At 48.7% G+C, this 130651-nt stretch overlaps 1 protein-coding gene across 1 annotated transcript; it reads left to right on the forward strand.

Moving 5' to 3' along the window:
- The first annotated feature begins 8357 nt into the window (after nucleotides 1-8357).
- CLIP2 (CAP-Gly domain containing linker protein 2) lies at nucleotides 8358-91443 on the forward strand. The gene is made up of 16 exons (XM_062592542.1): nucleotides 8358-8436; nucleotides 25300-25520; nucleotides 46985-47523; nucleotides 57995-58119; nucleotides 63410-63623; nucleotides 64602-64799; nucleotides 65942-66045; nucleotides 67632-67692; nucleotides 74421-75365; nucleotides 79106-79163; nucleotides 80799-80882; nucleotides 81370-81526; nucleotides 81983-82142; nucleotides 82935-83120; nucleotides 86692-86754; nucleotides 87598-91443. Exons 2-16 carry the CDS (start codon nucleotides 25409-25411, stop codon nucleotides 87607-87609), a joined length of 3018 nt encoding a protein of 1005 aa, XP_062448526.1. The 5' UTR covers nucleotides 8358-8436; nucleotides 25300-25408; the 3' UTR covers nucleotides 87610-91443.
- The last annotated feature ends 39208 nt before the right edge of the window (nucleotides 91444-130651 follow it).

Below are 130651 nucleotides of genomic sequence, written 5' to 3' on the forward strand. Positions count from 1 at the left end.
ACCGTAGAGAATATAAAGAATATAAAATAAAAGATACAGACAAATTGCTTACTGGATGACACCAAAAGTCCATTAAAGCAAGCATCCCCTCTAAGAAGCTGACTTCTATCATAGGTTTAAAGGGAGGAGATACAAGCCTAACTCTGAAAACAACAATTACAGAATAGGTTCAAAATAGTTTATTTTTAACCAAGTTAAGGATTGTTTCCTACTTATTAATTTTAATTCTAATTAACATAGCTACAGCTGCAGTATAATTATCTTAATTATCCTTAATATCTCCTGACATTGAGTTCCACAGATTAACTTATTTTAAATGCATTTTTCCATCTTTTAATTTTATATTTGTAGCCACTCTCCTCAGATTTTCTTACTTCTGAAAAAGGTAAAGGAATACACATTTCCCTTCCTTTCCATTCATTCTGCTGTATCTTCACAACTAAGAGGCTGCTGTTTTTCACTGGCCGAATCTGAGGCGCACCCAGTATGTTTGCGTTGCCTAAAGCTAGGGCTGTGATGCATGCTTGCGTGACCGATCCCTCGCATTCGCAGAGAGGGGCTGAAAACAGACCAGGCTGTCTGTAGTTTTTTCATGCACAAAATGGGCTTTCAGCCCTTGTGGCCAGGAACCCCTTGCTTTGGTGGTTCTCAGAGACATCTCCAGGAAGTTAACCAATGCTTGGATTTTATTTATATGTGACTTATATGTGTCTAATTTTCATGTGTCCCAGTACAGTGCTCTACAGGAAGCCATGCTGGCAGCTTTAAAGTGGTGATTCTTTCTTATGGGAACACACAATGCAATTTATATAGTGCAATTCGTAGAACTAAATTAGCAGGAAACTGAAAAAAGTGTGCGGAGTTCCTGGATCTGGGTTGTATCATGGCATTTGACTGACAAAATACGTGTTCTAAAGGATTTTCCATAATAAATACTCTAAAATGAAAAGAAACACCTGGCAGAAGATCTGGCTTTCTCAACCTTTCTGTATCCATTTTAGTAAGATTTTTGGGAGTCATGTTGCCCCCTGGCAATCACTGTAGCAATATCTGATCACAGAGTCGGGTCATTTGGGGTATCTTGCGGCTGTCACAGCAAAACTGCATAAAGAAGTAATCTCCTTATAAAGACATCACACTGATTCTTCAAACCTTTTAATGTCTTTCTAACAAATGACAGCTGGAATCAGTGGATGGTTGAATGAGTTGATGATGAAAACATATCATGGCGGGAAAACTGAAATTCTAATGTATGGCAAATAGTTCCTCTGCTCCAGAATAGCATGGGAAATAGCAATTCCATTTTCTGTGGAAAGAGAACAAAAGGCAGTTAAATCGCCATGCAGCGCTCTCCCAGAGGCAAGACAGCAGCCCGTTCCCCTGCATCAGTGCTGAAACAGGATTTGTTGTGCGTTTTGAGCTGTGTATTTACACTACGCCCATTGCTGTAGTATTTAAGTTAGATCACTCAGGGTCTTTGCTTGAAACCTGTCCTTAATTAAAAACATACATGTTTGGGGGAAGTAGAGGGCAGCTAGTTGTACTGTGGATTGGCTCCCAACTTTTCCATATTCTTTCTGCCTTGCACAAGAATATTGCCATTATTCCACACCTCAGTAGGGAGCCAGCACAGCTCTGACAGAGCTCACTAACAGAGCCCTAATTTTAACCAGCTTACACCTCGCTCAGAGTACGTAGTTCATTGGGAACAGCTGGCTTATTGATTAGATTAGTGACCGGAAATTAGGAGACTGTAGGTGATGCTGCATGGGACTGCAAGTCATGTGGACTTCTTTATGTTTTTCTCACCTACAAAGTGTATGAAGATTGTTTCCTGTGCGCTTTGAGACCTTCTGAGGTAGGGAGCCCTGTGTTATTTAATAACAGTGTCAGTGCCCTTTCTGGAGATGGCCTTGCTTTTCTGGAGAATTAAAGGCTGAGAAACCAAAGTGGCAGGACTCGGTTTTCTCAGTGGTTGGTGCCCGCAGTCAGGCCAGCTGTTTAAGACAGCTCAAGTCATTGAATACTAAAGACGTTTTAAAGGCCTGGCTTTTCTCTGAGTGTCAAAATTGGAGCTCACTTCCCTCCTCTCTCCTCTCCCTGAATAAACACAGCTTCATTTTTAGGTACTGAATTCTTCTTCTTTTTTTCTTCCCTCCCAATTCTAGCCACAAATAGGAAACTTTTCAGCTTGGCTCCCATCCCTCATCTTTGATCTTCTAACACGCTCCAATCTATCCAAAGGAAATGGGACTCTTGCTTCCCACAGGCCCTGCACACTGTAGCTGTAGTACTAGAAACATCTGGTGCTTCTATTCAGTCTGAAATAGTATTTGTGTCAGGTCAAAACAACAGCAAAATAGCCTGCTTTTTTCATGCTCTGCAGTATGGCTCCAATTTGTTACAAACCCCATTCCACTCAGCCGGAGAATACAGTGAATCTTTGCGCCCCTGACAACAGCGAGAAAATTCTGATGGTACGTACTTGGAGCAATAGCAGAAGAGGGGAATAATTCCTTTGACATACAGTGAAAGATAATCATCCTTATCAGTGAGCCAGAAGTAATTTTGTTTTCCAAAGCATGAGGACACAGCTCAGATGGTTTGCAAACTACTGCTGCTGGTATATGCGATGGTTTGGCAACTGGAAAAAATGCATAGTTGGCTCCTTATTGCTGATCATCTTCCCCTTGTATTTTCTCCAGGGTAAACTAAGCTAGAAAGAGAGGAACTAGAGAATTACCAGAGGCTTTACGAAATAGGTTGCAGCTTCATCTAATGAAGAGAGTATACTGTGCTGGGAGACCTACAGCTGGCTTTCTTCTCTGACTTGAATGTATGTAAAAAGAAATGTATGAATTGAGTGGAAGCACAACATTATAATGATCGGAGTCTGGCCACCTAGATTCTGTACCCAGCTGTGCTGCTGAATTAATGTGGGCCTTGGGAAGATAAGTTAATTCCTCACAATTTCAGTTTCCCAGTCAACAAAATATTGGTGATATTTACTTGCCTTTGAGGCAAGTGGGTGTAAAAGTCCTTTCTGTTAGTGCAAGGCTGGCTCAGGGCAACTATCAATTGTCCTGAACCTTAAAAGAATGGACTAAGCAAAGTACAACCCTTACCTTTAGTCTTTATTCGGACAAGCAACAAACTTCAGGGCAATGACATAAATAAATAAATAAATAGGCTGTACTGTGCTGGGATGGGAGGGCTGCTTAGAATGGCTTATCCACGGCTTAACTTTTGTTTTTTCTCCCCTCTTTATCAGGAATAAAAAGTTACATTCATTAGTGCCCAATATGCCTTCAGCCTCTCCATATTTTGAGCCTCCTTTGTTATTTTGTCACGCTTATTTGAAAGATATTTGACACTGAAAGTGCAGATGTCAACCAACATATGAAAAGATTGATTATAATCTACTGGCTAAAAAAGAGCTATTCCAAATTCTCCACTGCTAGTGTGATCTTATGTAGGTCACTTGGGCAAGAATTGTATCAGAGGACAAAATTGCAGAAGGCTTCACTTACTGAATGCTGGACTTCTCTGAAAATTCACTTGCTTTTGGGCTGGTGGATAGGGAAAATTCCTTGTAACAAAAATTATACTATTTCTTTTGGTTATGCAGTGTGGTCTGTTTTACTGTGTTGTACTTGTGTGGAGTTGTCTCATGTTCCTTAGAATCATTGCTATTCCTGCAAGAAAGTTTACTTTAAAAATGTAGAACAACAGGAATTAGACGGTGCTAACGATTAAATTATACTGATGGCTGAAGTCTAAATAACAGTTAATACACTAAATATAGGAAATATACTAAAAAGGCAGTAGAAGTTCCTCTTGATCTTTGTAATGAATGAAAACTGCCATGATCCTTCAATCTATTTCCACCCACACACTCTTTTATGTCAACAAATGTGTAGGAATGCACAGTAGTCAACCCAGTAGAAAGCCGCCTTTCAGAGCACTTCCAGTTGCACTGTGCAAGCCACGTGCACTGCCCTGAACAGTCCTGGAGCCAAATCTTCCTCCTGTTGAATCCTGGCCAACAGTGTAATTTTTTTCTTCAGTGAAACAGAACAAAGTCAGGCCTTAAGACAAGAACACATCTAAAATGCATGTCTAACCTATTTGAACCAAAATAAGCATGATCAGTCATGTTGAGCATTTCTGGAAGGAAGAAGAGTGCGATTCGTATCACTTAACTTTAAATATCTCACTTGACTTAGTTCTAAACCACCCCTATAATTCATGGATGGAAATAGGTGTTGTTAGAGAGCAATTACTCTGAGTTACTATAGAAGTCTGCAATCCTATGAGGGGAACTGCACCCCAGGAGTTTCTGTGCACTGATTATATAGGAAGTCTACACTGTTGGCTCAGATGTAGATGTCTGAAGCTAGATGAGAGGGATTATTTTTCACCTAAGGAATAGAATCTGCTGTGTATTGGAGGCTTTGCCATGGCTCTTAGATAGCAAATGCCTGAAAATGTGGTGCTACTGGACTGAACTGCGTTACAAATGTGCAAGCTCTTAATAGTTTAAAAGCTGTTTACAAGAGGTTTCTGAACTTTACACTTGGCTTAGAATGGATAAGGCCTAAAGCAGTCACTGATCTTCAAGATAGTAAGTTCTTTCAGCAGTTCTATAATCAGAGGAAAAATAGCTTTTCTTTAAATTACTGCTTTAATCTTGTTTCTCCCACCAGCGTTGCATTTTGTGCTCTGCCACTAAACACAGCAAACTATTTATAGTGTCAACTTGAATGAATAGGAAGAACTTACGCTCTTATTGTGGCTGCATCTTTGAGATGATGGAAGTTACATAACTGAAAGCAGACAGCAATGAAGTTACACATTTCCAAATATGTGTTTCTGCCCTCACCCTGTCCGACCTGCAAAGTACAATGGCAGGGCAAAGGGATGTATTTGACAGGAGTTTCTGGGCATATGGTGGGGAAAAGACTGAATTAATTCAAATCTGAAACTTCTGTCAACTTCTGAGGCCTTGAGGTCACCTCCTCAGGTGGCCTATGTATGCCCTTGGTGGCCTTTAAATAGGGCTGCCTTTGGAGAACAACTATAAGATCATCAGGACTTTAGGAAACGTAACCTACGGTAACTGACAGGTAAGTTGTCTCCTCAGGTGTTCTGGAGAAGTGTTTCATCTCTTGGTGCTGAGTAATAAAATGGCAAGAGTTTTGAATATTTTGGCCATTTCTTATCTGCTGTTCTTATTCAAACGTAGCAACAAAATGTATTTGTTCTTTTTGTTTCTTTAGATGCATGCATGAGTATTCCCTTGGTTTTTATATTACTTTGTGTAATGCTTCAATTTGTCAGGATAATTTAGAAGAAGAAGGCTGTGAAGCTTCTCAAGGATGCAACAGCTAATGCAAATAGTCAGCAAATCAAAATAATCAGTCAAGTGGAAAGAGTTTTGACTATCTGCAAGAAGCCGCTTTTCAAGAAAAAAATATATCCTATCATTTAAAACAGGAGGCTAGTATATGCCAGGAGGTTTATCAGACAAATGTGATAGTTTAGAAACATTAGAGATGGCATTCCAGCTTCCTACGTATAATCGTTTAATTCAAATTCATGGCCCTGCTCACCTGTGTAAAACTAGCAAGAGCTCATATATTCATAGGCTGAAATTTAAGTGTCTTGTGTACTTCTTTACTGGGATCATCAGTGCAGGGTTATTTGCATGCAGTCTCTTTGAATAAATAGTTATTGGAAAATAGTGGTGGAGCTCTGCGGAAAGATGGGATTTCAGAATTTATTTTTGTCCTGAAGCTTTTCAAATTGTTAGTGAAGAGCAGGTACAACGAAGGCTGAATGGACAGCTTGACTGTGAAGACGCAAATTCAAGTCTCCAATGGGATGGGGACAGTCCGAGTACTTCAGCCACGTCTCCGGCGAGTGCTCTGGCCCTGGATGATCTTTCCCTCTCTTCCTGGAAATTCCCCTGAGAAAGTTTAGTCAGAGAGACAGATTTGTCAAAATGATTCAAGGAAATGACTTTAAAGCTGTGAAAGTTTTCTAACTTCATCTTATTGGAGCAAGCAGGCCTGGTTCTCCTCTCTGTTTTACATCAGTGTCACGGTATACACCAGCATGAGTGAGAGGGGAATCCAACTCAGTGATGAAGGTCTGCCTCTTCTTCTGCGTGTATGCGGCGCTTGATGCAACGGCCTGAAAGCTGAGGAGGACTCAAGTCACTACTGTAACACAAAACAAATCATAGTCTTCGTGATATATAGCTATTTTCACAAAGAGCCCTTGGGACAACTGAGTTTTAATGAAGAAAAGTACTTTTAGAAGTCAAGTCTGCTGCTGCTGGAATGTAAAAACAGTCAGAACATACCAGCTTGCAACGGAGCTGTCTTGAAAGCATTTCAGGCCTCGGACCTGGTCCTGTAATAATACGAAACTGAGGACAGGAAATGACACTCAGCCACTGCGCATACCACAGACTGTTGGCAGACAAAATATAACCCCAAACTTGCTAACCTTATTTATTCTAATGTAGATATAGGACTGTAAATTAAGTGTTTATATGGAAGTTCTAGTAATAAGAACAAACTAGGACATGTAAGATACAACATAAAATCGTGCAATTGGTCAAAAATGAGAAGGTTTAACTTCTGGGCAATATCTGACTTGAAATACCCTACCGCGAAGCAGCTGGAAACATTAAAGAGGAATTTTTTTTTTCAAAGCTGCTTTAAAGACACACTGGTCATCATAAAATACACGGCTGTATGCAATGCTTTCTGTTAGCCTCTCTGGAGCCCAGAAAGCAAGCTCACCATCACTGTTCCCATTTTACAGGTGAGGAAAGAAATTTAGACCTAAGGATATGAACTGGCAGAGATGGCAAGCCACTGGCAAAGCTGGAAGAACAATGTAGACGTCCATTTGGAGTCCGGTGTGTGCTTCCATAGGCAGTTTCTCTTCGAGCTCATTTCTTCCTGGTGACAGACTGTCTCCCTAGGCAACTACAGATTAGAAAGAAGACAAAAAATCTTGTATCCAGAACTGCAAAGCAATGACTTGAGTTTGGATGTAGGGAAAATATGAGGGAAACACAGTGAGCTAACAGTCAAAGCAGAGGCGTCAGTCAGGTGCTTCAGGTTCTGTTTTTGACTTGGGCCAGCCATTTCCCTTTGCTTTCCTTCGGCTTCCTCTCCGCAAGATGGGAAATGAGGACACTTGCCTACCTCGCATGGCTGGGTTGTCTTGCTGTGGCCATGGCTGTCAAATCTCATATTCCGAATGATGCTCAGTTGACCTCTGCTTTGTTCTTGCCTGCTTTGCCACATGCATCTCCTTCACTCGCACCTCCACAGTGCTTTTGCAGGCCCATGCTGGGCCTGGCACCGGAGGGTATGGAGCAGCGTTAGAGCACCGAATTACAGGAGCGTTGCCAGGTGGGACTGTGGTCCATCACTGCACAGCTGGTGGCCTTCCACTATTTTATCTGATAAGGAAAATCTCATACGCTTCCCCTTGGGTGATGTGAGGTGTGTGTAAGGCCAGGAAAGCACATTGAATCGAGTTGTGGAGATGCAAGGTCAGGTGATAGGCAGTAGATGCATCTCTGACCCCACACGATATCTCTCCACCGAACGTCAGTGCAGCCACAACCCTGGGAGCTATTGCGAAGGGGACAAGCGATGGTTTCATCCTTCCTGACTTTGAGCGAAGCGCCGCCAGGGGCTGCAGGCGCCTTCTCTCTGCGGGGTTCCCTACGAACTCCCCGCTAGTTGGGGCTTACTCCCTTTTCCAGGAAGCACCTCCACCTCCTCCTGCTCTTCCCGTATCAATCAAATTTACTACCGCGTAAATTCAGGTGTGTGGGGAGAGCTCCTCCTCTGCAGCGAGCCGATCCACGGCAGGGAGGAAGGAGGCCCCACCTCTGCCGAGCAAGAGGTGAGTTTTATGAGTCTTGCTGCTTCTTCCCTCTCCCTTAGAGGAAGGGACGCCGAGGCGAGCGCCGCGCCGCGCCCGGTGACTCGTTCGGGCGCTTGAGCCCGGGGGCCGCGCGGAGCCTCCCGCGGCGGGGCCGGGCCGGGCCGGGCCGCGCCCGCCTCCCCTTCGCACCCTCCCGCCCGGTTTCCGGGAGCGCTCAGGCGCGGCAGCCAGAGGGATCCGGGCGCCGCCGGGCCCGCCCGCTTTGTTCGAGCGGGAGCGCGGAGCCGGCGCGGGGCCCCGGCGCAGCATCGCCCCGCGGCCGCCGGCGGGTGCGCGGGGAGGCCGCTCCCCGCCGCGGCCTTGCCCGGCACCCGCCCCCCGCGCTCCGCCCGCCCGCGGAGCTCCCTCCTCCGCCGCGCCGCTCGCCCTGCCCGCCGCAGCCGGGCGCGGGGAGGGGCGCCGCCGCCGGCAGCCCGGGCGCTCCCGCTCCGCGGCCAGCGGCGGCCCGGGAGGGAGCAGGTAGGAGCGGGCGCGGCGGGGGGAGCTGCGGGAGGCCGCGGGGGGGGGGGTGTCGCCTCCGAGCCCCCAACAAAGGAGGGAGGATGGATGAGGCTGGTGCGGCTCCCCCGGCGGAAAAGCCCGGGGCCGCCGGCGGCCTCGGGCACCGGCGGCGCCGAGATCCGGCTTTTCCCCGGGAAAGGATCGGTCGCGGCAAAGCCTTGTCCTTGGGCTGGGGAGAGGAAAGGCGCTGTCCCCGCTCCGGGCGCCGCGCTCCCTTCTGCCTCTGCAGCCGCCCAGCCCAGCCCAGCGGGCCGGGCCGGGGGCACCCCTCGAGCGGGGGGCGGCAAGGTCCACCCTGGCCCGCCGCGCGCCCACCGGCCCACCCTGGCCCGCCACCGGCCCACCCCGACCCGCCACCGGCGCACCTTGGCGTGGAAAACGCCCCTTGGGTCACGGCAAAGGGCTCTCGCTCTCCCCGCCTGGGAGCAGCTGGACAAGCGGGGCCTGATGCTGGGAAGATGGAGGTGGCGGTGGGTGTCACCGTCGATTGCTCGGTGCCAAGTGAGTTTTGGTTTGGAAACGGGGAGGATTTTCTTTTGTCTGTGGGAAGCTCTGCTGCTTGCCGAGCTCAGGCTTCTCTCTGGCTTTTTGTTCCTTAGCGATCTAGGTAATCGACGTTAGCTGCGTACTCCGAGATTTGTGGTTTTGTCTGCAGCAGGGAGATGCGTTTCCAGGGGAGGCCCAGCTAGGTCAGGCTGTTGGCGTTTGCATCCTGCCGCAGGCTGTGCGCCGCATGGCAGAGAGAGCAGCTCTCTGCCCCGGCACCTTCTGAAACAGAATAGCAAATGGTCAGGTTGGGGAAGCGTCTACGAGCCGCTGGGATAGAGACCAAGACACGTGTTGTTATCTCGGAGTACGTGGGCAGGCTGGACCGAGATGCGTTTGGGAGCTGCTGGGAGACAAAGCACTGTGTCAGCGCTGGCTGTTCGTTGCTGCTCTGTTGATCGTCAGCCTCGTAGGCCTGCGGACCCCGGCTGGATTATCTGCTGAGGCCGAGGGCTGGTATGTGAGTCTCTTCTGTTTGGCTTCTTGCCACCTCTAGCCTTGGAGGCTGCCTTAATTTACTCCAGTAAGTAACAGTTCCTGGTTAGTTTTTCTTCTTCCCTTATGTTACTGGGTAGTTAAAATGGATAAGGGTATGGTTTCTACCTCATGTGGGAGGTTGCTGTTTTTAGTTTATCAAAATGTCTCTTCAGCTCCTGAAGCTCAGGGGGAATTGAATAAACCTCAGTTTTTTGTCATCAACCTGGTAAAGACAACAGACAATCTATAAGGCAAGTTGCAGCGCCTAGGCACGCGGAGTTGTACCACTTCAGGAGTCTGTGCAGTGCATGGCAAGGTCTGTATGGTCAGTTCTAAAGCCCTGGCACAGCCAGGCCTGAACATGACTTGTTGCTAACCTACATGTTAGCAGTGGCTATCTTGGAGGGTATTTATAGAGATATCTATATTTTTTATAAATATTTTTGGTGAACCTGTTTTCCACCTCCTTTTCCCAAGGGGTCTGAGCACAAAATGACCGAGGATGCTGAAAAGGGGCAAGAAGGCACCTCGTGTTGCCTTTGCTGCTCTATTGCTAAGTTAAAGACAGCCAAGAATGTCTGGCTGTTGTTGTATCACTGTTCTCGTGATGTTTACAGTAGAATTTCAGGTCTTGTTTGCCTGGGAGAGCAGTTTAGTTGATATTACTGTTAATGTCATACTGAAGCAAGATTGGAGATACGCTGTACTAAGTAATGTACTAGTTCTTTAAAACCACCCAATTAGGTAAGGTAAGTTACTGAATAAAGATTGAAAACCTGTCCAAGGTCACTCCTGAAGCCCAGGTTAGAGGGAGGGAGCGGACTCTGTTCGTGAGGCTTACTCTGCCTGCCTTCCCTGCGAAGCTCGCCTTCCTGTCCCGTGCAAAGGTTCTGTCCTTGCGGCCGATGATGCCAGGGAAACATAGAAGCCTGTTGGTGCATTGATGCATGGAGTCTTTTTCTGCAGTACTGTCATGCTCTTGGAGCATTTCCCAGTGCTCTGTTGAGGAGACCCCATGTACCACGTTTGTGTTTTGTGTTTCGTTGCACTCTGTTGATAAGCAGGATAGATCAAATTCACTTTCCTTATAGTTGGATTTAATTTCTTGCTCTTTTATTAGTGTTCACTGCTCTTGCTGTAACTGCCACTGGAAAAATGACTTCATTGCATGTAACTGAGTCTGGCACCTTAAACTGATACTTACTGCTTTTCCCCCCCAAAAAAGAGAGAGAAAAGAAACCTCATTAAAAAAAAAAAAAGAAAATAAAAGATCTGTCTCTTGCAAAAACACTATTTTTTGTTAGCTCCTTTTAAAAGAGTAAAACTGCATCTAAAAAGTAGCCGCAATTCTTTCAGGCACAGCATAAGCAAAGAAAGATATGTGAAGAAATGAAACGGAGCATTGCTACGTTTCATTATCGCAGCCTGAGGGGTGTGTGTGAATTATACAGTTCATTCTTTTCAGTGATTTATTTTTATTATATCAGTGTTTACCTACCTAGATAGTGGTTGTGGAAACGTGGTATAGGCCAGTGAAAGGACCCGCTGTAGACTGCGTACCGGAGCCGGCAGTAAAGCCCCTTCTCCTGACTCAGTCAAGTCCACGGTGGCCTCTTTGAGGAAGGGGTGATCTTGTCTTCTGCGCTGATGCATAACGGGAGCTTGCAGTTTGTGTGTCAATGTGCTGAACTCTGACGTTGATTCCTTTGATAACTCCATTTATGCCTGGGAAAGCCAACTGATTGTTTAAAAAATTATTTATACTGAATGTCTATAGAGTAAACACTTCAGAAAGGCTTCCTGAGTCCCTTGATATGCGAGGTGTTAGGGGAGATAGTGGTGCCTAGCAGAGCTGGGTGATCGTTCATCTCTGCCACTGTATTTCTGAGTAATCTTGGGAAATTTGGTTCCTTCTCTGTTTCTGCCAAGTACCAAATAGATGTTGCAATTCTGGCCTCCCTTAAGATCTATGAATAAAAACCACTGTGGATTTTGGATATTTGGATCTTGTAACTCAAGTGCTTTTTAATACCTCCCTCTTGTGCTCCCTCATACAGTTCCTTTAAAAAGGTAATACAAATAGAATTGCATTGCTCATGCCAGATCTTTTGGTTTAAATTAATCCTAATTTGAGTGAATAAGTTGTGTAGTGTCGTAAAGACTGGATATTGGTAACACTTGAAGGAATTCACAAAAATTTGGGGTAGCAGAAATCTCAAGAGGTCGTCTAGTCTGCCTGCCTGCCCCAGGTTGAGTCCGTCTTCATCTTTGTCACTCAAGACAGAGGTCTGAAGGTTGTTGTGTGGGTAGTTTTGTGGGGGGGTGTTTCTTTCTTTTTTTTTCTTTTTTAATAGTTTAGTCAGTGGGGGAGGTTCTCCAGCCTCTTTGGGCAGGCTAGTTGAGCTTGCGCTAATGCTCTAGTTAGTGTTGCATAGTATATGTCTTCCCCTTGATGGCTTTGTTCATTGTCATTTCTTGTTTCTGTTGACCACAAACACCTTTGTACGTGCCCTTTTTCTCCCAATAATCAACAGGTACAACAGTGCGACTTCTTGTGCAGCACATCTTTGGGGTCCAAGAGGGAATAAAAAGCCACACATCCAAACCAGCAGCTTCTGGCATAATCACTAACAAAGCCTTTCTTTGGGTCATCTGTTCTTCTTCCCTCCTTTGACTTACCTTTCCACTTTATTTGTTGCATCATGCTCTGAAAACTTTTGTGTCTGCTAATTAGCACTTGGAAATTTGTCAGTAATTGTGATGGGACCAAAAGTAACTGCCTGTCAAACAAACACAGCTTTCACATCCTTTGCCAATGTTCCAGCTATGACCTGCAAGTGCATCGCCTGGATGCAGAATCTGCCCCAACTGTGGAATAAACCTCCCTAGAAAAGGACACCTTTCCTGGAAGAGGTGGAAAGGTAGTTAGGTCATGGGATGTATTAAATGGGCTTTTTAGCCTCGTATTTAGCTGCTTTGTGTGTAATACTACCTCAGTGGCTCTTGTCAGCCCTCTACATGAAGCCTATCCTAGTGATTAAGTCTGCTCCTTAGCTATATTTAGCTATTTGTTTTATAACTGAGTTCCTTGCCATGCAAACTGGAGTAGGTCATTCTGCAACCTTGAAGAAGTACTTTCATTTCTCTGGAATTTCCCAGCTGGTAAATTGGGGATGTTCTAGCTGATGATCAATCCACTAGCCATTCCTAATGGAGATTCAGTCATGGACAATATGGCACAAAGAGTATTTCCCAGCCTGGACTAACAGAAGGATGTTTCTGCCTTTTGTCTACTTGTGTCATCTGCTGAAGTGAATTTGCTTAGTCACGTGCTGTCAGAACTTACTGGTGTCCAAGGCATCTAGTATTGGATGAAGCAGTACTCTGCAGCGTTATGTTACCTAGGCATGTTCTTTGAAGCATTATGGGAGCTACTTTGGCCAAGGCTATTTTAGGAAGCGATAACTCTGAATCCATGAGATTAAACAACTGTATTGTGGTAATTTTTGCTCTTGTGTCTTTGGAGGAATTGTAGTATCTGGCATTATGAGTCTCCAAATTTGGAATAAGAAAATAGGTCCAGGTTTGAGACAAGGTATGGAAAACAGTCTGTTTTTGTTTTTTTCCTGTGTGGCAAACTAGAGTATACATTGTATACTAAAGGAGCAAAGGCTGCCAGATTTTTAGAGCTAGAGCTCTTGTGTGACCACCTGCGGCCTCTTGTAAAGAGGCTGCTCAGATGCCAGCTGTAAGGGTAGGCTTGTGTGATGAATGCTGGTGAGGCAGAAGTGTACGTAAAAAGTTAACTGTACAAAGCAGAACATATCCATTCATTTAAGCTTTAGTTTTGATGTGTGAAGTAGCTTTTTGAATTTGCTGAATCTCTTCCATAGGAAGACTTCCTATATAGATGTCTTGGTAAACGGTACTGGCAATAGCAGTGCCTCCCACAGTCTTAATCTTCATGCCTCTGAAGCATCTGCAACGATTTCTTCCCATTTGATCTCTGAATTCCTCCCCACCTGAAGCATATTGGCTAGACAGGAGGAGGGGGTGGAAGCACTTCCAATACACTAACATGGGAACACCAAAGTCAAACAGGTGCTTTGGGTGATCACGCACTTCAGGTTTGTGGAATGCCATGGTGTAATTTGCCTTAGGATGCTGGAACTTAGAAGCTGCTCTTGTTAGGAGAGATGATAGCACAGTTTTTGGCCTTCCTTTTTCCCTTTGAAAAAAGGACTGGCCTGCTTTAGAGAGATCGTGCCAGCACTCTGAATTACAAACAACAGCCTGAGTACATTATAAGTTCTCTGTGCTTGTTTGGCTGGGTAAGATTATATTTTGATCTCCTTAAAAAATCATGACTGTGGTCTTGCCTGTAATAGAGGATAGCTATACCACCGACGTTTGTGAAATAGAAACGACCTGTTTCTGTAAGAAGCAAGGGAACAACTAAGGACACATGATGGCTATAAAGATATGCCTAGAACATGTAGTGCTTTGGTACTTCGGGAGTGTGGTGGGTTGATCCATCTGTCCTGCTTGTGGGCTGGGATCTCCCCATCACCACCGCTCGTATCTCTAGAGATATGAAATGTAAAATTGCCATTTAGCAGTGCTCCACCTAGTCAGTCCAGTTCCTTTTGGCTGCTGGCATCCGTACTTCAAGAATTGCTGTATGTTTGCTTTCCAGTGGCACAGTAGCTCATGGATGGAAACTGTAATTAAAAACAGGCTGCGGAGTGGTACAGCTCTTGCAAAGAGTCCATTGCTTGTGAAAGAAACTGGGATTGCCAGTCTTTCCCAGATGTGTGCAGTCCATGCCTGCTCTTACCATTTTTCTTGCCCTATCTGGCCAAACAAGTGTCTCTGGAGTGCAGTGAATGTATGCAATATCCACATCTCCTTTGCAATCTGGCTGTGTGGGATGGTGTTTTCTTTGTCCATCCCTTAGAAACTGTATTTGCTAACCTCCTGTTGTATCATATGTTAGGTAGCCATCATATGGTGCTGTTGTGGCTTATGTTGTGGTAGTACCTAGAGATTTTGACTTAGGATCCCATGTTTTTCTGCACATGGTACAATCTAAGGTAAACGACAGCTTCTGTCTCCAAAGACTCTGGGCTTGAGAGGCAAAGTGTAAGGTACAGATAAGAGGAGGAAGGGCAAAGCGAAAGGGGATAATGTAACAGTGTTGACGGATTAAAAACAAACCAGTTTGATACAGTTTTCCAAAATGGTTATGGGTTTTGATGATTGATGTGGGGGTAGTCTGAGTAAGACGCGTGTTCCCTCTTGAGCTTTCAAGCTTGGGAGTTATCGAAAATCCTGGCTTTTCTAGACTGCCTTGTAGTGGGGTTACAGATGGTAGAGTAGAAAACTATGTGCAAACTAATGCATACTGGTTGAAAGCAAACAGTTTAGGTTCCTGGCCTCTATCTCCAGTGGTTATGGTGGGAGTAGTGTGGATGTGTGAGCTGTGATCTGAGGAAATGGCAGTGCTTGTCAGAGCCTGGGAAGAAGGCAGCTGCTAGGAAGCTCAGGGCCCTGGGGTCAGCTGGGCGCGTGGGAGGCTGACTGCAGGCTAGTGAATCAGCAGAGGGGAGGAGGGTGCTGCCAGGAAGAGCTGCCTCCGGCGTGGTGATGCTGCCGCTGGAGCAGAGAGGGAAAGCAGGGTGCCTGCGTGTGCTTAGAGGGGACGGGGCTTACACTGTGCCTTAGCGCTCAGGAGCAAGAGGGATCTTGCTTCTCCTTAGCGTCTTTGGTTTGGTGAGCTCAGAGGTTCAATAGTTAGCAGTGATGTCCTTCATCTGGTCTTGCACCCTTCTGTTCACCAGATCTTACCTTTTACAAGGTAAGTACCTTTATCTTCACTGTTTGTGTGGCAAAAAGATAGGTAGGACTCCTGCACACAGGTTAGTAATCTGCTGCATTTCAGCAAGGAGTTGATGCTTTGGTATTTCCTTGCCACGTTACCCTCCTGTTGTATCTCAGTTTGCTTTGAGGTGTCTGAGTGTGAAGATAAGTTAGTTATTCTTTCAAGTTTCAGAAACAGTTATGTTGCATGAAGGAATGAAAGGAATTAATTCATAGCTATGGCACAGAGATTGTCCAAGGCCTGGTGAGACCTTGCCTGGGGGGCAGTGTGTGATTTGGGTTGTCCATGTTTAAAAACAGTCAGAATTCAACTGATGCAGGTTCAAAGAAAGGCTGCTGGGATGAACCATGGGTTGGTGGGTTTCTCTTCTGAGAGGAGACTAAGAGAACTTTGCTTATTCAGCATGACGTAGTGAAGATGGAGAAAGGACAAAGCTCTCATCGGGAGTTCGACGCTTCCAGAGAGTGTCAGCCTGAGTAAAGGGCAGAGTAGGTGTGTGGGCGGATGGTAAGATTGAATAAATCTGGGCTACTGGCTGGTTGGGGGTTCCTAGCCAGCAGACCACGGTTTTAAATTGACAATGTGCAAATCAGTGAGGAGGAAAAAACTTAGTTTAATAGCTAAAAGAAGGGAGTTGCATCAGGTGGTGATTTGAGAAAGTCCTTCCTGTCTTGCATCCCTATCTGCAGTGCCAGCAGCCTGTAGAAAGATGGTCAATTTTCTCTTAAAATGACCTTATTTTTGTTACAGAAACGCCCTCAGAAGAACTGCAATAAACCTTGCACCTACAGTACCAGTGGCCTGGGGCAAGGGTTTGCTCCTGTTCCTGCCATGACGACCAAGTCCCTCTGCAGCACACCAGATCACACTAAATGTGTCATTACATTAACGTTGGCCTTTCCCAGTGCCCCAGGGAAGGCGGGAACCATACAGGGCTTGGGCAGCATCAGTGGAGCACAGTGACGGGGTTTTCTGTGCAAGGCAAACTCAGTATGTCCGGAGACGAGCATCTCCTGTCACACCAGGAGTGTGTTGTGTCCCACTCCTGTTTTCTTTGCTGTCTGTTGGCCAGATTTAAAGGACCTACAACTCCACTGTGGTCAGAAGGACTGTTGTGACACCACACTGAAAATTAAACCAAATTTTCTAGGTTGAAAATGACCTTAAAAGAAGAGATGGAACTAGCAAGATCTGCTGTTTCTGTTTTTCAGCTCTTTGTGGCTCCAGTCTTTCAGTTATGCCATACAAATGACGGCTGGCCTGCAGAGAAGTCTTGATTGTGGGTGCAGACCTTGATTGGGGTGGGAGAGACCTGAGCCCTGTTTCTGCTTCATAAGCAAAATTCAGGGCAGAGGATACGCTAAGGAAGTGCAAAATCAAATCCTATGTGTAAACCGGAGCTCCAGTGAATAACAGACGACATGCTGGGGTGAAGTTTTTTGACTGCTTGATTTAGTGTAGCATTAGCCAGGAAATTCCACCGGTTCAAATTCTTTGTGGAGTCATACACAATGTATAGCATAGCTGAGCTATGGTCTAGCCTGTGTTTCACTGCAGAAATGGTTTATATATGAGTTGTGACAAAATAAGTCACTTTAGTGGAATATATTTATGAATTATTGCCTTTCCTGTGCTCTGCCTGCTATCGTGGGTATTTTTTTCCCTGCTTTAGGTACTGCTTATGACAAATAACAAACATTTTCTGTGAATGGAAAATTGTGGATTTTGTCAAAGACTTTTGAATTGCATAGAAACCTTCCCAGGGCGACTCACGGATCAAGTCTAAACTGACCCAGGAGGACAGCAGTTCCAAAATCCCTGGATGTGCTTGGTACCCTCGCCGTGTGAACCGCATGGTTTTGGTGTCATACCCAAATTTCCTCCTCCAGGGACAGTGTCCCCTGCCTCCAGGGCTTAACGCCAGGGAGGGGAAACTCGTGTAGCTCCAAGACCATCCGCAGGACTTTTCCCACAAAACAGAGATAGTTTTGCTCTGCAGTTTGTACAGAATTGGTGCTGTTTGTAATGGTGGTGTCTACAGCAGCAGTCTTCGGTAGGCGTTTTGCCACCGCGGGGAGCGAGAGCTCTTCCGCAAGCCCATAATTTCTCCCTAGTTTGTTTATGATGATTTCTTGAATATCCTTTGTTTCTTTTCCTGCGTCGCCGCTGGTTTTGTAGTGTGGTTTTTTGTTACAGAATGCAGTGGGATCGTTTTGTACGCTCTTCCTCTGACAGTCTTTTTTATACTTAAATCACAGGGTGGTTCGTCTGTCACAGTGGTTAGAACTAGATTTAAAAAATTTAAGCTTAAAAAAGAAAAGGCCTCTAGGCTTTCCCTTTGCATTCTGTGCTAATTATTACAAAACTGGAGTAAGAAAGAAGGCTAACACAGGCATTTTTTTTGAGAGAGAGAGATTAAAAATATTTCTGAGGTGTAAGTGAAACTACTCAGTAACAGCAGCGCTTTATGGCTGGATGAGGAACCTTTGTGAATTCTGCAACTGCAAGGGAGAAAAACTTCTGGCTGACAGAAGATGCTGGGATTTCCTTGCTTTCTCTGTGCGTAGTCGAAGGTAACACACTCCTTGCAATTCTGAAATATCCTGCCTCCTATTTTCTTTCTGGCAGAAAGAGATGTTTTCATGCTAGAGAGGTCTGACATTAATTGAGAAAGGGCATCTTTTATTTCCCCTATACTTTGATTAAATCAAAGGGTTTAATCCTAATCTGATTGTGCTCAGAGATAAGCTTCTCACAAGCAATGAGAAAGAATAACTAATGAGAGAAGCGAGAAAAGCGATGGTGTTGGATCCAGTGGTACATCTTAAGGAATGACAGATAAAATTGTTCCGTTTTCAGCTTTAGTGTTTTTTCTCTATGTGCAGAGCTGCAGTTTGGTTTTATCAGATTGTCATCTTTATTTTGACTGGATTTAGTTTCCTGTATTTTGGAACAGTGGCCGAACAGTTCGAGTCTGGTCTCTGGATTTTGCTTTCGAGGCATTTTTTTTTAAATGACCCCAGCCCAACTTTGCAGCCTGGCTAGTCTTGTCAGGGTCATGAGCGTTGGGCACAGAATATTATTATGCCACGAGCAAATACAGGCTGGCAATTAGGCAGTAATATCTATTTGAACAGCGTAGCTGAGAAACACATAATATTTTGTTGTGTTGTAGTTTTCATAATTCTCATTGATTGTTGCATTGAAAATAAGTGTAATTAAGGCACAGCTAGGATTTCATCTTTGGCTTTTTCTTGAAATAAGTAAGAGCTCTGCCAGCTTTAGAAGGGTCACGGTTCCTCCTGGGGTCTCTGTTTCTTAGTATCTGGTGCATATGCTAAAATAGAAATAGCATTGGGAAAACTGATCTTGGGACAAAGACATGCAGTAGCATCTTCCTAGCGTGTCACTGATTTACAATGCGCTTTATAATACTGTTGTTTCTTTGATATATTTGCTTTTTTTTTTTTTTTTTGGTTCTCTGAGTTTTAGCTCAGAGTGGTTTATTGCTCAGTTCATGGAATAAAGGCATTTATTAGCTGTCTTAAATATTTGTGAACACTGTATGCTCTGTTTTTAAGCGATCTAGAATCTCATATCTTAAGCCATGATAAAAAAAAAAAATCTAGTATTGTCCTGACGTTTCTATCAAATGCATTGCAGGGAAGGAGTTTTCTAAATTTTAATTCCGAATGATTTTTTTTTCCACTGCAGTGCTACAATTGCTAAATACAGTGATATTAGACTGCTGATGCAGGGTAAAAAAGGACCATCTATTAAACTAGCAAGGCACAAACTTCCCCAGACAAAAATCTGATCATCTTGGTCACATCCTGGTGAACTTAGTATGCAAGCTTCTGTTTCGTCCCAGCTCCCCAGGATATTTGGTGTCGTATCTCTCATAACTCTTGGAGATGGAGCTTTATTTCATGAGAATCTCAACTTTTCCGGAAAGGAAAACAAGGGTGCAGGAGAACTTAAAAATATGAAGTGGATGCATCCAAAATACTCAGAAACAAGAAATGAAATGATTTACGTAACTTTAAAAATACCATTATCTTTTAGGCCAGTGGCACTAAAAGCTTTTTTTTTGCCTTTATTCTCTGAGTTTGTTGTTGAAGTGAGCTCAGCATACATCACTGATAACTTCTCCAGCTATCAGTGGACTAAATTCTTTGCTAGTAATTTATTCTCAGAGATATATTAGGCTAAAGGAATTGTTGTCAGCTCTGACATTTACAGAGCCTGGTTGGTAAAGGTCTTCTGCGAGCAGCGATGCCGTTTCTCAGTTGACAGATTCTGCTTGGAGTGTTGCACACCTAAGAAAACTACAGGAGCAGGCAGTCACATTTCTTGTAGACAACAGGGATTGTTCTCAGGATCTGCATCTTGTCCTTAGGTAGGTTCACTCCTTATTCTAGAGTCTCAGAGCCTCTTGAGTGACAAAAGCTTGGGGATCAAAACCAGAAACGTGTTGAAGACTGCACTCTTCTCCCAAAATGCAAAGCCTGAATGTGGGTAGAGACTTGGGTTCCTCCATTCATGTTTGCTTATCATGAACATGCATGCAAAAGATGTGTAGTTGAGGGAAGTCCAAGGCACTTAGGACACCTCTCATGGTGGCAGCTGGGGTTGTTTGCCTTTCTTGTGGAGGATGGAGAATTACCGTGCAAGCATCAAATGTGTTTCCAGTACTACATATGGGATTGCTGCTGTTACTATGCCAGAGCAGCTGCACAGACTGCCTGATCCTTCCAAGCTCCCTGTGTTATTAATGCCAGAGTCTTTGAGCAGGTTCTGCCACCCCACCACATGCTCTTATGATAGACCTAAAAATGGCAGAAACTTTTTATATCTTCCCCACTTACAAACTTTTTATATCCTTCCCACTTGTAAAATGTGCTCCCATAAGGGTATGTATTAAACCCTGGTGTTCTCCATCCTTACTATTCACATGAGGAAAGCTGTTGTAAAATAGTGATGCAAGCAGTTGCTTCTCGAGAGTGTCTCAGGCGGGAGTAGTTGAAAACAGAAAGACTTGATTGTACAAACCTTTTCCTACCCAAATAACTGTCTTAGGTCACTGTGACTATTTGCATGGGTCAAGATTGTTTTTTTTAAAAAGCTCTCAAAACAGGCAAAGCCCACTTTTTTTTTTTTTTTTTTTTTTTAATATAGACTGCTTCTCTACATTGTCTTTGTCATTAACCTTCCATGCAACATGATGACCTTGATTTACTTTAGTCTAGTAGCTACTTTTCTTTACTCTTTATTTTTCTTTTGGGCCCTGCTCCTGAAAAGGTGATTGCATACCTGACTGTAAACTTCTTTGATTAATTTCTTAAATGTGGATTTGGAATTTTAGAAGCCTAAATTTTGACACTGATGTTTTTGGCTACGTCTTTAATTTTAATGAAATAAGGAATCCTCCCACAATATTGTGTGCACACAACTTTTACGGTAATGTTTAGATACAGCCAGTCTAAGTCCCACTTGGGTGCACATTCAGAATGAAGTCCCTGTGCCTAGAAGTTCATGCTGGGTAAACATTTTGAAGACCTCGATCTATCAGGAAGGAAGCACTCTGCATAGGTTGGGATTAGGCCAACTCAGTCTGATGTCTGGAAGCCCATTTCTGTGTTCTGCAGATGTGTGTCTCGATACATTGAGATGAACAGATTCTTAGATTGGAATATTCCCATGAGAGTTTCTTTTCTTGGGGAGCAGGGGAGGGATTCAATTTGGGGAGTCTGTTTTGTAGGTTGTCTCTCTAGGATCGGATGACGTTCCACATAACAAGCAGATATTTTTGTGTGCTGTTGAGGGTAGAAGGGATGGCAGAAGTAGAAAAATTTGTACATACGATCTGTCACCAAGACTGGCAAAGGCTTTTGCTTCTAGTCGCTGTTCTGTGTCGTTCCCCGTCCCATTCGAGAAGCAGCTGAAGCACCACCAATTGTTCGTTTGCTCTTCAAGAGTGCTGATGCATGGTCAGCGCTGCAGAGACTCTATGTATCCAGATGCATTGCTCCTAGTGCAAGGTTATTTTTGGAGCTGTACTTGAGAACTGTTCACCTTTTTCTTTGCCTATAAGCCTGCCCATGTGATTTGGATTCAGCTGTCCCCCTTTCTGATGGAAAGACAGAGAACAGTATGTTTGGGTCATTTTAAGCAGACTTTGATATTGTGCATTCCTGGGATGTTTTTCTTGGTTGTGGGAACACACAGAACCATTCATCCTGGTATGAAAAGATTGTGGGAAGAATCTAGCAGAGATCTAGAAAATCTCTGTAGTCTGTGTCATCTTGGAAGAGGAAGAAAAGCAAAATAATCCAAGCTGGTGGCCCCAGTGTATCCACAGAAGATGATGGAATAAAAAATAATATATTTTTTTCTTGCCCTGTCAGGAGAAGGTCATGTTTCTGCAACTTATAGCTTGCACAAATGATACTGTGAATAAGAAAGGAAATGGCTCATGCGTTTCTTATCTGTTATGTGCAGCAACATTTTTTTTAATGTATTCGGCACCTACTGGTGGCAACAGATTTTTCAGATGGGCTCTGCTAATAGAGACTGTTGGATGCTCAAGGTACATCAAAGCTGTGGAGTACAGGAGCTCAGAACAAGTTGTTATCTCTAACGGATCAGGACATTGCCCTGTGGAGATACTGGCCCATGTCCCAGATCTAGGATCTTTTTGCAACACCAAAGCTGCACCACTTGGTTGGGGGCTAATGTGGGACTTGAATAGCTCTGGGCAGTGCTGCTCTGGGTGGTGCAGATGTCCTAATGGAGTAATTAGGAAGAGCTCTACGACCAGCACTCAGAGCTTCCTGAAAACTTACTCCTATATTTTTAGACTGAACTCAGGGAGAAGCTTTATGAATGCTTGGCCCTGGCAGTACGTACCATCTTCTTTAAAAATTGCCTAGATACATACTTTTATGTATGTATTTCAAACAAGTTGTGTTTGTAGTAAAGAAAATCTACTCGAGTTCGTTCTTGTTTCCTTGTGTGATATAAGGTATGTGCAAGGTATACACTAAGGCACTCGTTCCCGTTTCCAGGCTTTGATCAATCCGTGGCTATTAGAGATCAAAACGAAACTTCTCAGATGCGAGTTAACTCACATCTGACTATAATGAATGAGCATGTAGTGGGCATAACTGGGTGCAGGATATTTTGGGTGTGATGTGGGGTGGCACTTCCAGAAGTTCCTTGAATCTGATGTGTGGCATGAATCTAGTGAGTATGGGAGTGCACTTACGTATGGTCCTTGTACGTTTGAATAAAAGAAGCTGTTGGTTTGGGCAGCTTAATTAGCAGCCCTTGGCATTTGTTTGTTTTTCAGCATCAGTATCTTGAAAGTAAATGCATTTGCATAAAGGTTTCTGGCAGAAATTTTTGTGTAGTCACAGTGCACTTCCTCTTATTTCTCTCTCTCTCTCTCTCTCTCTCTCTCTCTCTCTTTCTGTCTGTCTCTGCTTAAAAATAAAATCCAGTCATCCTGAGAAGGCGCAGAGCAGTAGTATCCTGTGACCTGGGTGGCCAGCTGAACTTCAGGAATAACGGGGAGCTGGGGGAGAATGAACTGAACATTGCTGTGTCCCTTTGTAGATGAGCAGCAAAATAGAGTAACAGGCTAAATGAACAGACTTCCTAAAGTTTGGATCTTGCTGCAAGTCTCTGAATCACGAGACTCCCTCTATTAGTGGACTGCAGAATTGTAAGATCTCTTTTCTTTTTTTCTCCCCCCTACCTCACCCCTGCTTAAAGTTCTTCTTTTCTCCCGTTTTATCCTTTTCCCCTAACATGAGCCTGACTCATGGGTGTGGGTTCAGGCTGCCACTATGTTTTATCTGGAAGAATTGGCATCCCCAGCATTTTTAGCCCAAATACAGCAGCAAGGCCTGTAGCTGAAAGGTGGGAACAGGCAATGAGATGAGTAGAATGAGGCGTAAGGGAGTATTGTGAAGAAAACCCCTCAGGCTGAAGGTGATAGAGGTGGGTGAGATCTGCTGGAACATGATATGTGCTTTTAGGAGAAAAGTCAGAAATCAAGTTACTATGTAAAATCAAAACTAGCCTTAGGCAAAATGTATCACCTGGAGTGGGAACGAGGGAGGGTGGAAGATGTTCAGTGGCTTTACAGGTAGGAATGTAACCAGGCTGATCAAAGTCTCTCATTTTCAGATTGTGATTTGTGCTAAATAAGGCTGGAAATTGCAGGCAGCCTCAAGTCCAGCTCCGTGACAGCACCCGGTCCTTGCTGGCTGAAACACAGGAAGACTGTTTTCTCTTTTCTTCAGCAAAAACTGTTTGCTCTTGTTTGTTGTTTCTGCTGCTGGTGATGTGATCTGTGAATCCAGCTTCTTACAAACAGCCCTGGCTTGTGTATAAGATAAATCCTCCCCAGATATTGCAGTCTGTAGGTGCCTGAAGCCATCCTTGTTCTTGGGAGTGCTTTTTTGGGGGAGGATTGGAGGAAGGAAGAGACAGGGCTCAAACCCTTGGGTTTTCACTGAGTCGCTCTCCCCAGTCTCCACCTTCTCCTGGTCCCTCCTTCCTTTGTGTCTCTAGGCTGGTGTGGGACGGCTGACTCAGTTGCTGAAGCACTTTTTGGTGTCTCAGATATTTGTGAGCCCTCAGGAATACAGTTTTGGAGTTTTCCCTGTGGTTTTCCCTCCTCTGTGTCTGCTTGCAGCTTTTCCTGGAGCACTGCCAGCCCGCCTGTGCTCTGATCCAGCCTGTGTTGAAATCCTTACTCATGCCTTAATCACTTCCCGTCCCGCTATTGCAGTTCCCCCCTCGCAGCATCTGCAAGTCTTTGCTATGCTAATTCTCTTGAGTGCTGCATGCAGCAGTCTGTTTCCTTCCTTGGCCTAGGAAGCAGACCTGGGTATCCTCCCATCTTCTAGCTGTTCCTTGGGGCTCTCTTCCAGTTCCCTTTGCCCTTTATGTCAGCGCTGTCCTTGGCTCGCTTTGTGGCCACCTTCTTCCATCTCCATCCCAGTCTACTCAGTCAGCCAACCTTAGATTCCTTTTGGCTAATAGTCTCAGTTTTCTGATTGTTTCTCTTTGTCATCAGCAATGTTTTTATTCTTTTCTTTCTTTTTCTTTTTGAGCCACTTAGTCATTTCCTTTATTTTTCTTTTTTTGTTACAAAGCTTTTTGCTTGAGGAGTTGTGCACTCGTTAATGCAACAGGCTCGCAAGGAATTTGGTGGTTTTATTCCTTTTGCCTACCAGGAAGGGACTGGCATAGGGAAGTGTTATGTGACCTCATTAAGGAGTTGTGGGTAAAGCCGCGCTGGGATTTCAGAACGTTAGTTTGCAGTGTTATTGCAAACCCATGCGCTCAGATACCCCTTTTCTGCAATAAGGTTTTGGATTTGTTTGTAATGAAAGGAGCTGAAAGCCCCATTTCAGACACTGGCTACGTCTTGCTCTTGCCCATTTGGAAGGGTTGCCCTGAAGTCTTTTGAAAATGGAGACCTAACATAAAACTCAAGTGTAAAGGGTCATAGTCCTGCTGCTCTATGAAGACATTGTTGCGGTCTTCACCAAAGGCATACTGAGTCTTGACTGATGCATGAACTGAACGTTTAGAGCTTAAAACAAATCAACTATTTTAGTCACTTGAATCTCAGTTTGAGACTTAAATTTTTTGTTTGGTGGTTGTGGGAGGTGTCAGCTTTGATCTAGAGTCAAAGTGAAATTTCAGTGTCAGGGAACAAGAATGTGACATTAAAATAGGAGACAAAGGAAATTATTACTGTGGTATTACCAGTGCAGAAAAAGATTAAGGCGGCTGAGCTGACTCCTACGGATGTGACTGGAGAGCTGGACACTGCTTTTGGGAAGCTGGTTCAGTGCTCTCCCAGGCCATTCTGATTTCCTTGTGCTCTTCTTTTCCAGGTCTGTGATGATGGAAGAAAGGCTCCATCATCAAGAAGCCTGAACTGTGATACCAGGACAGCTTTTTGACACTGGCAGTTACTAGCCTGAGATACAGGAGACAACAAACATGCTGAAGCCAAGTGGACTTAAAATCCCCGGCAGGGCAGGGAAGCACTCCAGCCCAGTGGGACGGGCGTCGGGGACAGCTGCAGCTACAGTCACCACTGGTTCAAAAGAAGGTAAGGATGTGATTCCACAGGGGCATGAGCTGATCCAGGTGACTACCTGATTTAAAGGGAAAAGATCTAATGGTGCCAGCGTTCAGTAGAATGTGAAATTCCCCATCTGTAAGTAGGTTGACCATGAGCATGGATCAAAGCAAGTGTAATGGGGGTGAATAAATGGCCTCTCCCCCAACTAATGCACAAAACAGGTTGTGGAGTGGGTGGAAGACAGATGAATCCTCTGGTGTTTACTGCTGATAAAGGGAGATGCTACCTCCTGTTTCACTTGCTCGCGTGTGTGTGGTTGCTCTAGCAATTAGACCTGTCCGCAAACCATGGGATTGCTAGATGCATAGTCTCCAACCCAAATATGGGCAGAATTAGAACTGACTGTGTGTTGTTGGGGGTGGGGGGTGAGGAGCTGTTTTGCTCAAATGTTGCACTGTAGCGTCCTTTTGTCCTTTTCGTCCTTTTCATATAACTGCGAGACCTTCCAGGAGGGAAGGGTGAATATATAGATATTAGCATTTGAAGGGCTAATGATAATCAGGTAAATGGGAACCTCACCCCTGATCACTTTAACCATCTTCCTATAGCCGTTGCTTCTGGCCTGTGATGCTACGAGAATGAGAACCAGGCACTTAGTGATTTGTCCTGTGCAGATTATCTCAAATTAGTGCATTTGTTTGAACAAAATTATTTGAAGGACGGGGATATGAATAGTGATGCCTAGACACATGTGCTTTCCTGTCTGTTGGTCTATACCCAGTGTATTGCATTCTGGTAGTCTGTATACCTTATGCATACAATTAACACTGTGCTTCTTTATTGTACGTCAGTAGATCTGGCTTGCTCACTGGCTGCTTCGGCTCAGCCTTCTCTTCTTCCAGGGACTAGCGGTGTGTGTATTATCTCTTCTACTCTGTAGATTCTTTCCTCAAACAGTATTGTGGAAACTTGATGTTTTAGCTCACTGTCTTGCACGTGTGTGAGTCTTTTTGAGGGGCCAGGCACCATGTGAGATCATGGGCTGAGCTCCAAATGATTCAGTGTCAGACAGTGTTGTGGAGGGTGGAGCATCACTGATTTTCCTCAGCTGAGAACTTGGCCCTAGATGTTGAGATAAACATTTAAATGGAGCTCTTCTGTGTCTGAGTAGTTTTAGTATTAGAAAGAGTCACTTAATTTAGCATCTAAATCAAAGCTATTAAAAGCTTCCTTATCTGTTTGCTTGGAGGGAAGCACAAACTGACAGAAGAAATTTAGGATAGGGTTTATAAGCTTGTTTATTTTGAAATTTTGTCTTAGTCCCACTGCACTTCCCTATTGTTTTTCCTAACACCTCACTGTGGGTGAACCTGAAGGACTCCAGTAAAGTGACTTTTTAGCTACCTGTTGCAAATCTCAAGGCACTTCATGCTGGATTTATAGTTGCATATGTGGCATGGAGCTATTTGCAGGTGATTTTTCTTAATCATAAATGGAACTGGGGGAGAAAAAAAAAACAGGGCTATCTTCACTTCTGAGGCTTTGCACAGAGGCGTTTTGGCAAACACGGAGCATGTGTTGCGGTATGAAAGAGTTAGTCAACGCTGACCGTCAGCCCAGTGGTCCCATGCAGGCATTCAGCTGAATGCAGTGCTTGTTTGGAGCTGCTTTGTGCCTTGTTCGGCTACAGCAATCCGTCACTGTGATGGATGGTCAGCGCAACCAGCCAAGCGCGGGCAAAATCTGCGCCCAAGCTGTCTTTGACCTTTGCCTGAGAAGATTTAAACAAGTTTTATCCCTGAAAAATGGGTGTATGGAGAAAGGGGAGAAGTCTCAGGATGCTGGGTTGGTACTGTGTGACAGTCTGAACCGAGAAGGTGACGGAGGGAGAAGGTGTCGTGGTAGCCCGGTGTCTGTAGCTCCCGGAGCACTCGGACTGCCTGTGCTGTTGGCTGTCGGTCCCATGTCATGAGCCACGACGCTGCTCCTCTGCAGATCTGCACAGACAGCGCTCTGCGCGTCTTGGGGTGGTGCCGACAGCTTTGCACGGCCACCCAGGAATCGCAGAGCTGCCAAAACAAGTCACAGCACAGAAACCCCCCTGCCTGGAAGGTGGGGACAGAGCCCGACAGGACTGTTTACCGCAGTGTGTGCTCAAGGGACGGCTGTGACGGAGCTTGTAGCATCGTCCCTGGGCCTCGTTCTGCAGTGCGTTGCTCGCTCTCGCGCCATCCTGCACAACTGCTGTTCTTGTGTGTGTGCATGGCTTGAGTCTTCTCTCCCTCCTGTGGAAGAGACCACAGGAGAAAATATTCTGTCTTCTATCAGAGTGGTCTCTCCCTACTTCATGATCAAGGGTCCTCATTGCTGAAATCCTAACCACAGCAGACGCTGACATAAACTTTGAGGGTAGCTGTGGCCAAAGGATCTGGTGGTGGCTAGTCCTGGAAGCTGGATTACATTACCTTTCCTGGAACTGGTCGGGTTTGGGCATGTTAGGAGGGAGGTCTCCCCCATCCTCGTTCCACCGTCCTTATCCTCTCGCCTCTTGCATCCTCTCGCCTTTTGGCCCCAAAGTGCATTGCTGATGTTAATTCCTGGCAGCACTGGGTGCTCCTCTTGCTCAGGAGGAGGCAGCTGTACGCCAGCCTGACAAGCTCTGGTAACGCGTAGTCAGCGTTGAGCATCCTTCCTAGTGTCGCGGCGTCGGGGCCCTTCTGGGGGCACAGGGCAGACATGGAGATGGTGAAAATGTTTTTTCTGCTTCTGAATATTTAAAGTGACTATGAAAAGAGCTTTTTCTGGTTTTCTTCCCATTGTTTTTACCTGTCCAGGAAAACACCCTCCCCTCACCCTCACTATACTGGGTCTCTGCTGGGATGGAAGGATCCTATAGCAAATCCTATATCAAACTTTATATCAGGTCTTAAGAAGCTGCTTGAAAGAAGCTGTGTGTGAGGCATCTGAGGAGCCCTGCAGAAAGCATGAGCTCTGCTCTTGGCTGTCTCTGAACATTTGCTTGGGGTCTGTGAACTGCTTTCATAAATACAGTGTTCTGTGGGAGTCAGTGAGGAGTTGCCTGACTCCAGGGGGATCTGAGAATACTGGATTTTTCTGAACTTGTGTGTTGCTTCTCCACGATCTGCCTCTTACCAGAAACATGCCATAAGGGACTCTTTCATTTTGTTAGGCATTTGCTGACCCAGCTGATCCCTGCAGCTTGGCGGAAGATATCCGGTGTGTTTTGGGGTAGTAAATATAGGGCAGCAACATTGCTCTATTTGAATTTGCTACCTTTGGGGACGGTGGAAATCTCCAAAACTTGAAATGCAGTTACAAAAAAAAGCCGTGCACCTAATGGAGTGCAGAATTAAAATGCACCAGTGTGCAGTCAGTTGGCTCTTTACGTCTCTTGGTTTTGGTAGCCAAGGGCCAGCTCAGAAAGACCCCACCTCCAGGTTGTTTCTTCCAGACTGGGCGCTCATTCTCCAGTTGTACCCGAGTATTGTCAGAAAGCTGTTAGATGCCAATGAATCTTCTAAGCAGTTTCTGACTGGAAACCTTCACTTTTTCTTTCTACTGCCTTCCCATAAACCGATCAGTCATACCTGCAAGAGTGCAAGTGAGATGTATTTTGTTTCTAGTCTGGAGTACATAAAGATGCTTTGATGTCATCTTTCTCTCTCTCCTTTTTTTATTTTTTTTCCCCAATACTCTGTTTGTATTCTTTTGTAGAAGGTCAAGCATCTTGCAGTCTCACCTGACTCCTCCTTTCCCAGGGAATGTAGTTGTACCACATGAAACACTTCAATGTCTTCCTGACAACTCGCATCTTATGTAACAAGAGATGATTGATACAGATTCCAGATGTGTATGTATACAAAATGAGGCCGTCCATGTGTGTGTGTGTGTGTGTATTTTTTTTTTCTCCCCAATCCACAAGATGATTCTGGGTTTCTATAGGGACCAAATATGATGTAGCACATGTGACATACTGGCTCAGTGTATCTGGTTTGTTTGCTCTGAGAGCTATTATTCAGAGCTCCAGTTTCTTACCAGCTCAGAGTTGTCCTCTTTGTGAACTTGCTTAGTGTGGAGTGCTGCTGTGTCTGCCACCTGAGCTGACACTTCCAGAGACTGGTGTGCTGTCAGGGGTCTTTGTGGTGGTATTTTGGACTCTGTGAGTGTTTGCTGGTTGTGTGAGAAACAGAGTAGAGATGAAGATTTCAGTGAAAGTCAGTGGGACATGAGCATCTGACTTGTTTTCTCTGAAAACGCCGGCTTCGAGCAGTGTCCACGCTGGCTTCCCCCTCCCGTTCTCTCCCATAAGGCTGGAACAATGGAAAAAAATAAGTTACGCTTTTTTTTTTTTTAGTGACTTCTTTTTTTCCCCTTGAAATCAGACTAAAAAGCCCCTTCTGGCTGTCTCAAAGTATTTCCCACAGATGCTCTGGCTTATTTCCCATATTTTAAGTAAAGAAAGTTACTGCTCTCAGTCCTGAGTGCAAGAGAGGTTTCTGTGCACAAGGTGTGGGTCACTGGTAAAGGGCTCGAGATAATGCTTGGATTTCTTTTAACTTAAAAAGCTCACGTCTCGGTTTCTTTTCCCAACCCCCTCCTGGAAAAGCCTGCCCTTGCCCGGAGCTGCGTGGTGGAGAGGGAAGAGCAGCCGTGCTGAATGGGGCCACACAGCTCTCCCAGCTGCTGGAACAGGTGAAAGCCTCTTGGGAGGGAAACGTTTGCGTTTCAGCATGTTTTCATCTGCTCAGGGCAGCGCTGGAGTAACTTGGTTAGAGGAGAAAGTCTTCTCGTTTCATGCTGCGGTTTTCTGTCAGTTGGCTGCTGGCTTCACTTCCAAAGCTTTTTATGGTCCCTAAATCTTCCCTTTGATTAAAGAGTTTAGGCAAAAGAAAGAGGGGGAAAACTAGTATTTGCAGACAGAGCTGCATAATGCTGGTGACTTCAAAGTTGCAAGCAAAGGAGCCCAAAGTTGTCCTGTTTTCTGCAAGCCTTAAAGAAGTCCAGTCTGAACCATGCCTAGATTTGGAATTTTATAGATGGATCCCATCTTTTTGGATAGGCAGATGCAAATATCTGTGACCTGAATATCGTATTTAGGCATGTCTACTGGGTGTCAAAACTGATTTTCAGCTGGTGCCCAATGTTATTGCTAAAAAGTGTACTTTGATAGCTAAGGTGCACAGGAGCTTTGCCAGGAACCTGGGAATGTCTTCTAATGTTCATATAAATGTGTGTACATTTGTTTGTCACTTAATGCACAGGACCATTCATATTTCCTGGCATTGGATTCAACTTTATAAATGTTGTTTGCTTTTTTACTAAAAATAAAAGCTAAGCAACTGCAGCACTAGATGCAAGAGCTGTAGATGACTGGCTCACTAGAGTAAGTTGTAATGAAGATTGTATAACTTTGAGCTGTGCTAGTTATAGGGTGGTTGGTCACAGCTGGCTTCTGGTTCCTAATTGTCTTGGGTTGATTTGTGTAATGGGGACCAGTTACTGCTGTTTTGTACCTGTTTTATGGTTGGTGTGTGCTGTATTGGGTCTCCTAGATGATTTTTAGTGACAGATATGGCTGACATCCTACTGGGAAGATGAGCTTTTCTCTCTTCCAGAAGCAGCTGCGGTGGGTTTGTTGAAGTTGGATACAGTTTGTGTTAGGTGGGAGACGTGACCAGAGCTTTTGGGCTTTCGGAGCTGTTGCTCCAGCCTCTCTGAGGACCTTGCTGCCAAACACCTCTCATTCCTGAGAATGAAGCGAAAAGGACAGGTTGGACCCCCTGGGTTACATTCTTTACAATTAAAAAAGGCTTCCTGTAGAAATTGTATAACATGATCTTTCTTCTGTGATTGAATTGAACTTTGAGCCTTCTGGGAGAAGAGAAACTTTATATATGTGTGTGTGTAAATTAATATTATATATGTACATATGAAATATTAATTTAATATACATTTTTTTTCTGATTTGTTTTCTGCAAGTGCTGCTAGCTTTGGAGGATTTGGAGAAACTGGTCTTTGCATAAATTTAGACTATCACCATTAATGAGTTACACTTGCATGAATTTTGCCCAAGGAGTGTAAATCTCATCACCACCTTAACTTCTCTGTAGGATTACCATCTTGTTCTTACCTTTCTTGGTGTGAAATCTTCATTCCTTTTCGTTTATCTGCAGGAGGATTAGCAGCAAATTACTGGTAAATTAACTTGGAAATAAGTTGTTTGCCCTCTAAAGATTCTCAGGCTTTTGTTGGAGTAAATTGGACACATAGCAGTAAGAAGTAATTTTTGTTGCATGTAGGTTTATTTTGCAATCAAATGGATAGAGGGAATGAGTTCTTATAAGGAATTTATGCCTAGGTAATAAGAGACGGCTTGGGTAGGTTATTCTTAGGTAGTGATACTTAGCACTGTTTTAGAAGTTTTAGTTTGTGTGTATGTGTGTGGTGGGTGGTTTGTTGTTGTTAAGCTGCAAGAGAGAGTGCTGAGGCTGCCTGGTTTTATATCAATCTATTTATTTGGAAGTGAGAATTAATATGAAAGACACTAAACTACTGTTTTGCCTGAAATAAAAGAAACGGGACTGTAGTGGCCGGAGCAGCTGATTGACTGGCACGGACATAGGAAGCTAATTCTTGTCTACACAAAGGCTTGTGGCTCTTGATTAATATTAACTTGGGGTGTTGTGCGCTGACAAATTGAGAGAAAAGACCCCACACCATGGGGCCAGAGGCTGCTATTATTTCTAGCAAACATTTGTTTTTGCCATTTTGCTTCATGCCTCACGGAGCGATCAGCACTGTCGGCTCTCAGATCCGAGTCTTAGCCTCGATTAAATCCGTGCTGCAAGCGTGGATGGATGCTCTTTAAGTTTGAATAGTGTTTGTTGCTGAAAATGCTTTGTCAGTGTCTGTAAAGTTTGATGAGGGTTTGCTTTATCGTAATGGGTTTGTCGGGCAGCATTCACAGCATCTTTAGCTGCTAGGGAAATTGGGAGGACAAGGTACGGAGGAGCATCGTTTAAGATCACGTGCCTGACTGCTCCAGCATCAACAGATTATCTGTCAGTTAGCAGAAACAGCTACAGTGTCCACTTACACCCCGGCATCTGGTCAAGAAGTTACTGAATATCTGAAAGAAAATAAGAGTGCGTTTGCAAGGGCTGCGCAGAGGAAAGACTGCTAATGAGTTGCTGGTTTGCTAATTTACAACCTGAGAGAGAAATGTTTTGCTACTGAGTGTGTTTAAGACGTCGTTTGGGAATGGATTGCGGCGTGCTTCTACAATACGCTTTAACTTGGCGTTCAACACCGTAATGCAAGCGCTCGTAGGGCAGGAGGAGGCAGATGCCCCGCAGCACGTCGTTCTGCAGCCGGCGCAGCTGTCTTCCGCCTTCCCCAGCGACGCTTCCTCCTGGGGTTTGTCTGACGCGGTAGGCGCCTCCAGTGCCGGCTGCAGGGGCAGAAGGCAAACGCGCTCTGGCGCGGCGGCGGTGCGGCCGTCTGACTCTTCGCGTGGGGCTCGCGCGCCCCTTTCGCGAGCCGCCCTGTCTGCCCTCCCGCAACCCCGAACGGTTTGTGCCGCGCCGCTGTGCGCGCGCGCGGTGCCGGCTGCTCTCTCCCCCCGGGTTCGGTTGCCTCGCTTGAAGAGGGAAAGAGTCTTTGGCAGGATTTCTCTTCCGAAGAGAGGTGACCTGCTGCATTCCAGGCAGTACAAGAGGGTATTGAGCCACTCTTGATCTGATCAGCTTCACAGGTGACATCTAGAGACAACTGGGAGCCTGATTTTAATTGTCTTAATCATTGGATGCTCTTAGCAGGATCTGATATTGTTAATCCTTAATATTCAGTGCATTCACTCTAGAATTAGATGCAAGCACGCACTGAAGGCATATGGAGGTCGGACACCCTCCTGCTCGCGCTCTCTGTAGCTCCTCGCAGAGCAGCAGGGAAAGAAAATCTGCTTCCCACAGATGTTCAGCTTATGGTGGTTTGAATATAATGAACCAAATCCTATTCAGCGTGGCTGGTGTAAGTGCAGTAACATCGGTACGCGTACAGCTACGGCCGTGGAAGTAAGGGTGCCGCTCTGGGGCAGGATCTGTTCCTGCGTATTCTGCCTCGAACAATTGAACTAATCCTGCAAGAGCAGATTAATCATTAGAAGCCGTAGCCAATATTCATTGGAGTCAAAGGAAAGACTCCCCTTGGCATAGATGGGTTTTGGGTGAGAATCTGTAGGATTAAAGTGGCATCAGACTGCAGCTACATCGTATCGACTACTGGTCGAGATAACCACGGCACACTAAGCGTGCACCTGAACATCCTCCTTGCAAGCAGATAAATGCATGAACTAACCTCCACAAAAACCTTAAAATATTTTGAATGCTTAGATTTTTACTGTGTTTATCTTGGATTTATTAGGTTCTGTGCTTGTTTTTGGTAACAATGCTAGAAAATAATATCCCCTCAAAGAGGACTACTTTAAGCAGTAGCGAGCTCTGTAAGACTAACTCCATGTATCAGAGTGCTCACTATAGAATAACAAGAGCTGTCAGAATTAAGCTGTCCGTGACGACATCCTCGTTGGTTGACTGCAGCCTTGGCCAAGGGTGTTCACAGGAGAAAAGCATAGAGCTGGTCATCTGGGGAAGTTTTGAAGTTGATTTTGAAGTTTTGGAGTGGATTAAGAGATGTTGTTGTTTTAAATGTGACCTCCTCAAACCAGCAAGAAGTAAGGGGGGCTGCGAGAACGCTGTGTGCTCGTGGGGGGTCGGGGTGGTCCCTCGGGGGCTGTGTGCTGGGCGCTCGTACGGGCTCTGCTGTTGAGTCGCAGAGCTCTGTCCATCACCTGGCTGTTGTCCCCTTCTGCCTCGCGCCCCAGCACTTCTGTCCTGGAAGGATATAACGAATCGTTTCATGTGATCGCCAAGACATTAAAGCTGTTTGGTTTGAGATACCTGCTGGGGGGTTGGATTTTCAGTGGGTGTGTTTTGCCCGCTTTCCCACCCACCTCCAAGGGATTGCTGCTGCAAATTAATAACTTTTTTCCTGAAAACAGTGCTTGTTCACGTACACTCATTACCTTTTGATTTGGATACGGTGCTGTTTAAGCCAGGTATTTGGAAGAAAGTAGATGATTTGATGTTAATCTACTCTCAAAAATCCTTTTTATTAGATTAGGTGAAACAAAACCAACCTAACAAATTCTGCGCTCTGCACAGTGTGGATCTGTGTACAATCGGTCTATTGTGTGACCTTGGAGGGAGATGTATAGTCTGAGCTATCTGTGCATGGATGTATGGCTGCCAAAATAAATGGCTGATGAAGTAATGAATCAAAGCTGTGTTTCAGCACAGTGTAGCCATATGATTGTATACAAGTTTGCCTGGCAATTAAGAGATGGTGGTCTTTGCCTCGCCTGTAATTCCCCCGGGATCCTGGGGATACTGCAGAAGGCCTCTTGAAATGCTCTTCTTCCAGGGAAGTTGGACACTGGATTCAAAGGAATGGTATAATTGAGTTGGTGTAATGTTTCTACAGAAAAGAAGAGAGGGAAAAAAAAAAAAGATGAGCAAGACCGACGGCATGGTGCTTGCCTTTTGTGCTGGTACCATCCCAGTGGTTCAATTAACAGTGGTTTCACTCTCTGCTGTCCTCCAGGATAGCTGGTTGCTCGGAGAACAGGCCTCTCTTAGTATGCTAATTGGAGTCTAAGCAAGTGCCTGCCTTTCCTATTACATGTTGATTGTTACATTTTTTTTCCCTGCTTTCCCTCAAGAGGAGCATGAGAAAGTAGTCTGTAAGGCCACAGACCATGAGTTCTGCAAAGCGAAATCACAGCGAAGAACATGTGTTACTTACTCATCTTCAGCACTAATGAGAGTTGGACCAGACCTTGCCCTAAGTGGAAGAGCCTGAGTGGAAGCTGAGTTTGGCTCCTCTTGGGGATGAAACTCTACATGCTCTCCAGCAGCTTGCAGAATCGCTCCCTGGATACCGAAGGATCGTTGCGCTAGCCCTCCAAGCATAACATCCCAGGGTGGCCTGAAGTGCAATGAGGAGTCTGAGCTTTTGGGTTTTGTCTGAATTCTTGCGTGATTCATCTGTGGTGGTGGGATGTTTCTGTTCTGCATTCAGGCTGAGAAAGGCCTCACTGTGTCAGACTGGGAGAGCTGTGAGGTTGCAATGGCTCACTGCAGGAGCAGACATGTAGCTTGAGGACATGGGCTGTAGATGATCACTGAGTGCAAGCATGTGCTCTGTTTGTATATATGAAAGACAGCTTGTCCAGTGGGTCCCTCCGACTGGAGAATTAGTGATTGCCAGTGGAAGAATGCCTGGCTGCTGGAGTTCGCGTTGTCTTCATTTGGTGTCAAGATATGATGCAGTTCAGAGGCAGATTTTGCCTCCTGGAGCTATCGCTGCCATCTGCAGCTGCAGGCTCAGGCAGTTAATTCTTCCTATCGTAAGTTAGACGTGCAGTGTTAGGCCACATAAATAGCATCTTCCCTACTCTCTCCCTTAGTTGCTAGCAACTACTCATTCCTGCCTGCTGAACCTCCAAAACATTTCCTATGAGCAAGTATAAGTTCCTGAGCTTCTGATATTACCTTGCTCCACTTTTGTCTGGCAGCAGTGGAATTGGGCAAGATTGGCCAAGTCTCTAAGGCTGTGAGACAATAGATCCCTTGCTATGAGGTTGGTAAGGGAGTCTTTTGGGGATAAGCTATCTTATTCTTGCTGTTCTTATTTAAATGTGTTTATTATCTGCTTGTAATGTAAGGAGGAAGCAATTTCTGTGCAAGTGTGATCAAAAACCAATGACAGGGCGAGCAATTTCCTACTATTGAAAACTAAAATGTCAAGGAATGAGTCTAATACTAGAAAAGGAGCTTGTTAGAGCTTGGAGAGCTTGCTGTTCAGCATCTTTAGTTGGGCCAGGACAGTTTGGGGAGATTAAATTTCTGGTCCTAGGAACTGGCCAATACCTTCAATTTTCCAGCCCTTTTGAATTTGGAAGTTGCATGCACAAAATCAGTGTCTTTAATTTCTTTAAATTTGCTTTTGATTTTAGAGCATCTGGATCATGTTCTTGAGCTCTTCATGCAAGAGGCCTAGAATTCTGTTGGGCTTTCAGTGAAAAACAGTAGCTTCATGTCACTGCATGATACTGCACTAGCAATGTTTTTGGACAGAAAAGGATTTGCTTAGTCCTTAGCCTCTGCATAGATGTGGTACAGCTGTGCAGGGTTTGTGGCTAGTCATGAAAGCTTGTTCTAGGATTTGACTTGGACTGGTTGTTTCATATAGAAAGATGAACAAGCAGAAGCTTGTGTGGAGAGGAGGCCTGGGCAGCAGTCCCCACGTGCGTTCAAGCCGCACTCGCTGGGCAGTGTGCAGCTCGACCGTCTTGCACACAAGAGAACACAGCCGAGTTTCCTTCCTTTCCTTTCTGTTGCAGCAGAGGCTGGTTTGTCCTGTTGAAATAGTTTAGTTTTGGGGGTTTAGTTTTGTTTATGGTGATCTATGACTAGAGAAGTGCCGCAGGACAGAGTCTGGACTGGCAAGGCTGATAACAAGTATCTTCAGCTGTAGTTAGCAGTTCAGTTTTTATCTAATAGGTTTCGATGGCTCCTAGGTGCTGGTAAGGGTTAGGGTGATCATGCTGGCCAAAACAGCATTTTGTGCATTTCAGAGGATCGAGCTGCTTCCCAGCAATAGTAAATATTAAACCCTGGAACTTAAATGCCTGTTGATATGCACATGAGTTTCAAGCTATAGATGAAAAACAGAACTCCTGTGACTAGATAGCAGCCCTGTGGAAGAGGAAACAGGGTTGATTATAAGGCAGTCTGAGTGACACGGCCCTGTGCACAGCAGGACCTGCAGGTGTAATGGATTTCTGGATGCCCGCTCTTCACAGCGCCTGCTCCAGCTGCTGCCCCCTGCCACGTTCAATGCCATGATCTGGATTCCTAGAAGCACAGTTGGCTAATGGGTACTGAAGTGCTCCTCAGGCTGGGAGAGGCATGTAAAGGCATTGTGGTGTTTCTGACTTAACTTCCAGCTACTCAATGCACCTCTGACTTGAATTAAATGGTGCTTTGAGGTTGAGCCACGGACACGTGGATCTCCAAAGTGCTGTTGGTCCTGAGCTGGTCATGCGGTAGGAGTGCAGGTATGAGCCATACAGCTCAGTGGTTGTCCTGCCAGGCAAAATGAGGCGCTACGGTATAGCTAATCTGATTTGAATGGGGTAGCCTGGGCCTACTCTTGCTGTGAATACAAGTCCCAAACTTCTTAGCAGGGCACACCTACTAGAGATAGCCAAAATGGGGCATGTGGGAGAGGAAGGAGCTGCTTTACTTGTCAAGGTAAATGTCTCCAGCTGTATGGAAAAGAAGGTGATGGGAAGACCTGACAAGACAGTCTGAGCACTGCTGTGATATAAAATGGTTGAAACCCATATTATATAGCTGGAGTAAGTATGATGCCTGGACGTAGTTCATGCCTATGTCGAAAACTGAACTAAGCTCTCTTGCTTCAAGTGATTTAACCTCCCTTTCCCCAGATCGCTAAGAGCTGTGGCCCTTCTGCTGCGTGTGGCTGTTCAGGTAATGTCCAGGTAGTAGATATCCCAAGTTAGGCACATACAGCAGCAGCTCCTTCGTCGTGTTCCTTGTGTAGACTTTGGGCCTTGAAGCTGGTGATGCTCTGATCCAGTTCCAGTGCAATCATAACCTAATAATTACTCTCCTAGGGGACCACGCCAGGCTATTTTCTGGTACCTTTACTTCTGAATTTCAGTGCTAGGGAGCTAATTCCATCATTTCTGTGTGAATAAGTCAGTGGCCTTTCTGTGCACACCTGCTTGAGCAATGTGCTGCTTGGCTGGCTGCTCACTTCTGCAGCCGATGTTGTAGCTGGGTAGGAATGGCGGCAGGGTCCCTCTGAGCGGGTTTTGTGTGAGCACGACGTCTGGGCAAAAATCCTACGCTGAAGGCTGTGAAATTTCAAACTGAGTTCAAAGCCTTACTGCTTAATCCTTTTTCTGGTCAAGGGAAAGTACTGTGCTTTCCTTGGCTGCTTTCTGCTGTGTTTGGTGCTCGAGATAAATTTGTCCAGTTCAGAAGGTGTCCCGAGACCGCTCCTCTCTGCGCTAGCACCAGCGCTCCGTCTGGGAAATCATTTATAAATGTCTCATTAAAGACTTGAGTCTGCCCCTTTTCTTTCTTTTTGTCGTCGGATCAGCTTACTGAGAGCAGCTGTCCTCGCTTCCGTGCTAGCAGCCCCCCTAAACCATGCTTGAGACTTACCAAATTCCCACAGCCTGCGAAATCGCGGACAACTGCGCACGGGTGTAGGAGCCGGGTTCGCAGCCACGGCGGGTTTAGACTGAGCTCATTCCAAAGCTGCTTTTTTTTTTTTTTTTTTTTGTACTTGTTTCAAAAGAGAAGACTTTGGGCTAGATTAAAAAGAAGTGGAACATATGGTGTGATGAGAGCGACGTAGCCGGAGAGAGGGAGGTGGTGCGCGTGCGCGCCGCTGACTCGCGAGCAAGTTTCTCGGTGTCCTGCGGTTCGTCGTTTGGGCTCTTTGACGGAAGTTCCCCGCGAGCGTATCCCTGTAAGTGTATCTTCCCCCATTTGCTGTTCTCGCCGTCGGAGCTGTCTTACGGGAGGCCAGAGTACTGTGCTACCCCGGGCTGGTTTTCGAATGCTCCTTTCTGTTCTTAAGTACTCTAGTTGCAATGGTCTGAGCCAAGTGACTCAGTCTGGATATGGGTGTGGGGGGGAAACACATTGAGTATTTACAGCTAAAGGCTGGTATAAATGGGAAAACATACCCTCTAGTTAAATGATGCTTCCAAGTGAAATGTTCTGCAGTTGAAGTGATTTTATTGCTGTTTATTTAAGAATAAAGTCTGTATTATTCAGCCTTGTACCAGGGATTGCTTTGGCATAGCCCTAGCTTTTCAAAAAGGGCCTGTGACTTATTTCTAGAGGCTGAGGTTTGGTGTGGCGCAGGAAGAAAGGCATGAGGGCTCCTTTCTTTCTTCTGTCAAACTTAAAGCACCCATACCTTGTGGAAGTGTTTTATTATTTTCCAGGAAAACAGGGTATCACTGCAAAGGTGTGCTAGGCTCCGTTTTCAGATTGGAAAATGCTGAATTGCATTTTGAGGCATGAATGATGAAAGAATATACTTATGGTTTTAAAATAATAATTATGTAAAAACTAAAGACTATAATTTGGGGATGAATAGATCCACCATATGCTGTGTTAATTATCGCTCAGTGAAAGATCTTACTCCCTTTCTACTGCTCACTCACCTCTCTTGCCCGGTGCTGCCAAAATCTGTCTCCTCTGCATATTTTATCAAATACCATTGTTTGCCTTTTCACGGTTTGTTTCTTTTTAAAATTATACCAAATCAGATAGCCTGATGTTATCTAATCTGGTGTAGCTCAGCAGGAACCGTGGGCCCTTCATCCCTCCCATCTCCAGCGGGCACCGAGAGTGCACGTCTCACCCACTGCGGAGCTGATTTCGTACCAGTCGGCCTCCCGAATGAGACCTTTTAAAAGAAAGTCTTTGTTGAATACGGCTATTCGAGGTTCAGTGCCCTTCCCAGCTGCCCTTGTGAAGACAAATGTCTGTCTGAACGGGCATCTCCTCGCATTCAGCAGTGCAACCACGTTATGGCAGTTCTCGCTCACTTGCCTTTCCTCTCTCTTACTGTCCTCTCTTTTCTTCTTCATCTTCGGTTGCTTTCTAGGTAGTCTTTCTCTCTTCAGAATAGCGAGAGCCTTTTTTGCTTGCGATGTTCAAGTGTTATCAGGTTGTAATACACACACAGACATACACACACACACACACACACACACACACACACACACACACCATGGGGATTATTCCAGGGAACAGTAGGAACAACGCATTTCCAGGGTGCCAGATGCAGAGTTTGCCCTGTGCCAGGCAATTAGGTTTATGTCCCGTAAGACAGGCGGTTACAGTCCCGAGTTTTCAGCTTTCCACTTGGAGAGCTTTCAGTTGTTTTTAAGTCAGCCATAAATCTGTCTGGCAGCTTCCCCTCTAATGCACAGCCAGGCGCTCAGCACTCTCCTGCAAGGCACTGCTTTCTCTAGCACTCACCTAGTCCCTCTCTTTTCCCACCTTGTCCTGCAGCTTAGAAGGGCTGTGATTAAATCTTGCAGAAAACAGCTGCTTCCTTGCTGTGCTTGATAATTTGAGTTGGGTATGGCAGAATGGGCTGGGTTTTGTGTGATTGCCAGCAATGTAATTTTTGTGTAACCCAAGCTGCTCCAAGAAGCTTCAGTTCCTGTGTGGGAATCTGGAATAAGGTGCGCTGAGGCCTTCAGGAAGCTAAGCACTGTGAAGACAGCAGGCATCTTGCACTCCTCCCTTGGGAGACACGGTCACCTGGGTGGCTGCTGTTGGCGCTGCCAACTGGGGCTGCGTCTCTGCCTGTGCAGACAGCGGCTCCTGGAAACATGGCACTGTATCTTGCCTGGTAGACCAGCTGTGGGGGGTTAAGGTTTGAGTTTTCATTTTGGCTAATGTTCTATGCTGTCCTTTACTCCACCTTCTGAATGGGAAACTCTCACAGGCTTTAGTTTGACCATCAGTTATTGAACTTCTGTAGTATTGTAAAACAGTATTGCAGACCCAGAGAGACTTACAGTGCTTGTAATGCAAGAGCAATAGAGTAAAAATGAAGGAGCCAGAAGCACATAGGTACTTGATTGTAGAGCTAGTGCACTAATATTCTTTAACTCACAGCAGGAGGTGGTGGTCTTTTCAATAGGGAAGTTTGTCCTCCATCACATCCGTGTCCTGAGTGCAGCTGTGCTTGGAGCAGAGGCAGTGTCTGATGTCCCAGCTGAAACTGGATCCCCTCATCATCTCTTGAGCATTGAACCAAGCAGAGAGGTGAGCACTGGGAGAGCTCTAGTCTCTTAAGCTCTTACACAATCTTTGCTGCAGTAAAAACATACATTATTCCTTTTAGCTGGCACCCCTGCGGCCAGCATCAGGGCTTTGCAGCTGACACGTTCTGTCTTGACTTCAAATTGCCCTTGAGGTCCCCTGGTCACGGGTCTGTCCTGCAGCCCTGTCCAGGCTGGGAGGGAGCAGAACTGGTACTAAAGTTTTTTGACTAGTTATTCTCATTGCAGGACTGCATATTGGGTGCTCACTAGCCCCAGAGTATAGTGCCCCCTCGCAATTTAGTCACATTCATAGCATGGGCTGGTGAGATGAAGGTATAATGTTTTGAGTCTTGTGATGATGATGTTTCTGCCCGGCTGGTACAGCTTTTCTAGCTGAGTAGTTTTCTTGTAGTGGATAAGAAGCTTATTGATAGCTGCTGAAAAGGACCGGAGCCTAGGACCAGACAGGCAGTTGCACGCAGCGTGGCCGGTTGTTTCACGGTGTAGCAGGATTTGAGCATTTGCTCGCAGCCGCCTGTCTGGAGGGAGGCTGCACCCGGAGGCTCTGAGCAGTCACAGCTCGCTCGCCCACCGTGGTCAGCCGTGGGCCCTCCAGACCCTGCCCGCTCCAGCCTCCCAGCATCGCTGAGAGGCAGCTATTATATTTCCTGTTTTGTAGCTGAGGCCATTGAGGAATACTGAAATACTGAAAAATAGAGACTGCAGTCCCCTGGGGCTAGGGGCTGAATAAATGCCAGGGAATAGGTTCCCTGCTTTGCCAGTGTGGAGAACAGGACCTGCCACTCCAGATGCCGACTGCTAGCCAAACTGTACTTGGTAGGTCCTGTGACAGCGATGTGAAGACGTCTCGATGAGGAGCTTTCTGAATCTGGTTTCCTGGGCAAGGTGGGTGGTCTGTCACCAAGTGAAGAAATGGCCCATATCAGATAGTCGTGGAATGTGATACATATCCTTAATCAGGCTAAACTGGTGTTTTATTAGGTACAGACCTATTCACTTGCCCTATGGTTTTAAAAAAAGTCTGAAGATTAAAATGGAGAAGGAAAAAGGCCTCTCCTAGGGGCACTGTAAAGCGCTCCTGTAAATATCGTGCGTTTTCTCACTTCTCCCTCCTTTCCTGGCATGAGATGCTATTCTGGTATCTCTCTCTCTTTCTCTTTTTTTAATCTAATGTGCTTACATTTTATCAATTAACTGGTTGTCTCCTGATTCCCATGGCAACACAACAGGCTCTTGAATTTCTGATTCTTCGGGCAGTCAGGGTGCCTGGCATGTCTCTCAGGAGCAATAAGATTACAAAAGGGTTCTGCAGGATGTAGGAGGTGCATGGGTAATGCTCGCTGTACGCTGCTTCTCATGCTAAACTCTTCCTTCCCCCTTTGTTTCCATTGCCCAGTGCTGAGAAATGTACAGCTGTGCCTGCACTGATACGCTATGGGATGACAAAATACACGGAGCGAGCGGATGCATGGCTCCTTTGGAAGTGGACTTATATATACACACTTATAAAAATATAAACATTTAAAGTTACGGTACTTAAATATAACATGAGGCTGAGTTTGTCTCACGAGGAGTCCTACAGCGAAGGTTATTCTTGCAGATGCTGTGGAGTGTTTGCTCTGCTCCTTCTGCTTCAGCCTTTGGAGCTTGTTCAAAGGGGGTTTCTTGCTTCTGTACCACAGCAAAGCTCTCTCTCCTCAGCCCTTCCTACAGCAGAAGTCTCCGGGAACTGGAAGAGCCTGTCTCCTTTGTGTGGAAACCTCTGCAATTCCAGGGGTTTCGGGCACGTGGCTTTCATTGACACGGTAACAAGAGCCATGTGAACAGGCTGAAGCTTCAACTGGTCTTCAGCTTTTTCAGCTCTTCGCTCAGAGGAGTCTGTTAGGATCTAGGTGCCTGAGGCAGTGTGGGGTGGCCCGTCCGTGTGGGCCCCTAAAACTGACAGGAGGAGTTTGCAGGAAGGGCGCTAAGTGCCAGGTCTGCTGTGGGTGTTTGCAGTGTGTTGCACGCAGTCCTACAGAAGCTAAAGGGAAAGTAGGGACTTGGAGCTGGGTAAGAGGCACATGTAGCAGGTGCTGCATGAGACATTGATCTGTAGGTTGTTACTCAGTCCTGAAAGTGCTGTGACCTACAGGAAGACCATTTAAATGGGAAAGAATGAGCTGGCTAATGAGCACAATGGGGCTGAGGTTGGGAAGCCCAAGCCTGTTCGTGATGCCTTGGAGCCTGATCCCGGAGAAGGAGGGAGGAGTTGTCCTCACCATCCTGTTTGGCAAGTGGGGTTTGTGCTGGACAGAAGAGAGGGAGGCAGCGAGCCCCTGAGCAGAGGAGGAGAGTTTTTCATGTTGCCAGCTTCCAGGTAAGCTGCTCAGGGTAAATGCCCAATAACGATGCTAGGAGAGTCCCTTTGGCACCCTCGCTGGCATTGCCAGGTGACTCCTGAGGATAAGGTTGGAGTTAAATATAATCAAGACTTTGGTTTTATTCCTCTTGTGAGACTTTATTCTTGGCTTTGTACCTGAGAACTGTATCCTTGCTTTGCTGTTCGTAAGTTTTTCTTGGATCTTGTTTGTGTTTAATTGGGGAATCTGACAAGAACAAGAAACTTTCTTCGCACAAATCCGTGTGAAGCAGACGTAGACCAGATGTTTAGGTGCCGCAGGCTGGGGGAGGCTCAGGAATGCTGTGCATTTGGGTGGGTTTCCCTAAGCTGAGGGAGCTGTTTGGAGAGCAGGTATCTGCAGATGACAACCCTTGGAGAGTAATGCCCTTCAGACAGCAGAGGTTAGCACTTGTTCTTGCTGTCAGCTAATTTCTGTTTTGGGCTGTTCTAAGATTCTTCTGAACTTGAAGAAAAGGTTAGCTGCAACTGAGGCAGAAACACTTTTCAGCAGTCTCCATTACTGCCTTTTCTGTCCTTACCACGGGATGGGCTTCCTGAACGTGCTCCACGCTTTTGTCTTCTAGTTCAGATCAGATTCAGACCAAACAGAGGTACTACCTTCCTGGAGACACAGACAAGCTGAAGCAATTGTTCCATAGTGGTTTATCAAGAATGTTGACTCTGAAGTCTAGTGATAACCAAAATATCAATATTAACATCCCCTAATGCAGCTGTTTTAGCAGAAACTAAGTTGTCCATACTACTGTGTGCCAGTACACTAGCTAGCAAGTATTCTTTTCTTTCCCCTGAGATTAGGCCTGTAGCAACTATCTTGGTGTGAGGGCTTTTTTTGTTCTTTGGGCTTTCTGGGAGCTGAACTTGATCTGTCAGGCCCATTACTTGTGGGAGAGCTAGGAAAGTGGTGCAGGCTGAATAACAGTGATGACTGAGGCTGAACAAGTTTTACAGTTCACTTCAGATAGGCATTCAAGTTTGACCTGCCTGTGCAGCTGCTCAGACTTTCCCTGTCAGCCCTGTCCAGGAGCAAATGTTCTTCCTGGGTGTGCTGTTGGCTTCTCCCTAGGGCTATCCCTCAGCTCCTACTGTTAGTATCTCCTGTCCAGGGATCAAAGGGGGCAAACAAGGCTGGTAGTGGGAGTTACCTTGCTTTGACTTCCTGTTCCTAACACTAAATTGAGAGTGCAGGTTGATCTTCTCTGAACACATGAGCACTGTGAAGGGTGTAGGATTTGGGGTGCTTTCTTGTCTTTGCAGACATTCAAAGTTAGCGAGGGCTAAATTCATGCCTGGTGCAATGGGTATGCTTTCTTTATTCTCACAGGAAGTTGTTCCTGTTTGTGCCGTGGAAAATTTTGTGCTTTATGCCCTGGGTTTAGCTTCTTTTGGTAATAGTGAAGGCAGCGTTTCCCTCTGCCCGTTGGTGATGAGTTCCGTTTGCTTATGCTCATTGTGCCTGGCTCTGTGCAAGGCTCTGATTGCTTATTGCAATGGGTTCAAGTGACCTGGCCTGGAGACTCCCTTGCAGCACCTTTTCTAGAGCCATTTCTGTTTCCTGGTCCTGGCTGTGCTGGTGGTGCCAAGAAGACCTTGTGTTAGCACCAAACCTAACTTTGCTGAGCCCAGGGAAGCAGCTGCAAATCTGTAGTGCCTCAGAGACTGAAGCTAGCTGATATTTTGAGTTAACCAGAGAGTCTGGAAACCTGGAATCCTCCTGTGGGTTTTTTGTGGTTGAAGGCATCCCAGAAATTTTAACTTAGTTTGACTGGAAGGTCCAGATAACTCCCTCTGAGCCCAGGGTATATCAGACCATCTATCGCACATGTGCCCCACACCACCTACAGGAGAGAAGCCCTTGGGAGCTCCGTGCTGCAAAATGCTGAGGATTCAGGGCATGACTTACTGGATGTTAGTTTGCAAGCTAAGTTTCTCAGTCCATTAGGAAGTGTTTTGTTTGGGGAGAAAATACCTATACATGTATGTGTATACATACTTACATTTTTGCTTGTCTGTTTTTAGAGCTTTATCTCCTCCTCCTATAGTCTTAAGCATGTTTTAGTAAATCCACATGCTCTTTATTTTAATTCTCCTTGGACCTAGACTGAAAGCACAAAGCTTGTGATGGGGGGGGGTTTGGAGTCAGCAAGCATTGCAGTTGTTGCTAGTTAGTCTGTTCTGATTATCTTTGTCCCTATTCAGAGGCCAGTCTCGTAATTCAGGGTCTCCTTGTGTACTGCAGAATTTCTGTACTATGATGAACTGATCAAGGTATCCTGGAAAGAGTGACTGAGATAGTGAATTTCTGGCATCATCTGCAGTTCTCCTCCTCCCAGAGCAGCTGGAGGTTCTGCTGGATGGGCTGATACCAGAGCGAGAGCGTTTCTTATCACAGGTCTTGCTGCGTTCTGCTGCTGAATGTCAGCCCTAGAAAGGCTGTTTATACTTGTTTATAGATAAACCATTTATATTGAAAATAACCCAGGTGTCTACTTACTGCTGGCTTCTACTCCTGCAAAAGGCGTCTCAGCAGTTGGGCAAACTGAGTAATTTGCAAAGCCAGCTGTGTGGTCCTACAGGAGTTGTTAACACCCTTGGAGGGGACTGTTAATGCTTGGGTTAACTGCATGTGGGGTTTCTATAGTACCAGATGCTAAAACATCAGTGTCCCCTCATTTTTGATGAAAGATTGACAACTTTCCTCAAAGATGTTTGTTCTCCATTTGGACCTTATGCCCCTCTCACCACTCCTGCCCCTTGGAGTTATTCATGCTAGTGCTCCTGTGCAAACTATCCCTCAGTGTTGTGATGGGGGTGGGAGTAAGTGGGTGTTATAAAGGGGGATAAGGACATGGGCTTGGTTCTTTGTTGTGAGGGACCTGCAGAATCTGGGCAGAATGTGGGAAGTCCAGTGCCGATTCCTTTCCAGACAAGGAAGACGTGTAAGTAGTGAGATTACTCAGGTTCTCACCTTTGGCCAGTGTAAATCTAAAAATCAACTTGTGGTCCTGGATGTTTCCTTTTTAATGCCCTTTCCTAGCGTTTTGGCTGCCTTAGGTTTTCTCCTCATACCAAATCCTCTTTTCCCTTGATTCACAGGCTCACCTTTACACAAGCAGGGTACCACCTCCACCGCCAGCGCCGAGAAGTCGGGGTCAAAGGTTGCCGAGGTGGGCGATGATTTCCTGGGAGACTTTGTGGTGGGCGAACGTGTCTGGGTAAATGGAGTGAAGCCAGGTGTGATCCAGTATCTTGGGGAGACGCAGTTTGCTCCAGGCCAGTGGGCAGGGGTCGTTCTGGATGACCCGGTGGGTAAGAATGACGGCTCCGTTGGTGGAGTACGTTACTTTGAATGCCAGCCGCTGCAGGGGATTTTTACGCGACCTTCCAAGCTGACACGGCAACCGGTGGCCGAGGGCTCGGGGAGCGACGCCCACTCCGTGGACTCCCTCACGGCTCAGAACTTGTCGCTGCACTCGGGGACGGCCACGCCACCTCTCTCCACTCGCGTCATCCCCCTGCGAGAGAGCGTCTTGAACAGCGCCATGAAGACCGGCAACGAGTCTGGATCTAACCTATCGGACAGTGGGTCTGTGAAAAAAGGGGAGAAGGACTTACGGCTTGGAGATCGTGTACTGGTGAGTTGAAAGCCCCCTTGAAAGCCAAGGACAAGAATTTGTCCCCTCCCTAAATGTCCCTGGTCAGGGTAGGGACAAAAAAGAAGAGTTGGTGGTGGGGTGTGACAACATGGTTTGCAAAGATGCATGGACCAAGCAGACTTTGAATTTCTGCATTGACTGTTGCTGGGGATGCTGTCTTGCAGACAGGTCTCTCTTAAATTAATGCAAGACAGCTTGTTCCAGAGTACTTCCTGTATTGGACAAGTCTGAGCAGTAGGGTAGCATCAGAGTGCAACTGCAATCTGACAGGGAAGTAGCAAGGAGAAGAATCTTTGCTTATTCTTTTCTAAGCCAGCATACATGCCCTTGCAGACTGTATCAAAATGTATCAGGCCTTTTCCTAGAACTGAAAAAAAAAAATCTAATACACACACAAAAAAAAACAACAAAAAAAAAAGCCTTGTCGCATGTGATCATAGGTTTCCTTCTCATGTTTTCATTTTTATATGTTGGATATGACGCTAATTCCTTTCCCATATAGAAGGGAGCTTATGGCTGATTTTAAAAACTGGCAGAACTTTTTAGACCATTGTGCTTACAGATCAATTCTCCAAGTCTGATTGTGGTGGTGTTTTCATCATCTACAGTAGAATACCTGATATCTTTAAGTCATTTTTGGCCCAATTTTGGCTTAATGGAAGCTTGTCATCAAGTTTATCACCATTTATGTCCTAGCAAAGGAGTAGTATTTTCAGTGGAGGTTTTAAAGGGGAGGAAAAATATCAAATCATGAACAAATTGAGTTTGATTCTACAGTTTGTAAAATAGTTCGGTAGTTCTTTTTTGGTGTATGTGATACACATAGTGATATCAAATATTGGGAGGGATCAAGCACTTAAGCACAGATCTTTTGCGGCAGTATCCCCTGCAGCATCACTGGAACTACAAGATGAAGGTAACTTTACCAGACAGAGATGGCAGGTTCCCAGGCGGTTAGTCTGCATGCATCCTGGACAACGCAACGCCCCTTTTAAGTTATAGCTATGTAGTATTTCCTTTCTGGGCACCTGTTTTTCCCAATACCGATGTCTATAGTAGGAAATGCACATCTGCCATCTGAGTAATAATATGTTAAGTTCTACCAAACCCCTCTTCTGTATTTTTCTGAGCAGTCCTAGGCTGTGCTCAAGTGAGTAGAGATTTTTGATGACCGAAGCAATGAGTGAAATAATAGACTAAGCCAGCAGCAGTTTTTTGGCCTAAAATATGCCAGTCTGCACCAGAGCAAGATGAACTATTGAGGGCCAAATACTCATCAGTAATATGTAATTTTCCTTGTGCTGATGAGTTATCTGTGAGGGACCATCTAACACAGCAGTTCTAGCAGTAGCCTCACGCTAGAGCCCGGTGGACACGCTACTCTCTTTAGGTGGCACAGTGACTGGCTTGGGAGCAGGTTTCTTGGCCAATTTGAATTCAAGAGGAGCATGTACAGTAGGATATCAGATGCAGTCTCAGATATGCTGTGTGGTTTCAGAGAGCGGGTGCTGCTGCTCGCGATAGCAGCAACCTTGGGGATCGCAGGGTGCAGCACTAGCTGATGGGGCTGAGGTCTTTGCTGCTCTCTGCAGTCCCTGGGGAGCTCTGGGCAGCTGGGCCAAGTTAGGGCCGCTCTGGGTGGCCATCTGAGCAGCGAGCGGCTGTGACAGGCCACCCGTGTGTCTTCTGGGTGAAAACTATTCTACTCTGAGGATTGCAGAACATATTGCATCCAAATGTTAGATGTCTCTGGAATTAAAAATACACTTCCTGAGCTAGCAGTGCACTTGCAAAGCACTGCTGGGTTGTCCCATAGTTGTTCTTTTATTTAAATAATTAAGTTTGATCATTTTCAAAGAAAGTAAGAGTGAAGATTGCTTCTCCCTGTGCCCGCCTGCTAAGGCATTTGGTAAAACTAATTTGAATATGTGGGCATGCAGGCCCAGCAGTAGAGGTGAGAAGTAGGTTTATATTCTCAAGTTTTCTCAGGAAAGCACACTACATTCAGTTGCAGTATCATGGCAGGAGCTGCCTGCTGCTCAGGGCTTTCAGTTGTCTCTCGTGTCTCTTCTTCCCCAGTTTGCTCCTCCAGTGTCTGCCTCTCTCCCCTCCCCATCCCTACCGGCAGCAAAGCATCCACTGTCCCTGCTGCTCCCTGGGGAAGGGTGGCAGTGATGCTTTCTGTTTACAAACATGCTGACAGTTCAAAGTTGCTATATTAAAGTAACCACACGTGAGGGGGGGGGGAAAAATAACCTTGGGAATTCAGGCCTCCTCTGGTCTGCTTGTTTGCTCTCCTTTCATGCTTTACCTGTTGCAAGTGGCTTGCGGAAAGGACTGAAGTGAGAACTTTCAATTTAAGCATTTACAGTAAACTTCAAAATCTAAAAATTTATAGTAGTCTTGGCTCTGTTCTTTGTGAAGCAGCCAGGCAATGGGCTAGCTTTTTCCAAATCTTCCTTAATTCTTTAATCCATCTCTTTGGTCCCGACTTCAAGCTTGCTGAGGCAGTATCTGTCCATCTAATACAGTGCTTAGCTCAGTGGGGCTCCGCACAGACCTCAGCATGCCAGCAATTTATATTACATTTAATACAAATCATTAGCATCTCTCCCCTTGAGCTTCTGTTGGTTTTGGAGAGTGGTTTTAAACGAAGCTGCCTTCTTAAAAACCTTCCCTTCCTGCCTGTCGATATACTTCTCCCCCAAAATGGGAGATGGTGGAGTCTTTTTCTTTTTTTTTTTCTTTTTTAGTAATAGAGACATCAGCTAGTCATGTTTGATATTTGAATGCATAAACAATAATTCTGGGTTAGCCTGGATTGGCCTCCGATTCCCCAAGCAAAGTTTTGCTCTTGCCCTCCACGAATCGGTGCGACTTCTGTTGTCTTTATTGCCCTTACTCTACGCTTTCCTGAAAGATTCTTTCCATTTGTGAATGTCTTTGAAGCAGACAGGATCCACCAGAGGCCTTTTAAGCGAGGGAGGACATGCGTTTTCAGTAATTGCTCTGTCGAGAGAGCACAAGGCTGTGGGGGGCCCTTTTGGGCCTGTCAGGTAGACACCGACCGTGGTAGATGTTAGTGCTCTGCGTCCTGGTTGCTTTCCTGCTAGTGGTTTTCTTTAACTTCATTAAAGTCCATTATAGCTTGAAAATTTTCTTGCTTTTCAATGACTTTGTTCAAAGACCCATTCTGACTCTGCAGTGGTTGTTAAAAGTGACTTAATGGAGCTTTCCATTAGAAGAATTAGATAATATTTGCCTTTGGCACTTCTTAACTCAGACTTTTTCCCAGAGATGCAAAAACTACATTAAAGAGATTAAAAAAAAATCTTTTAGAAATCATTTCTTGAAGTCTGGCAAATGGAAGTGAAACAATTAACCTTTGCTTTATTAAGAATGGAGCTTCCCAAAGTATCATCTGTGCAGTATGTAAATGTGGGTGATCATCACTAGAGTACTGCTTTTAAGATGAGCTGACTTGTGCTTCTCCAGCTCTGGGAAAGAAAGGATGGAAACAGATGAAACAGTTGAACGTTTTCTGCTTGGGAAGAAGAATCTCTGCTGTGTTGTTTTTCCCCTAAGAAAATGTATTTCACATTCCTCCAGTAGGAAGTGGAGAAGAACGTGCTGTCAGCAGCTGAGCTCCTTCCACCCTAGACGTGATTACTTTCTTAGCAGGGTGGGGAGGAGGTGAGTGTTGTCTATATACCGGTTTAATTAATGAAATCCTCTTCGTAGAAGTATCCTGCCCTTTAGCTATCCTTCTGCTTCCTAACCAGGAGCGCTGTTTTCAGTCGTGAAACCTAGTAAAAAACAAGACTAATGCCTGGGTTATATTAATTGCTGATTGAATACGTTATTGTAGGATGTTGCCCCAGATGCTCTTCAGGTAGATTCTAGGTTTGATTTTGTGAAAAGCTGGTAGGTGTCAAAGTCAAAAATCCGTGCTTAAGTAGCAGAAAAAGCACTGACACTGAGCTTACGGTGGAGCGATGCCTTGGCTGAATGACAGGCAAGGACTAGCCCAGCAGGCTGGTTATGCCTGGTGGAAATACGCTCTGCGTTCACCCCGTGCGTGTGATTTTAATCATTTTTTCCTCTGTACGCTGCAAAGGGTTTCTGCTTGTGGTATATTACAACCTCTGGCTCCTGGCAAATTACAGAAAATTCTCATGAATAAACTAATCACATCCTTTTCAACATCCCCCCACTACCCCTCCAGCCTTGATTTGCTAGCCTGAAGCTGCAGAGAGCCTTTAACCACCTATGTGAAAAATCATTCCTCGTAGAAGCTCCCCAGCAAGGAGAGTCGCAGTTGGGCAGAGAAAGCCACTTGCTCTGCTGCTGTCAGCTTGTGTTGAGTTATTTTGGTGTCTGAGACCGAAGTCTTGCTGCTGTGAAGGCATGTGAGGCATTAGGCAGGAGTGATTTGTTCTCTTTCTTTTCTTAGTAAATGGGCTGAGCCCTCCTAACTCGCTTGTGTCTTACAGGTGCAGAAATGCTCCTTTATGGCTTTACAGAAAGGCAATAACAAGATGCCGTTTTCTGAGTTGAAGCCAGGCTGTAAAGAAAAGAGGGTCATATTCCTTTAGTTCTACCAAGGTGATATTTTCAGGGAAGATGTAATTAATATTTCATTGCCTGTTTTCAGCTCAGTCCATAGGGAGAACAGTGATTGCTGTGTCTTGACTGGGAAGTGCAGCAGTATGGCCGAGACCAAGACTTTGCACTTCTCAGTCGCTTCTGCTCTGGCGTTTCCCCTTGGAAGATCTGGACGGCGACTGTTGCTCAGTCGTGCTGATGAGTGGGTCTAGTTAGCTTCAACTATACAACAGGAGTGGGAGAGTCCCTCTGTGTGAAAGTGAACTCTGCTTCCAGTCAGGGCTGGCTCTCTGGTCTTGGGGACATCTGACCGAAGGAATGGTGATCAAGCCGACTGTATTTGCTCACTCTCTCCTTCCTTCCTGGTAGGAGCCACCTTCCCCACTGCTCCCCTGCTTAGGCAGGGTTCTTCTCTTAGTGCAGAAAATTACATCTGTGAAATACCTTTAAACACATCTCTGAATGGAAGACCTTATCCAGGCTGCAGGAGTCACCTGGAGCCGGCGTCCCTTCACAGCCAGGCTGCCCTAAGCAGGCAGTAGTTACTGCAGACGTGCTAGTCTGAGGTGGTTGTGGAGCCCCGAGCCGGCAGCGTGTGGTCTCTGCAGAATGGTACGTCTCTGCTCCCTACGGAGGGCCGTGACAGGTAATGGCAAGAACAGTTTCTAGTTATCTGCAGTAGTCAAGAGACGGGAAGACATCTAGGTCTCCTAGTCCGAGCTCTTTCCTCACGGTGTAGGACTGATGTGAAGTACAGTGGGACTGCTGTTGCCACAGAAGCGAGTGTTGTTGTGTTGCCCGTCACTGTGCTGGAGCTAAGAGGTAGTGAACAGCCCAAAGCAGCCACCCTGCCCTGCTGCCACATTAACCCTTTGAGGCCTTGAGGGATACACACACCCTGGTAACCATTAATTTGGGCTGGTGCACTGGCCAATCCTTGTCTGTCTTTTGCAGCATCTATCATTAAATAGGGGTTGTAAGCAGCCTGAGTTGGAATGAACTGTATTATTAACATAGGCGGAGTTTGTCACAGGCAGCCCCAGGAGGGCGTGCTGCAATTCTAGACTTTCCACTTGCATTGCATCCTGAGGGGGTTATCTTCTCTCTGGTGCCAGAAGGATGTGTGTGCACAAGCATCTTGCATCCACAGTGTTGTCAGACTTGTCCCTGTGCAACACTTGTAGGGATGGGAAGGCCCAAAGCTGGGGGTTCATGATAAAAATGAACACGTGTGTGTGTGTGTGTACATACATACATATTTCCTATAAATTCATGAAGAAACATGTCCTGCAATTCTCAGCTGACTCTTTCCCCCTTACACTAACAACTACCTTTTGGCATTCAGAGTTTGTGTAGAGAGTACTTAATAAGATGCCATCTGAAATGAGTTGTATTTGCAGATGAACCTAACCAGCAGCCATACTTCCCCCTTACCACCAGCTTGCTGGGCTCTGTGCCTGGCTGTTGACGATGTCAGCCAGGACGTGTCTGATAATGAGCGGTGACGTGTTTCCTCTAGGTATCATTACACTTACAGATCATTATTTCACATGCTCTGTAATAGCTGGACCCAAACTCTCACACTGCTGCAAAAAGCACCCTCAGTAAACCCACCTTCCCCTTCCTTTCTCTTCCCACAGGCAAGGAGGTAAGAGTTTTGCCAGCTCTGTAAGAACCCAGCCTGAGATGTGGGAGTCCTGCAGAGGAGCTGTCGGTATACTCTGCTCCTGCATTTATTGTTCCTACCTCGACTCTCTTAGCAGCAGCACTCAGTCTTGCTGGAAATGGTTTGGCAAGCAACTGAGGAAAATAAATCCAGATGAATAGATTAGAGTTTAAGCTGGCAGCACAGCACTGCTCCTTGATTTCTGCCTGGGGGTGTGCTCAAGCAGGGGTCTACAGCCATTGCTGGCCCTTGAGCTGTGCACAGCGTCGCGGGGAACAGTCCTCGTTGGACTGAGCGACATTTATTCATTTCTTCTCTCTCCGAGCGATGTCAGAGTATTCGCAAGCAGTGTGTTGCCTGCACAGCCTGGGTTGAGGGCAGCAATTAGGAGGTTCCTGCTGAGAGCAAGAAACTGCTGTGGGGTGGGCAGGAAGGATGGAAGAGAGGAGGTGTGAACGCGGGCTGCAGGGAGTCTGCCTTGCAGCAGCTGGATTGAGGCATGGCCTGGTGCTAATTTGGTAAATTGTTTAAATGATATTAGTAGCTCTGATGAAGACAGCGTCTGGAAGGATTAGCGTCACTGTCTTTCAGCCTTGGGATACTGGTTCAAATCCAATTTTGTCATTTCAGTGAGAAAGTCATAATAAAATATGATGTCAGTGATACTGCAGTTAGCATGGAAAAAGTGTAGACATATGTCTGTTCTATGACTATGTTTTGTTTTGACCTGCCGGTTAAAATACATGATCCTTAAATTTTGTCATGGAGGTCAAGCTGAAGACCACCTCTTGAAACTATCAGAGATCTTTTCTTGAAGAAAGGCCAGATTGGGAAGATGCCCTTTTGTCAAAGGCATGAAACGGGCCCGGGAGCTCAGGCAGAGAACTTCAGTCTACAGCTGAACTTCCCGAGAGATGAGAGCCCGATGGATGAGGCCGTTTGACTCCAAGCCAGTGAGGGTGCAGCTTGATTTAGTAAGGTGGAGCTTGGTTAACAGATCAATGTAAATATTCTTTTTTATCTGTAGCTGAAAAATCTGGAAGGTTAATGCTAGCGAGAAAATGCTCCAAAATGAAACAAAACCCCTACACCACTATGTCAATATTGCTTCCATTTTTCAGCCTTCAAGTGAGCTGCTTTTAGTTTCTTTCTTGTTGTTTTTGCAAAAACAACTATAAATCTGGTTGAAAATACTAGCATTTTTGAGTAGGTAAATCCTATTCTCTTGGAAACAAAAAAAGCTTTGGAAGTTTTGCTGGTTTCTGATAGAAACTTGTTGCTGCTTCAGTGGCCGTGGCACGCTCGCCCTGTGTCACGGGGGCCGTGGGGCTGCCCGGCAGCCTGGCTGAGCGTGCGCCGGCTAGTGCTTTTGCAATGAGATGGGTTGCCCTGGCCGAACTGACTTTGCTGTAGCTCTATATGCTCAGCTAGCTGAAGGCGTGATGGTGGCTCTCGTTAACGTCTTCTGGAGAGTGTCACGGCCGTTGTAGGCAGGGTAGCAGCAATGCTGATGGCAGGCCGTGGTGTTCACGAGGCAGACGTCTCTGATGATCGCAATCGTGCTAGTGAAGTAGGAGCCAGCCTTGCTCGGCTGCCTTTCACACCTGGGTTGTGGCGTGTTTTATAAAAACTAGCCATGGACAGGAGGGGTGATGGAGAGACTGTGAGGTACCATGATTTATGGTGAGCCATTGCCACCCATTCTGGCTTCCACAAACAGCCTTTTGTTCTCCTTCTGAGCTGATACCTCTGATTTGTTGAAGTACCGATGGAAACAAGTGCTTCTGTTTTGGTGAGACTGTTTCATGCACAACCTACCAGCTGGCTTTTGCCAGAATACATTATTTTAGCAGCATTAGCAGATTATCAAAGCTGAATAAATCTACATGTCTGAGTTGGGTGAATTTTCAAAGCTCTCCATCCGTAAGAGTTCATGTATCTACCAAAAGCTGGTTGAACTTCCCATCAGTTCAGGTGCTGACAAGTGAATGGGGCAGCCCAGCATCAACTGCTCACTGTCTTCCCGACCCCGTGAGGATGAAGGGACCCAGATCGTCAGGGCAGGGCAGAAGCCTGGGGCAGAAGATAATCCTGTATGATCAGCGTGTATCTCATAGAAAGGATATCAGAATAATTAATCCTCAAAGAAGTAAATTAAATACATTATGTTGGAAGCAAACAATCATGTTGCTATTTAGAGGTGTTTTAAACCTGATCTGCACTTAAAATTTTCACTGATTTGTGTCTCTGCGTTAGGAACACAAATTGCTTTCTTACTAAGCAGTTATGGTATAGGTGCTACTAGATACACGTGTATTATGCCTGTAGAAATGGCTGTTGTCTTTCTTGTTGTGAAGAACTTTCCCAAAATAAGTAATATCTATGGGGGCATAACTGAGGGGTCTGTTGTTTGTGTGGACAGAGGTGTGTGGTCCTCTAGCAGAGGCCTGGGAGCAGTATGGTGGGATTCATGCTAATCAAGGGAGCTCATTTAAAGGCATTTACATGGGGCATTTACATGAGTCAGGATCATGTCTTGTTAAAGGAAATGTATGTCAGTATCTATAATTAAAAACTCAATAAAAATAAAATTAACAGGCTTATCAGTAATGGTAAGTTCCTATACAGGACATTGTGATGAATTACTCCTAAAATTGAGTTCAAACTGCAGGTAAAGAAATATGTTAGAATGGAATTAAACTATGACATTAATATTAAGAGAGTAATTCCTTATTAACTCAAATAAATCAAAAAGGAGACTGCTGTATGACCGTGAATGACAGGTAAAAAAAATTTACTGAGATAGTTCAAATCTGTTACTTGAATTCAGTATTAGGACTTGCCATCGTCTCACTTGCGGATGCTCTTCACTGCGGGACCAGAAAGCTTTCTTGTGATACTTTTTTTCTTACTGGCAAATGTTTACTTCCTTCCTATAGTGAAGAGAACAACATCTACAGTTTTCTATATGAGCAAAATCCTTTGCTAAATCCTTAATGAGAGAAATTACAGAAGACTAACTCACATTTTGGAGGGACTTTCAATTTTGTAAAACAAAACATCCTGTAAGCACTCTGAGTCTGATTTTAGTACTCTCAGTGACCATTTCTTGGTCACCGAGAGTCCTTGGTCAATTTGGTGACCATCTCTTTCAGAGTTGTCTTTGTGTGGGCATTGCAATTGCTCACAGAACTGCATGCATGCATTTGACAGCCCTGACGTTAAAGCACTAGTTTGCAAAAACAAGAGTGGATGCGTGAGGCAGTCAAAGGCTAGGCTGATTTTGGTGCTGCTGTCAGCTGTTGCTGCTTTAAAGCCTTGGGAATAAAGTTCATGGGTTTTCTGGTGAGTTTGGCTTCTGCACACCTTGTCAGGTATCCTGCAGCTTAGTCTGCAGGTCCAGAGGCAGGATGCTGACCTCGGATGCTTTCTAATCCATGCAGGTTCAGTTATTTCTAGCCTGGGAAAGCTCATTCTCCTTTACATAAGCAGTCTTCAGAATATTTAGTTATTCACATGCCCCAGAACTAGTAAACCTATTACATACCCAGCTGAGAATATTGAGACAAAATTAAAGATTTCTGGGTTAAACTATCATGATTTTTTTGTAGGAGAATGGTCTTCTGATGCTGGAGTACCTATTTATAGTAAACTTAATATTAAAAAAAGTCATTCTACATAAATTCACAAAATTAATTTTAAAATTGCTTTTTAACATTTCCCTTTTAAAGCTTGACTTCAGCTGAGATAGACTAAAACCATTTGAGTCATGCACTGACGTAGAACTGAAACTCCATAAATATAGATGTCCCTTCTTTATGGACGGTAGGAATAAGCTGTGCTTGGAGGAGTTAACTCCTTTAAGGCCTCGCAAACAACTCTGTACAATTAGCTGATGCCTTGAAATGCGTTTTCATTGTATTTTTTCGGGCATTTTCTAGGCAGCAAGACCAAAAATTGGAGACTGTTGGTTTGCTTATAGTTATTAGAGAAGCATCTTTATTGCTAGGAGAACTCGATATGAAAGATATTAGCAGGTTTCATTAGACCAGAATCAGAAGATGCTGATGTCTTTTTTTTTTTTTTTTTCTTTCTCCCCTTTCCTCTCTCCAGCTCTATCTGCCTTGCAGTGGCGCCAGTGCTTCTGTGTCTAACCCCCAGCATTTTGATCTCCAATAGGTTGGTGGGACAAAGACAGGTGTCGTGCGCTACGTGGGAGAGACGGATTTTGCCAAAGGAGAGTGGTGTGGTGTGGAACTGGACGAGCCCCTGGGGAAGAACGACGGGGCTGTTGCTGGTACAAGGTACTGTGCACACTTGAACCCAGTTTGGGATGTGTAGGGCCTACCCACCTCCCAGAGGAGGCTTCAGCTGAACCCTGGAAAGGAGAGCCAGGGCCTACACTGTGGTTAAACGAGTGTGTATGTGTGTGTAAAGGGCTTTGTGGAATATTTTGGAATAGTTTCTCAGGGAAGTCTGTAGAAACTTCATCACTTAAACTTAAAGCAGGATCTGATAAGGTCTATAAAGAGGTAACCTGAGTGGCTTCAAGGAATAGGAGGGAATAGGAAGAGAAGATAATATATAGTGAGGTTTAGTTCTTGCTGGCCTGGATTCTGACTATTAGATTGGCTTGCCACCATGCATTCACTTCATAAACCTTTTGCACTTTATCTGTAATTTGCCCTTTTGAGACTATACAGGATTAAGATTTATGACTTTTTTTTTCTGCTGGATGGTTTTCTTCTTCCTGGGGACAAATTTCCAGAGTTCTGAAAGAGCAATTGGTGGTTGTTGCTTTGTCCTTGTAGAGATTCTCTAGTGTGACACCTGCTTGCTGATAGACTTACCAGTGCTGACTCCACAGGCCCCTCTGCTATTTTATTTTCAAAAAAAAAGCCCTCATCAGTATCTCAAGAACTAGGCAGGCCTATCTAGCAAGCTTTCTGGAAGGTCATTTTTCTGTTCATGTGCAAGTTGGATAAGGGAATCCCCCAGCCTCAGATTTTGAGTTTGGGGATGTATTTAGGACAGCAACATTTTAACCCTGCTTCAGATATTGGTGGAACTGATTTCTCATGCTTCACAGGTTCTTTTAGTAGGAAATACTATTAATTTCTTAGAGCTTCTTAAGCAAATCTTACATTAGAGGCAAGATGTAACATTTTAGCTCTTGAGGAACTGAGTATTCCTTCCTTGTTAGAGCTTGGCTTCTGTAATAAATACTCCTTATGTTGTGTCAGCCTCTTTTTGCCCAGAAGCCATGTGTTTTCATTTAAAATAAGAGAAATGGTCTCTTGTTCAATGTCAGGACAGGAAAGCAGTAAACAATTGGCAGCAGAGAGCTGCTGAGTTCTAGCCTGCTCTCAAGAGAAGAGAATTAGGGTGGTTGAGAATAAGTCATGGAGTGAATCTGAGGTCCGACTTTCTTTGTCATGCAGTACAACTTATCTGTAAGCTCTATCTTAAGGGTGCTCACAAATTATTTCCTTTGTTTGTGCTAGCATAAGCATGTTCTAGAGCTTGCTGCCTCTTGTCCTCACACCCTTGTTGCTATGTCTCAAAAACCTTCCTTTTGAAGTTAATCTTTCCTCTGGGACTGCGACATCATGGTCAAGGTTGGTGTGGGTGAAGATGTGCACCCCATCTGCAAGTTTCCCTTTTGTTTCACACTTTATGTCAAGATGTCAGGAGCAAGAAGTGTTGAGCAGGGATGGTAGAGAAGAGGAGTGTTTTAGGATGTTTGGATTAAATAGGGAGGATTAGAGAAAGTCTGTAAGACATCCCTGGATCCAGCCTGTTTGCGCAGACCTTCTAGTAGTGCTGGAGACCAGCTGGTACAACAGTGTTATGTCTGGGCTGTCTGCTTGGTCCCTGCCAAAGGGCACTTTGTCCACCTGGGACCTGGCTGCAGGTTTATAGTGCTGTTGCTGTTGGTCCTCTGAGCCTTTCTCCAGCCTTCTTATTCTCTGCAGTGAAAATACTTCACTGGCAGCTTATAGCATGTGCTAATTTCTACAGCAGGGTTTGGAGGAAAGCCAGCATAATAGAACAGGCACCCTGGGGGAGGCGTGCAGGCTGCAGCTCTCCGTCCTGGTGGGACTCCTGACACTGCCCTGCACTTGTCCTGGCAGGAGCAGGCCAGGGCTCCTGAGCCACTCGGCTGTGGTGGTTGTTGCCATCTAGTGAGCATCCGTGAGGCTGGCTGCCTTGCACGAACATGTGCTGTTGCGGTGGCAGGGTGCTGCAGTGGTGGCAGGCTCTAGGGCTGCGTGGCATGGATGTGGCTGGCACTGGCTGTGGGGAAGACAAGACCAGTGCATAGAGGGATGGTGAAGGTTCAGGACTGCCAGAGCAGCTTGCAGGCCTCTGGTGGAGGCTACGTGCAGGCCTATGAGGACAGGACATCGCTGTGCTGAGCCCTTCTCCAACACCATGTGGATGCTGTTGAGACACTAGGTTTTCCTTTGCTGTCTGCATGGAAGACATGCAGCTTGCATGCTGAAGAGACTGGGTTTTTTTATATATATTTCAAAATTCTATGCTATTTTACACCTGCCGTTTGTGTCACCATCACAAAACCACTTTCATTTCCTTTTTTTTTCTGTAATGAGGATATAGAGCTCCTTAGTGCTCTCAGTTGTGAGCAACTCTTGGTTCTCAGATGCTTTTCCTGTCAAATCTGGACCCAATTCCTGCTTCTGAGCTACAAAAGCTACTTGCCAACCACTGCTAGTCTGGATTAATAGTAGTTGAACAGACATGGGGCAAGGCAAGTTTGGATTTGCTAAAAGCAAGAGGGGACTTCTGTGCGGCTTAGCCTTTGATATTGATAAATCATGCGTGCCAGCTTGTGCTTAGACCAGTTACGGCTGTGGCATGGGCTGTGCTGCTGATCCTCCTGATCCTACTTCAGTGATGCTGAGCAGGGCTTTGGCTGGTTTGCACAAGGCCATGTTGCTATTCTTTGGGTCGCCCTTCTGTGGCTAGGTCAGCCTGTGGTATGGCTGGTTTTCCATATCCGAGAGCCTGTGTTGGCAGTGAGTGGAAGAGACTAAGTGTTTTTGGTTGTGAGATGTTTTTAAAGGTGGTTTTGGGGAAAAAAAATGGGCTTGAGCAGATGCTTGAAAATGAATCACTTTCTCCTCTGGATGGAGATCAGGCTCCTCTGCCCTCCCAGGCACAGAGATCTGCCTGTGACAATGCCGTGTGGCTGCCAACGCTTAAACGTGGCATGCAATTGGGAAGCAGCTGCTCACGTCTGGAGAGAGGACTTGTGCTAGCAAAGCTGGATTTGATGTTCAGCATTACTAAAGTACTTCATCGTTTTTATTCATTAGGACTTAGGGTTTTTATATTAATAAGACAAGCTTTTTTTTTTTTTTTTTTTTTTTTCCCCTCCCCAGTGGTCTGGTATTTTGTCCTAGCCTTGTTTACAGAGCCTTTGAGAAAGAACTGTTAAAGCAGAGGTTATTTTCTGTGTTGGCTACTCCCTTGAACCAAGGGGAGGTGACACAGAGATTGTGTGGTTCTACTTGCTGCAGTGCAGCAGACAAATGACAGATTAACCCTGGCTTGAGCAGGTTGGTCCAAGCTCTGAAGGGGTTTCCAAGTCCAGCAATGTGGATTTTGGGTCACTTGTATTCTGAAGAGACTCCAGAGAGACCATACCCTTGGGCTTACCGCAACTGTGGAAGCGAGCCTGCACTGTAATTATCCAATCCACCCATCTCTGCCGGCTTCTTCGTAAGTTGTGTGCATGGGAATCAGTTTCCCTTTTGTTTTGTTTTTGTTTAATTTTGAAGTTGAGAGCTACCATTTTCCCCTTCTGTTTTGGAAAGGAAGACTCTTACCCCATGGAACTTTATACAAAGCTGTGTAATTCAAATCTTTTTACTGGACACTTTGCTTTTTGATGTCCCTGTGAACCAAGGTAGAGAGCATGTGCAGATTTTGGGCAGGCCGGCTTGTTGCTGTAAGGAAGGAGTGCGTGTGCTCTCCTCTGTGCTCATGAACTGGGATCTTTCTGCTCTCCAGACTACCAGATGGGCCTTTTCTGGCAACTCATCAAAGTGTGTAGCAACTAGTGCATGGCAATTATCTTGGGTTTCCCAGCGCAAGCACCACAAGTGGGAAAACACAGAGGTTGCCAGGGTTCTCCTCTTGGTCCTGATCCGAAGTCCTCGGAAGTTGGTTGAAACACTTAGTTTGCTTGTGCTGAGCCTCTTCTATTAATGCAAGGGTGGTGGTGGCTTGTGTCTGTTCGCAGATAGCACGTATGTATCAAGCCCTGTACCTTGATCTTGACTATCATACTGTTACTCAAATATACCCGCTGTGTGCTAGGTGTTACTTTGGGGTGGATGTGGTGATGGTTGGGGCAAAAGGTGAAGAAGCTGAAGGTCTTTCATATGCTGCAGCTGGCAGTGAAGGAAGGTGGGAGCTGTCTATACTGAGTGGTCATGGAGATGCCTATGTCCCTCCAACAGCAGGGCTTGTAGGAGTGTGGGGCTGTGGAAACCGGAGGCAGATCATAGCGAGCTTTCTCCTTAAGAAATATCTCCTCCTAAGCATGGTAAATCCTGAATGGCATAGTGGGCCTGCTCACTCCACACCAGAGCCCCTCTAGGATAGCTTTTTTTTTGTCCCTGTCATGACTGAGGTTGACATAAGGCAGAGCTCTTCCCCAGAAAATCCAGGCTGTAAAGGCCCACAAGCTCTCTGTCTTGACTTCCCTAAAATTTTAGGTCACGTCAGCTATTAAAGACCCTTTCAAGATGCAGAATTATGACCAATATCCCATTAAACTCTGTGACGCATCTTTTCCTTGGCCTTTGCAAAAGCTGCATCAAATCATCAAGCTGCATCAACTAATTATAGTATTATAGCAAAACCTATAGGTGATCTTCAATTCTGCATGAGAAATTGGATCCTTCAGCGTTCTGAAAGAATGTAAAAATGCAAAGTCCCAAGCTCCTTGGCACTAAGACTCCTTCCAGCACATTGAAAAAGTGAATGCACAGAAAATTACTTCCAAGTTCAAGGCCCCTCTGTACTGTCACATTGTATGTAGATGCTGTGATAGAATTGGGATTTGGACCAATAAGTTTCTCTCTCAAGCTGTTCTGCTCATTTGTTTTTCTTCTCTTAGCTGGAAAGTGAATCCCGACTGGACGGTGTCACATCTCCATCTGGAGGGCTGATAAGAAAAACGTGCTAGGGTGAATGTCTGATATCCAAATGTAGCAAAAAATCTTTTCTGCATTTAAACTGGTGTGAAACATAATGTAAATGCGTATTTTAAGCCCCTGCAAACATTTGAATATGTTTCACTGTGTGAACACCTTTCTTTAACTGAAGCAAACTTAAATTAGGGCCTGTCCTTCCAAAATAGGAAATGACAATCTTCTATTCCAACTGACAGGAAAGGAGAATAATCCAACCACCTGCACATGGGAAGTCATGTCAGTGCAATGCACCTGGAAGGGATCAGCTAAGGGCCAAGGCTGTGTATGGCTTAGCAGCACTGCTCTGACGCTTGGGTGAGACATGTGCTTTTACCCTTTCTGATTTGGTACGTCTCCTCTACTGCAGGTATTTTCAGTGCCCCCCCAAGTTTGGCCTCTTTGCTCCCATCCACAAGGTGATCCGGATTGGGTTCCCATCAACCAGCCCTGCCAAGGCGAAGAAGAGCAAACGCATGGCCATGGGAGTGTCCGCCTTAACCCACAGCCCCAGCAGCTCCTCCATTAGCTCCGTCAGCTCGGTGGCATCGTCCGTTGGGGGCAGGCCTAGCCGCAGCGGGCTGGTAAGTGACTCCTTGCACGGACTGTGCAGCTGGGATCTCTTCTGCTGTGATTGGGCTTACATGAAGTACGAGGCCTGGAGGCTGGTTTCAGCACCTGCTTTAGGGCAGCTGCCCCTTTACCATCAGTGAGAAAAGCGGGGTGTGGGATACTGTTACCAACCTCAAAAGTCGAATCCTCTCCTTGGCACAAAAGGTGTAAAAGATGCTCTGAGCAACTGTGACCCTTAAAGATCCTGAAACGTTGTTGACAATGAGATGGATTTCTACTCCACTGTCATAGAGCTGGTTTTGCACAGGATCTCTGCAAAAAATACTGTTGCTTCTTGGTTGTGTAGTGTTGTGCTGTTGTTAAACAGCTGCCCTTTCTGCCTCCTGCAACGGTGGCATTTCACTGAAGGGGTAACAGTCTCCTGGAACACACGTCCTGGGTTTTGGAAGGTTCTCAAGAAAGTGGACAGCAGAGCAGGCACTAATTTTATAAAAATCTCTAACTTTGAAGTATAAAGAGTGCTGCATAGCACCTGCTGTCATCTCAGCTAGGGGAAGAACCTCAGTGTCCGTTACTGGGAGTGGATTCAGCTAGCCCATACCAGTCTCCAGTTGAGATCAGTCCTCCCAGCTGAGCTCAATGAGTTTGAGACTGCACCCATATCTGACATCAATAAAATATATTTAAGAAGGAAGATGACACAATAAATTATGATCTTTCTTGTCCCAATTCCCATGCCACATCCTGTCCCTTGGGAAGCAGCCATTCCACTGCAGTGGGGAAGAGCTATTGAGTTTGATAGCAGCTTCCAGATCTGTTTTACAGACTCATTAACCCTGCCTGTAGGGTCCCGAATGGAAACTATGAACTCTCTACAGCCTAAGTGATCAGTAGATGAGCTGCATTTCGGATTTAATGGGAGTTCTTAAAGCTGTTCAGGACTGAGAAGCACACAGCTTTACCTCTGTCTTTTTTAAACTCTTTTCCAGCTGACAGAGACCTCTTCTCGTTATGCCCGAAAAATCTCCGGCACCACGGCTCTCCAGGAGGCACTGAAGGAGAAGCAGCAGCACATCGAACAGCTGCTGGCAGAGCGTGACCTGGAGCGGGCTGAGGTTGCAAAAGCCACCAGCCACATCTGTGAGGTGGAAAAAGAGATTGCCATCATGAAGGCCCAACACGAGCAGGTAGGCAGTGACATGGCTCTTGAGATCCTTAGCTTTATCACCTAAGTATGTACTGTACGGTTCTTACTAGGCTTTGTGCTGCCTGGGGCCAGGATACCAAAGTCGCAGTGCAGATACTCTGCACGCCAAGGTGTTGTCTCCATTCCTGTCTGCTCTCTCTGTCCCAAGCAAGGAGCAGAAAGAGCTGTGCCGGGAAAAGGGCAGTAGATAGTTTTTCTAGACTTGTGCCTGATGGTGGATCAATACATCTGAATGCTGAAAGGCAAGTGGAAGGCAAACTCACGCCCCTTAGCCGCCTGCTCCGGCCATGGCTGTGACTGCATTGCAGGGGTTTTGATATTATCAGACGCTTGCTGAGGACATCAGCTCAGTTCATATGTTACTGTATTGCTGCCAAAGGGAGCATGTTTTTGTCGCATTAATGTAGTCAGGAGAATTATAAGGAAAACTGACTGATTATCTCTGGCATTTTTTTCTACAAGCACTCATGCAGGTAGTATTTTATGCACAGGAATGTGATTTTTAAAGAAGGGAACTATGTGTTTATGCTGTTTATCAGTGTGTGGCTCTTCGATGGCTGCTTGTGCTCCGAATTCATTGCTTGTGTTTATAAGCCGTAGTCAGCTACTTAGGAGCAGGAATAGCACTGTATATCTTTGGGTCACTTGTGTCTGTCAGAAAGGCGGAATAAACTGCCAAATCGGTTGCAAGCTGAGAGCTGCTTGCATGAAGTATTATTCTGGTAATTACCAGTAACAGATGAATTAATGTAAGTCTGAAATGGCTCTCTGGCCTCATGACCAGGGCTGACCTGGATCTGTAACCTCATACAAGATTTTGAAAACTGTTCAGTTTTAATCCTCTAATCAGAGCTGGATTCTCTAAAGGGTTCAGGTCACAAAGAGACTCTGAAACATGGATCAAACTTCAAAGTTACACAGTCTCCAGCAGCCATTTCTTTTTGACACTTACCTACTGGATGTTTTAGAAAACTTAGCTTTTTACAAGAAAAGCCTCTGAAATGGATCATCAGAAGCTTGAAATCCCTTGTTCCGATTGCCTGCTCTTTTTTCTTGTTAATTCATTTGTTTGCTTTTAACAACTATGCTTTCAATGTGGACGGGACTCTTTTCTCACTGCAGTACGTCACAGAGGCAGAGGGAAACCTCCAGCGTGCACGTGCCCTGGTGGATGGGATGCAAAAGGAGAAAATAGAGCTATTGAACCAACTGGAAGAGGAGAAGAGGTAAAGCAGGAGAGGATCGATGTGGGAGAAGATGAAACTTTTGCCTGAGAACATTATTCATTGGGTCTAGGGAAAAGAAAATGACATCAGTGATTTTGGTGGAATTTGATACCGTGATCAGACTTGCAAGTGGCACTGTGTAAGCTGGAATTTCTCAGTAGAGAGAGGATTGACTCATGGCGAGGGCATGAACTATGGCATGCTTGCCTTCAGGTATTCTTGGTTAATGATATAATATAAAATAACAATCCTGAAAAATAAACACTGTTCTCTGCAGGTTAGACTGTCCCAAACCCTGAACCTTTCTTTGCAGCCTGGCTTTGCAAAAGACCATTTCTTTCCCCTCTATTTGATGTGCTAATCTTAAGGACATTACTTCCATGGAAAGGAAGTCAAAGTGCCCTGTGGTAGTGTAGTGCATGTCTCCCCAAATCGCAGAGGCGCATCATCCATGGATATATGCTGAAGCATACATTTCTTTTTTCAATAAGAGTGATGCTTGTTATCCTTGAAATCAGATTGCTCCATATGTATGATTAAACCCTTCAGTGGGAATAGAATGACGTTTCTGTGTGTTCAGTAATTGAAAGAAAAGCAGTGAAACAATGTTGGTTTCAACTAAATGATGCCCCTCCTTGAAGACAAATTGTTCTTTCATCCACAAGTCTCCCAGTTTCTCTTGAAGGCAGCTCACTTTCCCAGCCCCAGGAGGCCCTTTAATCCAAGGCAGCTGAGTTTTTTCCTAAATATCAACAGATGCCTTCTCTAATTAGCAAGGGTTTAGACAAGGAAGCTTGTTTGTGAAGTTAGATGTATACACTCACAGCTATTTTTATCTGTGATGGAAGATCAGAGTCCTTACATCTGGCTGACAGTGCAACATCTTCATTATTTTTGCTTTTCTTTTTTTTCCTTTTTAATCTATCAGTAAAGAGAACAAAGAGGACTGAGTTTAGCAGAAGATTGAATTTCTGTGGTGTCATTACTGGGTTAACTGCTTAGACTTTGCAAAAGAGTTTGTGCATCTGGTTTTACATGTGTTTATCTGACCTGTACAATACCTGGTGAAGGCTTTTCTGCTGGGATAGCTCACCATTTCTGCTTTGTGGAAACATAAAGCATTGCCCACTGTCTGCCAGGAAGGTAGAGGCTGATTTCTTTGGTGTATTTTGTATGGGCCCTGTATACAACACAGGACTTGCCCAGTGCTCGGCCGCAAGATAACGGGGCTTAGTAACACGACGGAACTGGGCGGTTGCTTTCACGTTTTTGAGATCCAAGAGTCTGAACAGCAGTTGTGCTTGTTGAGTAGTAGTGTAGTAGAAACAGCATGTCTGTGAGCATGTACCTGGCCTGAAGGCAAAAGTTTGCTATGCATGAGTGTTTCTTAACTGTCTTACTCCATGTGTCTTGGTGTTTAGCTTCTATCGAGCCGTTTGCATATAAAATTTGTCTGTATCTTCCTCCTCTTGGTCTCTTACTGTGCAGGGCAGGTTCACATATGCGATTGGCTTCTTAGAGATGAGATGCTGGTCTGGGTGTTACTGATTACTCTTTGTGTTTCCCTTTCTCCTTCCCGTCCTCAGGAAAGTGGAGGACCTGCAGTTCCGTGTCGAGGAAGAATCCATTACGAAGGGAGATCTGGAGGTAATTCCTGGCACTCTCACCAAAATGGGGGGGAGGGGGGGATCAAAATTTGAAATTGCATGTTCAGTCTCACTTTAGTAACTGCTTAACTCTGAATAACACATTTTATCGATGGCTGTGAGCCTGCTCCGTGAGCACAGTGGGGTAAACTGTGGAAATTGTTCTTTGATATGTTACCCAACTGCTGGTAACAATTTTAGAAGCTACCTAGAAATAATCGTATCTAGCCATCCTGGCTTTAAATATTGCCATGAGTTGCTAAGCCGTATTAAAATCTGACTGTATGTAAATGCATTTTAATGTATTTTTTTCCACTCTAGAAATGATCTGATTGCTCAGTCGCTGTCCCTGCAGTGTCTTGTTATTAGCAGCTAATGAGAGGTACACACCGTCTCCTGGTCAAATGAGAGAGCAGCTAGATGCTGTTGCCTTCTGGCTAAAATGCCAGGTATCACTTGATGTGCAAGACCCTCTTGTGGAGTCTTCCACCTACAAGCATATGGTTTGACGCTAAAATACCCTCTCATTTGGAAGTGCTGTTACTCTACGCAGTGTTGTTGCAGTGAACGTTGTGCGAACAGGAAGTGGTGTCGGGAAGTTCCCTTGAGTGTGAGGTTTTTCTGTGCAGAAAAAGGAAAGAATATTTCTGTAAAAGCAAGGTTCTGTTTTTTCCTTTGTATGAAGCTAGAGAGCAAAGTTAGTAACAGCCAGAACTGTCAAATGGCCTGCTTCAGTGCCCCACTGTCAGTCACATAAAAAGCCAGGAAAATGTAAAAGCTAGGAAATTAAGTATTTTATTGATTTAGGGAAACAGAATGGCTTATCTGGAGGTTAAGCAGAGCAACATGTTTGGCATATAAACGAGCAATGCATCAATAGCAAATCTTTGCTAAAGGTCAGGGGTGGCAGTTTCTGCCTAGCGAATGGGTGTGTGATGAGGTTTCTGTTAATTCCTGGGGTTAGATGATTGGTTTTCCCTGGTGTATTAGAGAAGGGTAACTGATCTGTCATTCCCTCTGAGAGCAGAGAGTTGTCCCTGTATAAATTTTAGGCATTTAAACCTAGTTATGGAATAACTGCAACGGAACCAGGGCTAGCTAGCAAATAGAATATAAGAATATGTGTTTTAGCAAGATGATAAACTGCCGTGGCACAAGTTTTCCTGTGACTGCAGGTCCCAAAGAGAGGATGATGGATCATCTGATCTTTCAGTCAGGCTGGAAAGGGGCTGCTTTGCAATGAGGGCAGAGCCAAGCTTCTTGCAGGCTGACAGGTTCTCTACCCTCTTCTGTGTTTCTCTGAACAGAAGAACAAATAATTTCTTAGGAAAGAGTCATGGAACAGTTTGGTTTCCTGCAACCCAGAAAGGCTAGGATGTTCTCCTGCAAGTCTAACACCAGTGATGAGACAGTTGTGTTGAGAGATTTGCTGTGGCCAGTTCTTGCATCCTATCCTGTCTAACTTGGACGCTCAGACTGAATGGTTGACTCACTGGAGTTAATTCTCGCCTTACTGGTTTGTTGTGGAGACAGAATTTCCAAAAGCAAGTAGATTTGCTTGTGGAGAAATCTGCCATGGGAAATCAGTGAGGTAAGTGCTTCTTCATGTTGTAGAGTGCGTTCCTGGGAAATGGATGTTCCTGACACTCCTGTCTTCATGCAAAATTACCAGGAAGTCAGCCAGTGTCTGCTAGCACAGCACTTAACATCCTCAAGTAGAGTGAAACTAGCCCCTCCCCACCCAGATACCAAACAAACAAACAAAACCTGCTGATAGTCCTCTCTCCACCTGCTTTTTCTAGCCTTCTTATGGATATTTATCTTGCCTTGGCTTTTCACCCAAGGCCATTTACAGTGCCTCTGGAACAGCTGTGTAACAGATGGGAACAGGCATGATGATGGTTAGAAGAGCATCTTCTCCATGGCTCCCGGAGCAGAAACCCTTGATGAAGGCTAGGCTAGATCCCATAGGCCTTCTAACACTCACATGCAATTTTTTAGCTAAAGCCTGGACTCTCGAGTGTTCTGCATGGCAGTCAGAATCCCTGTAAGCTGCTTGGCTGAACAAATCAGTGTCTGAAACCTGCCATCTCCTAGCATAGAGGTGGTGTTTCTGCACATCCTTTCAGGGTGTCTGTGTGTTATAGTTGCCACATCATGTAATTTGTACAAATCAAGTAATTGTGGCACTTACCTGAACACGTGTTCAGCAGGGCTTTGGTTTGAGGCTGTGAGCGAGGCCAGTGCTGTGTTTAGGAGTGCTGGGTATAAAGAGCTTTATCTGACAGGCAGATGGTGTGGCCAGGTGTGGTTTCAGATGGGTTAAATAGATTTTTAAGACCTCTAGAGTGAGCAATTTTACTTCTGGGAAAGCTACAGGTTATCTTTCTCATTCACAACTGGGGACAAGGACAATGTCATCTGCTCTGCTATGCTTATATACTGCGACAGCTCTGAAATTGTGAAACTGTTACAAGTAACAACCAATTATCAATTGTACTCATTGTGCATCAGATTGCTGTAAATGAGATGATTGTAAAGTGTCTCATTCTGCTGACAAAATATGCTCCGCATTGAACATATTCTCATTTTTGTTATTTCAGAATTCTTAATCCAGCATATCTCAAAGCATATCTTGACATATACCCTTAAGTGCAAGTCCTATAGGACATTTTAATTCTCGACACTTGGGTTCAATTTGGAGTTCTTCAACATTTGGAGATGCGGATCTAGCGTTTGGACCTCTGGTAGATAGGATGGATTTAGCCTTGAAACACTGTCTTGGATTCAGCATGTTTTAGATCCTGGTTTATGGTGTTGGTGCTATAGTGCTTTGGAAGGTGGGAAGCAATTGGAGGCAAAAAACGTAGTAAGAACGGCTGTTTATGGTGGAGGACTCTGGTGTAATAGGAAATATTAAGCCCTTCAAGGGACTTTCTCATGCTCATCTGCTGGAGTTCTGAAATTCAGATCTGAGCTTCCTCAAAGTGCAGGGGAATTTTAGATTTGAGACTCAGACTCATACTGGCTAGGCAAGCCAGTTTGTATGAAATAGGAAATGACACAGAACTTCATGCAATTTTCAGATGATATTGAAGATGTACAAAATAGCTGATTTAACTTCCTTTCCTGATTTTTTCCTCTTCTTTTGTTTTTGTATTCTTGTATTTTTTGTATTCTTTTGTGTTCTTTGTATTTTCCAGACTTGGAAAATAGCAGGATTGATAGATGCTGAACAAGAGTATTAGGTGGAATTAAGATAGTTTGACTGGAAACTTGAGTGACAACCTCAGGAGCCCTGAGAAAATCTCCTTGGGAGATAGAGATTAGTTCTGTAGAAGGTCGGCACCGTCAGGTAGCTTGCATCTGACTCGCTACCGCCAGTTGAGGTAACTTCAAAAGCTTGTATTGCTGAAGTTTTACCTGGAGATTTTGGGCAAGTATAAGTTGATGAAAATTTGTTAATAATAGTGGAATAGTTATCCCTGTAAATAAAACCAGGCATGGACTTCAACTGAAGTTGCAGACCTTTAAGCTGTGGAGAATGTGGAAGAAACCACTTAGCACAAAATTAAACTTTTTCTCATTTTTTTGCATTATATTGTGCTCAACTAGCTTTTAAACTTCAGTGATATTTGGAATAGTTGATAATGTTTGATGGGTTCTTGAGACCCCATTCTTTTTTTCCCTCCCCTGAGGTCAGATAGACCACAAAATATGGAGTAGTTTCAATATATATGGTGGTTAAGTTCTTTACCATCTATGAATGAAAATTATATATAAATAAAATATATTTAAAAAGATGTCTTTAAAGCTATAAGAGAAAACATGGATTTCTTGCAAACTTCAGTTTCCAATATTTGTAGACAAGTAACCAAAGCTTGCTCTGCTGTATGAAAGCACAAAAATCTTGAAAATCAATTCTGATTTGTAAAGGGGAAAATAGGTAAATGGAAAATGAAGGACAGAAAATGAAGGGGAAAAAAAAAACCAGTTCCGATCCTCTCATTTGTTTTGATATATCCAGTTTGATTCAAAGGAAGATGTTTCTGGAAGCTAAAAAGATGGAAGGATAGGGTATGCATGTTTTTTTTTTTTTTTTTTTTTTTTTTTTTTTTTTTTCTTCCTATCTCTCTCTCCTCCTCTTTTCTTTATGGAAAACTTTACATGATACTACAGGAGTTGTTGCGGAGCTACATGGTAGTTCTGCTCTAAAAGCAAAGGGCCCTGAAACAACGCTGGGTTTGGGCAGGGTACCTAATCCTCTGGTGCTTAGTTTGCTCCCCTGTTAAACAGGAGACGTTCTGTCGTCTTTCGTACCAGACTGTTGAGAGTCTGTGTGAAAACTGCTTTGAGCTTCATGGCAGTCCTGTTCAGACCTAAAGCCTTGATCTATGTGACGGTTTGGTATCTCAATTTCTTTCATTTGCTTTCAGTGTGGCGCGTTTTTTGGTTTTAGCAGCACGCTGGGTGCAGCAGAACCTGCTTTTCTTCGCCAAGGGCAGGGCTCGAGCCAACTCCAGAGCGAAAAGAGAGTGGGAATTTTGGCTCTTTTCAGCCCACTCTGTGGTCCTTCTTGAGGAGGGATGTGAAGAACCACTGCAAGGTCTTTGCAACTCTTACGTGGTGCAAGGGTCTCGTGTTGGTGGTCTGCAGCTTGGGCGGGGGAGGGTTTGTTTTTAGGGAGTATCTTTGCTTTAGGCTTGATGGTGGAAAACACTAAAGCAACTGTGTTCTGCAGAGGGCTGCTTTCCCAGCTCACGGATGCCGCTCTCTTGGGAACAGCTGCTCTGAGTACCGTGGAAGATCCCGTAGCGATCGTTTTCTGTTTGGATGGATTTTTTTTCCTGCTTGTTTGGATCTTTCTAGTCTCCTCCTGTTGTGAACTGCTTTTCCTTGTCTTGTACGCTGAAGATGATGTTGCAGCCTTCTCTCTCTCTCTCTCTCCTTCTCTCTCTCCTTCTCTCCCTCTTTCCCCCTCCCTCCATCTCCACTGTTGTTCTTTTTTCCCGGTGCGTGACCAGACTCAGACGCAGTTGGAGCATGCCCGAATACGGGAGCTCGAGCAGAGCTTGCTGTTCGAGAAGGCACAGGCTGAGAAACTCCTCAAAGAATTAGAGGACACCAGGGTAATCCAAACCCCACTTACCCTGCCTGCAGAACAGCCTGCTTGCCCCCTGCGTTGATGCTCATGACACCTCGCTTTGAGTTTCTTTTTTCTTTTGGTTTGTGGTGTTGATTGGGTTTGGCTTGAATTTAGGCTTCCCTGATTTTTGTTTGGTTTTTATTTGCTCTCCCCTCTGGAAGCAGTAGTACTACATAATTTCTGCCTTTGCTTCTTGCGTGGGGACTTGTTTCTCAGATTGAGTTTGCTTCTCTGCCCCATGCCACCATTTGACATGTGAGCCCTTCACAACTCATCATTCAGTTAATACGCCTGAACGATACCTGCACCCTGCACAACTCATCCAGCCCGCGGCTGTGAAAGGAAATAACCCTGCAATTGCCATTCCCGTGGCCCCCCTTCACCTGGGGGAGCCGCGAACGGAAAAATGACAGTGGTGAGTCCGGGCAAAACAGCTCCGGTCCTCGGGCATGGCTGCGTGCTGAGCCTAGACGACCAGCGCGCCCCATCCGAAACTGGCCAGGAGTGGGAAAGGCTTTTTCATGTGGGTGGTGTGTGGTGTGGGAAGTGGTTAACTTGTTAAAGTGAGCCAGCTTCTCATCAGTGGATCGTTACTGTTGTGGAAAACGTGAACTTTCCAAAAGGGCTGGATATTCTGACCCCGTCCCCCCTTTTCCCCCCATCTAAAATAAAAATAATAATAATAATAAAAAAAAATACTTGGCCTCCAGGGCTGATGAGTAGCGGGGGAATGTCGATTGAAATGAAGTGGAATTGATCCTTTGTGGTCTTCAGACTGGAAAATCTGCTTGGTTTCTATTTCTTCTGCCTTTTTCTAATACTTCAGTCAAATCTTTGATTCTAAATCCGTAGCCTCAGCCACCCCGAACTCGCCAAGACTGGCAGGTAGTTCAGCCCTGTTAGATTACATCCAGATTGTAAGAAGCTGCTCCGTAGCCCAATGCTCAGTGTTAACCATGGCCAAATTTATTGTTGTGCATCCTCTAGCCTACTGCGTTACTTTTACTTTGCTAATAAACTCTTAACGAGCACTCGTGTAAAATCCTGTTTCCTTTTTACACCAGGGTAAACAAACCGTAATGCAGAAAAGGTGTCCGTAGGCTGAGGATTGCTGAGCAATAAAGGAAACGTGATATGCTTGATGCTGATTTCAATGCTTGTGATGCTCCTGCATGTGCGGCCACGTTTCCTCTGTGCATCATCTGGCAAGATGCCTAGTCTGGAAATATAATGGTCTTTGAGGACATTATTTTTAATAAAATGCTGTTGTTCCACTCTAGGTAAAATTTCAGGGGTTGTTTCAAAGATGTTTGTTTCCCCTGCTGACAATGAGGGGTTCATGTTAGCAAAATAAATTGCAATTGGCACAAAAAATGTAGCTGTTGAGTTTAATCATTACCCTGGTGAAAAACTGTAGTCAGACGAGAGGGTATTGGGGTTTATTTCCCTTTTTATTTAAATTTGACTAATGTGCTTTGGTTATATATATCCACTGGAGCATGTTTACTAAGAGAAAGGACGCAGCAGTGAGAAGCGGGGACTGATTTTTTTTTTGTTTGTTTTTGTCTTCTGTCGTGTTGCAGTTAACCACAGTAGCAGAGAAGTCTAGAATCCTGCAGCTGGAGGAGGAACTGAGCCTCAGGCGCAGTGAGGTGGATGAGCTCCGGCAGTGCCTGAGAAGCTCTCACCAAGCAGAGACCCCTGAGCATAACCTTGGCTTGCAGTCAGAGGCCCTTCGTCTACGAGATCAACTGCTGTCTGCCAACAAGGAGCATCAGAAGGAGAGCAGCCAGCTGAAGGAGAAGTACGAGAAGACATTGAAGAAATACCAGCAGGAGATGGAGAAGCTAAAAGCCACCAATGAGAAATATTCACAGGAAATAGTTGACCTCAAGCATAAGGTTCAGCAGGCCACTAATGAGAACATGGGGCTCATGGATAACTGGAAGTCCAAGCTGGACACGCTAGCTTCTGACCACCAGAAGTCTTTGGAGGACCTCAAAGCCACATTGAACACAGGACCTGACACCCAGCACAAAGAGATTGTGGAACTAAAAGCAGTAGTGGAGAGTATAAAGATGGAGCACCAGCTTGAGATGGAGAACCTGAAAGCGAAGCATGACATTGAGATGGCCGTTCACGTAAAGGAGAAAGAGAGCCTGAAACTGAAGCTGCAGGAGGCTGTGGATGAATTGGAAAAAAGTAACAGCAACTGGAAAATGCAACTGGAAACCAAAAGCAGTCAACACCTTCTGGAACTCCAGGATGTGAAGGACAAGTGTCGAGATGCTGAGCTGAGGATGCATGAACTGGAGAAACTTCATAGTGAATATAAAGATCAAACACAAGCAATAGCTTTCTTGAAAGAGCAGATTTCTTTGGCTGAGAAGAAAATGTTGGACTATGAAACACTACAGAAAACAGAAGCCCAGAGCAAACAGGAGATCCACAGATTACAGGAAAAAGTGCTTGTCTTAGAGAACAAACTACAGTCCATGGAGGCCCTGCATCCTTCTCAGCATGCAAATGTATGACTTTTGGGTCATTTTGCTTATTTATGTTGTCACTGTTAGTAACTCTTCCCAGGAGTAGCTGCTGTCTTACGTAATTTACAGAGGCTTCTATGCCTCAAAGTATCTTGGGTTTTTTTTTGCCTTCCATTTACAGTGTTTGATTTATTTTATTTTATTTTATTTTGCACTGCACCTCCGTGCTGAGGGTGTGTTCCTGTTCTTCTAAACCAATACAGTGGCACAATTAGAAGAAAACAGAGGCAAGAGAAGCAACTGAGCCATGTTTGGGTTTGGAGCCACATTACTGCTTTGGCAGCAGAACAGGGCCATTGGAGTGATTTGGCAGGGACGGGCTTTCAGCCTGAGCAAGCAGCATTTTTAGCTTCCAAAAAAAAAAAAAAAAAAGAAAGAAGTTTCAGCAGTACAGATGATGTCCTCCAAAGAGCTGCTGCAGCCCTAGTGTGTTGCCAAGCCCTTGGGGTAGGTGAGGCAGAGGAAGAGGAGGAAGAAGCATTGCCCATGCTGAGAGATGACGTGTGGCTTGCTTGGCACGTGGAGCATGATTCAAGAGTGTCAGTTAGGGGTTGAGCTGATCAGCTGGGTGGGCAGGTGTGTGACAGCCGTGCAGCGGGAACAGGTACAGGAGACGTGGGAAGCCCTGCCTTTGGAGACTGTAGTGGAAAAGCTGCCAGCAAGGGGCAGGATGGCACCAGGCCTGAGAAACAAGAGTTGAGTGCAAGTCCTGAGCCTCCTGGGGAAGACTAGAGTAAAATTATTAGTATCACGAAGAGGTCAGATTTTTTTGTGTGTGTGGCCTCTGTGTCTTTTTACTTCTTTTCCTTGACTCTTTTTGACTTCTTGTCACAGGATGCCAGCCTGCCTTCGTGGAATGGCACAGGGACACGTTTGTTCATGACTGGCCCACATCCCTGAGTGGGGGGGTGGGGAGGAGATTGGATGCCTCTGTGTTTGTATTTTGTGCACACACACGCACACACACACACACACAAAAAAAAGAGCTAAAAACTAACTTAGAGTTTGAGGCACCTCTTGTTCCCATGGGGGTGTAGAAAATGAGAGTAAGTCCTGAAATGTGCATGTCTTAAGAATATTTGTTAGAAATCTAACCGTAGGGATATCATTCCTGCTCTAGTCTGTGAGGTGCCAATCAAGCAAATACAAGGCCCATGTTTAATTTGCCACCACGAACCGCCCCATTAGAATCAGTTGCACCGCTAGGCAGCGAAGTCAAGACTATGAATTACTGTTGGCCAAGTCGGGGCTTCGTGCCTGCAAAAAGGCATGCTCTGTTGGGCAGGAGAGGCAAAAGCATGAGGGGGAATCTGCTGCATTAACGATGTTTCAAGGATTGCTCAGCATGTTTCAGCTAGTAAAGACTGCTATGAACAGTAAGTACATGGATGCAAAGGCAGGACGTGAGCAGTGATACTGAGAGGTGGAACTGGGGCCCTGGGAAAGGTGGGTCACATTAGCATAAAACAACTAAGATTCAAAAAGTGAATGCAAAGGAAGAAAGTGGAGGCTTATTTCAGGACCCTTTTAAAACAAGTGAGAAGGCTCTTGGATTTTCTTGGGAGTCGACTAGAACTAATGAGTCTTGAAGTAATTTAACTGCATGTAGATTCAAATCAAGAAAATGCAGGAAGAAATGCATGGGTGAAAGCCTTTGAGTATCACAGAGTAAATTTTATTTAAATGTCTTAACTAATTTGTTGCAACTGCAGTATTAACTACTTTTAAACTAACAAATATCTTGTGACCAATATTCCTTCTTTCCTAGGTCTTCAAATGAGAACCATAAGCGTGCTGGCAAGGAGCAGTTTTCCGTACTGAAAGCGCATGAGGCAGTGAGTTGCCTCTTTGTGTACGCTCCTGCCTCTGTTCAAGTTAGGCTGCAAGATATATAAATATTTGCTATCTGAACTCTTGGGGACTGACCTTTGGTGCTTTCAGTAGTGGTAGTCACAGTAACAGATTGATGTCAGGTGTGTGCTGAGGTCCCACTGAAGGCACTTGGATGTGAACATGCTCTAAGTGCTGAACGGGCGCCTCTGCTCTGGAAAGCTCCGTTTCTCATCACTGCTGTCATCTGTCAGGAGTCCAAGGCTGGCAGTTGCATGCGACCAAAATTGGTCATGTACCAAAATTTCTTGCCTATTGCTGATCTGGATCTGCATTGAGATTAATTCTGGGAACTAAGGAATGGGCTCTTACGCAATTGGGTATACCTGAACGTTGTTCAGAGAAGACGCTTCCTTGTCCAGGGAGAAATTTGGAGCAGAGGTGTAACATCTCCTGGGGTGGGGCAGACCTCCCTTGGTTCAGGAGCTGTGCAGTGTGGTCACAATTCTCTCTAGGCTGTTTGAGATTCCCCTGAGACATCATCTGCGCTGGCATTAGAGAGGTGCAGCGTAGGATTTCGGGGCGGGAGGAAAGGGAAGAGATGAGAAGGGATGCAAATGGTAGGGATTCCAACTGGGTGATGACTAGTGCTTCTGGTGGTTGTCTGAACAGTAGGTACGAATACAACAAGACTGACACCAATGCCGCTGGGAGCACAGACTGCCTGAGAGCACCTGCACGTTGTCATACTGCTGTTGTGGTGCTTGTACCCCGTGGAGGCTGAGCTTGCTTTGGTGTGATGCCATTTGTCTCCCTTTCTCATGGGGTTGTCACTTAAAAGCAGGAAAGTAGTTGCTCCTCATGCCTTTTCTGAGGCTTCCAGCAACACTTATTGTGCTGAATGCCTGCGGTATTTTTACTGGTGTCATTAATGTTTTGAGGGTAACCTTGTCCTGTTAGCAGTCTCACGGCAATAAGCCTGTGTGTGTTCACAGGCCTCTGCAGACGGGGGGACCTCTGGGTAGCTCTGCATTACTCCAAGGTGTAATGGAGCTGCTGCCTGAATACAAAGCGTTTGTGTGAGATGAAAAGATTATTTTCTAAATTTAAACTTTACTGAGGCTAGAGTCAAGCTAAAGACGTCCTTGAGTACTCTTCTGAATGGGGACCTTGCAACGCCGGTGACAGCACGCGCAGAGCACGTGTTCGTGGAGGGGTGCCTGATCAAGGGTCTAATACACCTTGTTGCTGGCGGAGTTGAACTGTGCTGCCAAGGTGCAAGCGCTGTGGTCTCTGGCTTTATATATTTCACTGCTGCCTGGACAAAATAGGGTGAGGAGAAGGCAGGATCCTCTCTCAGGACCAACATTTTCTTAAACATCTTTATAACTCTAGGTACAGTTAGGTCTTTTGGAAGTTGAAGAACTGTCTGATAGGTCCCAAGCTGAATGCTGCAGAGCCATTTGCATGCTTTCTGTGCTGAAGATGTGTCCCGATCAACTAGGGGAGAGCGGCGTAAACCGGAGCAGCTCTTCTGTCGCTGTGTGCACGCTCGGGGTGTTTGAAAGCTGAACCCAGGGCTAGCGCGGAGGGTCTGGCCTCTTCCCCCCCGCGACGGGGCGTCACTGCTGTGCTCCGCTGGCTGTTGGGAGAGGCACTCGGATAACCCCAGTTTGCCTTGAGTAATAGTTAACTGCAGAAGTGATTCCTCAAAAGCCTTTGTTTCCCTCCAAGGTGGATGTTCCTTTGACTCTCAAAATACTGAAACATCGTAGGTTGGGTGCTGGCTACCACCTGCCACTTTGGACAAGGCTTCAGTCCGTGGTTGCCGACTTGGTTTTGAACCTTTGAGTAAAGGACTGTTACATGTTTGATATCTTGATTTATTTCAGATGATTGAAACTAATAATATTTCAGAAGAAAAGATAAAGATGAAGCAGAGTATGGAAGGTATGAATTTATTGTCTTTTTTTTGGGGGGGTGGGGGGAGGTTGGGGAACAGCCTGTTACAGTGACTTTTGTGCCTTCCCTGCCTCTGCCTCTCTGCCCTTGCAGGGACAGCCCTGTGGAAAGGGGCTTGGGAAATCAATTTCATCTCTTGATTTTGCTAGACGGCATTTGCAGTCTGCCTTTTTCTCCCCTCTAAGCTAGCTGAGCCAATGCAGGGGAGGGTGCTTTTATTCTGCTGTTGCACCCTTACCACACAGATGGTATGGGGTGGAGACAGAGCTGGGGAAATGGGCCCACTTCCATCCCACAGCAGGTAAAATCCAGTCCACTGAGTGTAATTTCTTTCTAGGCGAGTGCTACTAATGGAAGATATTAATATGATTGGCTAAAATAATGAGGGTTACTTTTTTTTATTGAACTTACTATAAATCAAATCTATCCCTGCAATGAAGCACTGAACGTATGCACTTTGGAAAATTTGTATCAAGTGGCTTTGTAACTGGATTGCAGTCAGCCCCCCTCGTAAAGAAGGAAAGCTGTGCCCTAATCTGAGCGGCAGAGCAGAGCGCTGAGCGGCCCGGGCAGTCTCCGCTGGCAATGGCCTCCTACCCCTTCGCTGCGCGTTGCGTATGATTTCTGGTTTCTCTGAAGGGTTCAGGGCTGTTTCAAGCCATGTAAGGTGCTTTCAGATCCCTTCTTTCCCTGTGCTCGTTTCTGGGAGGCTATATTATATTTCCTCGTTCTTTCTTAGCTTTGTTTTCGTAGCAAAAAAAAAAAAAAAAAAAAGGCCTTTCCTGTGTAGCTCACAAAGCACTAAGCTTGTCCCTTTTATTTTTGAACAGCATGTGGATTGCAATGACACAGTTTTTTTTTTTCTTCCAGTCATTTATTCACCTCTGAGGAGCCTGTTCCCTTGCATAGCCCTTTTAAAAGTCCTACTGAGGATATAGCAGTCTTAATGGAGGTTTCCAGGGCTTAAATTTCACTTAATGTAGACTCTGGTTAGCTGAGTGTTACTCCAGCTGCTTCTGGGTTCAGGCAAAGCTGCTTTGCCCTATTTCAGTCCGTCTCGTTGCTGTCTTTGCAGGTACAGGGTGACGCATGTCATACCAAATTATATGCTGATTGACAGTGATTCCTGAGTAATGAGGCAGAATGCGAGAACTAGGTCCCGTTTCCTCTTCCATTACCTACCAGCAGTTGCTGCTCTTAAAGTGGCCACTCAGTCCACGTGCGTGTAGTTTCCACCCTGAATAAAGCATGGACAGGATGTGCTGCAGACAGCCAGCACGAGCCTGGGCATAGAAGCATCATGCTTCGAGTCGAGGGCTCAGTTTGAGCGTGGAAGCATCTTTTAAAATTCTCTCCTTTCCTCTCATTTCCTCTGTAGTAAATAACACAAGGAAATGTGCTGAGAGCTCCTTTCTGTGTTTTCTTATTAACATCTCATTCTTGGAGACTTTTTTTTTTTCCCCCTTGCAGTTGCTGCCTTATCTCTCTGATACGGCCATATACCTTGCCCCCTGATGCCTGGATGATGGGCTGCTTTGCCCTACAGCCGATACCTTCCTGACTTGCACGAGGCATTTTCCAAGCTTCTAATCCTGGCTTTTCCTTCTTTTCATTCTCCTAAAGATCTTCAAGACAAGCTGAGTAAAAGAGACAAAGAAGTGTCGTCACTGGTCTCCCAGACTGAAGCTCTAAGGGCCCAAGTAAGTGGTAAGTTCCCCTAATCCGGCGCTGGTGGGAACTAGGTATAGTGCTTGTCCTTTGTACCTCTCTGTTGCACAAGGTGCATAAACGACCCAGTAACGTGCCTGCGTAAAGCATGACATTGCCTGTCTGTACGTAGACGGTGTTGGTAAACATGGATTTAGGCGTTCCAATCGCTTTTTTTTTTCCGGGAGGTCAAAACTACTGCAGTAAATGCTGTTGGTATCCTGTGAGGAGGGATCTGGACACACTGAATGTTAGAAGACAAAAGTAATAGAGAAATAAATAAATGCTGGGTCTGAGGTTTCTGAGATCTCCCTTAAATAGGGCCAGATCCAAAGTGTTGCTAGCGTTTGTGGCTGCTGTGCGCAGCTGTGCAGACCTAACCAGGCAAGTGCAGTTAGGACTAGGGAAGGAAGAAAGCAAGACTGGAGGGCGAGTCAAGGACTAAGACCTTTCTTTCCCCTCTCCTCGTATCCTTTGCTTCTCTCAGCTTTGGAAAATAAATGCAAAAGTGCAGAGAAGAAGGCAGATATGGTGTTAAAGGAAAAGAAGAGGCTGGAGGGTGACCTGGAAGCCTTGACCAGGAAAACACACGATGCCTCAGGGCAGCTGGTGCTGATCAGCCAGGAGCTGCTCAAGAAGGAGAGGTCAGTCTGTGTGTTTGAGTAATAAACTTCTTGCTAGAAGAAAACTATGGGCTAAATTGTTGAAAGCCAGTCCGCAGCACTTGTGGTGTTTAAAGATATTTGTGTGGACACTCAGTTCGAATTGGGCTATGGATTACAGAAGACACTGCCCTTTCACTGCTTAACAGGACCTTCAAGGCACAACTTGGTGCCCACGTGGTAGGGGAAAGAAGTTATCAACAAGCCATCCAAGCTGGCTGCTGTGCTCTCTGAACTGTGTCCTGTGCAGGCACTGGCACAGTGGGGAGGAAAGGGGGGGTTGGATCCCCCAGAGCAGTGGAAGTTGGGCCAGGTTTGCTGATGGGTCTTTCTCTGGGTTGTCTCCAGCCGAGGTGGGAGGGTGCGTGGTCAGACGCTGTAATGCCAGTGCTGTACAGCCCCTGCAAACACCTTTGCTCCTCTGTGCTGCTTCTCAAGGAGCCTGAATGAGCTGAGAGCGTTGTTGCTGGAGGCAAACCGGCACTCTCCAGGGCCGGAGCGGGACCTGAGCCGGGAGGTGCACAAAGCTGAGTGGCGCATGAAGGAGCAGAAGCTCAAAGATGACATCAAAGGGCTGCGGGAGAAACTGGTTGTGCTGGTGAGCAAATCTTCCTGGCTGTGGGCTTGGGAGGGCTCTGTGTTACTCCAGAGGTAGGTGGAATGAGCCAAGAAGGGGGTTCACGGTGTTTGGGAGAAGAAGTAGCAGTTGCCTCAGCCATGCTGGCTTTGGATTTCCCCGAGGCCCCTGAAAATGAGGGTGCTTGAAATTTTCAGTCACTGCTGAAAATGATGGCAAAGATCAGGGACTGGCTACATGTCTCCAGCCACATAGGGACCATGGAAACTATCATCTTGAGAAGCATCAAGGCACAAGCACGTAACTGTCCTGTGCCTGTAGCCCTTGAGTTAAGTCTTGATGCTTTTTTTACTATCTTAGGGGAACTTCCTTGACTGTGCTTGTGGCCTAGGTTACCGTGCACCTCATTAAGAGCAAAATATCCATCTCTTTCTCCCGTGTTTTTCTGTTCCTGTGGGATTTAGATCCATGGCTAAATAGGGCTAAAATTTTTGGAAGAAACTGAAGGTCTGCCACTTACCCCACGTTGCTTATTCCTAGATCAGAGAATGAGCAAACAGTGTCCTGTAATTCCTTTGTACTTCAGTGTCCTCCAGTGGTTGAAATGTGAATAATTTGAACACAGCTTGGAACAGATTGGAGCTGCTGTTTGTTGCCTTTGATATCTGTGTCTTTACAGAGGTGTGCTCTGATCCCATCTATTGTTGAAATCAATATAAAGTTACATTAGTTACTGTGGGTTTGTAACCCCCTTAGTTTCTGCAGTTATAATTTTTGAATCTAACACGCCTGTTTTCACTTTGCTGCATAAAGGACAAGGAAAAATCGGTAACGGATCAGAGACGATACTCCCTGATCGACCCCTCGTCAGAGTCGGAAGTGATCCGGCTGCAGCACCGGCTCGTCAGCACAGAGGATGTCCTGCGCAACGCACTGGAGCAGGGCCATCAGATGGAGAAGCTCATGGAGGCCATGAGGCTTTCCTCGGAGAAAACACAGGTAGAGCATCTGCTGTTTCCCATGTTGCTCAGCCCTCAGCAGTCTCCTGTCGTGAGCGATCTCCTGGGATCTTGCCCTGTGCTGTAGGAGGTGATGTGGTCAGCTGGATCCTTTTACCTTCACTGGAAACAGCCTTGCAAGGCTTCGTTCTTTCAGGTGTAGCTTAACACTGACAAGACTTGTCACTTGGTCGTTAGGGATCCATTCGCAGTCTGCAAGGACAGTTACTAAACGTGATGTTTTGGGAAAGTTGCTGTGTGAGTAACTGTTCTTTATGCATATGATGTGGTGTACGCATCTTTACACTACAAGCGCAGAGTTCCTGAAGGCGTTTTCAGGAGAACTTAAGTTCACCCAGAAAGGGCTATGTTTCCTTGCCCTGAGAAGGAATGTAAGCATGTAAGTACAGACCACCTTTATCTCTTTAAAGAGAGAAAAATAATGGCCTGATGTCATCTTCAGGAAGTGCTGTAACTGTTTTCAAACAGACTTCTGAAGAGACAGATAAGACTTTCGTGATAGATTTCAAAACATAATAAAAGCAATGACATTAACCAATTGATAATGTCCTTTAAAATCACTTTAATGTATGAAAGTTAAGGGTTTGTCATCTCTGTTCTTTGCTGAGAATTATTTTCTTGCAGTCCTTAAGTGCAAACTCTGGAGGTGGCTCTGGGGAAAGGCTTTTCATTTTTTTTAGTAGCTCCTGAAGGTGTATGTCTGCCTGATGTAGGTTTGCTGCTGGACCTTGAGTGCTCCTATTCCAATTGCTGTCTTCCCTTCCCAACTTTTTCCAGTTTCCCCTTTTTCCCTCCAAGGAAAGCAAAGCAGCTCCTAGTATTTTGCTAGGAAGGTTATGTCCTTCCTTGTAAAAGTGGAGCCTTGATGTCAATAAGCTTGATGTCTCTTGGCATGTTTGGCCTTTTCTGTCTCTTACCTGTGGCGTGACCTGCCTCTTATGCCAAGTTTTTTTTTTTCTCTCTATTTTTTTTTCTGTATTTTCTCTTGAGTCTGCAATCAGGTCATGGCTTTCAGAGGCAAGATGCTCCAGTACTCATCTGATACTTATTTAAATTCATATCTGAAAAATGTTGTTCTCTTGCAGTTCACATTCAGATAGACACTATAGGATTGTACAGAAAACACTAGATGCAGATGAACAGAGAGTTTGTTTACCCTGATACTGGTGTAGTTATGGTGTGGAGATGATGTAGTTTATCATGTCTTCTCTTCCTCCCATGACACTGTCTTCTGCAGAGTGTGTAGGTGCTCCAAAATGCAGAGTGTATCACCATAGCTTGGCAGGAAGCAGTCAGGAGGAGGTAAAAATCACAGCCCTGAAAGCTGTCTTGGCTCAGCCAAGGGCCTGTGTGTTGCAGACAGTCTCTGTATCCTGCCATGCAGTGGCAGCAGCTACCTGCCGACAGCGGAGCTGTGGTCATGGCGACAGTTTGTGGCAGTCTAAAGTGTGCTGTAATCCTGTCAGTATCTCCGAAGTGTCTTTAGTTTTTGCTGTAATTGCCACATGTCATATGAAAGTGCATCACGATGACTCTAATCTGTTGTAACCTTTGGGAGGGATGGGGAAAGTTTTTATCTCTTTGTTTTAATGCTAAACCCTTGAGAGCTTGGAAATCTTTCCTTTCACGTTCCCTCTAGTGGTGACACCTGTGATTATTTCTTCCCTTACTGTAGAAAACAATTTATCTTTTAAAGAAAAAAAAGTTGGAAGGGACCTTATGATGTCAACTAATCTATCCTAGGTTATTTGGACACTTCCATGCCTTAGAAATCCTAGAGGTGCGACAAGATAGTATTATGCCTTCAATACAGAGGTACAAAGCGACAGGTAGAAGATTATTAAGAGAAGTCAGGCTTCTAATTTCAGCTGATGTCAAACTTGAAGTTCCTGAGTTACAAGGGAGGATCAAAACTCTCTAGTTTGTGTGGTATCTGTTCATCCTTTCCCTTAGAAGAGTTGTTGTTAACCAGGGGCTGAGCCTGAGGACATCGCTGCCCTAAAGGAATCCTGACGTGGTAGTTTGGGAACTGGTGACTCTTCTCTAGAAGGCATGTTTCAGTGCTATAACCCATCCTTCACTGCCTTCTCACCGCTCGTCTCCTCTCTCACAGCGGTGGCTGTCACCCAGGGATCTGGCTTGGCACTGTTCTCCCTTTGTCTGCAAAACCTTCGCTTCGCAGCGCTCTCAAGAAGGAGATCTAATTACTGCAAGCTGCTGCTGCTCTGCCTTTGCAATCTCAGCCAGCCACTACGCTCTGGAGTCCTTGATGTGCATGCCTGGCCTTGCTATTAGATGAGGAGGTGCAGGAGTTAGGGGCACCATATGTCTCTGTCTCCTTGTTGGGTAATTGCTGCTTTGTTGTTCCTGTGTCTGCAGCTGCGAAGTATTCGTCCCATAATAAAGGAAGAGGAGGGATCTGTGTGATGTGTCTTAGGAGACCCAGATCTTGCAGCCTTGCAGGAAATGACAACAATTTGGCATTCGGGATTTTTCTCAGAGAATTTGCAGCAACTGCTCTGAAATTTTATTTAATTTCAAGCAAATCATAGCACTTCATATTCATTCTCGTGACCATGTACTGAAACCAAAGCTCAAGTCTAATTCTCATCATCTGCTAGCTTCTTCGTGTGCACACAGTGTGCTGCAGCCAAGGAATAATACAGGCCTCCTGCAGGGCAGTGTCAGCTATGATTGTGGGTGTAGTACCCCAGGGCTAAAGCACTACTGTGGTGGTATTCTTGCCCTCCATTCAGGTGGGTTTCACTGCTCGGCAAACAGTTCAGGCTCTCAAAGCAGAGCTCAGTTTGGGGTCAAGGCTTCCCTGGCCCAGACTACAACTCTGTCCTGTAAAGCTGGTTTTGCATTTTCGTGGCCACAGTAAGAACAAAATCTGAGCACCTGGAACCCCTCAGATGATGAGATTGAAACCTTGCAATCTTGACTCTCTAACTTCTAGCTTCCCTATTGGCAGCACTTAACTGGGCCCCGTTAGCTGAAATCTGGCATGCTATGACTTTCTTCCCTTGTTTGTGCTGGTTATACTGTCATTTTGAAGCTGAAGGGCTCCACGTTATCCGTGCCAAAGAAACATTATAAATGTTTGAAGTTCTTTATGTTTTCTAAAGATAGAACAGCAGCCTGTCCCGCCTGCCAGGCTTGTCCCCAGAGAGGAAATGGCGAATGTTATTCGTTGCTGATGTTCATTGTCCCAGGTTTTGCAGTTAACTCTGCCCTTGGCTGCTGCTTTGTTTATTAGGCTTTGAGAAGAAGAGCAAGTCTGTGTCCATAAGGAAATCCAGAGGATATCTTATAGCTGGAAAGGATACAATTGCCCACATGGGAATTGCACCAGGATGCAGAGGTTATGAAACTTCTTGCCAAAAGTGGCGTGGGATTTTGCATTCCACTTTCTTAGCGTGGAGCAGCCACTGTGTGCTGGGCTGCTACGGGAGAAGATAGCAGCCTTGCCAGATCTCAGCACTCGCAGGCAAACACTGGACTCTTTATCTGTGTCCCTCTTCTAATGTGTTGTCTATTTTCTGTTGCAGACTGTTGGAAATTCCGGGTCTGCTAATGGGATTCACCAGCAGGATAAATCCCACAAGCAAGAGGTAAGTTCTGAGCAAAATATTACTTAAAGCCATGACTGCTGTATGTGCCTTCTTGCCTGCTGTGCCAGGGCAGGTCTCGGAGGGAGGCAGCTCTGCTAGCAAAGCTTGACCGTATCATTCCCACAGCAAGAACAAGGGGCTTTGCAGGCAGCGCTTGTTCCCAGGTGCAGTGCAACAGCTTCCCCAGAGCCCCTGTGGCCACAGCCTCTCCTTACCTTTAAAACCACTCAAAGCCATCAGGAAGGCGCTAGTAAGGTGTGTGCTGAGATGTAGCAAGTGCTCGACCTCAGTCTCCTGGGTCAGTGCTTGTATGACTCTTCTCCTAGCAGTACCATCTAGAACCTGCCTGGTCTCAGATCTGTGCCATCCCCTTCATGTGGATGTCATTTGTAGGACATGCTGTCCTGGTCGTCTCTTGTTTTCGTGATGCAGGGCAGGATCTGTGACCCCAGACTTCACTTTCGCATGGGCAGGATGGCCAGCAGTGTGGCTGACTGGGCAGAGCAGAGGGTTGGGACTTAGGGGCCTGGGTTCTCTAGTTGTGGTCTGCTGAGGCCATCCCACTCTGCCTCAGTTTCTCCTTCTGTAAAAACACCTCTGTAAAGTGCTTCCAGGTACTAATTGAGAAGCGTTATGGAAGAGGATCACTGTTACGGATGGTTACAGATTTACTATTTCTGCAGAAAAATAAAGACCACCTGCCTGCTCCCTTTAATCCCTCTGGATGTGTAAGACCAACTGCTGTCCTGCATAACTAACCAGATAATCTCTTAGTGCTGCTGCTTCCTTCTGAGCATCAGAGGCTGCTCTCCGTTTTCCCTAACAAGGTCTCTTTTCTTCCAGGAGAAGCTCTGATAGAGAAGAGGTGAAGAGGATCATTTCACACCAGTATCAGCTCCTGTGCGCAGTCAGGAAAAACGATACCATATCTGGCTTTAGCACCTCCTAAAGACTAGACACAGTATTTTCACTTTAAAGCAGGACAATGTTTATAATGTACTAACTGATGTAATCAGGACAATCCTGGAATCCAGTTTTCCAAGACAGCCATTGTTTTGGGAGGAGCAGAAAGATCTCTCTGGGTTTGGTTTCTTACCTGTATTGATTTTGACTGTGGAATTTGTATTGCTTGATCTGCCCTTTTCCCACCAGCTGACATGGTCTGGATGACAGCAGCTTTGTGTGGTGGCTGAAATGTCAGTGAGTCCTAGTAACCCCACAGGAACGGCAAAGGGATTTGCTTGTGGGGTTAAACTCCAAAGCATGTGCCCAGGGGCTGCACGATTTTCGCAAAGTCTGTCCCTCCCCTTCTACCCACCCCAGTGTCTTGAAGAACTGCAAGAGCAAGTGAAATCTGCTGGCCTTGACTGTTCATGGTGGTATATGTAGGCTATGGAAGACAGGATTGTGGGGAAATGTTCTCCTCTGTGCCTGTGTAGAAGATGTCTCAGTTCTAGAACCTGGAGGCTTCACTTAGTACTTGTATAATAGCATGTTGTGGTATCTAATCTGATTTCAAAGCGATATTTATTTCATTTATCTCCCTCACTGCTGTTTGGGGAGGGATCTGTGGTGGCTGTGAGATCGGAGGGCAGGAGCACCTCACTCGGCTGTGGTTGGCCTTCCTGCCTGCAGAGAAGATTGTGACTGCTGAGCAGATCTGCTGGTGCCCTGGGCTGCGGCCAGGCTGCCCAGCCTGATCTCCCTGTCTCGCGCTCGTAGTTAGGCTCTTTCCGAGTGTCAGGCTCAGCGCAGCCAGCTGGGCCCGGGCTCGGTGGCCTCAGAGCTCCCTGCTGCCCCGAGTCGGGGTAGGACGGATGCCTCCTCCTGCCTGCTCGATTTGACAGCTCGCCTGGGACTGCCTGGCCGTTCCCTGGAGCTGTCCTCGGCCGCTCGGTGTAACGCGCCTCCCCTGCTGTCGGGGGTGGATGAGGCCAACGTGCAGCTGCACCGGCGCGTTCGTGCGCTGGTGGTTTGTCCCTGTGACTGGGGGACGCTGGAGGAAAGGGCCTTGCCTAGGACGGGAGCTCGCCAGCTGTAGCCAGCCAGGCACGGGAGGCTGTCGGTATTTGTTGACTACAAAAATCCTCTGTGCTTGACACAAATACAGGCTTTTGGAGGAAAAGGAGCCCAAGGCTGGGGCCTGCGAGGCTCCAGGTCTATGCAGAGCGGTGCAGGCCCAGGCAGGCACCGCGATCTGCCCGGGGGACCTGTGGTGGGCGAGTGCGCGGTGCGGCGGGTGCTTTTTTTCTCGTGGCCGCTCGGTGGCTGCCAGCTGGCCTTGCAAAGGAAGCACAAGGCTTCTTCGGTCTTGCTTCTTTTTCTGAAGGCTTTACTCTTCCCTCCGTCTTTGCACCATGATTCCCCAGGGACGTTAGGATGGAGTAAGGGGAGAATATACACTTAAAGGCATGAGGCAGCATCCCATGCAAGAGTCCAGTTCACTGTTCAGTACCACAGGGCAGAGCAGTAGCGAAGTTTTACCAAGCTTCCCCTAGTGTCACTCTTCCATCCTTCGGGAGCTGTTAGGGTGGGGCATCTGTAAAAGAGGACAAGGTAGAAGAGGCTGCTCAGAGAGATCCGAGCCAGACCGCAGGCGGATGAGTATCAGCCCGTCAGCTTCATTGCTTCTTGCCCTGATTATTATTATTTTTAATAATGAAGCTGTATTACTTTTTCTTACTGGATTACTAGGATTTTAATTGATTAGCAGCCAGAAACAAGCTTGGAAACCTTGTTTTTCATGGCTTTAATTCTGCTATGAGGAGGATGTTGCTGAATCTTTCTGGACTGTGATAAAATATTGGACCCTGCCCACTTGATACAGGATTGATCCTCTATCGTCCTCCCTCAATTCAAAGAGACGACGAGAGAGGGAGGGAGGTGACTTGAGAGCATAAAGCAGGTCAAGAAACATAGCTTAAGTCTGGCTCGTTGCAGGGAAAAGGGAGTAGGGAAGCTAATTGGCTGGAGATAATTCAGATGGGACCCCATCCTGTCTTGTGGAAGTGTTTAATCAGCTCTTACTAATCACCAGGAAGACTGACACCAATCACTGGCTAGTGCAAGGACTTTCAAGAGATCATAGGAGAGGACTCCAAAAGTCTTTTGGTGAGTGAGGGAGGGAGCCGAATACGCTTGGGAAAACCTGGGAAGCAGCATTCATTGCCACAGCTGGAACCACGAGCATCTCAGCTGGGAGCTGCTGTTCTGAAGCAGCTGGAGACGATGTTCCCCTAAGTGCTGCTGTTGGCCTGAATGGTCCCGGAGATCAGTGCTCCACTGGCTTGAGTGGCCCCAGAGTCGGGATAAGGCTTCTTGCAGTGCTACCTGCCTCCAGTTCCAGGGTTTCCGCAGGGTTTTTCTGTAAGCGTAGGGTTCCCGGGGTACCTGCTCCTCTGCAGGGCTGCCAGGGCCCGTCCTAGGTTGCGAGAGACCAAACAAGGGAGAAATCTGGAAAGGGACAAGGAGATTCCCCAGCCCTGCTATTTATTTGTAAGTTTAATTGCTATTTTTGCCTATATATGGTGATGTATAAAGTACTTCACAGTATTTGATCTAACTGGCTTCATTCTTTGGGGGAGTTTTTTTTTTTTTTTCCTTTTTTTTCCCCCAAGGGCATTAAACACTGATGCACCCGTCTCTTGTCAGCCAGGGACTGGTTCCTGCGTGCCTTTACTCCCCCTTCAGCTTCGGTCTTGCTCTTGTCCAGCTCTCCCGGGAGCCGCGCCGGGGCCCTCGCCACCGTGCCGTGCTGTGCCGCGCCGCGCCAGCTTTGCACCTCGAGCCGAGTCCAGAGCACGGCGCGGGGCTGGGGCGCGATCGGGGCAGGGCACTGCGCGGGGTTTGCGCCGGGCCGCCCGCCCGGTTGGACGCCGCAGCCCGCCCTCCCCGCTCCTCGGGAGGGGAGGCGCTGGCACAGCGGCGCTGGACTTGCTCTTACGTGCTTTACGTCGATGGCTGGTGACGGTTTTCTGCTGAAGGCTGAGAATAAAGTCCCCGTGCTGGGTAACAAACCTTCCTGCTCCGTTTTAGTGATTTATTCTCTTAACCCTCTTGGCTAAAGGGGAGGGCAAAAAAAAATAGTCAGCTTTATCCCCCCTGGAGCAAGGGGCCGGACCGCGCTCATTGAGCCACGGGCGCTAAGTTGCTAGCGAAGGCTTTGCAGCCACCACCTACCCGCGGCCGCCACCGCTTCCTCTGGCTTTCAGCAGAGATGCATGAGGGTTTCATTAAAACAAAACGATGCAAATGACACTGCAGAAGTCTTAAAGATTCCCGTGCTCCGTCGTTCGGCAGCTTTAGCAGTTCAACACTATCTTGTAGGGAATTATTAATACACTAAGATCCTATAGGCCTCATGTAAGCTACCAGAATAAAGATGATACTAGATGTATAAATGGATGATAACCTTTTACCCGTACCGTATGTATTACAATTTTGTAGCTTAGTCATTTTTTGGCTATCAGATTTTGTTAGTATGATAAAAGAAAAAAAACAAAAAAATGGTTTGACTGCTAATGTCTGTTTTGTTACTTGATTCACTTTATTTCTTCCTGTGTACAAAAGCTGTACAAACCTCACTGTGTGTAACTCCTGCAGCTCTGTAACGATGTACCTGCCCCGGCCCCCTGTCCTGGCTTGCTGGTGTGGTGAGCTCGTAACCCGACAATAAACTCTGTGGCTGAAGCTGGGCGCCGCGGTGCTGCTGTCGCGGCCGGTCCCTGGCGTGCGGGAGCCGGGCGGTGGGGGGGGGGGGGGGGGGTGTCTCCGTCATCGCCCCAGGGTGCCCCGCGGGTGCTGCCCATGGATCCCCAGAAGCGTGGCTGGTGGCTAACTGGGCCCCTCTTCGGCGACAAACCAGGCATCGTGCGTTTAAAGCACTTTTTTTAAAAAAATGGCTCTTTATAGATGCTAACGTTCATGCTAATATATTTAATTATAGGCCTAAGTATGGTAGGGAAAAAAAAATGCAGGGAGGGAAGACAGCGATTGCTGTGGGTCTGCAAATCAAGCGTGGCTGGAGGGGGCGAGCGCCGGAGCCCGGGAGCGGGGGTCCGGCCGCCCCGCGCGGCTCCGGCCTCGGGGCTCCGCTGGGAGCGCCAGGAGCCTCTTGCAAACGGCCTTCGCGAGCCGCGGGGCGGCTGGGGAGCCCCAGGCTGGGAGCAGGCGAGACGACGGCCGCTGCCAGCTCCAGGGTCCTCCGGCGGCCGGAGGAGACCGGTGGGTCCGAGCTGGGAGGAAAGCGGAGGCTGGGGCAGACGGGCGACGGTGGCGGCTAACGCCGCAGCCCGCCCGCGCCTTTGCTCGCGGACCTAACGCCTCGGTGCCGTCGATCGCGCCGTGCGGAGCAAAAAACACGAAGTTTAAAGGTGCCTAAACCTCCCAGGGGAGTTGGCAGCCTCTGCCCACAAAAAATAGTTGTGCTTTATTTTCGTGCTAGCGCGGAGCCGGGGAGACCGTGCCCTAGGAGCGGCCGGTTCGGCTGCAATAAGCCCCCTAAGGCTGCGGCCCCGGGCGCGAATCGCGGGCAGGGAGCCGAGCTGCCGCTCTCGCGCTGCTGTTTCTTCTCCATCTCTGTTATCTAACGAGCATCCTTGTGAAAATAGCTAATTTCCTTTGAGAACAAAAAGTCACCTGAATACATTTGGAAGCCGTGTTGCACTATCGGAGTAATCGGAATTTAATTTGATGCAGTCAAGGCTTTAAAAAGATGTTATCAAGGGGAACATCAAAGCCAGATTCCTGTGCTTGGAAATGCAACTGGAATGCACAGTCCAGATTTCTCATTTTATCGGAGACTTTCAAAACATCAGTCTAAATAACAAAAAATGAATATTAAGAGCATTTGCAAATTAACGTCTTTTGTAGCTGAACAAAGGCCACTGTCTAACCTACTTCTTTTGCGTGTCTGGGACAGCGTCTTATTAAATCCTAATTATACAATTTTGTTGTGTCTAATCATTTCTGTGCTTGCAGGAATTAAAACTGAAGCTTTTTGCACATTTGTTGCGCCGTGCCGATCCCCCGCGTCGCGGCTGATCCCGCTCGAGGCCGGGGGCCCTGCGGGGCGCGGAGACGGGGCGGCGAGGGGACGGCGGCTCGCGCTCTCCATCCCGCGCCTGCGTTACGTTAGCGAAGGGGATTGCGCGCGCGTTTCGGTTTTCATCAGAAAAGCCCAATTTAGGAAGGCAGGAAGGTGTTTCTAGGCCCTCTGGCTGCTGAGGAGTTTGGCACGGTGACCGAAACGCGCCCGAGGCTGGGATTGCTTCGTTGGGTTTTGGTAGATCCGTGCGGGCGCGGGCTGTGTTACCGCAGCGGGTGACGCCGGCGCAGGGGATGGGGGGAGCGGAGGTTTTTACCCTCTTCGCTTGAAATTTCCTCTTCCAGCGGCAATCCCGCGGTGGTTTCGTTGCTCGGCTGGCGCCGTTCAGACGGGGGCCGCCGGCGGGAGTCGCTGCAGCCGGCGGGAGAGGCCGGCAGCGCTTTCCCCCGGCTGGCCGCTGCGCCCGCGTCCCGCTGCCGAGCGGGGAGCGCGTCCCCTCGCCCGGGCCCGCTTCCCTCTGCCCCGTCTCGCTTTGCACCGTCGCGCCGCTGGCACGCGGAGGGGGAAACGGGCGCCCGATCCCCACGTTAGCCCTCGGGAGCGCCGAGAGGGGCTCGGGCGCAGAGGAGGTTCAGCACGGCTTCGTTAGGGAAATAACATGGCTCCCGCGTTTAAACCTTTGAAGTGTTAATTAAAAAGAATTATGCAAAGGAGTGAGGATTTGAAACATTCATTTGAATCTCAATAAGGCATCTGCATTAAAAATAGCAGCAGGATCAACTAAAGATGTGGCAATTTTAGAGTGAAATGCAACGGCGGGCCGGTGCGGGCCCCCGCGGCCCCCGGGGCCGGGCGAGGGCGTTTCGGCCCCTCCGCTGCCCGCGCGGCCCTGAACCCGGGAACCATCCTGCTCCTGATATTTAAAGAACTTGAAAGCATCTCCTTTAAGCGAGCCGCTGGGGCGCCGGGTGGCTCCAAATGCCGTCACGGCGAGGGAGAGGTGGGGACAGGGACGGTCCCCCCGCGGCTGCCGGCAGCCTCGCGTTAATCACGCAGAGATTTTCCAGGCTGGAAGGAGGCGCTGGCCGAAACCTTAGCCGCAGGCTTTATTAAAAACGCATCAATATTACCCCGACCTTGGGCACTGCCTGACGGGCTCCCTTCCAGCTTCCAGGGGGATTTAGAGTCGGACAGGGTTAAACTGCAGCAGCCACCAGTGGCTGAGACCCCTCCGAGAGCTTATGTCCGTGAGCGTGGAAATAAGTTGAGGAACCAGCGCGACGCAACTGGAAAACCATTTTATCTGTTGCGCTGAAGCAAGCTATTTCTGCAGCGCGGCGTTCAAAGACCTGCACGAGTGCAGGCAGCTGGCAACGCAGACAGATATGTTAAACGCACAGAGATATATAGTAAATATTCAATATAAGCAAGCCTCTCTGCCCCAGCAGGCAGGGGAAGGGAGAGAGGGGTTTTTTGATCTTCCCAGTGTGTTTGGGACCAATAGACATCAGCTCTGTTTTTGCGGGGACTTCTTGCCAATTCTTGCTCAATAGCGAAGTAAAAAAACGATAATAATTTTGGCTCCAAATGACGCTGTTTTCGGTGTACGGACGGCTGAACGCGGCTCTCCGGCAGCGAGCCGGCCGAGGCAGGGGAACGACGGGGCTGCGGCAGCAGGCGCGTGCCGGGGGCAGGCGGCTCCGAGCAGCCGGGCTGGGGCCGTGCCGGAATATCCCGTCGGGAGAAGCCTTTCGAGGTGGGACACCCTCCGGCACGTCCGGTGGGACGTGTCTCCTGCACCCCAGCGTGCCACAGCGTGCCAGGAGGCGCGGGTGAGTATTTGGATACATCCCTGTTTCTGTGCAAAGGATGGACAAAGTCTTGTTTCTCCAAGCACAAGAGATGCACTGCGAAGCACCTTCTTTTCCCCTTTTTGTATTTTTTTTTTTGGTCCTTTATGGTCTTTTTTTTTTTTTTTTTTTTTTTTTAACAGCGGTGGAGCTCACCACTTTCCCCCCCAAAGCCCTGCGTTTTTTCTCCGGCGGTTTCTTGCGCCACGTTCCGCTTTCTCGCGCCGTGTGCGGCGCGGGCCTGGGACGGCCGGGCCGCGGTGCCGGCGCCGCTGGCGCCCCGGCGCTGTGCCGCTCCTGCACGCGTGACCCGGCAGAGGTGCAGCGACAACGAGATCCCGGGTGTTTTCAAAAATGTCCCGCTCCTGATACATAATTTAGAAACCATTTTGTTTTGCCTCAGTAGTTTTCCCCAGCAATTTGCTATAGCAAAAGAATACAGCTCCCCTTTAGGAAAGAAAAAAATAAACTCACTCTTTCAATTAAATTCCTCATGACCTTAGTAAAACTTTTTTCCTATTCCAAAGAAGCAGCTTTCTTTTTCTTTTTTTTGTGATCTCCGATTCCACCGAGAGACAGAATAAATCAGCATATCAGAGAAAACAACGATTCTTGTGAGGATGCCCAGCAGTCACTAATTAACAAATTAAAAAAAAAAGAAATCTTTATGCAGATATAATTGTTTTCTGGCTGTGTTGCCTTTTCTTTTGTCAGCACTGTGACAAGGAAGTTCTTTATTTCTACAGATAGATCAGATTAAAACGTCCCTATCAAACGGCATTCTTCTCGCTGAATGTTTTTGTATGGCTCATTGTTTCAGCCCCCAAATAATATTTCTTGCCTACATACTTTTATCCTATTCTGATGGGGTTTTTTTCTTCAGAGATTTTCATAGATATTAAAGTTGCAGAAGAGTATTTAAGGCGTCACATTGCGCCCCTGGGTATAGTGGGAGTCATCTTCACAAGCACAGAAAGCCCCAGAGGACCGATCACCTCGTTACGGACCTGGCTGGGTGCTCAGGGTGACGGGCTGAGTCCAAACCAAAGTATCTGGTGCCTCCGTCTGCAGAACATCTGGAGAATATCTGGGCCATGGCACTTGCCCAGCCCTCCCCTTGCCCTTCTGGCCCGAACATTTCCAAGAAGCCTCCTGTGCTGGTGACCTCGTCCGTTCCCAGCCTTGCCTGTCCCCACCGTATGGATTTCTTCCCTCCCACCCACCCTGAAGCCCCGTTCCTGCTGTTTGAGGTCTGGTACTTCTCGCCTTGTCCACTGCAGACCTTGCACACACGCTACTCCCTTTTGCAACAACCTTTTACAGACTTGAGATCTTTTGTACCACCTTTTTTTCTAGGTTAAACAGCCAATTGATTGGTGCTTCTGTCCTTCTCATTGCTCTCTCATGGCTTCCCTCTAGATGGGCTACATCTTTCTTGACATATGCAGCCCAAAACTGGAAGCAGCCTCCCAGTTAACACCGTACCACCCCACCAGAGCTGTTGCTCAGCTTGTCCCTTGCTGTATTCACACAGATAAATTTTCTTGCCTGCCCTCATCCGCACTGAATTTCTAGGCTACTTCTCCAGCTTTTCACAATCATGTTGGCTTCTCACCCTCCAGATGCTTGCAGTCCTGCTTGGGGCTATTTGCAGCGTCCCTTCCCAAGGCACCAACGAACGCACTGAACAGAGGCCAGAGCCCAGAGGAATTTTGGTGGCTGGATCCTGCTGTCTTTGCGGGGACCCAGGCACCCAGCTACACAGAGTCAGCCCACAGCTTAGACCTGGTCTGACAGGGCAGTACCTAACTGACCCCGTTTTGGGGTTGCATCTACAGCAGCATGGAGCACAGACAGCCTCATGCTCGCTCTCGGCGTGTCCTGGCCCTGGGACTTCTGTCTTTCAGAGTATCAGCTGCAGGGCCATGAAGGCAGCCACCCTTCTGGGCCGGGAGCCCAGGAGCCAGCATGCATACGCCTGGGCAGTGACTCACTTCACCTGAAACCCCCAAAAGCCACCTGTGTCCATAAGAAATGGCCCATATATGTTTAAAGCCTGTCTCTGGAAAGCTGTGATCTCACTTTGAGGCTTTAAAATGCTATAGCAATATATAGAGCAGTATTCTATGCATCATCGACTATAGCAAAGTGGGAGTATATGCAGTGACTTCACTCTGACGGGCTTCTGCAGTGGTGGCTGGGGTCTCTCCTCAGCCACCAACGGCATGATAAGGCAACTGCAGATGGCTGATTTTATTTCAAAAACAGAAGGGTTTTTTTAGGTTCATAGTGCCTGGGGTAAGGTATGTAATGGCGAGAAAAGCAACCAAGCCCAAAGCCACCCCAGCACAGAGCCTGCCCCAAGGTGCTCACCCTCTGAGGTCTCAGCTGCGCAATGAGTGCTTTGGGTCTCTGTTGGCTTGAGGCAAAAGAGGAAAGATGCCTCTGGAGTAAGTCAAATTTTGGCATTTTGGCAAAAGAGCTTCAAAATATTATTTGCAAAGGCCCTTTGTAAATGCTTGTGTTCTTCCAAGGACTCGAAGGAGTGCGACCCTGAAGGATATTTGCACTGGCGGTGAGGCAAATGCACCTGGGAGTTTGCTTAATAGCAGAAATACTGATGATGTCTTGCTTGTCCAACTAGAGCACAAAAGTTTATTGAGGATAGTTTTTGTCTCCTCAACATCCTCCTGCTTCTGTTAGTGCCGGGAGCCAAAAGAAACGCGATACCGTAAGCCAGGCTGACGTACAGCACCTTATGCTAAAACTGGGATTTACAACTGATTTTTAAAAGCATCAAGGAGCATGGGAGCAAACTGAGTCTTGCTGCATGTGGGGCCTGAGCTCTTGGCCGTGGGTGCTTGCAGAAAACCTCTCTCCCCGTTGCAAAGGGCACCTCAGAAACGCAGCTCTCCCAGGAATGGGGGTGGCGGGGGGAGGATCTGCAAGACGTGCTCTAGCAAAGCCAAACCGGCCAGGCGTACCAACCCATCCCCCTTTCCAAAAAAAAAATTTTTGCACAAGGTTTCCCTGGTCAAGCGCCCCGGATTTCGGGTGCCTCAGATGTGCAAGGGGGGGAGCAGCGGAGCAGAGCTGCGGAGGGGTGGCAGAATTAATGAAGAAAGTCAAAGAGCGGAGCGGTGCGAAGCAGAGCTCCAAGCACCAGCGTACGCCTCCTCTGCCGGCAACTCTCTCTGCTGTTTGGCTCCTGTGCTCAGATGACCTAATTAAATTAATTTTGTTTTCTTTATTTTTTTTTTTGGTCTGGCTTAAAGATAATTAGCCAAAAGATGCCCTGATTTCTTTCTTCTGAGTCAGATCTTTCATTTAATTAGTCAGAAAGATTTGCCTTTTCACTTGTCATTTATTTTACATAGGCCCTAGGGACAGCTGATCCCTTCTCCAACCCTCCGACCTCCGCGCATGTGGCCTAGGGAAGGAGCGGGACCCTTTCGGAAAATGTCCTGCCGGCTCGAGCCTGGAAACCAGCTGGGTGAACACCACTGCCGTGGAGCCCAGCTGCGGTTTTCCAAGCCCCAACCCCCGTAGCGCCAGGAATTTTGGTAAGAATCATGGCTTTTGGTTAAAAGGAAAAGAGATGACCAAGGTCCAGAGCCGCCGATGGGATAGGGACCGGCCGGGTTGCCGCGGCTGTGTGGTCCCTGCGCTCGCAACGGCATATGGTGCTTTACAGCTTGGTGGAGGCTAAAAACCTTGCGTGCTCCTCCAGAAATGCCAAGAAGTGTTTTCTCTCAAAATGTTTTCTTCTCCCTTTGGTCCTGGAGCTGTAATAGATCATCACTTATTTAAAACAAAACCCGGCTAATGGAGTAGCTGCATAATACATGCTCGAAAGGAAAACCAAAAAAAGTCAGCAGTTTTGAAACTTTAGAGGTTAAAATGCTATCGAGTTATTTTTAATAGTTTTTCATTTGTTTTAATTTGCCGTTACTTAATATGCAGCAAGGCACTTGGAAAATAATAATTTCCTCCTCATAGACTGTTTTCCCAGTTGGCAAATACGTACTTCCCTCCTTTTCCTTTTTTCCTCCTGAGGTCGGGGGTCTCACTGCGCCGGGCGCGCGTTCAACGCGGGCAGGACCATCGGCGTTTCTCCTTGACCTCGGCCAGGGCTGGTGTTTCCTTGCTTCGCGGGGTCGTTAGCGGCCTGCTCCGCGTTGCTTCGGGCTGCCGGTCACGCGCCGGGATGAGCGTTGCCGTCACCTCCCGTCACGCTCGCGCTCTGCAGCGCTCTGGCCAGCAATGCCCGGTCGTGTCAGAGGGTCTCCCACCAACGCCGGCGTCCAAAACTAGGTAGGGAGACTTGGAGCCCCGTTCGTGGTCTCCCCCCGCGGCTCCGCCGCGCTGCGGGCTGTGGAGCTGCTCCTTGTGCAGCTGGTGATTCCTCCCCCTCCTCGTGCCTGGGAAGAGGAGCTCTCCGAGGCTCCCGCCGTCTGCCGGGGCCACGGCAACGGCGGGGCCTCCTCCGGCCCGGAGCCGCCCCGCGGCTCCTGCCTGGCACCGGGGGAAGGCCCTCAGGCCGCCGGGTTTAGCGGCTCCCCTGCCTTTACGCCCGCCTCTGCCTGCCCTGGGGCAGCAAATAGCGCTCGGCCGCCGCAGCACGCCCGGGCCGAAGCCTGCCGAGGGCCGGACGCCGGAGGAGACGGCGGGCGGGCGGCTGCGTCGCCGCCCCACGCGCCGTGGCCCGGCTGCCTTCGTCGGACGTGGGGGTTTTCACGTCCCCAGGCCGCAGCCGCGAAGCCCCCCGAGCTGCGGGCCGCTCGGCGAGGAGCCGCGTCCCGGGCGCGAGGCCTCTCTGGGGCGAGGAGCGCGGGGCTCCCCGTCGCCTCGGGGCCGCCTCGCGGGAGGCAGGGCGCGGGGTCCGCGGTGGACCACCAAGCGGCTACGAAGGCGCGTGGCGGCAGGCCGGCGGGCCGCAGAGGGGCCGCCTCGAGGTCAGCGAAGGGCTGCAGCAGCCGCAGCCTGGGGACGCGCTGGACACGCGGATGGAGGAGGAGGAGGACGGAGGTCTGCTTTGGCGGAGGTGGCTCCCTCCCCAGCGTTGGTGACGCGTGCCGCCAGGCTGCGCCGTGCCGAGCCGAGCCGAGCCGAGCCGGCCTGGGTCTCGCCATGCACAGCCGTGCACCGTGCCGTGCGCGCTGGGGCTCCGCCGTGCCCAGCCGGGCCCGGGCCCGACGGGCATGCCCTGCTGCGCCACGCCGAGCCGAGCCGGGCCGAGCCGAGCCGGCACCAACAGGTGGCGACAGGCACCCGGGAACGGCCCCCCGCTGGCACCGGGGCCCTTGCGCTGCCGGCCCGGCCAGGCCCGGCTTCCCCACTCCACCCTGCCCCGCTGCCGGGCCGGGCCAGGCCGAGTCGGACCGGGCCGGGCCGGGTCGAACCGGGCCGAGCAGAGCCGGACCGCGCCGAGTCAAGCCGGGCCGGGCCGGGCCGGGCCGAGCCGAGCTGGGCCGAGTCGAGCTGGGCCGGGCCGGGCCGGGCCGAGCCGAGGTGCCCCGCGCCCCCGCCGCCACCTCCGCGCGGGCGGGCCCGGCGCGGCTCGGCTCGGCTCGGCGCGGCTCGGCGCGGCGCGGGTCCCCTCCCCCGGCCGGGCTGCGGGCTGGTTAATCCTGTATGTAAATCGCAGCCAATGGATGTTGTTGTTGAGCGGGGCTGGGATTAGAGCCGGGGCGAATGGCTTGCAATCTTACTGGGATTACAGAACAAAGAGCCTCTCCGCAGCCCCCGGGAGCAGGGCGCCCGGCCCGGCCGCCCCCCGCGCCCCGGCCCGGCCCGGCCCGGCGCGGCCCCGCGGGCAGCACCGCGCCGCGGCCCCGCCCGCGCCGCGGGGAGTCGCCCCTTCCCCGCCGCCGCCGCCCGCCCCCGCGCACGTTAATTAAAGGGCGGCGGGAGCGCCGCGCTCCGCGCCGGAGCAGCCGAGCCCTGCGGTAAGAGAAACTTTTATCCGCCCCCACCCGTTGCCCTCCCCCCCCCCGCCTCTCGGCGTGGACACGCGTGGGCGCGGAGCGTGGGCGGCGGGGCGCGCGCGCGCGCGCCCGCCTTCGGGGGCTGCTGCGGGGAAGGGGCAGGGATGCTGCGGGGAAGGGGCAGGGATGCTGCGAGGTGCCGGCGCCCCTTCCGCCAGCGCCGCCGCTCGGGAAGCGCCCGGCTGCCACCTGCCCCGGCCGCAGCCCGGCGAGAGGCGGCTTGTCCGCGGCGCGGGGGGCCCGAGGCTCCCCCGCTCGTCGAGGGGCCAGCGCGGGTCCCCGAGGCTGCTGAGGCGGCTGGGCAGAGCGGACGGTTTTCGGGGCGTGTGCGGGGAGGAAAGCCCAGCGCCTCCAGCCCGGCGGAGGGAAAGTTCCCCTCCTGCCCCGGCCCCCGGGAGCTGAGCGCCCTTGCAGCGTGGAGGGATGGTGGTGGGCTTATCCAGGATAAGCTATAAATCAGAGTGATCCTATTATTGTGTCTTGCGCTGGAGCGAGACTCGTACCCGGCGGCGCCTCTCGTCGGAAGTCGGAGCGCTGCGGGTAATCCCGAGCGCTTGCGGCGGGTGCCCGGCAGGCCTTGGCCAAAGTGGTTTTGGGGGCGTTCGTCTGGGGTGGGATGGCAGGAGGGACACGTACTGCCAGGAACTGACCCCTGAATCCGCTGGCCAAGCTGCGTGTTACGGGCAGGGCGCCTGCGGAGGGCTGCCTGGGTATCGTGGGCGTTTCTTCCGACCGCTGCGACCTCCTGCACGGCTCCGGGTAAGTTGCTCTGCCTCCTCCTGCCTTTTCTGCCCGCAGTCTCCCCTGCCCGTTTGGCGTGCGAGCTCCAGGACATACGGGCGGTCTCTCGGGATGTCTATATGGAGCCTGGCGTAATGGGATCCCTGATCTTCGAGGTATCTAGTCACCATACCACTTCTGACAGATGAGCTGCATGCAAATGCTCTAGCTGGAGAGTAATCCTGCAGGCGTGAGCACCTTTAGTTTAGTCGGAGCCAGGTCCTTGGGCCCTTTCCTGGTGTGGCTGGGCCAGTTTCGTTAGCTTGCAGAATTTCCTAGTCCTGGGTAAATCACTGCAGTGCTGGCTCCAGAATTAGAGAGTGGTGCAGAAACTCCCGTTTTCGGCTCAGACCTTGATGGCTGCCGAGGAGGCTCCTCAGAAGCGCAGAGGGCGGTAAAAGACAGGGCCCCGGCCGCGCTGTCCCGCGCCCCGCTGTGCCGCTTCGTGCCACGAGCCCCAGCAGGTTCGGGCAGGGGAACCCCAGCTCTCCCTTGCCCCGCGGCCAAAGCACGAGGCTCCCGCAGCCGGGACCACGTCAAACACCTGCTGCAGTGGTGGGATAACGCTGACCTTTCGCAAACTTTTGGCTGCAGCAGCGCATCCCTCGTGCCGCCCCAGATCGCGGCTGCGAGAGATCGAGAACTGGGGAGTCACCTTCTGCTCTGGCCTCGTTGGGGCTGCTCATGTACAAAGTTGTGCCTGCCTGTTGGCCTGGTGTTTGCAGCCTGGTTTTTTGCTATGCTGCTGATTTATCACCGCATCCTTGCCTCTGCCTGGCATCTGAGTTGGCGTTTCCTCCGAACGCCGTGTTTTCTGCATGAAGCGTGTCTGGGCCGCGGTGCTACCAGCTGTGAGGGAGGTTTTCCTTGGGCGTCTGTCTGTGTGGAGACGCTCAGGCTCGTGGGGTGGGCGCGTCTGGGCTCTGCGGGGTTTCTCCTGTATTGCTGAGCCAGGAGTAGGGGCTGGTTAGCGGATGAAACGGCAAAGTTTGCTTGGGCTCCGTGGGCTGGTGGCTCCCAGCCCTTTCCATCGTGGGGTCTTTGCCCACGTAGCAAAATCAAAAGGGTGACTGAAAAAGTGCTTAGCCTCATGGAAATCCTCCTGTGTCTAGCATGCTGGCTCCTGTCAGTGGATATTCTTATGTCCTTCAAGTTGCTTTTGGACTGGCGTGAAGTCAATTCCGATTCCCAAGCTGTTATTTGCTGTTTTTTGGGTTCCTACCAAGCCAGTTTGATATCATGGAAAACGGTGCCCCTGGAAATGTTGGGTAAGGAGAAGCAGATCTTCCCACCTCAACCTGAGCCTGTTTGTGGGAAGAGGGAGAAAATGTTTTCAGAGGTTGGATCGGATGCCGTCTCCAGAGCATGCCTCTCTAGGAAATGTGCCTGGGTCCCCACGGAGGCCGGGATGCAGTGCGCTCATCGATGCACTCCCTGTACACGCGTTGTCACCTGCCTCCTTCCAAGCTGCCTGTTGCTTTTGAGGTTATTTAGGGAAAGCATTCCTGTGTTTTTGCTGCTACTTCCACTTCCAGCACTGCTGTTGTCCCCTGTGCCTGGGATCAGAGGCTCCAGTGTCCCTGACTTGTTTTGGTTTGCTGATGAAAAGCCAGGAGAGGAGGGAAAGAACCTGCTTGGGAACATACTTAGCAACTTGCCCTACAAGCCTGATGCCAGAGGGGGTTTGCCCTTGCTCGCCGTGATGGGTATCCCGGGAGCTTTGCGCAGGAGATGCGAGATCCTGGCAAAGGCCGTGAGATGACCCCTGCGCCAGCGCACAACCCAGAGCCTGGGACGCCGTGATGGGGCATCTTGCTCCTCGCGCGGCGGGGGTCGCTCGCCACGCGGGCGGCATGGCCGCGTGCGCCCGCAGCCGCGCTCTCGCCATCCCAACGTTGGTAGCTTTCGTGCGCCACTCGTGCTCTGAGAATTTATGGAGCCGGCTGCTTATCCTTGAAAGCATCCCATATATGTAGCATATGTAGTTAAATCTCTTCAAAAGGATTGGTGAGGGGGAATACTATTTAAGCTAATCCTTCTTCAGCCTGCAACCTCATCTGATCCCTCCAGCGGCACTGCCAATTTGGCGGACTTTGCCAAGTGCCGGCCTTGCCAGGGCACCCGTGGGTGCGTGGCACTGTGGCGGGTGCTGCCTGGCATTTGGCAGGCAGAGGAAGGAGGTGCCTCGTCCGAGCCAGAGCCCATTTTGGGAACGGAGATTCGCTTGGCACTGTGTTTAAAAGACTAATCCAGTTCCTAAGTCTTGAAACTTGCTGGCTGAAACAGCGAGAAGCGCGTCAGATTTGAAACTCTGCCCTTTTCCCTGCACGGACGGGACGGCTCTGGCTGTCCTGAGCTGGCATCTGCATGAGATGCATCAAGCAACACTGCGTTTAAATCAAGGAAAAAAACCAAAATAGTGGTTTAAATAATCTTTTGTGGTGGAAGCTAATGGGAGATTCCCATATGCTGTTCCCACAGGAAATAGCTAAGATTTTTTTAGGCAATTATCGATGCAGTGTACTTCCTTTGGGAATTTCATCAGCTGCACCCAGGCGGCTCTGCTCCGGGCTCGGTGCTGCCGTGAAGGGACTTTGTCCAAGTGGCCTGGCCTTGTTTTCTGTAACCCTCTACAGGTTTGACCTTTAGTGTTGGGATGAATTTTGGTGCTAGTAACCTCTGAGTTGGAAAGCAAAGGCTATGTATTTCTTCTGTTGGAATGCAGTTTCTGAATACAGGTACCAGTTGGAAGTGCTCTTGCAAGTGGCTGCTTTCAAGAAAAAGGAAGCTTTTTCCTGGGGGGTCTGCTACCCTGTGCTGGCTAGGACAGCAGAGCTTAGGTGTAAGGTGGTGGCTGATGGCTCTAGGGAGAGGCTGAGTGGGCAGTGCTGCTGCTCTCATTGCAGGCTCGGGATGGTCTGCCATGGATGTTTTTGTGTGGCACCTTGTCTGCAAAGCGAAGGAGCTTCCTAAGGCTTCAAGGTGAATTTGGGCTTCTGCTGAAGGCCCTCAGAAGGTGATAGGTTTTTGCAGAAAAGAGGAGGGTTTCCCAGAGACGTTTCTTTATCCAGCGGAAGTTGTAGCCTTTCACTTTACAGTGCTGCTGCTTTTTTTAATTTCTCAAAACATTTTCTTTAAAAAGAGGTCAGGAGCCCTTGGTATGGTAAAAACCTGCAGGAGACTCTGGGTTTCAAAGTGATGGCCACAATGGAGGTGATTCAGATGGACTTTATAGATTGTGGGTTTGGGGTTTTTTGCTGTTTGTTTTCAGTGAGGATGCAGGAACCAGCTTAATGGTTTCTTCTGCGTTACTTAACACAACCTGATTCATTCATTTTGTTTCTAGTCCAAAAGAAAAATTTAGAGCGCTTTCACGTAGGCTGCAGATGCTGTGGAATCTCTGTTTTATTGGGTGGCTGAGGTTCCCGTCTCCCTTCCCACATGAGACTTGGTCTGAAGCCAGTGTCTGATAGAGACGTACCCCTCCGGCTGGGGGGCCTTGATCAGCCGGGTGCTGAGACTTCTGCCAAGATTGGAGCATATGGTCGAGGACTGATCGCGTGGGACTTCTGGTGTGTGGGAAGGTGGGCAGCTGTCTAAGAATGTCTTGAAAAGCAGCTTATACTTCATCAGCTGCGGCAGCCTTCTATCCTTGTGTGATACAGATGAAAATATCTACTGCTTTTTGTTTCCAGAGCAGTCTTAGTTCAAGGAGTCATCAAATGCTACTTCTTAAACGCTTTGGCAGTGATTTTTGGAGGGATTGCTCCTACTCCATCAATAAGGCTTTCCCCGTAGGTAAAATGTTATCAAGAAAGTGCTCAGTACAAGAATCTCCTCCTTAAAAGCAGATTGCACCTTGGTGGGATTTATATTTATATATACAAACAGCTTCTGTCTGAACTTTGTGGCTTTGTGTTGCTTTGTCTCTGCTCAGTGCTGTTATGACTGCTTTAAGAAAAGAATTAACTTCAGCTAGATGAATAGGAGACCAACAAACACAATTGCTCTGCCTTTGCAGATTCACAAAGATATAATCATCCTTTACCAGGACTTTCTCCCTCAAAGCTAATCTCCACCTTTCACTGGAATTATGAGGTTGCTCTGTCTTCATTTTCCCTAAATCTGCAACATCAGAAGGAGAAAATACCTACTTGGAGACTAATGCAAACCTGGAAGGGACTGACTGGATTCTAAAAATATGTAGTCCAGAGCCCAGTCGTGATCTCCTGGTGCTCCCAGGAACTCTTTAACCATTTAGTCTAGAAGCTTGAAAGGGACAAAATCAGCTAACTTGTCTGTCCCTTGCAAGTAAAAGGCTCACAGTGGATACCAAAAACTGTTAAAGATCTGCTCCCGCAGGTATGTTAAAGAATAAAACCAAGAAGTTTTGAAGGTGCTTTGGGGCATAAATCAGTCTGATGACGAAAGCAATGGGAAAACCTGTGGGCAGGACATTTCATAACTCTTTTTGAGTGTTTCTTGCACTTTCTTGTGATGCGTGAGGGTGCTGGTTGCTGTCAGATATTATACATCCTACTTAGTGGCGTGGTTTTGATGTTCCTTAAGGAAAAAATCTTCCTCCTTTGATGCGTGAAAGAGGTTGGAGGGCCTTGCACAGTTCCCAGAGACATGATGTGGCTGGATCATAAGAATAACTAGGCATTTTAGGGTGTAATTTGACGGGGTAGCTGAGAATGCCCTTTAAATGAGAAAAGATGTTTTGTAGACAGATTTCTTCTCACCTCCTTCTTATGGAGAAGTGTGACTGACCTCTCTAGCTGAGAGAGGGAATGAGTGGATGGGATTACATCCATTGATAGCGTCACTCGAAAAATGGATGATCAGGGAGGACCGTGCTTCCTTCTTCCCTCACCTGCACATAGTGACTGCAAAGAATAATGACCTGAGTGATGAAGAGCTGCCATCAAGATTTTCCACTAAAAAGAAGAGAAAATCAAAATACTCAAAGCTTTCCCTCTACTAATCGTTTTCCACTTGTATGCAAATGTAAGAAACCTGTAGCATGCAGGCATTTACCCTCCTGCACATGGCAGCCAGGGCAGTCCCAGACGTTAACCAACATCTGCTTCTCACTGATGGTTAAAAGAATTTAAAGATGGTCTGTTTGGTGTAAGAAAAACTCACGATGGGTGGAGAGAATGTCAGAAGGAACAATATAGCCTTGGGAAACTAGAATCATGGCAGTGGATAAGAAAGACTTCCCTGATTTTGTTACGGTTGCAGTGGGAAAACATAGCTTGCCCATCCTTAAAGGATGAAGTAAGGGATAGAGATTGCTCTGTGCCTGTGTTTCAGAAAAGCTTGCTTTTTGTTTTTACCTCTGGCTGCATTTACTTGCCAGCATCCCCTAGGAAACCACCTACTGCATTGGATTTTTTTTGTATTATGTGACCTTGCTCATGTGGAGGAGACATCTTGTGACAGTGAGCACTTGGTTGCTTGTCTGTTGTCTCAAATCCAGTCCCAATGGTATAAAAGGGGATGCCCTAGGTGGAGCAGGAAAGGGTCTAGGTGGTTCGTGCAGCCCATACGTGGAATGGAGATGTTTCTAGGAGAGGCCGGAGGTGGGCAGCGTCTGGGCAGCAGAGGGAATATTGACCCCAGCGCAGTGACGAGCACATGAAAGAGGCAAACCTAGTATTGCTTCTAATGAATGGTTTTGAAATTAAGCCCAGCCACTTATAAAGGCCCTGTACACAGTTCAAAGTATGCAAGGATTCTGCACTTGGGAACTTCTGAAGCTTTCAGGAGCCAAGAGCGCTCGTGACACATAGCATTGATGACTGCACCTAGGAGCAGCCATTCCCACCCACTCACATACCAGTGCTGGTAATTCAGGCTTCTGGAGCAGTGCATTCATCCCTAGCCCTGCAAAGGACGTGATCTGACGCTATGAGCGGGCATGGAGAGCCTCCAGGATGTCCACAGATTTGGGATGAGGCCTGAAATGAGCTTCTCTGCTGCCTACTCCTATCCCCATTCCAATGCGGAGACTGGAGAGGGAAATGCATTGTAATGCAAATATTTTGTAAACTAATTTTTCTGTTCAGACGCTGTTGCATTGACCTTGCCAAAGCGGACTCCGGAAGGGGCGTTGATGGTTTACTTTTGAAGGCTGGACTGTGTTTTGGTGTTGAGTCCTTCGGGATGGTGATTTAGACCTATGCATGCTGCTCTATGCAGGATGTGGCTCCCTGGCCAGGTGCTCTGAGCAGGGTCACTGTGGTGCTGAGGACACCACTGGGTCCATGGCACTTCATTTTTTGGACTTATTTTAGACTCCTCTTAAAGTAATGCTCCTCTTACGTATGTTGTCGTAGAGTATGAGGCAGAGATGGGAAAATTTGTAGGAAAGGAAGGATTATGTCTCCCTATCTAATTAGAAATGATAATGAGGCCCCTTCTATGCAGAGCTCTTCCCGAGCTAGGGAAATGATTAAGTACGTGGGAATTATCTTTATTATTTGTATTGCGTTAGTATTGGGTAGAACCGGTCCTAGGCTAGAACCTTGTTGTGCCAAGTGCTGCACAAACAGCAAAAGATGATCTTTGGCCAGAAGGTCAAGAGGCCTATGGTGCGTCCTGAGCCAATTTAACAGGGAGCTGAACACCGTGTCCGTAGCATGGCCTTTGTGGCTACTGGAGCTCTTTCTTCAGCATTTTGAAGATTTGCAATCGCCCTCCTTAACTGCCATGTCTTTGGTGCATACAAGTCATGTGGGTTTTTAAGATATATAAAACATAAGTGAATTAATGTCACCTCTGAAATTCTTATTTATATTTCTATAGGCCCTTGTCTTTGTTGGCAACTGGGCTGTTGAAGCCCAGGAGTTGGCTTCTATCTTCAGGCACTACCTCTCCTCTTTATTGTTACAGGAATACAATAAAACAATCTTGTTAGGTAAATATAATGATGTTACAATACACCATCTGCTGAGTGCAGAGTTATTACTTGTGCATAGAGTGATAGTAACTGGCTTACTGCACAATTTTGCAGTTACTCTTTCTTGCCAGCGAAGAGGAGCTAAACCCCGGATGTAGGGCTGGAGGAAACACCATCCAATTCTCGCCGTGCGTGTTCTAGTACAAACAAGAGTTGGCTTTATAGTCAAAAGGAGACAGGATTTTTCTAATAAGCTCCTTTCTTTTCACCAGACCAGGGATATGCTTGGAAGCTGCTTCTGGTTTTCTGGTTTACAAGGTTTCCATCATGGTTGGCTGGAAGCAGCCATCTCCCCTCTTGCAGCTGGAGCAGTGGCCAAGGCAAACGTGTCACCGTGTGAAGGATCAGGGCAGGGATTTGGTTCACTCCAGTTGGCTACTTGCTTTGGGAGCAAGACTGATATTTCATTAGGGTCATCAGCAAGTACCTCAGAAATGGAGTGAGCCTGCGTAATAGAGTCCAAGTTTCCTGAGCCAAAGAGCTCCAGTTTGGCTACAGGGATTTGATGACCCAAACTCTTTGGAGCAGCTGTATCTCCAAAGCCTGTTGAAGACCTGCAGCTCTGGCTGAAGTACGACCTGCTCTGGCATTCTTGGGTGTGTGTGGGCCCATCGAAGAGCGGGCTCTTCAAGTGACTGCAGATACGCAGCTCTGCTGTAACCACAAGGTCACGCTTCCTCCCACGCAGCTCCTGTTTGGTCCTGGACCTCCTGTTATGTAACATTCGCTCTTTAACAAGTGCTGTTCATCGCCTTTTTTCGGTCCCTCTCTCCTTGAAAGCTGCTCGTGGGGGCAGGCGGTCTGCTGAGGATGGGAGCAGATGGAGGACGATGCTGCGCGGCAGCCAGCGGGCCCCGGCGGGAGCCCTTGGGCGATGGCTGGGAGGAAGGAGGATCCCAGCCGCGGAGATCCGTGAGGAACTCTGCTCGTTCAGCTGGGCTTTGGGGCCTTAAATGAGCATCCTGGTTGGGGTTGAGGTTCTTCACCGTGCAAAATGCAGGCAGGGCTGTGTGTGGGAGGGGATGAGCCAGCCTTTGCTGTGGGTTTTCCCGCCGGCGAGGTGGGGAGCGGGCCGAGCAGCCCGTCCCCTGCCAGCGCGCGAGCTGGCTGGGCGCCGTTGCGCGCTCCGACGGTTTATTATGTCGCGCTTTGTGTGTTTCTTTTTTAAATACCTCGCTTGGGAGAAGAGCATGCCAAACATCTGAAATCCTGATGAAACAACACGGTTAAAACCAAGCGGCCCGTGTGCTGTTAATACAAAGCTGCAGCGAGAGCAGGAGGCGGGCGACCTTTAACAAGACATTAAACATTTATTAAAACCATTAGAATTAGTGTCAGGTTGTACCTACTTATTTATTTTAAAGCCACTTCGGCGAGTGCGGAAAAGGCGAGTGCGTTGAATACCTCTATCCCCCTCGCTCCTCCTGCCCGGGTGGGGGGACCCGCGGGTGCTGCCTCCTGCCCGGGTGGGGGTACCCGCAGGTCCTTGCCGCGGTGGGAGCTGGGCCACGCGGCTGCGCTCCCGCCTGCATGGGCAGCCGGGGCTCCCGTCCCGCTGGAGGCGAGTGGCAGGAAAATAAAAAGCGTGGTGGAAACAGTGTTTCGTTTTCCTGGAGTTCGTGCTCCTTGAAAATCCCAAGGGGCTTCCCAGGGATTTGAATGCCTGTTGGTTGGACTGATTAGTTTTCCCACCTGCCCAAAGGTATTTTCTCTGTGGGGGCAGAAGATGGGATGATTCCTTGGCCTGTGGGTGAGCTGCCAGCTTCTCCTTCGTGGTGGCTCGCTGCATACGATGCTCTCCTTCAGGTTTTCCAAAGCTGCTGCTCCAAGGATTATGCGTTCTCTTGAAAAACGTCTTTGTTTTCTGACGTTTGCCATCGTAATTTATGTACGATGCTGCTGCTTGTTGAAAAACAAGGGCTTTATCTCCGTGGGAATTACACCTGCATAAATACAGCCGTATCAATGGATACGTGCGCGAGGTGCTCCGCGATAAAAGCCGGCTTCTGCGCCGTGGCAGCGCGACCAAAGTTTACTCTAGCTACCGGCTAGAGCAAAGATTCCCTCTGCTCCGCACCTTGTAGCGCGCAAATCCCCTGATCTTTAAATGCTCTTTGAAAGCCGGCTGGTTGTTCTGTTGCCTCGTTGCTGTTAAATTTTCTTTCTTGTCATCTCTTAAGATCACAGATGCTGTTATTTCTGCGGTTGGAATATCTTTTTATCTTTTTTGTTCCTGCTGTTTTTTTTTTTTTTTTTTTTTGGTGTGTGTGCGTGCAAAATACGTGTTTCCTAGCTTGGCGACCTTCTGGCACGCTGCAAAAGATCTCAGCTGATGGTGCCTTTGGAGGGAGGGAGCTGAGAATATGCTTCCCGTAATGCTGGAAGGGCTGGAGGGAGTTTCTGTAGGTGGCTGGCTGGCAGCCGTGTTCTTGTAGAAATGACTATTTTTAATGCAGCTGGGATTTTACTGTGTTGCCATTGATGTAGGAGAGCATGTAGGCCTCCTTTATTATTTTAAATCTAATAATTAAAAATAACACGGAGGTTGTCTCCGCATTAGATCCCGGCTGTTTTGATGCGGTGGCGGCAGGCCGGGCCATCGAGGCTCCGCGGTGGGCACAGTTTTTCCGAGGCGCTTTCACGCTTTAATCGGCTTTCTTCCCAAGCTCTCGGCCTGGCCGCCGGAGCTGCAGGGGCGCCCGTGGGTGCCGAGGCCGCCCGCCGCCGGCAAGGGGACCCCGCTGCCCGGCGCGCCGTGGGAAAGGTGCTGGCACGGGCCAGCTGGCTTGGTGCTGCGTTTGCAGCTCTGCCGCGGAGCCGGGCAGCATCGTTTTTTTTTTGTTTGTTTGTTTTTTTGGTTTTTTTTTTAAGGCAGGGAAGCTGGTGCCTTGGTAGCTGCTTAGTAGAGGAGGAGCGCGGATGCCTGCCAGCAGCCGGAGCAAGCCCTTCGGAGGCATTAGAGGTGGTGGAAGGGAGAAACCAGAAGAACGGGGGAGGAAGTGGCTTCTGCCGGGCCGGCGCAGCGAGCCCGCGGGCGTGCGGAGCGCGTGGCGGGTGCTTTTTCCCTCCCGGTGTCTGCGAGCGTTTCCCTGAGCGCTGCCTCCCCCTCGGCTCCCGGCTTCCTCGTCTCGGGCCCCGGCACCCCACGCCGCTGAAACCGCAGCCCCACGCCGACGGTGCCCCGGGCAGGAGCTGGCGTTTTGGAGGGCGCCCGCGCGGCGGGTGCTGCGGGAAGATCCGGGTGCCGGGGGGGGGCTTCCTCCTCCTCCTCCTCCTCCTCCTCCCTCCGTGTCGGCTCGGCCGAGGCTATCCCTCGCTCGAGGGGGAAGGACGGCTGGGCGGCCGTGGTGTGTCTGTAGCCCTGTGTGTGCTCCTAGCCTAGAAACTGTTCGCTGTGTCTATGCAGAACCTTACGGCAAATGCAGTTCTTAAACTGATGCGCTGTGGGTTTGCAGAGAGGTTTCCTTTTCCTTTCCTTTTCTTTTTTTTTTAATCTTTCTCCTCCTCACTAACCTGCTTTTAGCTGTGATGTTACAAAAGGCATTTAAGCCCAGAGCGTTTGTTCTTGGTATTGATTTTGCTTTCTGCTTGAATCTCACTTTATTGCCCTTGGTACTCTCAGTATGTGAAAAGAGAACCGGGAGGGCTGGATCGACTCTGGAAGAGTTTCGTGTTACTGACGGAGAGACGTTGGACGTAGGGGTTGAGGGGAAAAAATTCTGGGGGTATTGCTGTTCAGAGCCACCTCTGTTCCTTGCTGCAGCCTGGAATGGAGCCGTGGTGGTGTAAGGCGATAATGGAGGCAAGGTTCGGGGGAACACCTTCACGTAGGCGTGCTGATGTCCTCGGAAAACCGCGTGTCTCCTTGCGTGCCCGGGAGCTTCAGCCCCCCACCTTTTCTGTCGGTGTATCTGATCAAAAACCATTAAGCCTCCTGACAAAACTTGCCCCGTTGCTCTTTTTGCTTGATGTTGGAAAGTTAAGATGAGAGAAGGGACTTTTCCCTTCTCAAAGACCCAGGCACATCAGGACTGGAGAGGACCAGCAGCACCTTTGGCAAAATCTTCAGAGGAGCTTGTGTCTTCCTGGAAAACCCAGCAACTCCTCTTGGTTTCTAAACAGGAATTCAGCTCCAGTACAGTGTGGGGACCTTATTTTTTCCTATTTTGCACTGGAGGGAAGGAGTGCTTCTTGTATTTTGGTCCAGTTGTCACTACCTGCATATGCCCTGCTCCTACGGTTGTGGTGGCTTCAGGCGCAGAACGTAATGGTGCAAGGTTGTATTCAGGTGTCAGTGCTTGCAAAATGCAGGAGCAAACTGTTATCTCTGTAGCGGAGGGGAGAAGGGGAGGTCAACCTCTGTTCTGTAAGAGCAGAAGGTAGGAGAGGCTGCGGTGGCCTTTTCTTGGCTCTGGACTCCAGGCACTCTCTGTAGTGCCTTGGAGTCCTAGGTGGCCAGCTGGCAAGTTCCTGCTGCAAAAAACTTCTTCTCTGAGTGGGTAAGGTGGCTAAGCGTAGTAGATTAATGTCAATGAAAGCAATTGTAGCCTAATTACTGTAGAAGACATTTCTTGTGGTTTCTCGAGGTTTCGGCGGGAGCCCCGTGGGGCTGCGATGCTGCAGGTCTCCAGCACCCTTGCCTTCGCCCCAGCAGGAATTGGCAGGGCTCTTTCTCCCCTCTGTTTTGGCTCGTGTCTGACACTTTAGTTTGGACTGGATTCATCTCCAGGCCCCTTGGGGATTCCTGTCCCTCCTGCCCTTCTCTGCTCGCAGCCGGCGCAGTTTGTACGGGGAGCCTGGCTTTCCCCTGCACGTGCTCCCTCCCGCCTGGGTGCAAGGCGGCGTTTTGCCTCCGACAAGGCTTTTGCACTGCTGCCCGCCACCGCCGGAGCCCCGGGGGCCGCCGCACCGGAGATTTTGCAGAGGACGAGGTATTGCAGCAGAGCACATGAAATAAACGCCTAGTTCAATATTTACTTTAACATTATAAAGTAGCGTCATGTTTACCCACTCTGTGGCTGTGCGCAGTGTGTGAAGAGCTTAGCGGAGAGCTCTCCAGCTTCCCCGGCGCGGCTCCCCGAGGCGCTCGCTCGGCTCCGCGGGCGCGCGGCAGCGTTGCTCGCTGGCGGGGGGCTCGCTCGGATTCCCTGATTGCTTACAAGCCATTTCAGGGGAACTGATTACGAAGGCAATCCGCGGTCTTAGGCTACGTAGATCCCGACATGAATGGTTGGATCGCTGCGGAGCGGGGATGGGTGCAGGCGAATGTGGCGCTCTCCGTCCTTCCCTCGGAAGCAAGAAGGAGTTAAGGTGCTTCTGACGTTTGGGTGATCTTGGATTTGCACGGATGGAGACGGGCACCTTCGGGCGGGCTCGTGCCATCCTCGAAGGCAGGACCGAGGGCGTCCTGGGAGCAGGACCACGGTGCCTGGCGCCGTCTGTAACGTCCGGCCGTGGCGACTGAGCCGCCGTTCCCTGCCCGGGCCCTGCACCCCGGGGAGGCTGGCCCTTTGCGACGCCACCTCTGTTTTCGCCGCGCTGGGTGCTGCACCTCCTGATTAAAACTCTTCCGTTGCTGCTTGAAAGGAAACCGTGCCACGAGGCAGGTTTGCTTTGCAGGATTAAAAGCAAATAAATATTTATACGATATGCAAAGCGGGCTCGATAAGATATGCATATCATTGCGAATTTGAAGTGGTTTAGTTTTGGGTGCAAGATTAAGGGGTATGTGTGTCGGTGCATTATATAGCTTTAGAGAGATGCTTTTTCTCCTTCTGTGCAAAAATAGAAATGGACAGGAAAAAAACAGTCTTTGCGTCTTGAACCGATCTGGTGTAAGGTTTCCTGATCTCCATGCTTCCTCGTATCTTTAACTGCAGGGATGGAAAAAAGCCAGGGGGAGAGGGCAGTGCGGGTTGCGTCTCGTATGCAAATATAATGCTGGCCCCGTTCCTAATATTCAGTGTGTTTACGCGTAAATGCAAACAACTGTTGACTTAGTTTCAACAGATAATGCGTTCCGTAACGCAACGGCAGTTGGAGTTAATCGGGAGTCCAGCGTGGGCTCCGCGTCTCCGCAGGGCCCGCGGCTCGGATCGAGGCCCCCTCTGCTCCGGCGGCGGCTTTCGCCCCCCGCCGGGCCGCCGTGCTCCTCGTCCTGCGGCGCGTGCCGGCCCGGCCGGGCCCCCCGGGAGCCCCGGTGCTGCACGGATGTCGGCACCTCTGCCCAGGCGCCGCCGCCACCGAGCCCGCGGGAGCCGTTCTCTCCGCAGCGCTGTGCTGCCGCGTTTAATAGCCGAGATCAATCCCGGCACCCGGAAGAGGGAGCAAGCTGAACCGGGCGAGCAGCTGCTCTTCCCCCTGCTCCGGCGCTCCGCTCCCCGCCGTGCTTTTTGTCGGGACGGTGCTGGGCTTTGCATCGCCTTCTCCGGGCTCCCTTTGCGTGGTGGCCTCCGAGGCCAAGGGGCTCTTGCTGATCGCTTCCGTGGGCTTTGCGTTGATGGGAAGCCTGAGTGGGGCTTGCACGCAGGTCCGCGTGGTGCCTGCATGGGGTGGGAGGTCTGCCACCTTGGGAAAAGCCACCTCTGTTCCTTGGAGAAAGCCCCGGGGGCAGGCTCCACTGGGAGAGCCAGGGACGAGCAGATAAATGGAGGGGCCACGAGGTGCCCGCTGACGAGGGCCCGCAGCCCGTGCCGTGACGGTGGCCCAGCCTGGGCCCCCCCGGCTGCGAGGTTGTGCCCATCATGGTGGTGGTAAGCAGCGCTCCAGGGTTTCCCCATACACGGGGGTAGATGTTCACCTCAGAGGTAGCCGGCCGGCACCACTTGCGCGGGACAGAGAGGTGTGGAGGCTTCGCACCAAGGTTAAACAGCCAACAGTGGAGAGGACTTTGCCCTGTTGGAGGAGCTGTTCTTGTGATCTGAGCGTGAAGGTGTCAAGAGACATGTTAAAGAGGAGGAGAAGAGAAATTCTGGCCCAGGCAATCAGTTTCTAGCCTCAGCATCACTGTGTCCCATGGGGCCAGGCGAGAGGACACAGCAATCTTCTGGTCACCTTGCCGTGGTGACTTTGAGCAGAAGCATCTGGGAGAGGCCCTGACTCTATTTTAGGGCCAAATCCTCACCGCCTCTATCCAAGGACGTGGGGCAGCCCTTGCAATGGTACCCACAGGTCTGCCGAGATATGAGCACGGACTGCAAACCTTTGAGTCACAGTTTAAATCTCCAGCTATCAAAGCAACCTACTGGAGCCTCCGCCCTGAGATCCTTCTCCTCCCCATCCTCCACCCTGGCTCTTCCCGTGGAGCGCCTCTTGCTTTCTGCTCCTTGGTGACGCCCAGAGTTGCTTGCACAAGAGCACGTCTGGGCTGGCCAGCAAGCGGGGGGCTGTGGGGGCCCATTCCTCTACCGATGGGGAGAGGTAACTACCCCAGCACCCTGCACCCAGCTTGCTGAGAGGGGACCTTGCAGGGACGTTGAGGCTCAAGAGCCTTCCTGAGTTGGGGCAGCAGCTTCTGTGTTGAAAACGGGATGTTTCCAGGAGATGCTTCAGTTTGGGGAGGGGGAGTTTCTTTTTTATATAGTTTGCCTCAACCTGTTTGGGGCTTTCTTTTTTTCAGATGAGCTGTGATAAATGTTTGCATGCGAAGTGAAATCCCAGCTTCGCAGGCCCCGGCGGTGAGCTGGATGGGTGGGTGCAGCGCGGTCGCGGGCAGCTCACCCCAGGAGCTCCTGCTCCAGATGGGCAGACTGTGACTGCCATGGTTTACATTCAGTTCGAGCTTGTAAGGTTTTCCGTGTAGCCCCAAAGAGAAAAACCATTGGCTTGGAATCAGTAATTTGGAAGTGAAGTTTATGTAATCACTGTCTCTGGATGTGTGTTTGTCCCTATCCGTCTGCCTGTCTGTCCGTAGTAGTTTTTAGTCTGCTGGCCAACTTCCGCCAAACCAAGCGGAGGTGTAGCGTAGCTCAAGGTATGCGGTTTATGGAAGGGTCATGACAAAACATGGCAATGTAAAGAAGCCATGTTAATAGGGATGGGGGGGGAAAGTTGCAACATGAATTTAAGCCATATTAGACACCAGAGAATCTCCTTGTGAGAGCTGTGGCAACTGTCTCGTCCGAGGGGAGATCTCTGCTGCAGGTGCGTGCCTTTGTTAGGCACTGGAGAGCCCAACTGTGGGCCAGCGATCCTCAGGAAAGCAAGTGTCCTTAGCATGCGCGGTCATGGAGCTGCTGTTCCTGGAGTGAAAACGTGTCTCGGCAGGGTCTGGTGTTGGGACCCCCTAGTGATGCCAGGGTCTGGAGAACTGGTGCCTTTCTCAGCCAGTGCCAAAGGCTTCTGAGCAGGCCGTGGTGTGTAATTTTAACGAAGAGGATAATTTCTCGGTGTGGGTGGGAGCAGAGCTGCACCTCGGGCTGTTTCTGTCTGGCAGCTAGTGGTGATGCAGAGCCCTGATAAAGCCTCCATGATGGCTGGGTTTTGAATGAGAAACAGTAGATTAAGGGTTGGTGCCACATTCAGACGTTGCCCAGGACTAGGGAGAAGGAAATGGTGATCCTGGCCCGACAGGGTGTGTTGCAGGAGCCCAGGCGAGGACTTCTGTGCAGCAGGGAACACTTGGAGCCTTCCTGGCCAAGGCAGCTCTGCCCCTGGGAGGAGTTCCCAGCGCGGGGGGGCTGGTGGTGTGAGGTGCTGGAGTTGTGGGCTGTGTCACTTTGAGTCCCTTGCAGTCAGCTGTGCTTTTAAGGGATGGGAGGTTGTGTGCGCTGGTCCAGGGTACCTGCGGATGTTCTCCAAATGCCCTGTCTCTAGCATCTACTGCACTCCAGGGCAGGATTGGGGCTCTGGTTCATCACAGGGGCCAGAGGAGAGGGGGCTCAGTGCGGGACCCTTCCTTTCTGAGTCCCTCTGGCTACACGGGATTCCCATTTCTGAGGAAGCGCTGAGGTTGCAAGTGACAACGTGTGGAGCTGCACGCTCAGTGTTTGCTGCGCTCTTGTGAAGACCGCACGTGAAAGCTGTAAACGCCTTTCAGCCCGTCCTTTTGCTGCTGAGGGCTGTTCTGCAAGCGCAAAGCATGGAGAGGTGGCCATGTAGTGGCAGAGGTTCTCCAAATGCAACCTTTCTGTTTCCTTTTGGGAGGGTAGCAGCGACCTTCCTCGAATCGGGATGCAGCGAAGCGCTGTCTGCCTGCTGGCGGTGGTGTCATAGTTCCAAAGCTTGTCTGCTATTTCTGATTATATAAGTTGGGCTGTAAAGAAAGGTCGTTGCATCTCTTCTATAATTAGGAAGTTTACTGGCCAGAGTCATGAGAACAAGCATGGCCACAGCCTGGCGGGGCTCTCGGTTGCCTGAATTAGCTATTCTTACGCTTTCTCTCTGTCCGTTGTAGTGCCGAGGCGTTTCAGACATGGACCAGGACCCCATTGTGCTGGACACAGTAGAAGCATGGAACAAGAAGACGCTGCCAGCACCGCTCGGCTCGCAGTCTAAATACAAGGCAAGTGTGAGGGCTGGGGTGAGCCGTGTGCCAGGGGCAGCGCTGCCAGCATCGCGGTTCCCGAGCGTCCTGGAAAGGGCAGGAAGCTCGTCGCTGAAAGGGGAAGAGTGCTGGCTCTCCAGAAGGTTATGGGGGACCTCTTCACAGGCCAGGACCAGCTCTGTGTGTTGGTCTGCTCAGGCCTTAGCTCTGCTGCCTCTTTGCAGCCTCCCGCATTAGGCATGCGGTGCCAGCGCTCGCCCCGCAGATATTCCAGTGCAGCCTCCACGTAGCCCTGAGCTGACTGCTAATGAATGGCCGGTGGTGCGGCGGCAGCGCTCAGGGTTGCACTGAAAAGGCAGAGGGGTCCGCGCTACGGGGCTGCTCCCCGACCCCGGCTGGCTGCTGGGAATCCCACTCTGCCTGGGGTCTGCGCTCACCTTTCTAGGGCCTCCTGTTAAATAAGAGGGGGGAAGAACCTCAGCAGGATTTAGGAGCTTAGTGCAAGCAAATGCTACCATGTTTAACTGCTGACTCTCCTCCTGGGCCAGCTGATATAGGTGGCTAGTGCCCAGCAGCTTGCAAAGAGCACGGAGAGCAGTGCCGACCTTCGCGAGAGTAGAAATCTAGCTAATCACACTGGGATCTGTGCTGCAGCATCGCCTCGATTAATAACAAGGGCCTACGGCTCAGGCTTTCAAAGTGCTGGAGGCTTTAGAGGTGCAGCCGTCGCTGCTCTGTCACGTCTGGTTTGAAGCAGCAGGAAAGCGCTTTGCTTTTATGTGTGTCCTGTGTGGTGCTGGTTACGCTGGCGGCCGTGCGTGGGGACTGTGGAGCCTCTGAGCTTGCTTTAATCCCTTTGGAAAGCTTTCTTTATCAAGCTTATTTGTGTGGAATAGAATCAGGCACCGGGTTAGTAAATAGCATGCCCTCTAACACGGGCAAGGCTCGATACTGCAACAACAATAACCAGAGAACTGAAATATTAGAGATAAAATTAAAATGTAATGAGATTAGGTAGTGGCTTTTCTATCAGAGACCTCCTTATGCAGAGATAATTACCTGGGAAGAGCAGAAAGCACGTTATTAGCAGCAGGGGCAGTGCAGCACCCCGGCGGTGGGCTGGGATCAGCGCAGGAGGTACGGTGCCAGCCTGAGCCCGGGGCTTTCCCCTCCCCACTTCTAGCTGTGCTCCCTCCCTCCCATTGGTCTGGGTGCCCTGGACCTCATCTGATGAGCTCTTTTGGTGCTGTGGGGATCAGGTGTTGAGCAGGCAATGGCTGGGCTTGCATCTCCATCAGGCCCCACCAGCTGCTCGGGGAGGGCTCTGCCTGCCGGGATCCCATGGAGGGATGCTTTCCTTGAGATACTGTGCAGTTGTGGTGCGTTGTTGGCAGGTCCTGGGGATGTGGGGATGAATGGTGGGGCTGGGGAGGGTGATACCTCTCTGCAAGGACTAGGGTGTGCCGTGGGCATCGCGCTTCACTCAGCAGATGCTGCTGTCTCCATGGGAAGAGAGCTGACCTGTGCAGTAGCCATCCGGGGGGGGGGGGGGAACCAAGTCCGCTGTTAAGCGGATGAGAGGTAGGACCTCATCCTCCCGTCCACACTTAGATGTAACTTTGGTTGGCATCTGCCCATAAATAGCAGTTTTTCAAAAGGAGAGGTTAGCATTGAGCGTTGGAGGACTAAAACAAGATGATGTCGAGATGATGTTTAGGATGTAGTGCTTAGCCAAATCCAGTGCAGAGCTGCAGAGGAGAAGGATGCTGGCAAAGCGCGATCACCAAGGGGACGCAGGAGGAAAGGGCGCTTGGCAAGATGTACAGTCAGAGAGAGCTACAATGGGCCACCATTTCAGAGCAAAGGACCTTGCGCCCTCCTCACGGCAGCATCGAGCAGCCCCTGCAAGAGGGGGACGGGGAGAGGGACAGCTTCAGACACCCCCCTGTGCGCATGAAAGTGTTCCCTGCGTTGCCACATTTCCCTCTGTTTGCTGCTGTCACCCAAGTTATATATGTCTTCTTTTTAATGCAGTGCAAAGAGACACCTTCCTCCTTTGCCCTTGCAAACAGCAAGCGCCGTTTCCTTTTCCTTTGGAACGGAGCGTCGCTGAAGCGGGGCGGTGGGCTTCCTCTGGAGGCGATGTGCAGACAGCAGAGGGGCAGGACCACATCCAGGGTCTTAGTGTTATTTTTTTTTCCATAGGAGACTTGTATTTGTTTTAACTGACGAGGGAGTTCTTCCTTCCGGAGCCCCTGGTCCCCGCGGCGGGCTCCCTAAACCCAGGTGCCGCGCTTGCTTGTGCTCCGGCATTGTTCGGCTGGAGTCATTTGCAGCAGCAGGCCTGGGGATTTTCTCTGTTGGGAGCTTTCTAAAAAGCAACATGCCATCTGGTGCCTTTAGAAAGGCGCTGGCTTGATCCTCGGTAGTGTCTTTACAAGGCAAGAGGGACTTGGTGAGACCCGGAGGGAGGGGGGCCCGGCAATTCCTGCAGGAGCCTGGAAGTGGCTCCTCGGTCGTCGTTGTCCCTGTGCATCCCGAAAGCAGGTCGAGTGGGAGGGCTGGAACGGAGAGGCAAGAGGCTGTCTCCCTGTCTCTGCCTGGAGCGGACCCGGCTCGGCTCGGCTCAGCCTTGCAGGTTCAGTCCACCCTAGCCTGGCTGGGCGTGCTTGAGCAGCAAGGCTGTTGGCAAGTCCTGCATTTATTCATCTGTTACATTCCTCTGTTACTTTAACCTTTCCTGCTGTGTTTCTTTCTTTATATGTTTGCGGTTTGGGTCCCCCCCCCATTCCTTTAGAAAATTGTACAAGGCGAGGTTGGGAAGCGTTGATTTAGGTGGAAGTACCATAAGATGGGCGCAGAACTGATTGGAGAACCAGATTCAGACACTAGTTATCAATGGTTCGCCATCAAACTGGCAAGAGGTAGGCGCCGAGGGTCCAGAGAGGCCGGTCTCGGGTCCGGCGCTAGTCGGTATTTTCATTAATGGCCCGGCTGATGGAAAAGAGCGCGTGCTTATAAAATCTGCAGACAACATCGAGTTGGGAGGAGCCGCGAGCCTGCTGGAAGATGAGGCTGGAATTGAGAATGATGTTGACAAATTGGAGGAACAGTCAGGACGGGGAAATAGGACACGGTTCAACAAGGAGAAGCACCCGGCGCTGCAGCGAGGCGGGAGCCGCCAGCCGAGGATGCCGACTAGCTGCTGAAGCTGCAGCCGTGCAGAAAGAGGACCTGGGGGTTAGAGCAGGGCAGGAGCTGCGCGCGAGTCAACTGCGTCAGGCTGTTGCGAAAACAGCAACCGTCCTGCTGGGATGTGCAAACAGGGCCGACGGACGGGCGCACGGAGGACCCCGCGCCGTTCGGCCGAGGGCTGCGACGAAGTGAAACCTGCTGCGCGGGTGGGAAGCGCTGTGCGGCGGCCACGTGGGAATTTTTCCAATGGGGAGAACATCCGGCTTACCCCTTTATTTTTTCTTTTTATTTAATTTTTTTCCCCACCCCCCAGCCGGGGTGGGAGCTGTGTCCTGCCAGTGGTTATTCGAACGTCAGGGCGCGCTGCCGGGGTGCCGACGGACGGGACTCCCCAGGAGCCAAGGCAGAGGAATTATTTCCCTGTGGGGCTTGGGTGGACCGGAGACATCGGTCCCTCTTTAATCCAAAAGGAAGAAGAGGAAAAAGGGGGGGGGGGGATAAAAGAAGCAGCATGCGCATGTGTAATGCAAAATTCAAGTTAGGATCCCTGTAGCTGCCCAGAAAACAAGGGGCTTTTTATGTTGGCTCTTCTGGTGCTAGGAAAGCAGGCTAGAATAAAGATTTACAGTGTTTGGGAGATTAAAGGCCCTTGTTACATTGTTCAAATACCACGAGATTAGTTTCCAAGGAGACGGATACCAGTTGCCATAGGCACCGGGGGGCCAGGAATTAGGATTGCGATTTTTTATCCTGATCACGCAAACAGTAGCTGAAGGCTGTTAAAACTCGGGCTTTAAATAACACGAGCGTTAGCTTACGTACGGAGAAACCGGCGGCTGGGGACCGTATCTCGGGTGCTCCCCCACCGCGGGGACGCGGACGGGGTCGCTGTGCCCCTCGCCCCGACGCTCTTCTGCAGCGTCGGGCCGGCAGCGGGCTCCCCCCGAAACGCGGCGCCTGGGTGCCTCGAATCCCGCTCCCCATTGCGCCCGCCTGAGCGCTGGCCCGCGCTGCCGGGCTGCTCGGGGACTGCACGCCTGCAAGGTTTTGCTATTTTTTTTTTAAGGTGCTTTAAAAATATCTGGTGGAAAACGCTGCTTTTGAGGAAGATGGGCTAACGAACCGCTTGCCGGTCTGTGTTTCTGCTCTGCCACGTGCCCGAAATACCCGCCGTAGGGGAGCCCCGAGAGAGGCCTGTAGCTTGGGAGGTCATTTTCCTTTGCTCTAACGCAAGGATTTTTGAGATAACCAGCAATAAATATTCCCGATCGGCGCAGGCAGCAGCGTGCAAGGAGAGGGAATTAGTCTCCTGCCGCCTCTTACTAATTTTAGTTTCCCGGGCCGCCCGGTTCTGCGAAGTGCAACCCGAGGCCGCGGCGCGGGGGCTCGCGCTGGCGCCGCCCGTCTCGTTTCCCCGTTTCCCAGGAACGGCAAAGCGCCGCTTTCCCTTCGCTCCCGGAGCGACAGCCCTCCCCGGTGCTCGCCCCGCTGCCGGCCTCCGGCGCTGCCCACAGCTGCTTGCCCCGCACGTCGCTCAGCGCGGCTTTTCCCCGCGAACGCTCTGATTAAGACTTGCGGCATTTGTTTTTATTATTTTTTTTTTATTTTTTTATTATACGAAGAGGCAGTCGCTTTCTGAGCCTGCCCGTGGCGTGGCCGTGGTGCGGAAACTCGTCCGCGTTTGCGAGCTGCGCTGCTCCGCACGGGTGGTGGAATTGCAAAAGGGGGGACGTGCCTAGCGGTCCGGCTGCCGGGAGAGCGTTTATCCGGGCCGAGAGGAGCTTCTAAAGGGCATTTGATAGTGATACAACTCTGCAGCGTAAAAAAGCACGCGGTAATTTATTTGTGTGTCGCCCAAGCTCTGGAAAGTAAAGGTAACGGAAGGATGAAATCCTACCCTCCCGATTTCCGTAGGCTGGAGGGAAAGGCTAGATTCCCGCTCTGGAAACATCTTCCGAGTTGATCGTGTGAACCGGTTCCACCGAGCGTTTCCTCGCTGCGTTGCTGATGGCTCGGTGCAGGGCAGCGCACGCGGGCCGTGAGTCGGGGCTGCCGAGGGGCTCGTGCAAAAAATAAAATAAAATAAAAAAAGGAGAAAAGGAGCTGGCTTGGAAAGAAGCGAGGTGGAAAAATCTGCAGTCGCGGGGGCGCGCTGACGGGACGCTTGCGGGTCGGAAGGTGTTTATGGACGTTTTGCAGACGTCTGGCGTTGCGGTTTATCTGCTGTGCCGCTGATGGCGACCGGGAAGGTGGAGCTCGCCGATTGCCTGCTAACGATGTGCCGTTAATCAATCGGGATCAGAGCGGTTTATTGATTTTTAATTGAAGCCCCGCGAGCTGCGCGGCTCTTCCCCGCGCGTTCTGGCCCTCCGCCCCGGCAGCGCTCGGGGACCTCCTCGAGCTCTCGCGCGCCCGCCCCGCTCGCCCGGCGGAGAAGCTCTGGAGCGGGAAATCGCGCGCCTGCAAGCCGTGCCGGCCCGCCTGCGCCGGGGTGCGGGAATCGCCGCCGCTGCCGGCTCTGCAGCGGGCTGAGGACCGGAGGCTCCTCCTGGCACTCGCCTTTGGCCACGTCCGTCATGCTTTGCCGATACCGGTGTTTGCTTAAGCGTTTAGAAAAACCGCCAGTTTACTGGCCTGTTTTACGTGGTTTCCAGGGCTTTTTCCTCCAGAGACGGTGGGTGGCTGCACGCTTTGCCGCTGTTGCTAGCGTGCTCGTAGGTGGGCGCCATTTCTGCGGCTGGAGCCGGGTGCCGGGTCTGTCTGGCGCGTGGTGCGGTCGGTCCCCTCGGCTCCTCTTGGGGCAGCTCGTTGCAAGTTTTAAAGTGTGTTTAATGATAGCCAGGGCTAATTACTTAAGTGTCCTCTAGGGTTTCTATCATTTTTAAAAATCTTCTTTAAATATGCCTGCCTGGAGTAAAAGTTGGTTGCAAAAAAAAAAAATCACCGTCATCTCATCGTAACGTGTGTTGTATTTTGGCCATGAGCGTTATGTTCCTTCTCTCTGGCCATGCAGGACTAAGGTCTTGGTTTTGCTGCTCTTATTCCAGTGACGTAGACAGAGGAGCTGAGGCCTCCGGAAAGCAGGGACGAAGGTGGTTGCGTGCAGTACCTGACTTCCACTGATTATCAAGGATTTTGGGTCAGACAGTGTCAATGACCAAGGTGCCCAAATACCTCTTTCAATAGTACCTTTAGTGCCTAGCAGCCTAAACCTCCCTGGCAGGTCTTTTTCCTGCTCTCATGCATGCACGAGGTGGCTGTTGCCCTCCCTGGGATGGGCAAGGATCCCTTTTCCACATAGAGGTTCTGCTTTTCCAGATGTAGAGCTGTCTGGATTAGGAAATGAGCTGCTGGGGTTGGGGCTAGCTGTTTGGTTTTCTGTAGCAACCAGGGCTCACAGTGGCTGCAAAAACTTAAAAGTTGGAAATTTCCGGCACCTCTGTGTAATTGCGGACAGGGCCAGCATGATGGTGACTTCTCGCCTTCCTCCAATGTCATGAACAGTCAAAGCTCTCATTAATTTAAATCCTTTTTGAGCGTAGACGAGCTACAAGAGGCAGCATGGTTTGGATTTCCACCTGTGCCTGCATCGGACTCCTGGTTCAGGCTGCGTTTCGGCTCTGTGTGGCTGTGATGGGGCCACTTTATGCTCCCTGTGTTTCTCCCTGAACGGGTAAATGGATTTGAAAACAGGATTAGTTATTCCTGGTACCATTTGCATGGTGCCACCAGCCAATGTGAATGCAATTCCAAGCTCCCCTGGATGCTTTGTTAACGCCCTGGATCTGGGAGTGATTTCCATGATGGTGTTACATGATGCCGAGGTCTGTATGGCATGGAGCATGAATTTGGAACATGTGGGCAGCCCTGCTGAAAGCAATCCCTTCCCTGGCTGCTGCAGAGCAAACTGAGACTGTCATGATGGATGACCTTCTGCGAATGTGGGCGAAGACTATGTCCTGCTTCTGGTTGGAGATACAGAGGCTGGGGTTAATTTGGTGCAAAGTCCACTCTTTCAATTGAATTTAAGAAATGAGTCAAAATCTTTGGGAAGCAATGAGAGGGAAAATGGCAAAACGTGTTCCCTGGCTGTTCTTCCTACTTCTGTGCTTTTTCTGAAAGGCACTTTGACTCATGAGAGCGATGAGATTTGATACGTGGACACCGATCTATGAGTCATGGGTATTAAGCACGGTTGAAAAGGCTAATTGCATAACAGGCAGAGAGAAGTGGCATTTAGTAGCGACAGCGTGGCGATCCTTTTGGCGTGGTGGCAACTGCATGGGAGCGCTCCCCGGTCCCCAGCACCTAGGAAGCGAGAGCCGAATTCAGCGTCTTGGAAATCAGTAGCTGTGCCACTGGCCTCAGCCGCAGCCAGACTTGACCTTTTACTCCACCTTGCTGCACATCACAAGTTCAAACAAACCCTTTGCCAATGACATTTCCGTTCTTGCTGGGGCAGGGCCGCTCGTCTCTGTTTTGTCGCTGCTTGCTGAAGTCGCTGGTTTAGAGGACGAGTTGGAAGATATGCTCATCGCCTGGCTCAGTGTCTTCGCCCGCCTGAGCTCTCGGAGGTTTTAGGTCTGGGCCTCTGGAGGTTGGCGAGCTCAGGGCATCAGGTACTTCCCTCTGAAATATTTTTAAGTGGTCTGGTGTCATCTTTGGATTAGCATTATGGAAGATACTTAATGCAGTGGAAATTGCCAGGGTTGCATTTTGAAGATACAGTAGAAGCCCAGGGAAAAAGAACAGTCAGTCAGTTCAGTTTAAAACCAGTGTTGTTAAAAAAACCCCTCTACTTACGTTGTATAAGAAGAAGCCAGTCTAGAATTTCCTTGGTCCCCCCTGAGCCTTCAGCTGTTTGTATCTCCGCATGTGCAGGTATTTACAGATATGTGGTATGTACACATCTGTTCTAGGTTCTTGTGGGGACCCAAACTTCTCCCAGTCTTTAATGGGTTTAGCCACGTGTAATTTCTATAAAGAGGTTACGTACTTTCTTCTGGTGGAAAGCCTGGCTCAGAGAAGCTGAAGGATGTGCCCAAGAGCACACAGGGAGTCTATGGCATGGTGAGAAGTTGAGCCATGGTGTACGAGTCCTAGGCTGGCGCCCAAAGGAGGGCCCAGGAGGGTTTGATAAACTGAATTTTTGGTCGTACATTAAATAATGCCTTCCTCCTTGCAGATGTTGAAGTAGTGTGGGGCGGACAAGGACTAAGCATGCTGTCAGTGAGGTCTTGAAACCTGTGGTCGGTCCACCAACGTCTGCAGAGATGCATGTGCATGCTGAGAGATGTGGCAGGTTGCCGGTCTGCCTGGTGCTGCTCTGAGCACGCTTTATGGGAGGGTGGCAAAACCAGCTCTGCTTAAAAATAAAGTATTGCTTCTGGTTGTGGAGGAGAGCTGGAAATAACGCTGAGGTTTAAAAAGAAGAAGAGCAAAAAGAAGGTGAATAGAAGAGTCCTTCAGGCTTTAAGTCAATGTTGTGAGCTTAAAGCACTCATTTCTGGCGTTATGGAGAGCTGTCTTACAGCCTTTGGAACGAACACCTGAGCAAGATCAAACAGGAGCTGGAATCAACCCAGGGTGGCCAAGGAAGCAGGCCTGGCCACCACCTCTTGTAACGCGAGCCCCACTCGGCGTCCGCCGGGCGCGAGGAGCTGCGTCGCTGCCGTCGCTTCTGCCTGCGTGCACGCACAGCCGGAGAACCTATTTTGGCGACTGCTGCAGGAGCTGTGGGAAGAAATTGGAATAGCTACATCTCTTGCCACCTTATCTGTGCTGACAAGCAATTAATAAGACGTGCAGGAACTTGACTTGCAGACACAAACTGTGCCTGCAGAATGGAAGTGTCTTGTGAAAGTGGAAATTGTTTCTACCTGTGCAGAATAGGGCCTGGCCCGGAGACGTGAGCTGAGCTGTCCAGGTCTGGCTGCGTGGTACAAAACTTCACGGGGAAAGGAGTTAAGGCTATACTGGAACTTCTTGGCTTTCAGATGTCGGCTTACATAAACTCGACGCATGTTGTCGTAATTTAACGGATACCTGTTTATAATGTGAATTATATAATAGCACAGCTTTCTGCATGGAAATTTCCGTTGGGTTTTATTTTTCTTCTGTTTTGTTTGCTCTGAACAGTTTGGAAATGGTGACGCAGCATGCAAAACTTGAGGATGTTTATTTCTGGGAGAGATAGTAGTTTGCTGTAATTATCCACATGGTGGAAAGGTGATGCATCTCGCTCAGCGAGCCACCAAGCAGTGCAGCATTCGCATCAGCCGTCAGGACTGGTAGCTGTTGCAGACTGGAGACTTTTGGGGGCCAGATTCATAATCTCCACGTGCGTTTGGTAGCCCAAGTTGACTGTAGCTGGCAGTTCAGCAGCACTTTTCTCTATAGGCGCCTGGTTTTCCTTCTCTGTGGCCCCGGTGATTCACAAGTGAAACTCCCCTGGGCCAAATTTATAATCCTTTCCAGACTTCTTGAAGTGAGAAATGAGGATGTTGTAAGAGAGGAGCTGTGCAAAGGGCTGTGCGGGCTGCCTACCTGGGCCCAGGTCATTGCAGGGCCCCCACGGACGGAGACCTTCCCACCCAGATCCCGTAGCGGCACCTTCGGCGGGGAGAGGAAACCTCGAGAACGGCCCTTCTGCGACTGAGATTGCAGCTTTTTGCAAAGCCGGGTGGGCGCCGGTGAGTTAGAGCCGTGGGGGCGGGCGCGTGGGGCGGGTGGCAGCGCTCCCCCCGGCCGGGAAGCGAGGGCTGGAGCAGCAAGAGCGGCGCCGCGGATGTTCCTGCGAATCGTATCGTTGCAGCCCCCGTTACCTTGCTGCATCGTCTCGGGAGGTTGGCGAGGGATTAAGGCGCCTGGCGTCGGCGGATTGATGGACGGGGCTGCATTTCCCGGCGGCGGTTCTTCCGCGAGGCGCCGGGCAGGGAGGCAGGGCTCCGCGCCCCGGCGCCTGGCCCCCCGCGCTCCTGCGCTGCGCGCGCCGCCGTCCCCGGCAGCCAGCCGTGGCTACCGTAAGAACGGTTTACCCCAGTTTTCCCAAAGATTACTTTCCCTTTGATTAGGCAAACAACTTCAAGCTGTACTTCTTAATTTGATTTGAATAAGCCTATTGCCTCCCATAAAGTTGTTTCCTGCCTTTTTTCCCCCCTCCTTCTAAGCGTGCTGTCGCTGCTGTTTGTGACCGTAAATGATTAAAAGCTTTATAAGAATATTTTTTCCTCCCTATTAGTTTGGAAAGCCCAGTTGCGTTACTTGGGCTATAGTCTGCTATTTTTTTATTTCCTTGTTTTAAGTGACTCTCCTCTCTCCTTATTCAATGATTAGCCAGATGAAAGGGATTTCTTCTGTGCCGGCCTCCCGTGAAGCGAGCAGGGCCAAGGAGTTGGTGGCGGTGGGTCGGGAGCAGACCCTGCCCCACGCCATCCCTGCTCTTCTCTGTGCCCCCCCGCCACGTCTGCACCCACCTCTCAGCTTGTGGGAAAACCTCGGTGTCCGGGGAGCTCTCGGCTCCGCCGCCGAAGCGGCCGGCGGGGCTCGCGGTGGCTTTGCCGGCTGAGGGTCGCTGCTCGCTCTGCCGGGGATGCGATTTCCCTGGGCAGCGAGAGGTGAGCCGTAAGCTTTTAAGCGGCGGGGGCTGGCGGGGCGCGCGCGCGGCCGGGCGCGCAGGCTGAGTGTCAGTGTCTACTGCAGCCTCGCCGGTAAGGACCGGCTGTAGCTACACGGCTGCTCTTAATATGGGATTTACTAAGTCGATTAAAAGAATCGCTCTTGACTTCGACACGGCCAGAGCGGATGCAGCTGGGCTCTGCCCAGGGAGCTGCTCGGCCTGCCAGCTCTCCAGAGCTCGCGCGCGCCGTGGTGCTCCGTCCGTCCGTCCGTCCACGCGGCCCAGCATCGCTAGGCTGGAGCGAGATGGACCATGTTATGCTGGGATCTCTGCAAGCCTTCTTGACCGGAAAACGTGCCTTGTTAAGCGCAGCGATTTAGACTCCGAAGCAGAAACGAGGAGTTTCCCGCTTGTTCTCGGTGCCGCTGCGCGGGCGCTTCGGGGATGGGGGCAGGCCACCCCGCGCACGGGCGCCGCGCGGCCCCGGGACCGGGGGCGGCTGGGCTTCGCTGACCGCGGTAGTCTGCAGAAGGCTCTATTGCACAGACCGAGGCGCTCTATTTATTTATTTTTCTCCCCAAAACCATCGCAGGGGAGAAAACTGAGCCATCAGCTTCGTTTGGGCAGTCAGCTCCGTTAAGAAACGCCGGGTGGTTTTTGGAGGGTTTTTCTGGGTCAGAGTTGGCGTGGCCCAGCAGAAGCGCTGGCGCGGCTGCGATCCCCTCACTGCGGAGGAAGCCCTCTTCCTTCTGCCGCCTGCTGGACCCGCTCCCAGCCGGGCTCGGCCCTCCGGCGGGAAACCCTCTGTCGCCTTTCAACTGGGGTCGTCGTCGTTCTGCGCCGGGTTTCGAGCTGAACGCAGCCGCCCTCGTAAAACCGGAGGAAAATCCTCCGTTGTGCCGCGCTGCTCCTCCCGGCAGCCAGCGCAGCCGGCTGGCTCGGGGCCGCCGTAGCCCGTGCGGGGAGCGCCGGGGACCGAGCTCTGCCGTCCCGGCGGACGAGCCAGCCGCTTTCCCTCGACCTCGGTGCGGCTTGGGGGTTAAAGAAGGGGAGAGGGGTGACGACGACCTCAGCGTGGCCGCCGCGGGCTCGGGGACGCCCCGCTCTCGCCGGAGGGTGTCCGTCCGGGTCCTCGGCCCCGCGGGGCCGGGTGGCACCGGGCGAGCAGCCCGGCAGGAGGGAGGCGGCTCCTGGCCGAGCGCGTGCCGGGGGGCCCCTCGGCGCGGGGCCGCTCTGCGGGGCGGGCTGCTCTCCGGGCAGCAGCGGGCGTACGGCGAGAGCCGGCGCGCGGGTCCCCGCCGGCGCGCCTGCGTGTGGTTTGCGAGACTGTCACCATCGTTTATCTGATAAGGAGTTGTCTCCACCCTCATTAACTTGCTTCATGCCCAAATCACAGCGCGGCTTTGCGCCGCTGAGCGCGAGCTCGTCCTTCCCGCGTCGTCAGAGACGGGTAACCCTCGGGCACCGCCGAGCACGAGCGTGCGTTGGCGCTTACCCGCCGGCAGAGCCGCGCGCACGTAGGTAGCTCGCTGCCCGCCGGCCCGAGCGGGCCCTGCTCGGCTGCTCCGCGGGCCCGGCCGCACCTCCTGCGCCCGCCGCTCGGGGCCCGCTCCGGGGAGAGGCGGGCGCCGGGCTGCGCGGCGACGCGGCCGAGCTGCCGCGGTTGCTGTCTGAGGAGCAAATCGAGTTAAGCGCGGCTGGCTTCATTCGTATTCTTCAGGCAGGCCCGCGGAGCCTCGGCTGCTCTCTAATCTCGCTTCATTAGAAATTCTCCAGCCCCTTTCATCCGCTCGCGGCTCCGAGCGCGTGATTTACAGTCTGGTTTGAACGGCTCTGAATCGTTACCGTCTAATTTGCCACCCTTTATTTGCAAAAATGAAAGCTCGGTAGCGTTGGGCTGCCCCCGGCGCGAGGGTTGGTGGCCGGGCATGGCGCGGAGCGGCGCGGGGCAGCGCCGGCGTGGCCGCGGA

Source organism: Rhea pennata, chromosome 20 (genome assembly GCF_028389875.1).
Source record: "Rhea pennata isolate bPtePen1 chromosome 20, bPtePen1.pri, whole genome shotgun sequence".
In the NCBI taxonomy this organism is placed as follows: domain Eukaryota; kingdom Metazoa; phylum Chordata; class Aves; order Rheiformes; family Rheidae; genus Rhea; species Rhea pennata.

What these genes read in the sequence shown, in the direction of transcription:
- CLIP2 (XM_062592542.1), top strand. Translation starts at nt 25,409, where the DNA reads ATGCTGAAGCCAAGTGGACTTAAAATCCCCGGCAGGGCAGGGAAGCAC. An exon ending in TGAAGGCCCAACACGAGCAG is followed by an intron (nt 64,800 to 65,941) that starts GTAGGCAGTGAC and finishes TTCTCACTGCAG; the next exon opens with TACGTCACAGAGGCAGAGGG. An exon ending in TCTAAGGGCCCAAGTAAGTG is followed by an intron (nt 80,883 to 81,369) that starts GTAAGTTCCCCT and finishes TGCTTCTCTCAG; the next exon opens with CTTTGGAAAATAAATGCAAA.